Genomic DNA, 144179 nt, shown 5'->3' with positions numbered 1-144179 from the left:
ACTCCCTAAATAGCAAAACTCCTTTACTACTTTAAGTGTCTCATTTCCTAACCTAATTCCCTCAGCATCACCCGATTTAATTTGACTACATTCCATTATCCTCGTTTTGCTTTTGTGGATGTTCATCTTATACCCTCTTTCAAGACACTGTCCATTCCGTCCAACTGCTCTTCCAAGTCCTTTGCTGTCTCTGACAGAATTACAATGTCATCGGCGAACCTCAAAGTTTTTTCTTCTTCTCCATGTATTTTAATACCTACTCCGAATTTTTCTTTTGTTTCCTTTACTGCTTGCTCAATATACAGATTGAATAACATCGGGGAGAGGCTACAACCCTGTCTCACTCCTTTCCCAACCACTGCTTCCCTTTCATGCCCCTCGACTCTTATAACTGCCATCTGGTTTCTGTACAAATTGTAAATAGCCTTTCGCTCCCTGTATTTTACCCCTGCCACCTTCAGAATTTGAAAGAGAGTATTCCAGTTAACATTGTCAAAAGCTTTCTCTAAGTCTACAAATTCTAGAAACGTAGGTTTGCCTTTTCTTAATGTTTCTTCTAAGATAAGTCGTAAGGTTAGTATTGCCTCACGTGTTCCAACATTTCTACGGAATCCAAACTGATCTTCCCCGAGGTCGGCTTCTACCAGTTTTTCCATTCGTCTGTAAAGAATTCGCGTTAGTATTTTGCAGCTGTGACTTATTAAACTGATAGTTCGGTAATTTTCACATCTGTCAACACCTGCTTTCTTTGGGATTGGAATTATTATATTCTTCTTGAAGTCTGAGGGTATTTCGCCTGTCTCATACATCTTGCTCACCAGATGGTAGTTTTGTCATGACTGGCTCTCCCAAGGCCATCAGTAGTTCTAATGAAATGTTGTCTACTCCTCGGGTCTTGTTTCGACTCAGGTCTTTCAGTGCTCTGTCAAACTCTTCACGCAGTTCTTACCTCCCATTTCGTCTTCATCTACATCCTCTTCCATTTCCATAATATTGTCCTCAAGCACATCGCCCTTGTATAAACCCTCTATATACTCCTTCCACCTTTCTGCCTTCCCTTCTTTGCTTAGAACTGGGTTGCCATCTGAGCTCTTGATATTCATACAAGTGGTTCTCTTCTCTCCAAAGGTTTCTTTAATTTTCCTGTAGGCAGTATCTATCTTACCCCTAGTGAGACAAGCCTCTACATCCTTACATTTGTCCTCTAGCCACCCCTGCTTAGTCATTTTGCACTTCCTGTCGATCTCATTTTTGAGACGTCTGTATTCCTTTTTGCCTGCTTCATTTACTGCATTTTTATATTTTCTCCTTTCATCAATTAAATTCAATATTTCTTCTGTTACCCAAGGATTTCTATTAGCCCTCGTCTTTTTACCTACTTGATCCTCTGCTGCCTTCACTACTTCATCCCTCAGAGCTACCCATTCTTCTTCTACTGTATTTCTTTCCCCCATTCCTGTCAATTGTTCCCTTATGCTCTCGCTGAAACTCTCTACAACCTCTGGTTTAGTCAGTCTATCCAGGTCCCATCTCCTTAAATTCCCACCTTTTTGCAGTTTCTTCAGTTTCAATCTGCAGTTCATAACCAATAGATTGTGGTCAGAATCCACATCTGCCCCTGGAATGACTTACAATTTAAAACCTGGTTCCTAAATCTCTCTCTTACCATTATATAATCTATCTGATACCTTTTAGTATCTCCAGGATTCTTCCAGGTATACAACCTTCTTTTATGATTCTTGAACCAAGTGTTAGCTATGATTAAGTCATGCTCTGTGCAAAATTCTACAAGGCGGCTTCCTCTTTCATTTCTTTCCCCCAATCCATATCCACCTACTATGTTTCCTTCACTCCCTTTTACTACTGACGAATTCCAGTCACCCATGACTATTAAATTTTCGTCTCCCTTCACTACCTGAATAATTTCTTTTATCTCGCCATACATTTCATCTATTTCTTCATCATCTGCAGAGCTAGTTGGCATATAAACTTGTACTACTGTAGTAGGCATGGGCTTTGTGTCTATCTCGGCCACAATAATGCGTTCACTATGCTGTTTGTGGTAGCTAACCCGCACTCCTATTTTTTTATTCATTATTAAACCTACTCCCGCATTTCCCCTGTTTTATTTTGTATTTATAACTCTGTAATCACCTGACCAAAAGTCTTGTTCCTCCTGCCACCGAACTTCACTAATTCCCACTATATCTAACTTTAACCTATCCATTCCCCTTTTCAAATTTTCTAACCTACCTGCCCGATTAAGGGATCTGACATTCCACGCTCCGATCCGTAGAACGCCAGTTTTCTTTCTCCTGATAACGACGTCCTCTTGAGTAGTCCCCGCCCGGAGATCCGAATGGGGTACTATTTTACCTCCAGAATATTTTACCCAAGAGGACGCCATCATCATTTAATCATACAGTAAAGCTGCATTTCCTCGGGAAAAATTACGGCTGTAGTTTCCCCTTGCTTTCAGCCGTTCGCAGTACCAGCACAGCAAGGCCGTTTTGGTTACTGTTACAAGGCCAGATCAGTCAATCATCCAGACTGCTGCCCCTGCAACTACTGAAAAGGCTGCTGCCCCTCTTCAGGAACCACATGTTTGTCTGGCCTCTCAACAGATACCCCTCCGTTGTGGTTGCACCAACCGTACGGCCATCTGTATCGCTGAGGCACGCAAGCCTCCCCACCAACGGCAAGGTCCATGGTTGATGGGGGGGGGGGTAATTAACTGAGTGATGACAAATATTCCATTTGTTTACTAACGTTACGCTGTACAAATGGCTCTGAGCACTGTGGGACTTAACATCTATGGTCATTAGTCCCCTAGAACTTAGAACTACTTAAACCTAACTAACTTAAGGACATCACACAACAGCCAGTCATCACGAGGCAGAGAAAATCCCTGACCCCGCCGGGAATCGAACCCGGGAACCCGGGCGTGGACTTACGCTGTACATTAAATGCAAATAAAGTCACATTTCCGTTCTTAAAGTGTTATTTTCCCCAGCGGGTCTGTCTTCTGTAGCATCATCCTCCTTTGTAAAGCATTTAAAATGCCTCTAGAAACAGACTTTTTGATGTTTATTTAAATGTTTGGTAACCCCATCCTTAATACTGAATGGAAGACAGCTAGCAATAGTTATGTTTATTGTCATGTAAAGTTAACATGATTAAATTAACACAATTGTTTATGAAAACATCACTCCTCGAAAACATAAATAAAAATACTTACTGTGAAGTATCACCTCAGGTGAACTGGATTAGCAACACATTCTCAGCCATGGTAAGTATTGCAACTCCATACTTGCTTTCAGTGCAACGCAATGTTTAAAAATGTTCGACAAACTCTCAGGCATTTAACTATCAAATAAGTAAACGCACGTTCGGTGATCAGTCAGTGACCCTAGGACACGGCCACCGGATATTGTTATGAAACTGGAAATACTTCCAACTTATGTGTGATACACACATTGTCGTTTACACAAATTTTTCCAGGAGTGGGGGTCAAGACTCTAGACTTACGATTTTTTATATGAATGTGTTGGTCAGTTTCGAGACATGTCGTGCTGTAAGGACTAAATTGAATGAGTTACTTAAGAAACATATTATATCACAGAGAACTGACGGTTATCCATTCTGTACTCCATTTTACATGGATGGGGTGAGAGAGTTAAAGAACTTTATTGCCTCCTCTTACTGGAGGCTACGTGTATACTGTTTTACGTCACCACAAATTGAACTCTGAGATACTCTGAAGTCTAAAGCATTAAAAGTGTTCAAGTTTTTGGTAATCATTGTCTTGTCCGAGACATGTTTCTTTTATTTTACGTTTTACAGGTTAGTGACCTCAGGCGCAATAGTTATGCTCCATAGACACTGTCAGACGTTAAGTTGTTGGTGTTAAGTTAAGCCTCGACCTCATCGGAGTGTGAGATTCGGGGAAAGCAGGAGGGAAATTCTTCCCCCCCCCCCCCCCCTCTCTCTCTTCACCGTTGAGGAGAGACTTACGAGTGGGAATGTTATCTCTCTGCCATATAGTGATTCCATTTTAGGCATGCACGCGCAGACAGTCAGCAGCTTTGGAATAAATTACGCAGGAAAGTAGCAAGATTATGTGAAAGCATATTATAGTTGTTCATGTTCCAACACACTCGTTACCCTATTTATTTTTCAGTATATACACACAACACGAGTTCGCAGCGCTAGTTGGATCACTTGAGTTGGCAGCAGTTGTAAACGTAAGACAGAAGACATTCGAATTGTAGTGTACCAGGATAGATCAGTAACAAGCAACTTATAGAAGTTGTGCCACTTCTCGCTGGAAAAAAATTAGAAAAAGATCCTAACTTCATAGCTCTGGAGGAAAGGGCGGTCTGGACCTCCTCACCCATCTTCCTCTCCACATCTACGACAATGGTAATGACTAGTGACATCCGAGCCTTCTATCTCTGGAGTTAGACTGAAGTGGCGCCAACTATGCGAAGGCGGGAGGCCTGGTATCCTTGCGCGCCCGGGTAGCGGTAGCTTTAAATTCAAAGTAACGGCTCTGAACCTCTACAGAATTTCACCATTTTGCAAATTATTAGCAATGATTAGTCCGCGGACCTGAAAGTTTCTCTTTCCCTAACGAGTGGAGAGCTCTGTTCGGCCAAGCCATCGGTGGTCTCAGATTGCCGGGGGAAAAGTGATTTAATATCATTTATTCATTAATTAATTTTATCGACTTTCGAATTAATAATTTGACCAAACCGTGACTGATATAAGTGGATTCGTAATTTTACAAGCAATCCCAATCTGGGATTGGAAATGTAAATTAAACTTAATTAGCATCACTATCTTTGTCGGGAGTCTGGACAACACTGTAGCAGTGGCTTCTCCAAGCCCGTTGTATGTAAGGGGAGAATCACTAAGTTAACATCTTACGCGAGTAAACCCTAGGTTTCATTCAATAAGATTGCCTTGGAATATTAGATTTTCTTCCTCTCACACAATGGGAAATCTATAAATGACATTCGTTGCTCATAACTAAAATTTTCTTTTTCTCTGAAAGGGATGAAGAATACTGCTGCCAACATGTCTGATCGCTTACTCGTTATTAAATGTCTGACAGGTAGCAACAGTACAATTTCAAAGTCAACTGAGCAAGTTCCTACTGAGCACCTTCAGCTTTTGCCATAAAAGTATTTTTGTTCAGAAACTTGCACCGATAAGCCAAAACATTATGACCACTGCCCACAGTGACGTTGGATGGCAGCTGGTGGCGTTTCGGGCACGTGACGTGGCAACGAAAGTATGTAAGTGGAGTAGCCTTGGACGGAGGACCACTCTAACGAAGGTATGGGCTGCAGACGGGGACATCAACTGAGACAAGTGTCTTTGACAAAGGGGAAATTATTATTAAGCAGAGCCTGTGAACGAGTATCTCGAAAACGGCGAAGCAGGTCGAATGTTCACGTTCTACTGCCGTGAGCACCTACGGAAAGAGGTAGGAGGACAGTGGAACCACCACTAGACGCTAAGTGATTGGACGTCCACGACTCTTCACACGACTGCTGTTCGAAGGCTTGTCTGCTCGGTTAAGTAGGATAGATGGTGATCAGTGACATCTCTGCAGGAAGAGCACAATGCTGATGCACGCAGATGTGTTTCGGAACATACCGTTGATCGTACATTGTTGAACATGGAGCTCCGCAGCAGACCACCCCCACGTGTTCACATGTTGGCCCAAAGAAATCGTCAATTCCGATTGCAGTGGGCGCGGGACCATCGGGATTCGACAGTCGATCAATGGAAACGTATCGGCTCTGCAGCTGAATCACGTGTTTGCTGCACCAGGTCGAAACTCCGACACTGAGTAAACAGCGCCTCGAAACGTGCTGGACGCCACGGGCACAGGCTGGTAGGAACAGTATTATGCTATGGGAGACACTCTCCTGCCCTTGCATGGGACCTTTGGCAGTAATAGGAGATACGATGACTGCTATGAGCCACCTGCATCCCTTCATGTTTGATATCTTCCCCGACAGCTATGCCATCCTTCAGCAGTATAACTGTCCGTATCTCGGAGCCAGAGCCTTGCTACAGTGGTTTAAGGAGCATTATAGAAAACTCACGTTGATGTCTTGGCGACCAATTTGCCTGATGTAAGTCTTATGGAACCCATCTGGGTCGGTATCGAACGCCATCATTGCGTACGTAAATCAGCAGCCCAGTTATTTAAGCGAATTACGTGATCTATGTGTAAACATCTAATGCCACGTACATCCACGAACCTACCAACAAACAGTCGGATCCCTAGTCCTAGCTGTAATAGTGTTACATGCTTATGGTTTTAAACAGTATATATATTTCTGTAGTCCGAATTTATCTTTAGATAGTCAGAATCCAGACGAATTTAAATACTGGCATAATAAAGTAAATAGGAAAAACGAGGTGGCGAGAAATATATTGAAGAATAGCAGGATGTAATATATTAAATTGAACTGCCAATTCAGAGTCTCAGAAAATGTGGATTGTACACTGAAGAGCCAAATAAACTGCAACATCTGCCTAATATCGTGTGGAGCCCACGCGAGCACGCAGAAGTGCCTCAACACGACGTGGCATGGACTCGACTAATGTCAGAAGTACTGCTGGAGCGAATTGACACCATTAATTCTACAGGGCTGTCCCTAAATCCGTAAGAGTACGAGGGAGTGGAGATCTCTTTTGAATAGCACGTTGCAAGGCATCCCATATATGCTCAATAATGTTCGTGTCTGGTGATTCTGGCGGCCAGCGGAAGTGTTTAATCTCAGAAGAGTGTTCCTGGAGCACTTATTGACATGCGGGATGTCGCATTGCCCTGCTGGAATTGCCTAAGTCCATCGGAATGCACAATGGACATGAACGGATGCAGGTGATCAGACAGGATGCTTACGTACGTGTCACCTGTCGGAGTTGTATCTAGACGTATCAGGGGTCCCATATCTCTCCAACTGCACACGCCCCACACCATTACGGAGCCTCCACCAGCTTGAACAGTCCCCTGCTGACATGCAGGGTCTACGGATTCATGAGGTTGTCTCCATACCCGTACACACCCGTCCGCTGTATTCAATTTGAAACGAGACTCGTCCGACCAGGGAACACGTTCCCAGTCATCAACAGTCCCTTGTCGATGTTGACGCGTCCAGGCGAGGCGTAAAGCTTTCCCTCGCGCAGTCATCAAGGGTACACGAGTGGGCCTTCGACTCCAAAAACCCATATCGATGATGTTTCGTTGAATGGTTCGTGCGGCGACTATAACATCACGTTCAAACTCACTTAAAATCTTGATAACCTGCCATTGTAGCAGCAGTAACCGATCTAACAACTGCGCTAGACAAGTGTTGCCTAATACAGGCGTTGCTGACCGCAGCGCCGTATTCTGCCTGTTTACAAATTTCTGTATTTGAATACGCATGCCTATGCCAGTTTCTTTGGCGTGTCAGTGTGTATATAGTTAAGGCAAGGAGATCATACGATTACAGAACGAAATCGTGTCCCATATTAATGGAATTTATTACAATTTGCAGTTGCAAAACATTAACATGAACTTAACCATAAGATCTGATTGAGAACCAGTGGTGGCAACTGGGCAGGCTGAATGGTTGATTGATTTGAATGATGCTAAAGTCATGTCAAAGACCTGAATACAATTCAATATGATCAACTAAGTCACGCATACTACATCATAAAATGAAATGACTGTGCACTCGAACTCTCCTTGAAATAACAAGATTATAAGTATCTACTCGCTCCTGTCATGCATACACATAACGTCTGAGTCTCTCCATCCGTTTGTCTAAACTTGTGTAACCTCACCAAACTCTGAAGGTCGATGAGCGGAAGCCATGACTGCTTTTAAGTGCTTCTGGAAGGAGCCTGCTTGCGCCAGTTCCCATGGGTTCCTCCTTGGCAACTCTCAAGGAAAAAGTCTGTAATCGGTGCTCCATGGTGGAGAAGTGAATTCTGCTCAGTCTCGAGAGTAAAGCCACCCTTTCACAGCCACTGTGTGTGGGCAACAGTGACCGCTTGGCCGACCCTATCTGCCCGCAGTGACAGAGTGTGGACTGACAGGTAGAGGTCGGTGCTAGCAGGTAATAGCTCACCGTGAAACAGGCACATCCGCACCATGGACCCGGCTGCGAACAGATCGCGGCAAACCAGCCCATCAGTGGAGGGCGGGATTTCGGCCATTTGGTATGCATGTGTATAGGGGGCCCCCAGAGAGAAAAGCTTAATAAATGTGTGCATTAAGTGATGATATTAAAGGGCATTGTATTAATTCGGCACATTTCTGTGGCAATGAACTGTATAAAGTTAAGTAAATCTTTTTATCATTACTGTAAAAAATTGAAATAAGATTTCGTACGTTAAAGTTCCTATGAATCATCTCCCAGAGCAATCAAAAAACCCACAAGTCATAACAGGAACGACAGGGGCAAAAGCTTGGCCGTCATCAGGCTAATGGCTTCCTCATATGTTTGGTAAAATACAATAGTTTTTCTAATAACAAATTTTCACGTACTACGGAACAGCACAGACTTAGCCGGCCGCGGTGGTCTCGCGGTTCTAGGGGCGCAGTCCGGAACCGCGCGACTGCTACGGTCGCAGGTTCGAATCCTGCCTCGGGCATGGATGTGTTTACTGTCCTTAGCTTAGTTAGGTTTAAGTAGTTCTAAGTTCTAGGGGACTGATGACCACAGCTGTTAAGTCCCATAGTACTCAGAGCCATTTGAACCATTTTTTTTTTTTTTTTTTGAGCTCAGATTTGACGTGCTGGGTTCTTAAATATTCTTAATTATAGAGCAATAGAATAAATGGGCAATTCCAAATCTAACTATACACCGAGGTAACAAAAGTCAAGGGATACCTCGTTATATTGTGTCAGATACCCTTTCTCTTGCCGGCTGGGGTGGCCGAGAGGTTCTAGGTGCTACAGTCTGAAACCGCGCGATCGCTACGGTCGCAGGTTCGAATCCTGCCTCGGGCATGGATGTGTGTGATGTCCTTAGGTTAGTTAGGTTTAAGTAGTTCTAAGTTCTAGGGGACTGGTGACCTCAGATGTTAAGTCCCATAGTGCTCAGAGCCATTTGAACCAACCCTTTTTCCTCGCGTAATGCAACAACTTGACTGAGTATGGACTCAACAAGTCATTGGAAGACTCCTGCAGAAATATTGAGCCCTGCAGCCTCTATAGCCGTACGTAGTTGCGAATGTGTTGCTGATGCAGGTACTGTGAACGAACTGGTCTCTCGATAACGTCCCATAAATGTTCGACGGGATCCGTCTAGAGTGATTCGGGTGGCCAAATCATTCGTTCAAAATGTTCAGAGTGTCCGTGACATGGTGCATTGCCATCCATAAGAATTCCACCGTTGTTTGGAAACATGAAGTACATGAATGGCTGAAAATGGTCTCCTAGTAGTCTATCATAACTATTTCTAGTCAATGATCTGTACAGTTGGACCAGAGGACCCTGTTCATTGCATGTAAACACAACCCACGCCGTTATAGAGCAACCACCAGCTTGCTCGTGCCTTGTTGACAACTTGAATCTACGACTTTATGGGGCGTCATTCGAGCCCTACCATCAGCTCTTAGCGACCGAAATCGAGACTCATCTGATCATTCCACGGTTTTCTAGTCGTCTAGGGTCCAACCGATATGGTCACGATCAGAGGATAGGCGCCACAGGTGATCACTCGCGTCGGTCGTCTTCTGCCATAGCCCATTAGCACCAAATTTCGCCCCATTGTCCTAACGAATACGTTCGTTGTACGTCCCACAACGATATGTGCGGTTATTTCACATTGTGCTACTTGTCTGTTAGCACTGGCAACTCTGAGCAAATGCTGTTGCTGTAGGTCGTTAGGTGAAGACCATCGGCCACTGCGCTATCTGCGGTGAGAGGTAACGGCCCGCATCTCGTGGTCGTGCGGTAGCGTTCTCGCTTCCCACGCCCGAGTTCCCGGGTTCGATTCCCGGCGGGGTCAGGGATTTTCTCTGCCTCGTGATGGCTGGGTGTTGTGTGCTGTCCTTAGGTTAGTTAGGTTTAATTAGTTCTAAGTTCTAGGCGACTGATGACCTCAGCAGTTGAGTCGCATAGTGCTCAGAGCCATTTGAACCATTTTTTTTGAGAGGTAATGCCTGGAATCTGGTAACCCTTACCGTTGTGGATCTCGGAATATTGAATTCCCTATTGATTTCCGAAATGGAACGTCCCATACGTATAGCCCCAACTACTATTGCATGTCCAGGGTCTATTAATTTCCGACCGGCGCTCATAATGACGTCGGAAACCTTTTCTCGTGAATCATCTGACAAGGGAACCTCCCCATCGCACCCCCCTCAGATTTAGTTATAAGTTGGCACAGGGATAGGCCTTGAATAACTGAACACAGATCAATCGAGAAAACAGGAAGAACTTGTGTGGAAATATGAAAAAAATAAGAAAAATATACAAACTGAGTAGTCCATGCGCAAGGTAGGCAATATCAAGGAGAATGTCAGCTTACGAGCGCCGTGGTCCCGTGGTTAGCGTGAGCAGCTGCGGAGCGAGAGGAACTTCGCTCTCCAAAATTCCAGAACATGTTCAGATTTGCTTGGACATATGCAGGAATTGACGGTCTACGCACGGAAACATTTGAAAACGTAAGAAAACATATGTTTTGACAGAGCACAGGGAAAACTGTGCGACTGTGAAACTGTTGCATTCATTTGTTGCAGTTTATGTGACAAACTTTATGTTTTCATCATTTTTTCGGGAGTGATTATCACATCCACAAGAAAACCTAAATCGGGCAAGGTAGAAGAATCTTTTCACCCATTCGCCAAGTGTGCAAGTTAGGTGGGTCGACAACATATTCCTGTCATGTGACGCACATGCCGTCACCAGTGTCGTAAAGAATATATCAGACGTGTTTTCCTGTGGAGGAATCGGTTGACCTATGACCTTGTGATCAAATGTTTTCGTTTCCTATTGGAGAGGCACGTCCTTTTGTCTTTCTAATCGCACGGTTTTGCGGTGCGGCCGCAAAACACTGACACTAAACTTATTACAGTGAACAGAGACGTCAATGAATGAACGGACAGATCGTAACTTCGCGAAAATAAAGAAAGTAAAATTTGCACTCGAGGGAGGACTCGTACCAAGGACTTCTCGTTCCGCAGTTAATCACTCTAACCACGGGACCACGGCGCCCCTCAGCTTAGATTGTCCTTGATGTTGCCTATCTCGCACATGTTTGTATATTTTGCCTATTTTTTCCTAGTTCCACACAACTTCTTCCTGGTTTCTTGATTGATCTGTGTTTAGTTTTTCAAGGCCTATCCACTGTGTCAATTCATAACTAAATCTGAGGGGGGTGCGATGGGGAGGTTCCCTTGTGAGTACAAATGACTACTCCGCCGGTGCACTGGGCTTTTATACCTTGTGTACGTGATTCTGCTGCCATATTGCTTTGTTCCGACCTCTCTGTATACAATCACCATTACATAGGAATTGATCAGTCTGTTCAGATATCGACAACACACTACATAAACGAAAAGTAATGCTGTTCCATTATAGTTGCTATGACTTGAAATGGTCACTTAACGAAACTGTGCGTATGCAAATAAGTACACATTACTGCAGCTTTTGGTGGCTCCGTGATGCTATTCTTTAACTACATTTACGCTTTGTAGCTATGTTTAGAGAAAATAAATTGGGATATTTAAATGAATAGATTCACTGTGAGTTATTTCTTAAAACCATCACCATACCTGACGTGCTGATTTCTAGAACGATCTACTAATACCTTTCTAAAAATGTAATTAATTTGGATGCATGTAATCACTTGTTGTATCGGAGTGTTAACATTCCTGTTGACCCGTTCATAAGACGAATCTTGCTGTAACTTGAATATTTTCAGTCCAGTTTATGTGTTTGCTTGTAGGCAATAGTGTGTCGGGCAGAGCCTAGATGTAAGTATATGTACTAAGGCTTTCCTCACACAAGCCACGTAAGTTTGTAGGATTCAGCTTTCTTATTTGCGCCTACTGAACTCTGTGCTTGCAAAGCATAATTGAGGTGTGTTAAATATGACTGATTAGTGTAGGTGAATGTGATGAATGCATGCTAAGTGTAGTGTCTGCGGTGCTGTTGATGATGAAGATGAGGGGAAATACTGAAACATCATGCCAGTATGTAGCCTTCTCCTCTCAAATAGTATCAAGGGAGCCATAGAGCCTAGGGTTCCCGCCCAATGTATCGTGATAAACCTTACAACACACCTTCACTCCATTAACCACTGCGGAGTGAACTGTGATTTGACTCAGGTAACTGTTCAAATTCTGTTGACCAGGAGCTTGAAGCTGTCAGCTTTCGTCCCCTTGCTGGCCGAACGGTACAGGTGAAAATTTCTTGTGGCACTCGGATAGCAACTGCCTACTTACGAGTTGCCTTCGGCAGCGGAGATGGCTGAGCCTGCTAAAGAAAATACAAATGTTGGGACCGTGTGGCCTTCTTTGTGACTGTCTTTAGTTAAAGTTTTCCACTTGCTCAATAAATATGAAATCGAAAGACCAAATCTGCTACGTGACATATGGCAGTGTGGTACGGCCATCAGTCTTTCTTGTTACTTTTTTATGAGATAGCGGACGTTAATTACAGTTACAGAGAGAAATCGCAGATAACACGGTTACGTGTAAGGAAGTGTTACCCGATATTTAAATGCGTGTGACGTACACGAGAAGGGATCAGGCGTCGGTATCATTCAACTACGATGTTGCTCTTCCCACTTATTATGCCGCAGGTGGAAATGCAATTTTCGGGGAGAAACGCTGTGTCTTTTCTATCTTTATTCTCATGCCTCCTTATAACTGACATTCAAAACAGAGCCAGAATGTTTTTTTGTTTTTGTTTTTCGTCTTGTCGTTTACGAAAATCATGTGGGGAGAAATTACGATTGTAATCCAATCTCTTGTATTTCCCAGAGGAGGTACCATGCTAAATCAGTTGCAAGAATCCCCTCTCTCCCTGTTACTGTGTACATCGTAGTATGGGCATTTCTTTTCTTTCCATTGTTTTCCAGTTTTCCATTTCCTGCTCTCTAAGTCACCTGGGAAATCAGGGATTTAGCCACCCACTACATCCAAACACTTCTTTCCCTCTTCTTTACCACTACATCTCTCTCTAATTACGTGTGCGTGTGTGTGTGTGTGTGTGTGTGTGTGTGTGTGTGTGTGTGTGTGTGTATGTCTGTGCATTTATCGTCCATTTCTATTAGTGCCCCACATACGTTAACGATATTTTGGCACAGCTGGAGATCACAGCATCTAAAACGCAGTACTCAGTCTGGCTTGCGAATCTGTAGTAGGCGACTCGCATGTTTTTATTTATTTATTTCTAAGCTCTCTCTAGTACCGTGGGACTATTCCTGATGTCGTTAGAATGTCCTATCATCCTGTCCCCTCTTCTTCTCACTATTTTTCATAGTCCTTTTTTTCCCCGATTCTACGGAGAACCTCTTCATTCTGTTTCATATTTGTCCACTTAATTGTCAATATTATTCTACGACACCGCATCTCAAACGCTTCGAAGTTTTCTTGCGATTTTTCTGCAGTCGATGATTCCCTACTATACAACGAAGTGTTCCAAACTTACATTCTCAGCAATTTCTTCGTCAGATTAAGGTCGATGTACGATACTAACAGGCCTCTCTTGGCCACGAATACCTTCATTGTCTGCGCCAGTCTGCTTTTTATGTGCTTCTTGCTTCGTCCGCCGCGTGTTATTTTGCTTCCAAGGTATCAACATCGTCTACTCCGTGTTCCCCAATTACGATGTCCAGTGACTCACGCGAATGCGCGGATCGATAGTATACAGCATGTTTCCGTAACATCGTGCAAAACTTTTAAGAGGACATAGAGAGAGCTTCGCTGAACAATTTGAGGTAAGGAACCTGGGGTCGGAGAAACCAGCTAAAGCAGATAATAGGAATAAAATCAAGTTACTGTGTACTTTTTATTTACAATAGTTAACAGCAAATACTATCACTGACACAATGAACGTACCACTTGAACTGTATCTTACGAAAGTGCTCGAAATGACGGCCATCAACCTCAATGCAAGCATGACATCAGTGGACAAGATTCTGACGCACCCTGACACATATCCCTGGTGTTTTTCGAATCACATCACAGGCAGCTACAATTCCGACAACTAATTCCATCTCCCTATCCACTGGTGTCTCATACACAAGTGACTTTAGATATCCACATAGGAAATAATCAAAGGGATTCACGTTAGGTGACCTCGCAGGCCATGGAGTAGGACCTCCCCCCTCCCCCTTCAAATACGGCGAGCAGGAAATACTGTGGCGATACTATTCCATCGTACAGTACTGTTCGTCTCTGAATAACACTGACAAGGGAATTGTCAGACTTGTCATGCCAAAACATGTATTGCTTTTTTTAGCACTGTTATTTAACTGTGCAAAAGGTCCGTATGCAAAATTGTAGCTGCTGACATGAACTGGAAGTCACCTAAAAAAAAGGTCACGAACATGGCTGTGTTTCCTGCTTGGCGCTTGCAGTGACGGCTGGCCGCCCCTGGAAATGGCGCGTCGCGAGCGTAGTGCGCGTGCGCGGCAAGTGGGGCCGACTTGTCGCGGCGTTCACTAAAGAGGAATATCGCTGGCGTGCATCTCCTTTTAATTTCTGGTACGTATTTCGAAACATACCGTCCTGAAACTGGTTAGAGATGTGAAAGGTGTTCTGTACATGTTCATCTATACTCCGCAAGCCACTTCACGGCGAACATTCAATCTCCCCTCACAGGTGATGGTGAACCCCGTAAATGTTTTGCTACTTGCCATGGAGATATACCACAGACGCCAAATGAAGCAATGAACAGAAAACACGCGTGAAGACTATGTATTGTGCGACATGGTTGTTAAACTTCTAGACGAGCATGTAAATGGCGCAGACATGTGGCTAGAAACAACTGAAACAGTCGATATTGCAGTCTGTGAATCTACAGACGGCGAAGATACCGACGAAAGTTGCAAAAAAATGGTTCAAATGGCTCTGAGCACTATGGGACTTAACATCTATGGGCATCAGTCCCCTAGAACTTAGAACTACTTAAACCTAACTAACCTAAGGACAGCACACAACACCCAGCCATCACGAGGCAGAGAAAATCCCTGACCCCGCCGGGAATCGAACCCGGGAACCCGGGCGTGGGAAGCGAGAACGCTACCGCACGACCACGAGAACGAAAGTTGCACTCATGGAGACTCTTCGAGTGATAGTGCCACGTACCATCATCAATTATCTCCGAAAGTAACACCAGCAACTGCAATTACCTTATCAGACAAAGAAAAAGCGGTGACGTATTGGATGAACGAAAGTGGAAAGAAACGCCTACGTGTCAGTACTATTCAAAATAAGTATCGCTTTGTCCGTTCTGAATGTGAATTATACAGAAGGAAAAGGAAGTCGCTGGACGACTTAAGAGTCGGCTCGAAATTGCGACGGAGATAAATGCGCGAATTTTTGAGCTATTTACCGATGCCAGACAACAGTCATTTAGTGTGATCGGACGTTAGAGATTGCCAACGCGATAGGCGCTAAAGAATTTACAGCTTCTCAAAGTTGGATTAGTCGCTTCAAAAGATCACATAAAATTGTGGCAAGAAAAATAACAAAATTTGTATCGAGAAACGGATCGTAAAATGAAGTGACACAAATCGAAATGATAGAAGCTTTTCTTACGAATGCAAAGAATGAGATCGCTAGTTTTAGTGAATCGTACGTGTACAATGCAGATCAGTCAGGTTTTCAAAAAGAAATGCGTGCGAAAAGAACACTGTCATTCAAAGGGGAAAAACATATTGAGGTGATTGCGCAGTCCACGACTACACTCACTCATTCACACACTATAATGCCCATAATTAGTCTGGATGGTTCATTACTGCCTAAAATATTTGTGTGTCTTCAAGAACCAACTGGACGTTTTGGACCACGTGTCAAAAGAACAATGTTCTACGCAAACAATCTTCTGGTAGACGCATCGAAGTCTGGAAAAATGGGAAATGAAAACGTTACACTTTTCATGAGTCATGCTTTTCTTCCGTTCTGCGGGAACAAATCTCTTCTCCTTCTAGATTCGTGGTCAGGTCATAAAAGGTCTGATTAATTAAAAGCTGTATTTCCAGCCCACCCTGACACAGAAGTAGAGATACTTCAGATTCCACCCGGCACCACGAACGTAATTCAACCTTTAGACAAAGAATTTTTCCGTCAGTGGAAGACATGTTACAGAAAACTAACAGAGAAAATTATTGTGTGCAGATCACTGCAATTTCCTGTCTGTCACCGTGACAATATTCTCAAGCTGCAATCAGTAGTACATTATCAATTTTCCTCCCCACGGTTTCAGAATTTGATTAAATATGCGTGGCACTCCTCGAAATATACTGATACTAGACCTGATTCATTCCTAACACCAGCCCAGTTTTGTCTACGGACATCCAACAACGTCTGTGATTCGCAGGGTTGTCATATGTCGTCTTTGCTTGTATGTTCTTGGTGCACAAAAAATCAATGTTTTGAACATTGTATCAATATTTCACATTTTTGTGGTAATTACAAGAAATAAAATTTGGACCTGTTCTAAACCGTATATTTATTTGTGTCTATTTCATAGCTATTTGGAAAGAATGTTGTAGATACCACATCAGCCATATTTGTCAACGAATGTTTAATTATTATACGATCGCTTTCACTGGGGGAATCAGCTCTCTCGCTGCTGTGGCAAGACAGCGGCGTGTAGCTAACGCCACCTTGTCCCTAGATGGCGTTGGTATAACGTAGCGAGAGAGGCGAGGGTTGTACAAGAGGCAGTTATAAGCGCGGAAACCATGCGACAATAATGTCTTACTTCATAAAATTGTTTACAGACTTTCAGATCATGTCAGCAGCTAAAATTCTGCATGCAGACTTCTTGCAATGTTAACTCACTGTGGTAAAAACACAACACAGGTTTCGACATGACAAGTCTGACCATTCCCTTGTGATTAATGACTGAGTCTGATTTTATTCATAGCACGGTCTGTCATGGGACAATGTAAACACAATACAACAGAACCACCTTATGAACGAGTAAAGTAAACAAGCCTTGCATCATGACTTCCTGGTAATCAGGCTCGTGGCTCTTTGTTTCCTTGCAGGAAATAAAGAATGTACATGTAAATAAACAGCACAGTACGTATTAAGTTGTACGCATGTTCGTTGCAAATAAGCTGGAAACAACAGTGCTAGACAAAGCGGTAGACAAGTTTACTTCCATATCTCCATAATCTGGCTTCTCCGACCCTGGTTCCTACCTCATATTGTGCAGTGGAGCAATCTCTATTCTTGTTACAGTTTTACACGCTCTTACGGAAACACCCTGTACATCAGTGTACGTTTTCGTAACTGCCGAGAACGTGTTTACCTTGCATAACCACCGAGGAAGCAGGCGCAACGCCGCCTAATGCGGACCGGTGTAGCTTGCCGAGTTAGTCGTGTGCTGGAGCGGCTCGTGATGCTATCACCGGTGATGGACTAGGCGTGGAGCAGTGCCACATTACTCTATGTTGTGGCCGAGCGAGGAAATTCTTCTTGGCGCCTTTCTACTCTCGGTCCGTTTCCTGCAGTCCAGGGCTGGCTATTAACTTGCTGAAACTCCTCGAGAGGAAGCTAGCCTTAAGTCTGCTAAATCTGGCACACGACATCGAAGTTCACGAATTAGTTATCCAGAACGATCTCAGAGGGACATAATGCAGTGAGAATTTTGCGTTACACTTGTTGCTGTCATAGCTTCCGGCTCACCCGAAACTTTTTCACCATTCCTGCTTGCTTTTGTTAATATTTTACTTGTGTGTTTATCAGCATCATCTTAACGTTAGTGTGAGTGAAGAAAGTTACCGATGTTGCCAGTATACGCCTGATCTCCATGTGAGTCAGTTATAACTGTTGAGTGCCCTCTTTAATGTGTGTGCGTGTGTGTGTGTGTGTGTGTGTGTGTGTGTGTGTGTGCGTGTGTGTTTTACCTCAGCTTAGGGCCTTATATGACCAAGGTTCTTGTAACTGTTTACTGCCCTCTTTAATGTGTGTGTTGAGTTTTTTTTTTTTTCTTTTGGGTTATTGTAATAATATAGGGGGGAGCCAAAGCAGAGCACAGTTTTAGCAGCACTTAAGCACAGCTAGCTGTTATTTATACTCTATTATGACCTCTTAAATGTTTTCAGAATATGTCTGGAATATTAAGCTTTGAGTTATTTAATCAGGTATAATTTGCATCTTCCTTGTTTTTTTCATAACCAAATCTTACTAGTTGTTAAAATGGTTTTCTGCCGATGTGAATGCTCTTTTTTAATTGTTTCTGTCTCTGTATGATAGTTCTGCATCGTTTGTTGTCTTCACTAATTGTTGTTACTATTCCAAGGCTCCAGTGGGCTTTTTAAGCAACGCTCGCGAACCTATTTCAAAAGTATCTGTCTTTAATTGTATTGAAGTAACAGTTATTTAATAGAATCAGCTAGTCATTCGAAGGCCTTATTGCTTATTATTTTTACAAATGCTATGTAACAAACTAATTAGGTACAAATAGTTCTCGTATTAAATGAAGAGATCTAAGCTAATCAGCTGATTAGCTCCAAATCGTACATGATGTCTACACTTGTTGTTTGGCTTCTTTATACAATATTTGTAGAGGCATTATGACCACAGCAGTATGCTGCATGCATCCTATTGCTAACACTCGCAAACAATGGGATAGTTATAACCTTCTGAAGAATGGCACTAAGTGCCTGAAACCGATTGAGCATTGAATTTCCGTTATGCAGTTGGTTGCTGATTATTTCTATGTATACAAGTACAGTTGCTTAAGATGGATAGAATACTATACTTATTGTGTACTCTGTGGTGTGGAAACTGCGTCATAACAACTAAGATATCTCTCTCTATCTTGTCTAACGTCTATCCTGTCTTACATGGTCAGCTGTATGATATGATTTGGCAGATTTATCTTACTTTAACTTTGTGGCCAGATGCATTTCCTTTTGACACAATCGTCAGATATAATAAGGGAGAGAACGTCACGTATGCCATCTGTGTGTCAGATGTTAGTGTATCGCATTTTGTAAGGCGGAGTTTGGGAATTAGCCCAGCATTTGCGTAAAAGAGTGTGGAAAACCGCCAGAAAACCATACTAATGGTGGCGAGTGTACTAGCCCGACGGGTGTTGATTCGCCGCGTAGGTTGGGTCCTGGACTGACCCTCTCGCTGTCTCCCAAACTGGAGCGCTGCGCGTTGGTCTGTATGGGAAGATCGTTTGAGACATTTGACCAACGAAGAGGAAATATTTTCAGGTCGCCCATCCACTTTTCGTGAGATTTCAGTTCTTCAGTATATTTAGATACACGGTCCAGTCGCAGTCATTGTCGTAATGCAGAAACATAGCTATTTATCTGACGTCCAAAAGGGCATGATCATTGGCTTTCGGGCAGAGGTGGAAGTATTACCGCAACTGCTAAATTTGTAAGCTGTTCACATTGCGCCAAGATTAAAGTATACCGTGCATGGCAAAATGGCATTATGCGAAACCGGAGCCGAGGCAAGAGCGGTGCGCCACGGGCCGTGGATGAAACGGCTGGATGGCAGTGTAAAAGCCGTGGCTCATTTTATTTTACAAGTTACTATTCCTTGCTGTAGGGGCTGTGATTTTTGATATTTTTTTGTCTAAACCAGCAAGGCAAAACAGAGGCCACTACTTCCACATCAAGTGGATTTAGTGTTCACCTACTCACACTGAGCCGTGAACACTTCCCAGTTTATCAGTGGGGAGTAGTTGAACATGATTACCACTGTTATCGGTGCCATGCGTGCAATGGTCGTGCCAGGCGCGCGATATTGCATCTCTATACTATCGTTAGTGGCGCGAGACCTGCACGACCTTATAGCAACCGTTATAGTTCCGCATAATTCTGTTACACTAGGGGTGAGCTCACGTAAAGAAAGAGAGAAAATGTAAGATTAACGGACTCATTTATTAAACAGTTGAGAATCGAACAATAATACAACCAAATGGTGGGGGGGGGGGGGGGGGAAAGAAAGATTCGAGTTCAGCAGCCTGCCCCAACGCACGTTCATAACACGCCACGATAGCAGGAGGAAAGGAATTTTAGTAACGATCGCCGTATTATCAAATAGAATCCCATTTAGTAAAGGAAGGGGTTGCAGGCGTGCAACGACCACCACCAGGAATTAGCCAAAGACTTAGAAGATGCTACTGTGCGTGAATCGCTAGGTAGCCTGCCGTACTGAAGGAGTAAAACCCGCAAGACACGAACTATTCACAATGACCTATAAGGTTCCCTCTGGGCCGCAGGGCGCGAATCTACAGTGCACGTCGGCGCTCATGCTTACCGAACTTCATCTCCTGGAAGCAGCACCTCCGGCCTCAGGCACGGCCACACTAGAACTGCATCTACAGCCCCTTTGTCCACTATCCACCCGCCGAGGGCGGTTGACGCCCGCCCGCGGAAAACGGGCGCGCGCCTGAACTGGCCAATCATAGGGCCGGAATTTCACAGGGAGGCGACCTCGCGGCGTTAAAATCTAGAAGAAATAGCAGTTACAAGGTTAATAAGGCAGGTTGGGGAACTGAGAACAGGAGAAACTTTGGCCACTACTGAATGTTCAAACGACACCACGTGCTACCCTGGCGATCGGAAAAAGGATGGGAAACGGGAAGCCATCATGGCTGCTAGGAAGACTGCTGCCCTCGCCCATAAATAAAAAAAAAGCGCCAAGCTCCTCTCACAGGTAAGTGTGAGACAAGCTGTAAACATCGTCAAATAAATCAGGCAACCCATAGAAATTATTAATATCACCTGAATTATCATTTTACCGAATACCAGAATGCTGGGATTAGAAATATGAAATACGAGCACTGAATGGCGAATGAAGTGCACGCCTTTCAACAGTTTCAGAAACGTGTACGGGCGAAAGGTCGTGCAACTGTTGAAAATCTGGCCGCCCAGATGAACCAACGAGCTACAACTCAAAGTCTCCTCAAAGACCGTTCAGCAAACAATGCTGTGTATGAGCCTCCGCAGCACGCGCCTGTTTCATGGACTCACCCATATTCCTGTCCATCGACGACGAGGGGTGCTATTTGCACTCCAGTAGCATACACAACTGGACTTCCAGTGGGGCAGCGACATGTGGCCTTTTCAGATGAATCACTTTTTTCTGCTCCATCGGACACGTGACAAGTCCGGAATCGTCAAGACCAAAGGAGGAAACGTATTGGTCTAGGAAATATATTAGTGGCAGTCCCTGAGTGACAAGTCCCTGTAACAATCGTCTGAAGCGTCCAGGCCAAAGGACGGAACGATGTGGTCTAGCAAACATTTTGGTGGCAGCCCCTGAGTGATAAGTCCCTGTAACAATCGTCTGAAGCGTCCAGGCCAAAGGAGGGAACGTTATAGTCTAGGAAATGTTTCCGTGGCATTCACTGAGTGATCTTGTAATTGCGGAAGGCACAATCGATCAGCAAAAGGACGCACTTATCCTTGGAGACTATCTCCACCTCTAGCTGCAGCATATTTTTCCTCGGCCCCATGGTACGTACCAACAGGAAAATGCAACGTGAGACACAAAACACAGTGCACATGCCCGGTTCTAGGAGCACCAGGATTAGTTTCGTGCACTCCCCTGGCACCAGACTCCCCAGATCTAACCCCAGTCGAGGATCTGTGGGTCCACCTCGACCAGGTGTTTGCGCCACGGATCTTCTACCGAGAAACCTGTTGTAGCTGGTCACGTCGGTGGAATTTGCACGACTCAAGATCCCTGTTGATGCCTTCCAGAACCTCAGTGACTCTCTTAATGCGCGTCTCGTGCCGCTAAAGAAGGTTCAAATGGCTCTGAGCACTATGGACTTAACATCTGAGGTCATCAGTCCCCTAGAACTTAGAAGTACTTAAACATAACTAACCTAAGGACATCACACACATCCATGCCCGAGGCAGGATTCGAACCTGGGACCGTAGCAGCAGCGCGGTTCTGGACTGAAGCGCCTAGAACCGCTCGGCCGCACCGGCCGGCGAGGAGATTTTGTTGAGTACAGTTCACAATCTGCCTACGGCCCATATGTTCCACCTCTGGCTTTCACATTGTTGTTGATTTGACTAGAAGATATTCGAGACAATCAAGTTTCATCACATTATGACTTAAATGATTGTAACATATACCATGCTTAAACAAATGGTACAGCCGCGCGGGGTAGCCGTGCTGTCTAGGGCGCCTTGACACGGTTCGCTCGGCTTCCCCCGTCGGAGGTTCGAGTCCTCCCTCGGGCATGAGTGTGTGTGTGTTGTCCTTAGCGCAAGTTAGTTTAAGTAGTGTGTAAGCCTAGGGACCGATGACCTTAGCAGTTTGGTCCCATAGGAACTTACCACAAATTTCAACGGTACAAATATTTCTACTTGCCGGATACTGACCATTTGACATATGTAAAAGTTAAAAAGATTACTTCTGACACAAATCACCAGTGCCATATTTTGGGAGCTAAATCGCTTTCATTTTGCAGTCTCATTTAACATATCTTATTCTTTAACATAATGGGCGTTTCTTTCACTGTCAACATAATCCGTCACTGCCCTCGAATGAACACAAATTGAAATCTTTATGTAAACTGCAAATCAAATAGGTTTCGTTTTAATTTGAAATGAGCGTCTCTGATTCGTCGTACCACAGGGCACCTTCGTATTAGACTGTGGATGGCGGAAGATGACTACGCTACAGAGCCTTGTTATAACACACTTTCGTGCAGTGGACGTCGAGACAATACTATGGTCTCTGTCTCGTGGTCAACCACCCACAGACGACACACACAACTATTTTGTGTTTAAATGCTGATACTTAAATTTTTTATCGGTGAAATATTTACAATTCTCTCCCTTTGGTGCTAGTGACATACCCAAATTAATTTTTACAGTTAACACTGTATATATGTATAGAGCTAGCTTTAAATGCAGTAACATGCTACGATCAGTATTCCATCATCAGAGAGCCGGCCGGTGTGGCCGAGCGGTTCTAGGCGCTTCAGTCCGGAACCGCGCGACCGCTACGGTCGCAGGTTCGAATCCTGCCTCGGGCATGGATGTGTGTGATGTCCTTAGGTTAGTTAGGTTTAAGTAGTTCTAAGTTCTAGGTGACTGATGACCTCAGATGTTAAGTCTCATAGTGCTCAGAGCCATTTTTTTTTGAGCCATCATTAGAAAACCCATTAGTGAGATAAAAGTCTGAGTAATCTCTCATAAACGTTCCCAATTCTTCCTACACGAAAACTATTCACTATTAACCATATGATTACAACTCTTCCTCTCCTTTTTCGGTACAAGGGGCTACATTGGAAAACTGGCGGCTTAACCATTGATACTTTGTACATCCGTCAACTAGTGCATCGCCAGTTCCACTGTTCCACCAATTGCCTCGCTGTCTACATTCTAATAGGCTGCCCAAATTGTGCCACCAGTATTTTACGTGGAAATGGATCCATGTCACTGCATATTAGCACGCAAATGGCTCTAAGCACTATGGGACTTAACATCAGAGGTCATCAGTCCCCTAGAACTTAGAACTACTTAACCTAACTAACCTAAGGACATCACACACATCCATGCCCGAGGCAGGATTCGAACCTGCGACCGTAGCAGTCGCGCGGTTCCGGACTGAAGCGCCTAGAACTGCTCGGCAACCGCGACCGGCTAGCACGCATATCATTATTTAATTATATTAACCTAGGAGATCAAAATTACATTGTCAGGTGCGCTTTCGCGCACCGGTTGAAATATGTCACTTATAATTTCACGAATGAAACTTCTGTCTAAAATCCTCTATTATAAATTTATGGAATTACACTAAATAACCACAAAATATAAAATGATTTCAGTATTCATATGAACAATGAGTGTGGCACACCAATCTACCCTGCTGATAACATGGGGCATGGTTAGATTTTCCATATCACACATCGGTTTCGAATTCTATTAACAGTCGAAGCAATAAACTGCTGCGGTATGAAATACACAAAAATCATTGCAGAAAGAACAGTTTTTCCAGGTTGTATGGCCATGGTCCATGGAACTCTTCAATCCCTGACGTTTCGTCCGAGGCTACGTTGGACATCTTCGGAGGTGCTCCTGGTTGTGCCTTGGACGAAAGGTCAGGGATTGAAGAGTTCCATGGACCACGGCCATACAACCCAGAAAAATTCTCAGCAGCTGAAACATCCGGTCGTGAAAGCCTTCATTGTATGAAAAAGAACAATATTTCAGTATTTTATCCTACGACTTTTCTAGCCTACTATATGCTGGTCCTTTGTTGTTATCTGCATACCAGTGGTGCTGGGGTCAAATGAATGTATTCTTCAATGGTTTTCATTCGTATGTTTCAACATTACATCATAAACTGTTATCCAATGTAGAAAGCTTTGCGTACAAGTAGTGTCCAAAGTACTGATGCTCAAGTTTCCGCTGCAGACGCAGTACGATGCACCAGTGCCAACACCGAATACGACGGTCTTATCGCATGGACCTACTGTACGACGCCCCGTCTTCTTGCGACCGTACGCTTTCGTGGTCTGCGCTGCCAGAAATCATGTACAGTGGCCACATTCCTGCAGAGTGTATCTGCAGTATCGCATAATCGCAGAAGGAACATTCAGCTCCTCGTATCCCTGTAACACGACCTCGCTCAAACTCAGCAAGTAGTTGATAATGGTGTATTTGTCACCTTAGAGGCATTCTCGACTAGCATCAACTCACCACGTCCTGTTTCAGAGGTAACTAACGCTCACGACCGTTACAGTGTGCACTTAAAGTAAACCTGATTCGCATCCTCGTAGTAGCGCAGCTATTGCCGGGCTTACGCGTCTCCTGCGAAATTGGAGGGACACAATCTTTCAGATGTAGAAACACACCTACCAATTTTCGTTTTTATCGCATAATTCCTCTTTGGTACAGCGATTCTTTTGTTCATTCTATATTATACAATACTTAAAGATGTAGAACTCTTAACATTTACAAACGCTGCACAAAACCCAGTATCATGCCTCACAACAATAACAACAACAACAAGAACAGTAGAAAATGCCAAAAACTTGTAAGTAAGCGGTTTAAGTTTTTATATATTGGTAAAGCCACGTAGCGCTCTGTATGAAAATCACTGGCTGTGCTGTGTGCAGTCTGTGGCTGCGTTTGCATTGTAGGAACTTGCTATTGTAGTGTTGGGCAGTTGGCTGTTAACAGCGTGTAGCGTTGCGCAGTTGGAGGTGAGCCGCCAGCAGTGGTGGATGTGGGGAGAGAGATGGCGGAGTTTTGAGAGCGGATGATCTGGACGTGTGTCCATCAGAGACAGTAAATTTGTAAGACTGGATGTCATGAACTGATGTATGTATTATGACTTTTGAACACTATTAAGGTAAATACATTGTTTGTTCTCTATCAAAATCTTTCATTTGCTAACTATGCCTATCAGTGGTTAGTGCCTTCAGTAGTTAGAATCCTTTATTTAGCTGGCAGCATTGGCGCTCCCTGTATTGCAGTAGTTCTTTTGTAGGGATTATTGAAAGTCAGATTGCGTTGCGCTAAAAATATTGTGTGTCACTTTAGTTATCATCAAAATAAGTAAAGAGAGAAATGTCTGACTACGTTCACTTTTGCTCAGCTGTTTGAAAATCAAATAATGTAAGGCGTTTATCAGCACCGTAATTCACTGATTTTTCTAAGGGGATGTTTCAAACTGTTTGTCGTGTTCTAGTGCGCTTTGTTTCATGTGATTCTAAAAACAGTGAGTAGATTGGAATATCGACCTTGCGCCCTACCCTACAGTCACGACATCACGCTCTCCTACTGTTATCAGCCAGGCACAGTTTTTGTAAAAAGGGAGGGGCGGGAGAGGGTCAGGCATTACATCCGTCACAGCAGCAATGTGCTTGCGCAGGTGGAATAGATTGGAATGTTAAACGGCCAGGCGTCCTGGCGGGACCTTTGATAACACCCGGACATACGAGACAGGCAAAGGCGCAAGACATTATCAGCGCTGGAGCTATGAGGTGATCGAGCAGCCCCGTGCCCAGTGCCGGAGGCGTGTCGCAGGTAGAGGGAGGCCGCCCCCGCCCCCCTGCCGCCCACCTGCCACCACTGGGGGCGCCGTCACAGCCAGAGGCAGCAGCAGCCCCCACCTCCGCCACCGCCCCCGCATTAATCAGCCGCCCTTATCGCACCGCGGAGCGACTCTTTCAGGGTTAATGGAGTCCTCAGGGCCGGTAAATAGCGCCACAATAGACGCATTAGGCGGGCTCCGCAGCACCGCCGATAATAAAGGCGGCCGCGCTCCGGACAGACGCGGCCGCGACGCCCGGCCGCGGTCCGTGTGCGCCGGCATCGATCGGCTGCGGCGCGATGCCTCCCCAACACCAACCGTGCTGCCGGAACAGCGAAACAGGCGCTCTGCTCTTCCCAGCCCACCAGTTATTTAAACAAGATTGTACAAACCGGAAGAAACCGACCTCGCGGGAGATCAGTTTGACTCTTGTCCTTATACAGGGTTCCAATTATGGAACTAAATGAGCTAAAATCCTCATAACTTCTGAACTGTTTGCGTTAGGACGTTCAAACTGGGCGCTTGGCCTCGGAGCATAGTGCGGATTTTGATGTGAATATGGTTTGGTTTAGCGACGAAGCTAAATTCCATTTGGAGGGTTCGTGAATAAGCAAAATTGATACGTTAGGGGGACTGAGAATCCGCGTTTCGTGATCGAGAAGTCTCTTCACCCTCAACGGGTGACTGTGTGTTGCGCAGTGTACAGTCACAGAATAATCAGTACTGTGGTGTCGATAGCTACGATGCCACTGCTTAGGTTGGCACTACGAGAGCCACAGACGACAGCGCCCTCTAGCCGGTGCCGTCGAGGTCTACGAGCTCCGCGACTGCTTCAGCCCATTTGATCAGGTGCAGCCAGCCAGGACACTTCGCTTCAGCATCGCACCTACGTACACAAAGTTATGCAATCGTTTATCACCTTGTTTTAGCACCAGTAAACCACATTCTAGCACTAGTGACTTGTATTACCTTTTCCTGTACCTTAACCCACGCGCCGCCTCCCAGGCGGGAAACAATAAAGGTACGATATTCCCTGATGGCACGGTGACTACCGAACGGTATGTGGAGGTTTTGGAAGATCATTTCATCCCCATTATGCAAAGTAACCCTGATTTCGACAAGGTGTGGTTCATGCAAGATGGAACCCGAGCCCATCGAGGCAGGAGAGTGTTTGATGTCCTGGAAGAGCACTTTGGGGACCGGATTCTGTCTCCAGGGTACCCAGAGGCCACTGGCATGGGTCTCGATTGGCGCCATACTCTCCGGATCTGAACAAGTGCTACTCCTTCTTGTGGGGCTATATTAAAGACGAGGTATACAGCGATAACCCCAAAACTATTGAGTGGGAAACAGCCATTCAGAAGATCATCGACAGAGCCATTTTCCGACACTTCAGCGAGCCATGCACAATTTCGCTATTCGTCTGCAGCACATTATCACCAATGATGGCAGGCACATCCAACATGTCATGACCTAATTCCGAATATTTGTAGCGATGTTTACATGTTGAATAAAGTGTGTGCACGCCGTAGTTTGTAACTAATATACTTTTTTTTCGTATAGTTCAATAATTGTCTCCCTACCTTAATGAGTTTGGCATTTTGATTACTACTTCACAGTATATTCATTCCCTTACGAAGTTTGTTGTGAATAATCCACTACAGTTCAAAAGGAACAATAATTTACAGGATGACAATATCAGAAGGAAAAGTGACATTCGTTACTCCACATTTAGGTTGTATTTATAGTAAAAGGGAATGCAGAGAGTCGCAACAAAGTTTTTTGATGGATGGTTGGGTGCGTGGATGGGTGGATATGGGTATGGGTTGGTATGGGTGCACGACGGAAATGTCTCCAGCACCCGCGCGAAAACAGTTTGAGAAGGGTGTGGGTAAAATACACTAAAAAGGAGTATAAAACAGCACTGAAAGTAAAAGTACAAAGAAATGTGGAAAACTATGTGTGTACCACACGGAAGCACGAAACGAAGTATCATACCAAATTAAAACATTAACTAAACAGGGAGAAACTGTTAGAAGGAGATAAAACCATGTAGGAGATGGACGTGCATGGCTGACCGCAAGAATAAAAAAAGAGTGTGCCTGCCACTCTGCAATACACTAGGACCTCCAGCCTAAAAGCTTAGGCCAGATACATCGCAAAACTTTAAATCTTGAATCTCAGTCGTCTCATCATCAGCTAAAATACAGGACGGATCCCCAGCGATATTTGCTGTCGCCCTTGTACCACGGTATAAAATGCACTCTGTTAAAACATGGCGTACAGAGATTTGCTCGCCACAAGCGTCACAGAACGGGGGATCCTCTCGCCGTAGTAAAAAGCCGTGTGTGAAAGGTCAGTGTCCAATTCGAAGACGTGTGAGGGTCACTTCATGCCGCCTGAGTATCCGGCTGGAGGCACGCCACGGCCGGGTAGTTGACTTAACCATCCGCAGCTTATTGTCCGCTACTGCCAGCCATTCCTCATTCCTCCTCTGCTATGTAGTGCAGAGAAGACAGCCTGCAGGGGAATAGGGCACTGCGCCATATCCTGCCCTCTGCACGCCTCCTTGGCAACCCGATCGGCCTGTTCATTTCCACGTATCCCCCCATGACCTGGCACCCAGCACAGTGATATCTGCTTTACCTGCCGTTGGAGAAAGTATAATTGGTTATAGCTGGGTACAAAAATATTTGATCACTTACCCAGTGACATAAAATATCTGACAGGCAGCAAAGGAAAATTTGAAAACAAACGGAGAATATTTCTCCTTGACAATTTCTTCTATTCCGTAGAATAATTAGAATATTTCTCCTTGACAATTTCTTCTATTCCGTAGAATAATTTCTATTACTGTATCGTGTGTAATGTGGTGGATAACTCATAACATCTGTATATATTTTTCTTCAAAATGTAACAATACATACAAATTAATTTGCGATGTGTATGTAAAATGACTCATTCCACATCATTACGATCTGTATTGTAAAATGATTCATTAACATGAATTTAACTAATTAAGGACGAAAGTAACTTTTGCACAACGTGTCACCGTCAAGTAACAGTTCGATGAAACTTGGATCATACATAGGAAGTACTGCAACATTGTTGCGCAGAAGGTAATCAAAATAAATACGCAATGAAGCGAACAGAAATGGCATTTTTATACAGACAATTATATTTAAGTCACAGCGATTCATGACGGTCATCTGGATATTAGAAAAGGTGGGACATAGTTCTCAGTAGGGTATGTGTAATTACCACAGATGATGATAGATACCCTGCTACGTGCTCCAACGTTGGCCATAACGTTGGTAATGAGTTTTTGTGGTAGATCTTTCCATTCCTCCACCAGTGACATTGATAACTGATCTATTATCTTTGGTGCATGTGAACCCGCTGCAGTGCAACATCCAACACGTGCTCGATGGGGTTGGAGTTGGGGTAACGGCAGGCCAGTCCACTCGCCGAATACCCTTCGCGCCAAGAGCGCCCCCACCTGCGCTGTTCATTGTGGTCCCAAGTTGTCATCCATAAAAGTGAAGACAGTCCTGAGTACATCCCTGAACAGACACACAAGAATTATAGGGTCAGAATAAAGATCGCTGGCTGGTGTATCGTCTTCATAGATGTGGAGGCTACTATATCCGTGCAACATTATGCCACTCCACACTATGACACCTGCAGTGCTGGTAACTGAAGTGGCCGATAAAGACAATCAGATATCTACAAAATTATAACACATCGTTAAGTTTATTTCCAAAATGTATCCTTAATAAATGAGATAGCCACTCTAAGACAAAAACCACGAAGGAATTATCCGAATGGGATGGATATCGGTACATGTGATGTATACGGTTACGCACAGACAAACAAATGATTACAATATGAGGAAAACTAGACGACTTTTTCCTTGAGAAAGAGCTCCACATAATGATTTAGCTAATAAGGCATTAGTCTACCTGTGGCCCTTATGCAAGCATCAGCTCGGCTTGGGATTCATTGATACAGTTGTTCAATGGCCTCGTAAGAGATATCGTGCCAAATTCTGTCCAGCTGACGCGTTAGATTGTCAAAATCTGGAGCTAGATGGAGGATCCTGCACATAATGCTCCGCACTTTTTCAGTTGAAGAGAGATCCGGTGACCTTGCTGGCCAACGTAGGGTTTGGCAAACACAAAGACAAGAAGTAGAAACACTCTAGGTGTGTGGGCTGGCATTATCTTGCTGAACATAATGTTTAGATTTAGTAAAAGCGCAAAATAGTGGCAGTGAATGGGCTATGTAAATCGAGTGTAAATTTATGTTCTCTTTCGAGCAAAAATCAAACCACAGGGATCTATAGTGGGCGTTAGCGTAGCTTGGACGCAGCGGGGTTTGCTTACAAAGTATGTTCACAATTTTCTCTAAACTGTTACGAACTCGCAGAGCAAGAGAAACTAAGTTACAACGGCAGGTGTCCATGAAACTAGTGTTTCTATGTGTGCATTGCTCGTTGATCGTCTTTTGCTCCTTTTTCTTTTCCAAGTGGGCACAGAGTTCAAATTCTTCAAAAATCCCTACACAGTGTCTCTTCTTCGTTGTACGAAGGAGTGCGTGGCTGTTTTCGTTACAGTGCACGTGTGACTCTTTTGTATGAGGTGAGCTGTAAAGGTGGATTTACTTCTTACGTTTTTTACTTTCTAATTGTGTTGTGTTTCTTGTATAACATTTTAAAAGTCCTTCCCATTTGTTCCATTTAGCTAGCCTTAAAATCGGAGCAGTAAATTTTGTATATCTGCATATGCTGCACAACACAAGTTTTATAATCAGCTTGTATTTACAGGGTGTTTCAAAAATGACCGGTATATTTGAAACGGCAATAAAAACTAAACGAGCAGCGATAGAAATACACCGTTTGTTGCAATATGCTTGGGACAACAGTACATTTTCAGGCGGACAGACTTTCGAAATTACAGTAGTTACAATTTTCAACAACAGATGGCGCTGCAAGTGATGTGAAAGATATAGAAGACAACGCAGTCTGTGGGTGCGCCATTCTGTACGTCGTCTTTCTGGTGTAAGCGTGTGCTGTTCACAACGTGCAAGTGTGCTGTAGACAACATGGTTTATTCCTTAGAACAGAGGATTTTTCTGGTGTTGGAATTCCACCGCCTAGAACACAGTGTTGTTGCAACAAGACGAAGTTTTCAACGGAGGTTTAATGTAACCAAAGGACCGAAAAGCGATACAATAAAGGATCTGTTTGAAAAATTTCAACGGACTGGGAACGTGACGGATGAACGTGCTGGAAAGGTAGGGCGACCGCGTACGGCAACCACAGAGGGCAATGCGCAGCTAGTGCAGCAGGTGATCCAACAGCGGCCTCGGGTTTCCGTTCGCCGTGTTGCAGCTGTGGTCCAAATGACGCCAACGTCCACGTATCGTCTCATGCGCCAGAGTTTACACCTCTATCCATACAAAATTCAAACGCGGCAACCCCTCAGCACCGCTACCACTGCTGCACGAGAGACATTCGCTAACGATATAGTGCACAGGATTGATGACGGCGATATGCATGTGGGCAGCATTTGGTTTACTGACGAAGCTTATTTTTACCTGGACGGCTTCGTCAATAAACAGAACTGGCGCATATGGGGAACCGAAAAGCCCCATGTTGCAGTCCCATCGTCCCTGCATCCTCAAAAAGTACTGGTCTGGGCCGCCATTTCTTCCAAAGGAATCATTGGCCCATTTTTCAGATCCGAAACGATTAATGCATCACGCTATCTGGACATTCTTCGTGAATTTGTGGCGGTACAAACTGCCTTAGACGACACTGCGAACACCTCGTGGTTTATGCAAGATGGTGCCCGGCCACATCGCACGGCCGACGTCTTTAATTTCCTGAATGAATATTTCGATGATCGTGTGATTGCTTTGGGCTATCCGAAACATACAGGAGGCGGCGTGGATTGGCCTCCCTATTCGCCAGACATGAACCCCTGTGACTTCTTTCTGTGGGTACACTTGAAAGACCAGGTGTACCGCCAGAATCCAGAAACAATTGAACAGCTGAAGCAGTACATCTCATCTGCATGTGAAGCCATTCCGCCAGACACGTTGTCAAAGGTTTCGGGTAATTTCATTCAGAGACTACGCCATATTATTGCTACGCATGGTGGATATGTGGAAAATATCGTACTATAGAGTTTCCCAGACCGCAGAGCCATCTGTTGCTGAAAATTGTAACTACTGTAATTTCGAAAGTTTGCCTGCCTGAAAATGTACTGTTGTCCCAAGCATATTGCCACAAACGGTGTACTTCTATCGCTGCTCGTTTAGTTTTTATTGCCGTTTCAAATATACCGGTCATTTTTGAAACACCCTGTATATTGTACATACGTAAGCCCTGTTTTTTTCATCCTCTACTATGTATATTATTTATATAGTTATGATGTCTGTGGCAGTCTTCAGAACCTCTTGAAAATGGCGTAATGTGAAGGCCGATGCCTGTACTGGACTCAAGAAACTTCTCGTCATCAACTAGAGTAGTTATCATTAAACAAAACAAAAAATCCTATCAAGCAAATGTTGTTGGGAACATTAATCAAAGTGATTGCCTTTCTTGTAACGTGATTTATTACGACGATACGGACAGTAGTAAGTGTTTTTTAACTACCACTCTAATTTCTTTTTTGTTTAGTAATTCACTCCTGTCCGCAAGATCTCTTCATAAGCGTATGATGGTGTACTAGTCACGTAGAGCTGATGTTACTGAAAACGTAACAAAGATATATCTTTGACCCTCCTGTACCATCACACAGTGCAGGTCGCCTTGGTAACATGTCTAGACCGTATGCTTGGAGCTGACAGCACGCAATTGGCAACTAAAGGACTATGCACACCGGTCATTCACTCAACTACGTTCAGTTTAAGGTTTTTGTGATTACAGTGTATACCAACGAAGAGAAGAATGTATTGCTATAGTGAGGTATACCCACAAATACCTGCTCCACTGGTGCATTAACCGTACCACAAGGGCTTTACGTAATCCTAAAACTCACTCACGAGATAATAAAAAAAAAAATGTACAACTGGTTTAGTATAAGTGCTACGTAGCGTCCGCCATTCAGCGTGCTGAGGTCTTATCGACATGTAATATCTTATATGCATTTCGCATTCCATAGTCGGTGGGAATTACAATCGTAAAATGTTCAGTAAAATGTCAAGTAATAATTCAGCGAGCAACCTCGGCCTGAGGCACTGTTAGTTACAGGTAAGATAGTGTGGACATCGTTGTCTTCCTTCTTATGTTTCTCTCCTTTTCGTGGAGGAAGACGTAAACTATGAATGATTAGTCTTGCATTATCTGTCTCGATCAACAGTTCATACAGTGTGTAACAAGAGTACTGATCCGCCATTAGCAAAAGCGTAGGCGAACAAATTTAGGACGCTATTGTAATACTCGAAATCTATTTAAGGAGCGGTTCTAATGGGTATAAGAAGATAAAGAGTTATACACCCCGGATGGTCATATATATTGTGCGAGGCGAACAGAAGATAATAATAAATTATTAAATATACCTTCACATTTATTATTTATACGCAAACACTAATAGCCTTTAAAGTCGTGTTTGCAGATCTTGCCTCAACTCTGAAGCCCTAATCATATTTTTGAAGGATATGTTCCACACTTATTTGCTTTTCCTGGGGTGCACAGATCGTAACTTAGAGAATTGTCGAATCCGATACGTTAAAGCCTGTGCTGAAATTTTTTATGGACTAAGAATACACCGAAAGAAACACAAACTCAAAATTTTAGCACTGCAAGTGTACTGAAAACAGTGCTGAAGTTTGCCGGATCCTAGCTCGCCAGGCAGTTCGAGAAGTGTACACCCACCCCTGTCGTAGCTGTGGCAGACAGCGCATGTGCGACCCGGCGGTTACCAATTCTTGATTGACGACTCTTCGGTAACCAGATAACCACCTCGTAAAACCCGATCGTAATTTGTAAAGCGAATTTCACTTTCCGTTAATAGTACCTCTGACACAGTTGTTTACAGTTACTAATTCCTCGAATTTGCAACTCATTTAATACTGATAATAATTAGAAATTGGCTTTGAGATATTGCGAAGTGTTAACAAATGGAAATGAAACTGAATTAATTTTCCTTGTGATCTCTTCGCATATACTTACTAATAGCATCTCTCTTCGTGGAGATTCCATAGTTTTACAGTAATGTGGAATCCAAATAACGTTTGTAACATTAAAAGGTAAAATATGAAGAACGTGGTACGGAGTTGAAATCACCTAATTTTCCTAACTAGCTGCATATGTTTTATTTATTAGTTAATTTCTTGGACATTCATTCCAATGATGTTGACATTTACTTAGAAATTGTTGAAATTATAGAAGAAAGGGAAATAACTCGAACAATTCCGTGAATTGTACTTCGAACAATGACTTTTGTGGTAATTAAAACACAGAACAAAAATCAGGGTACCTTCCAAGCCCAAAGAAACCATGTACAGCAGTAGCCTTATGTGAGAAAGATAACGCTGTAAATTTTTTGGTTCAACGAAGGCGGAAGAAAGTACTTTAAGTTACACAGTGTGCAAAGCCGATTGCGTTTCGTGAAAGCTGAACATGAATTGTAAAAATGGAAGAAAGATTTGTACGAAATACGACATATGCACGAAAATAAGACTCCCAACAGTGTGAAAGAAAAACTATTGAATGATTTAAAACTACGGGTAAAAGTCAACGTGCCGATACCGAGGGAAATCTATGAGAGTGGGTGGTCTGAATTTCAAGTGAGATGAACATTACTGATTCTTCGACCTGCTTAAACAGAGTAAGGAAATTATACGCCAAAGGACAGAAATTCTTAGTTGACATAAAGACGAAGCTTCTTGTTTCCAAAATGTTCTAATGTATGTGAAATCTTAGGGACTTAACTGTTAAGGTCATCAGTCCCTAAGCTTACACACTATTTAACCTAAAATGTCCTAAGAACAAACACACACACCCATGCCCGAGGGAGGGTTCGAACCTCCGCCGGGACCACTTCTTGTTTCCTCTAAGAGCTATGTATAAAGACAATTAGTCAAGTTTTTTGCAAACTGCGCTTTATCTTTTCCAACGAAAATAGACGGAGTTGTTTGTGCAGTCGTGGTGAATACCACGGTACATTCGGATACAAAACTTTATCTCAGTCTTCAGTAACATCAAGGCAAATTATGAGCAAATATTAAAAAAAGAAGACTGTTTACTTGCCAAAGTCTTGTAATAGGCTTAGTAAAAGCTGGAAAACTGGGGGAGAATAATTTTCAATGTTACATCCAAAACGTCTTCTTAATGTATGCAGAGAATGAGTCATTGCTTTTCTTGGACTTTTGGCCTGGACTTAACGACGCCACTACCTTTAGGAGGACAGCGAATAGACAGCTAATGTGATGAGGATTCCACCCAGAACTAATAGTGTGATTCAACAACACGACAAAACGTTTTTCAACAGTGTAAATCATTTTTCAGATAAGTGTGAAACAGTATAATTTCTTATAGCTCTTTGTCATCAGTGGAACAGTATTGTGAAACTTCCGTCATTTCTGCATTGTTAGTTTTCATCACCACATTTTACATATTTGATGAAGGTGTGCCTGGTACGCAGCACAGTATGACGAACTAAGCCACAACCATTTGTTACTCCGTTCCATTTCTGTCTAAATACAGCTATTAATTACTGTAAGTGACTGAGTGCATTAATTTATCATTTATCAGGTGTGCCTGGTGTAAGGAAAATTTTTTTTCCGTCATCCAATAGATACGTCGCACTTTTGCGACGGCTGCAGGGAATAAAAAAGAAACTGTTTCATTGCTAGCAAAATAAACATTATTCGAAAATTATCACAAGAACTGCGCTACAAGATTCGTTACAAAATATTAAATGTCAAGCAGTGAAGACCGATTCATGGAAGTCGTCTAATGTTATACACTGCTCTGATTTCCTTTCCTCTGCTACTCACTTGTGTATCAATTACATACGCGATACTTTAGCTGTTGATACGAAATGCCAGTTATTCAAAAAATTAATAATTTGCGACATTTATGGTGTAGTTTAAGTGCTTTAAAATACACGGGTGTGCTCTTTGGACGTCACATTAGATGGCGCGCCACCCCCTTGTGACCGCTGTGTCTGCCTATTGGAGGATTCTAGCTCCAAGCAGGAAGGCCTGCACAAACCGCTGTTATACACTGAGCTGACAAAAGTCGTGAGATATCTCCCAGTAACGTGTCGGACCTCTTTTTGCCCGGCATAGTGTAGGAACTCAACGTGGAACGGACTCAGCAAGTTGTTGGAAGTCCCTGCAGAAATATTGACCCATGCCGCCTCTGCAGCCGTCGATAATTGCGAAAGTGTTGCAGGATTGTGCGCACGAGCTGACCTCTCAATTATGTCCCATAAATGTTCAGTGGTTTTAATTGGAGTGATGTTGGTGGCCAAATCATTCGCTCGAATTGTCCAGGTCTTCAAATCACTGACGAACAATTGTGGTACGGCAGCATGGCAAATTGCCATCCGTAATAATTCCATCGTTGTTTGATAACATAAAGTCCATGAACGGCTCCAAGTAGTCGAACATAACCATTTCCACTCAACGATCGGTTCAGTTGAAGTTCATGACCCAGCCCATTCGGTGCAAATACAGCCCACACCGTTTTGGAGGAACCACCAGCTTCCACAGTGCCCTGTTGGCAAATTGGGTTTATGCCTTTGTGAGGTCTGCGTCACACTCGAACACTATCACGAGCTCTTGCCAAATCAAATCAGGACTTACCTGACCAGGCCATCGTTTTCCAGCAGTCTAGGCTCCAGCCAACGAGCTCTGGAGAGGCGCTGCAGGCCATGTCGTGCTGTTAGCGAAGACACTGGCATCGGTGATATGCTGCCGTAGTCCAGTAACGCCAGATTTCGCCGCACTGTCCTAACGAATACGTTCATCGCACGTCCCACACTGATCTCTGCGGCTATTTCACGTAGTGTTGCCTGTCTGTTAGCAGCGAAAACTCTACGCAGTCGCCGCTGCTCTCGGTCGTTAAGTCTGTGTCCGTGGTGATAAATAACGCCTGAAATATGGTTTTCTCGGCACACTCTTGACACTGTGGATCTCGCAGTATTGAATTCCCTAACGATCTATGGCATGGAATGTCCCATGCGTCCAGTTCCAACTATCAGTCCGCGTTGAAAGTCTGCTAATTCTCGTCGTGCGGCCAGAGTGACGTCGTAAAACTTTTCATAAGAGTCACCTGACTTCAAGTGACAGCTCCGCCATAGCGCCGCCCTTTTATACCTTGCGTACGCGATACTACCGCCATCAGTATACGGGCTGGTCCATGACTTTTGTCACCTCAGTGTAAGCGGTTCTTTATTCTGCGAAAATGAGTGACTATAACACTTCGGAAAATAAAACTGCTGTGTGCCTTAGCAGTTAAAAAATTTTGTCGGTGCATTTCTTTCGGTATGCTCAATGTGATCGAAAAATTTCTGTGTGGGTTTCAACATACCAGATTCAACCATTCCCTTATTAGGACAGCAAGGGTGGATGTTATAGTTAATCACGTCAACAAGATACGGAGAAAGGCTGTGTGGCGAACCTGTAACTTGACGTTACTTGGAGAAGCCGGCGACGGCGGTTGACGTCACCGACTTCAGTGCTTTTACCGTGAAAGTCGACTGCGCTGTCTGCATGTACTGTAGTAAACGTCAATCACACTGAAACGTCCCCTTAGAAAATTTAATGAATTGGCTGGTTCAAATGGCTCTGAGCACTATGGGACTTAACATCTATGGTCATCAGTCCCCTAGAACTTAGAACTACTTAAACATAACTAACCTAAAGACATCACACAACACCCAGTCATCACGAGACAGAGAAAATCCCTGACCCCGCCGGGAATCGAACCCGGGAACCCAGGCGTGGGAAGCGAGAACGCTACCGCACGACCACGAGCTGCGGACATTAATGAATTACTGTGCTGATAAACCTCTTACGTTATTTCATTTTCAAACAGCTGAGCAGAACTGCACGTACTCAGACATTTCTCTCTTTACTTATTCTGATCAACACTAAACTGACACACAATATTTTTAGCGCAACGCAATCTGACTTTCAAAAATCCCTACAAAAGAATGGCCCTGACTAAGATTAACCTATACCTTTCACAAATCACTTACCTCACAAAAATCTTCAATACTCGAACTACTGCAATACAGCGAGCGCCAATACTGCCAGCTAAATAAAAGATTCAAACTACTGAAGGCACTAACTACTGATTGACATTGTTAGCAAATGAAAGATTTTGATAGAGAACAAACAATGTATTTACCTTAATAGTGTTGAAAAATCATAATATACATAGCAGTTCATGACATCCAGTCTTACAAATGTACTGTTTCTGATGGACACACGTCCAGATCATCCGCTCTCAAAACTCCGCCATCTCACTCGCCACATCCACCACTGCAGGAGGCTCACCTCCAACTGCGCAACGTTACGCGCTGTTCACATCCAACTGCCCAACACTACAATAGCGACTATTCCAACAATACCAACCAGCCACAGACTTCACACAGCACAGTCAGTGATTTTCATATAGAGCGCTACGTGGCGTTACCAACATAAAAACCTAAACAGCCTACCTACAACACTTACTTTCCAAGATGCAGCTCCTGGCGGGTGTAAAAATAAATGTGCGCAACGGAAAATAATAAAAGCTAAAATGATGATTTGGCCCTGTCTGACTGCTCCCTAAAGCACATCTTAGGATCTCTTAATGGACTTTAACATATAAATTGCAACATAAATATCAATGAATGATTAAGCCAACTGATACTACTAAATGACAAACGTTGTTCCTGCTTATATGTTTATTGTAGATCAAAAAAACCTTTATATTACAAAGTTTACACTTCCTAAGTAAAATTACTAATTAATTGCCCAGCTGTGCCCCTTATTGTGACTGCGCGATCTAATATTAATAACGCGAAATGACCTTCATCATCTACGTACCAAACACTAGAAGACACTACTTTCAAAGATGATCTACGGTGGTGTGGAGCCTCAGTGGAAATAAACTAACGTGATGACAGCTATTTAGCTTTTATAGCCCTAATAAGTCAAGGCAATTTGCGATATCACCGAATGTACTGCGTCCGTTGCGTCGAAGTGATGGTTCTCGTACTCGTTTGCGATGATTGAAGAACTCCAACCACAAATAAACTCTTTCAAACAGTAGGACGGCAGAAGGCGATCCTCTGACTAATATACTCTTAGTAATGTCTTCAACTGTGTTCTAGAGACGAGAAACGCGAACTCCCAGCCACAAGGACTGAGTTCAGATAACGCCTCAACGTTAAGTATAGGCAGAGGAATCACTGAACGCTGCTTACTCAACGACGACTTCCAACCCAGAGGTGAAGTCCAGAATCGTATAGGTTCGCAACAGTACAGGGTCTAACTATTCTAACTATAAAATCTCCTGAGAGCAAAGAAAGCAAGTCCGTCAGTACCAACAAAGCTGATATCGAACGACTATCACACACGGGCGCTCACAACGAAAGACATCGTCTCTTCACCACTGGCCTCCCAGCAAGGCTCAGCTCCCCATCATCGTAATTCCGAAATCTAATCATATTCCCCAAACCACGGATTCTTCCGAACGCCGACGAACCATATTTTAGTCTTTTGTCGTCCAGCGCGGAAAGTTTGCGAGGAAAAACCTAAAAAACCTATACTCGTACAATGGTACGCTTCTGAGTAAAAATCCTTGGAAATAACCCAGCCTGCGTGGTTTCAGAGGTACCGCTTCTTCGATACTCTCACCTGCGTCCAATATTTTCGTGGTTTGCGAAGTATAATCCTTCCAGTTCAGCTACAACGGCCGGTCGCGACTCTATTGAGCTCCAGCGCTTAAGTGCTACGACGTCCGTCTTCCTACTTCCTGTGTTTAAGCAGGACCAACACACCTGTGCGGCCCTTCCACCCAGGGCTTGAGTTCCACCTGCCACTTCATTTCCTCTGGCGTTCCAACCTCTACTACTAGAGGCAATCAATGATTGCTGTTTTTATAATAAAGACACTCCGTCACCTTTCATGCAACAAGCGTTAACAATTTTTTACAAGGTGTACATGACAGTGTCAGTCTCCTTTAAATATTCGTATATACGATGTACAACCTATCAAATGATATCTAGTTGTGGTTGTAGTTCACGGCAAAGTATGTGCATGAGTGCTTGTCAGGTGTGAAATTATAGCCACCTTACAACTTCCATAACGATTGTAGTACTTCGTCAACCTTCAGCAGATGAAATATCTGCTGGAACAGTGATACCGCGACAGTATCGATATTCCCGAAAGAGGAAACTCTTTGAGCACAAGAAAAACGAGCATCTTTGTTAAGATAATGAGGGAACATGATGAAATCTTACGGTTTCGCAGAAACGCAGGAATTTCCTTTGTCTGAGTGGGTACTTAGTTCGTAACCTCGAGACCGAGGCGACCTTCTCCTGAAGAGCTGGACCGCAAACTGCGGATAACGAAACTTCCACTACCTCTATATACGTTTCGCAAAAGGCGGTTATTCCTATTGTTCTCATTATCTACCAAAATTATAACCACCTTTTGAGCGTATTACAGTTGTAACCTCCCCCTCACTTATCGACCTAATGGAAATTTGAGAAAAGCAATCGTCACCGAAGTTAATCTGTCGGTAAAGAGGGAGGAAAGGGTTACATCTAAATGAAAGGAAAAATGCAAATGAAACTGGTGGAAATTAATTTTGAAAGGGGGTAAAGTTAATGAAGAAAGTAAATGTGCGGCCGTTACGTTAACAATTAACTAGCAGTAATTAGATATTTGAGATTTGGCGGAAATTACGGTCGCCAGTCGTATGGACAATTACTATAGTAACTGAAAAAGAAAGGTTATTACACATATAATTAGCACTAAAAGCGTGGCAACTGAAGGTTGACGCGTGTTGTCTGAGAACTGAATGTTTGTCAGAAGTAATAAATTTCGCTACACTCTGACTTAATTTAGCAAAAGAATTAATAAAACCGGAAAATTGAAAGTTAATTTAGTGACTGAAATTAATAGTGAGCATTGTTTCTGAAGCACATCGAAATTCAGTAAAATACGGTTAGTCTTGGGCTACCTCACCAATCATTTCAAAAGCTACTACGCAATTTAGAAATAAGAGATTTAACTTTGAACTTGAATTAAATGATTCTGAACAATTAACAATAGTAAAATTTAGTACGTACCAAGCTGAGCTGCAGTCACAGGTAAGCTAAAATACGGTAACAAAACTCGCACTCTTAATTTGTGCTTGTGTAATCTAAATATTGTAGCCAGCTATGAATACTTTAACTGATCTTTGAAATTAAAGCAGTGAAATCGAATGATATTACTTTAACGCTGGCGTTTGAATTTCAACGACACTCGGGATCATTTCGGAAAAGGAAGGGGCCCTGCTTTGTAATGCAATTGGGACAATGAGCAACAAATGTTCATGCTACGTTCTTGTAATTTAGTGAGAAAAATTTAACAGTTTGAAAAGCTGAGGTCCGCCATACAGTTCTAAAACTTTACGTGCTTCCACAGTCTTCCTTGTTGGTTTATTGAAGGTTTGAAGCCGTCGATCGAGGAGGTGGCGACAGTCACTCATTGTCGGCCGTCGCTGTTGCAGAAGCTGGATGTTGGAAACGGATTCTTGATGCGCGCCAGCTAATGCTTCCCATCCGCGACACCGTGCCAGGAACTATCATAGCAATTCGGGCGCAATTACATGCTGCCAAACCCCGAAAGCGCGGCAACTCGCGGGAGCGTCACACCACACACCTGCTCCACCGTTCTACTCTAGCCAGACTCCCCTGCTCTCGCCCCGCGCGGAAGAGTTAACACTCTCAAAGATCGTAAACACTTTGGTTCTCCACACGACCTATCGATGTAGTCGTTCCATAGCATAGTTTTCCCTAGGCCAGACACAGCGTAAAAATACAAATAATATTTACAAAACAAATCAATTATACATCGACATAAATGCATATATATATATATATATATATATATATATATATATATATATATATATATATATATATACAAATAGTAAAACAATTACTATATATAAAGACACAGAAATGTCATATCTTCAGGTAACAAATAAAGGAAAAGAATTTATAGTACAATAGATGGAAATAGGAGGATATGCATTTCCGGCGTTACACAGTCACAAAATTTCGCATAGTTAGTTTTCACGAATCTCAGTACGCGTAACAATCATTAGTAATTTCATCCGTGTCATAGCCCACATGGATGTTGCTGCATCTCATAACCGTTATTTTTATTCTCTTTATGGCAAATGTCAGTGTAATTTTAAATGGCTGTTTACAATTATAATCACTGTAAGAATTTGCGACGCTTGCAGTTTTGGGAACACATTGTCATACAGCGTGTAACTCAATATGGTTCAAATGGTTCTGAGCACTATGGGACTTAACATCTGAGGTCATCAGTCCCCTAGAACTTAGAACTACTTAAATCTAACTAGCCTAAGGACAGCACACACATCCATGCCCGAGGCAGGATTCGAACCTGCGACCGTAGTGGTCACACGGTTCCAAACTGAAGCGCCTAGAACCGCACGGCCGCACCGGCCGGCTGTATTTCAATATTTGAACATTAGTGTGCTTACACTGTGAATGAACCGCCCACTGGATTTGCTATTTTCGTCTCAATGCGTATTCGAAATAGCTGCTATTGATTGCATACGCCCTTTGCATAATCTTCCGTAATCGTCGGCCTATCTTTCCCTTAATCGCAGTTTCACCCTTCTGTAACAGATTGAGCTATGTGCTTTGCACACGTCAAGTGTGCTTTCTTTTAGCTTAGGAGATAAGCTGTCGCTATAAAAAGTCTATGAGATACGGGTCAAGTGAAGAAAGAGAGAGAGCTTATATTGCGTTAGTTATAAATTATTAGAGCCTGTTGATTCACTTCAAGGCTATAATTTCAGGCCTGTAAGATGTGCTGTTAATGTATATATTCATGAGGCTCGTTCAAAGTAGTAAACATAGATTCTACTTCAATAAGATGGTTAGCTAGTTACTGGTAAGAAGCATAAGCAAGTAAAAGCACTAAAGTTTCTAAAATTGTGCAGTGCGCACCAACAGCGAAGGAACGTACCCTCCTTGATGACGCAAGCAAGTGCTACGAGATCTGGATCGCCACAGGGCGACTGCGATAGTTCAAAGCGTCCCCCCTCCCCCTACACCTCCGTCCACCATTCTAACGCTAGCTTCGCTTACAACAGATGCCGCACAGACCGAGGTAGACACTGTACTTGCACTCGCCAGGTTGGCGGTTTCAATCCCCCTCCTGCTTAAAAAAGATTTACTTGTTCGTGCTTTCCCTAAGTTATTTACAAAATAATGTCGGAACGGTTCCTTTGAAAAGGACACGACCGATTTCGTTGTCTACTCATTCACAAACCGAGCTTGTTCTTTGTCTCTACTGCACGTCGTCATTATTTAAAGGACGTCAAAACACAATATTCCTTCCATCCGGATGGAATAAAATTGATCGTATTAAAGAACTACCAAATGCAATGAGTGATACCAGCAGGTAACAAGAAAGGATGGAACCATAAAAAAGTTGGAGAATTTGTCTTTCATAATGGACAGTGTCTTGAAAGGAGGGTATAATATGAACATGAACAAAAGCAAAACGAGGATAATGGAATGTAGTCGAGTTAAGTCGGGTGATGCTGAGGGAATTAGATTAGGAAATGAGACACTTAAAGTAGTAAAGGAGTATTGCTATTTGGGGAGCAAGATAACTGATGATGGTCGAAGTAGGCAGGATATAAAATGTAGACTGGCAATGGCAAGGAAAGCGTTTCTGAAGAAGAGAAATTTAACACCGAGTATAGATTTAAGTGTCAGGAAGTCGTTTCTGAAAGTATTTGTGTGGAGTGTAGCCATATATGGAAGTGAAACATGGACGATAAATAGTTTGGACAAGAAGAGAATAGAAGCTTTCTAAATGTGGTGCTACAGAAGGATGTTGAAGATTAGGTGGGTAGATCACATAACTAATGAGGAGGTATTGAATAGAATTGGAGAGAAGAGGAGTTTGTGGCACAACTTGACAAGAAGGGATCGGTTGATAGGACATGTTCTGAGGCATCAAGGGATCACTAATTTAGTACTGGAGGGCAGCGTGGAGGGTAAAAATCGTAGAGGGAGACCAAGAGATGAATGCACTAAGCAGATTCAGAAGGATGTAGGCTGCAGTAGGTACTGGGAGATGAAGAAGCTTGCACAGGATAGAGTAGCATGGAGAGCTGCATCAAACCAGTCTCAGGACTGAAGACCACAGCAACAAAAACTTTCTCTGCTGTGCGGCAGCCGTTCGTGTATTTACAAGACAAAAGTGAGTGAGTGCTCGGAACAGAATAGCGGCCATACTCGACGAAGCTTCCTTGCTACATTAAAGGAACATGCAAACGCAAATATTTACAGCACCCCAAATAAATCTGCCATAGCTATCCACGTTAACGACGTGGGGCATGTGTTTGACAACACAGACAACATTTTACTAAAAACAGCATAGGCCGTAATGTGAATATCTTTGACGAGTTGTAATTTTCATATGCTGCAGAAAACGTGGACATCGCGTATTCAATGACAAAAGTTAAACTTTAATCCATATTAGGCGATAAATATTAGTTTATCACTTTCATGTTTTCATAAATACTTTACGTTAAGGAAACCTAAACTCGATGCACAATCCATCAAACCGATTCATTATCAAGTAAATAGGTTGAAATTTATACATATAAGATTTTTAAGTCGTGTTCATGCGACGAATTTCTGAAAGTATAAATGTTGTTTGCGTTTTGGATTCGCTATGTAAGCTGGTCATACTATTCAAATTACATGGCATAGTATTTCTGTATCCGTAGGAATTCAGCACTGCTTTTGTTTATGTATGATAGTAAATGTTGCACTTGGGTGTATGTAACGACGTGCAGTGTGTTTTTGACAGAATATCTTATAAGTAGCCGTATTATCGTTTATAATACATAACGTACGTGCCAAGTTGTGGTAAAAAGTGTCAAACAATAGCTAACTTACAGCAAAATGAAGGCGGACAGCTGGCTACAACGAAGAAAAGCGAAACTCATGTAACCCACCGACGCAGCTGAAGACGAGGTTGCATGTCCTCAAAATGGGTCGTGGAAGAAAATAAGAAGTAGTTGACGCAGGTAATTACACTGCCGTCCAAAATTAAAGCACCAAACGAAAATTTTGCGAGATTGCGTTTATTTTACCTCAAAACAGTATAAACCGGTGATAGTAATGGAGAAACAATGTAAAGAATACAGAACGTCAGGAACTGCAGCATAACGGTAGACAAAAATGTTCTTCGTTTTTTCCAACTTAACGGATTTGCACCCACATTACGACAACTAATTAAAGTGCTCAGTATGAGATGTGGCTGCCTCTGGCAACAACACAGGCCTGACAACGATGGGACATGCAGTGAATGATGTCGTCAATCTCATGTTGAGGCAATAAGGCCCATTCTTCCTGCAGAGCTGTTCACAAGTCCTGAGGAGTGGCTGATGGATGCTGCTGTGATGCAATCCATCTGCAGCGCATCCCAGACATGCTCTGTGGGATTCAAATCGGAAGAGCGATCAGACCACACCTTGCATGCAACATCTTCCGTTTCCAAGAAAACATCAACCTCCTGTGCTGAATGAGGTCGAGCAATATTGCCCATCAGTACAAAGTCTGGGCCCTCAGCATCTCACAACATCCGCACATGACGTCCCTAGATCTCGTCACGATACCTGACAGCAGTTAAACCTTACCGATTTCACGAAGTGGTCACCATAATCCTTGCCCACACCATTAGGTATCCTCCTCGATCTCGGCCGCTTTCTACAATGTAGGGCCCCAAATCGTGTTCCGTGGTCCCTCCAGAGGCGAATCTGTCGAGAATCACTCTCCAACCAAATCTGGACTCACCTGTGAGAAGAACATTAGCCCACTGTTCGACCGTCCAGGTGGCATGTTGTCGACTCCACTCTAGACGTTTCCTTCTGTGAAGACGCGTCAGAGGTACACATACAGCAATTCTCCGACAGTAAAGGTTAGTTTGGAGAAGCCTTTTGTAAGCCGTTAGTCTCGATACAACACAATCAGTGGATGCTGCGAGCTCGGATGCCAGTTGCTGTGCAGTACTAAGGTGGTACCGTTGTCGCCTTACAGGCAAATAACGGTGTTCTCTTTCTGATGTCACATATTTTCGGCCCTGCCCTGGTCTTAGGGATACAGTTATGGTCTCTAAATACTGTCGCCACATCCGAGAGGCAACAGAACGATTTACATTAAGCTATCGGGCCACACCAGTTTCCGACTGTTCTGCTTTCATTTTCCTATGGTTCTCAACTGCAGAGAATCTGCTAGGCGCTTTCTCTGTGCCGTACTGCACCGTCTGTGACTTTGTACACAGCGATTGTGGATGTGGGACTACCCGACAAATACTACCCCGTTTGAGGGGTGTCCTGACGTCATCGCTGGCGTGGTTATCCGTTGACCGGCAGAACACGATCGCACGGACATCTGTCGACAATTTGTACGATTATATCGTGAATTAAACAGAGGAAGGGGAGGTTGCTGTTTGTTAGTTTAATTTTGGACACCAGTGTATTTTAATACGGCCTTTGTACAGTTTTAACTACGCGCAAGTGCTCCTTGCAGCTTTTACTCCGCTAAGAGAGTGGAGTGGAAAGATGGACGATAACTAGTTTGGACAAGAAGAGAATAGAAGCTTTCGAAATGTGGTGCTACAGAAGAATGCTGAAGATAAGGTGGGTAGATCACGTAACTAATGAGGAGGTATTGAATAGGATTGGGGAGAAGACAAGTTTGTGGCACAACTTGACTGGAAGAAGGGATCGGTTGGTAGGACATGTTTTGAGGCATCAAGGGATCACAAATTTAGCATTGGAGGGCAGCGTGGAGGGTAAGAATCGTAGAGAGAGACCAAGAGATGATTACACTAAACAGATTCAGAAGGATGTAGATTGCAGTAGGTACTGGGAGATGAAGAAGCTTGCACAGGATAGAGTAGCATGGAGAGCTGCATCAAACCAGTCTCAGGACTGAAGACCACAACAACAACAAGAGAGTGGAAACTGTCATCTGAGTGTGAGGTTGCAGCCGACCACACGTGTATACAAGGTGTTGGACTCTTATGGGCAGAAATGAAAGAGGCAAGTAGAGGACAATGAAACAGGCAAAAAATCATAATAAACGAATATTCAAAATCAATGACATCACCAATATTATGAATTACGACCGAGTACGTGAACGTCTTATAACAGATCTCTGAGGACCCAAACAGCAGATATGCACTTCAGGACACACACATTACAAACCTTCCACCTGGCCACCGTCCATGCGTAGGCAGGCGTCAGCACGTCCTCTATGGATTTCCGTGCACGTTCAGAAACACCTGGCGTGTCCCGAATGTGTTGGGGACCGTCCACAGTGCGTTACCGGAGTTAGACACTGTCAACAGGGCCGGAATACACCAAAGATTTTAAATTCCCCACAAAAAAGAAAGAGAAAATCCGACTGGTCCAAGTCGACGGATATGAGACGCCGTGATATTGGCGAGCCACGACCGGTACACTAGTCGTCGGAGATTCGTGTTCCGTATACCCAAACAGCCACATGAAAGTGTGCCGGACCACCAACATGCACGTACCATGTCTGCAGCGTAAACATGTTCTTGGACATTAGCTGTGTTGTAACAATGGCATGACTGCATTTGTGCGTATGTCGTGTCGGGAAAACCACTGGTTTCCGGAACTTTGGTTGTTAGGATTATTTGCTCATTTCACTGCCCTCCGCTTGCCCCTTTCGTATAACAGTAAAAAATCCGTATTATGAATCGTTTATGTCCATCGAGAAGGTTAGGGATTGTATTCTGCATCAGTTGGACATGCACGGTTCTACGAGGAAGTGCTGAGAAGTAGAGCCTCGTAATTTTTCATGTGAAAACTCACGAAACTTTTCAAATAAAACAAACATTACTAATATTCTACATATTTATTCTTCATATCTACAGATTTACGGGCCACTACCACTAGCAGGCTCCGAATTGTAGTGTGTAATACGGCGGTGTGTATAACACCTACGTACGTACGTTGTGTCAAATGCGACCTTAACATGCAATAAGTGTTATCCTCTGGGAGGAATTTTGAAATGTTTAACCGTGAGTTAAACTAATCGACAGAGGGCATTGAACATGAATTTCGTGACTATGGCAATTTACAGAAAGCTAAAAGACTTTAACTTAGGAAATAATGAAAGTAGTGAACTTTTTTGGTGAATAAAATAATAAACGGTCGCCAGCCTAAATAGGCATAATAACGTGGGAACATTAAGTTCAAAGACTTTTTGCAAAAAGGACTTCCATTCTTTTTCTCTTTGTAAAATAGAATGAACACACACGTTTACCAGACGAACTGATCAGTGTACAGCAGTAGTTACCATTTGCACAATTTGGCAATCACAGAAAGATAAATGGCATTATACTTCTATTGATAATAATTAACATCTCAGTCAGTAATTAATTCAGCACCAAAGTGTTATCAAAGACATCACGAGACTAAAATTGGGCATGGAAAGAGTCCTGGTTTAACTAACACTCACACACCACAAATGCAGATAAATAACAATATACAAACACTTTTCTACCATCTCTCATTTAAGGAAATACTTCAGATTTCTTTAACAAAAGCAATATTTAATTTAACTTTATGATAATAGGAAAGAATATCGTGGTCCCCACAAACTGTCATTTACTCTACAGGCAAATTCTGTGACTATTTAAGAGACAAATTGCATTACACTAATACGGATTTCCAACCCCATTTGAATTCGTTTATACTTCAATACTATATGTAGCAATTTACTCACATGTTATTCTCAAATAAAACTTCAGAAATTAGTTCATGGTAATAGTCAAAGCAGAATGTAACTTTTTTATTACCTGTGAAGCAGGTGGTTTTACTAGCAACATTTATACACTTTAACACTGAAACTTTGGCACATTCAAATCAGAAACAATTCAATGGTTATTCAGAAAGAGGATACTCGGTCCTTTGTACGTTTAGGATATGACCCTAAAACGGTTTTATTGACAGGACAAATTCAAAGTTCACACACATGTTTTTATAACTTGAATTATTATTGAAAAAGCACACACACAAACATACTGGTCCATACTAAGATACATATCTGATTTCCTGAGGCCGGCCGGAGTGGCCGAGCGGTTCTAGGCGCTACAGTCTGGAACCGTGCGACCGCTACGGTCGCAGGTTCGAATCCTGCCTCGGGCATAGATGTGTGTGATGTCCTTAGGTTAGTTAGGTTTAAGAGGTTCTAAGTTCTAGGGGACTGATGGCCTCACAAGTTAAGTCCCATAGTGCTCAGAGCCATTTTCTTGATTTCTTGAAGTTGGCGGAGCAGTGGCGCAATAGTGGTGGCAAGCACGAGGCGGCTATCTGGTCTTGCAGTTTAAAGCTCTTTTCAAATTTCTTCTTGGCGACGTATTAATCATTTTAGAGCCATTCCATAATACGAGAGCACCATATAACAGCCGAAACCACATCCGAGGCAATTTCAACATAAATCGGCTTCCGAATGCCTCACTTGGCACCTACGGTGCTGACTGTACAACTGCTGGCCAGTGACTGTGTAATGTGCTCTATCTCTCTCTCTTGCCGCCCAGATTGACCGCCAAATCCACCTTTTCCTGCGCCCCAAGCCCCTTCCGTAGCGGAGCGGGTTCCCTACACTCTTTCCTTTATATAATTCAACTTCCCTAAGTATGAACCAGTGTTCAAAGTACAGTTACTCTTTTACGAGCATACATATTTTATAAAGTTTCATTATTTTTAAACATTATTAAGTTTTTACGCTATATCCATCATAAACTTCAACTTTCCCTCTGACAATCCAAAGATCTTAACCAGTACAGAACAATTACTTCATAGTTACATACACATAATTACACTATATAAACTACTTACAGTCGCTAATGGTCTTACATGTCTACCGTAACTGTGTCGGTGTGTGAGAAACAGCGTGCAGTAATAGAGTTTCGAATTCGTTGAGTTCGTCAGCACATGGAGCACCCTGTCCTTCAGCATGACAATGCCGGACCATACACGAGCGCCGTGACGCCTGCAACAATCCGACGCCTTGGGTGCACCGTCGTCTATCATCCTCCAATAAAGTCACGACTTCGTCCCACCCGATTTTCATCTGTTTCCAAACGTTAAAGAATTCGAGGAAACACTTCAAAATGTTCAAATGTGTGTGAAATCTTATGGGATTTAACTGCTAAGGTCATCAGTCCCTAATCTTACTCACTACTTAACCTAAATTATCCTAAGGACAAACACACACACACCCATGCCCGAGGGAGGACTCGAACCTCCGCCGGGACCAGCCGCACAGTCCATGACTGCAGCGCCTTAGACGGAAACACTTCGATACAGATGAAGCGGTGCAAGTAGAGGTGAGGTTTTGACTCCCTCAACGAAGTCTAACATTCTGCAGTGACGGTTTCAACGAACTGATCTCTTCTTGGGAGGTTTGTGTTCGTCTCCAGGGTGACTCTCTTAAGAAATAAATTTGCATGCATGAGGAATGAAGATGTAGAATGTTAATAACTTTTGTGTTATTTAAAAAGCTTCAAGATTACTTTGTGTTATTTAAAAAGCTTCAAGAGTTTACACATAGAAAGCTGGGGTCGTTACTTTTCAGCAAGCCCTCGTAATTTGATTTCTGTGCGCCTTTCAGTGTAACTTAGTGGGTTATAATTCCTTATGCTACACTTGACATCGATTTTTAGAAGGATTTTAGAACGTAAATACTGTATTCCAAAATTACGACATATCTCGAAGAAAACGATATGCAGGGTGGTCAGAAAAAGACTGAAAAGCTTATAAAGGTGTTGCAAGGGAGGCTGCCCTGAGAAATAAGGGTTAGGAAGAAAATTCGATACTTTACTTCATTTCGGATTCAGTTAGCACCGAAATTAACCAATCAGGTCCTTGGGTGCACAAATTCAAATAGCCTGCCAGACACAGTGTCGCCAAACGTTTTCTTCTTTTGGTTTTCTTAAATCGAATAAACCTAGCTTTTGATCACCTAGCTTAAGCTTATCCTTCCGAAAAAAGCATTTTAACCGATACTGAACATTTGAACAAGTGCTAACTTACAGACCCACATATGTCTGTGCATTGCTGCATTTTAACACGTGTAAGCCGTTGAATTTCCACACACTACGACCTGAATGGCTAACATCAATGCTAATTAAATCGGAAATGGTCCAACATACCAAATTTTTTTGTTAACAATTATTTCTCCGCACAACCTTACCCTGCAACACCATTATAAGCTTGTATTTCTGACTACCCTTATAGACACATTAGCAGCACGGATGCAGAAAATATCTTTCACGTGGAGTACAACTGGTTCTTTATTCACAAAAAGTAATGAGTGCTATCGACATGGGATCTCAAGTTGATTCCATATTTCTAGAATTCCGGAAGGCTTTCGGTACCATTCCTTCCAAACGGCATGTAGTAAAATTGCGAGCTTATTGAGTATCGTCCAGTTGTGGGACTGGATTTGTGGTTTCCTATCAGAAAGGTACAGGTCGTAGTAGCTGACGGGAAATCGTATGATGAGACAGAATTAATGTTTGATATTTGGGGTTCCCCGGATAGTTGTTATAGGCCCTCACTTGTTAAACTATGTAAACGATTTAGGGGACAATTTGATCAACACTATTACTCTTGTAAGGGGTTCACTACCCTGCCAGAGCAAATGTTAACTCACTTGATAGAACGTAGAACGACAATTCACAGGCGCTGCCTGAGACATAAAATATCTTTGCCCTTGTCAAAAGAGAGCTGCAATAGAGTCGCAGGTAAGAGCAGTCTCTGCCGCAGTTGCAGTCGCTCACTGCTGAAATTATACTTTTATACTTGACTGGTAAAAACAATTATATTCCGAAAGTTTTTTTACGTTATTGTAAAAGATCTACAATCCATTACATGGGAAAACTGAATATATGACAAATCTGGGTCAACTGATGCTGACGAATCACTACAGAAAAGCTCTCTTTTGACCAGGGGCAAAGATATTTTATGTCTCAGGCAGCGCCTGTGAATTATCGTTCTAGCAAGTGAGCAATACATAGAGATTACATTTGCTCCAGCAGGATGGTGAACCCCTTACACTCTGTTTGCAGATGATGCTATCGTTTACAGTCTAGTACAGTCATCAGGAGATCAAACTACAAAATGATTTAAACAGGATATCTCCATGGTGCGGAAAGAGGCAACTGACAAAATATTGAATATTAAAAGAATTTAATTAGATTTTGGGTACTCAATAAATCAGACCTATCTAAAGGTTGTCGACTCAGCTAAATACCTAGATTTTTTAAGAACAACTTCAGCTGGAACCATCACATTGAAAATATTGTCGGGAAGGCGAAACAGAGTTTCAAAAGCTGCAACTAATTCACTAAAAAGACTGCCTACACTACGCTTGGCTGTCCTCTTCTGGAGTACTACTATGTGATATGAGATTCTTAGCAGATAGCACTGGCGAAGGACTTAGAAAAATTTTAAAGAAGGCCAGCCCGTTCTCAACTACCGCCAAATAGTACAGAAAGGGACATGTAAATGACAAAAGAATGGGGGTGGCATTCACTGAAACAGAGGTTTTTTCGTTGCAGCGAGATCTTTTCACGAAATTTCGATTACCAGCCTTCTCCTCTGAATTCAGAATATTTTGTTCACTCTCCGCTACATTCGGAGAAGTGACCATCATGACAAGATGTGAGAAATCATAGAGCTTGCATGGAAAGATTCAGGTGTCCATTTTTCCCACATGCTATTCGAGAGTGAGACATCTACATCTACATCTACATTTATACTCCGCAAGCCACCCAACGGTGTGTGGCGGAGGGCACTTTACGTGCCACTGTCATTACCTCCCTTTCCTGTTCCAGTCGCGTGCGGTTCGCGGGAAGAACGACTGCCGGAAAGCGTCCGTGTACGCTCGAATCTCTCTAATTTTACATTCGTGATCTCCTCGGGAGGTATAAGTAGGGGGAAGCAGTATATTCGACACCTCATCCAGAAACGCACCCTCTCGAAAACTGGACAGCAAGCTACACCGCAATGCAGAGCGCCTCTCTTGCAGAGTCTGCCACTTGAGCCTGCCAAACGCCTCCGCAACGCTATCACGCCTACCAAACAACCCCGTGACGAAACGCGCCGCTCTTCTTTGGATCTTCTCTATCTCCTTCGTCAACCCGACCTGGTACGGATCCCACACTGATGAGCAATACTCAAGTATAGGTCGAACGAGTGTTTTGTAGCCACCTCCTTTGTTGATGGACTACATTTTCTAAGGGCTCTCCCAATGAAACTCAACCTGGCAACCGCCTTACCAACAATTAATTTTATATGATCATTCCACTTCAAATAGTTCCATACGCATACTCCCAGATATTTTACAGAAGTAACTGCTACCAGTGTTTGTTACGCTATCATATAATCATACAATAAAAGATCCTTCTTTCTATGCATTCGCAATACATTACATTTGTCTATGTTTGTCAGTTTTCACTCCCTGCACCAAGTGCCTATGCGCTGCAGATCTTCCTGCATTTCGCTGCAATTTTCTAATGCTGCAACTTCTCTGTATACTACAGCAACATCCGCGAAAAGACGCATGGAACTTCGGACACTATCTACTAGCTCATTTATATATATATTGTGAAAAGCAATGGTCCCATAACACTCCCCTGTGGCACGCCAGAGGTTACTTTAACGTCTGCAGACGTCTCTCCATTGAGAACAACATGCTGTGTTCTGTTTGCTAAAAACTCTTCAATCCAGCCACAGAGCTGGTCTGATATTCCGTAGGCTCTTACTTTGTTTATCAGGCGACAGTGCGGAACTGTATCGAACGCCTTCCGGAAGTCAAGGAAATTGGCATCTACGTGGGAGCCTGTATCTAATATTTTCTAAGTCTCATGAACAAATAAAGCGAGTTGTGTCTCACACGATCGCTGTTTCCGGAATCCATGTTCACTCCTACAGAGTAGATTTTGGGTTTGCAGAAATGACATGATACGCGAGCAAAAAACATGTTCTAAAATTCTAAAACAGATTGATGACAGAGATATAGGCCTATAGTTCTGCGCATCTGCTCGACGACTCTTCTTGAAAACTGGGACTACCTGTGCTCTTTTCCAATCATTTGGAACCTTTCGTTCCTCTAGAGACTTGCGGTACACGGCTGTTAGAAGGAGGGCAAGTTCTTTCGCGTACTCTGTGTAGAATCGAATTGGTATCCCGTCAGGTCCAGTGGACTTTCCTCTGTTGAGTGATTCCAGTTGCTTTTCTATTCCTTGGGCACTTATTTCGATGTCAGCCATTTTTTCGCTCGTGCGAGGACTTAGAGAAGGAACTGTAGTGCGGTCTTCCTCTGTGAAACAGGTTTGGAAAAAGATGTTTAGTATTTCAGCTTTACGCGTGTCATCCTGTGTTTCAGTGCTATCATCATCCCAGAGTGTCTGGGTATGCTGTTTCGATCCATTTACTGATTTAATGTCAGACCAGAACTTCCTAGGATTTTCTGTCAAGTCGGTTCATAGAATTTTACTTTCGAATTCACTGAACGCTTCACGCATAGCCCTCCTTACGCTAACTTTGACATCGTTTAGCGTCCGCAGCTCGTGGTCGTGCGGTAGCGTTCTCGCTTCCCACGCCCGGGTTCCCGGGTTCGATTCCCGGCGGGGTCAGGGATTTTCTCTGCCTCGTGATGACTGGGTGTTGTGTGCTGTCCTTAGGTTAGTTAGGTTTAAGTAGTTATAAGTTCTAGGGGACTGATGACCATAGATGTTAAGTCCCATAGTGCTCAGAGCCATTTGAACCATTTGAACCAGATCGTTTAGCTTCCGTTTGTCTGAGAGGTTTTGGCTGCGTTTAAACTTGCGATGAAGCTGTCTTCGCTTTCGCAGTAGTTTCCTAACTTTGTTGTTGAACCACGGTGAGTTTTTCCCGTCCCTCACAGCTTTACGCGGCACGTAGCTGTCTAAAACGTCGGGAAATTATCCGAAAATGTGTGTTCGAACCTTCCAACAAACAATTCAGCGTGTAATGCAGAGTAATCACCTAGATGCAGATTTAAATAATGATCGTTTAGTCCCAATTGGTGAGTAGTGTCAAATACAGTCTTTTGTAACACAACTGTCTCGGCAAAACGGTAGCTTCTTACATAATGGAGCAGTATTGTATTCAGCAAGCGTCTCGTTAAAACTCGTGGGTCTGGGTCGCAAATTAGCTTTTCTGCTTCCAGATGGGGTGGTAACTGAGTATATGTTTCATCGATGTTGACATGGCAGCTGATTAGGCGTTATGCATAAAGAGATGAGGAAAGGTGGCGTGTGGTGAGCTAAGCTTCCCCGGCTGCGGGCCTCGGATTGACTTCCGTGGTTCCCGCCTCGTGCGGCTTGCCGCTGCGGTGACGACTGACGAGCACGTGGCAGCGAGCAGCGGCGGAGGCGGAGCCGGGACGTGTCCGGACTGTGCAGCAGCGGCCGCAGCCGTGCAGAATGGCGATGGGCCGCCGCGACTTCCTGCACACGGCGCGCCTTGTCCCGGTGGCGGCGGCCACGCCGAGGGCCAAAAATAGACGGGACCGCTTTGGCGGGAGAGCGCGAGAGCAGTCCTCAGGCGGCGCTCGGCGCTCAGTACGCCGGATCGGCTCTCCCCGCGAGGTACCTTGCACCAGGACGTGGGAAGCGTACGCCTATCGAGTCACCGATTTTTCTCACCTTTCTCACGATTGTCGTAGATACACTACCTCACCAAAGTGTCTCGTGATCTATTAGTGGACATTCATATGGAGTGTGTCCACCCTTCGCCTCTATGACGGCTTGAACTTAGCTGGGGACACTTTCAATGAGGTGTCTCAATGTCTGTGGAGGAATGACAGCCCATACTTGCTCCAGAGCCGAAATGTGGAAAGATAGTTATGTTGGACGCTGGGGACTCGAGCGAAATTTGCGTTGTAACCCATCCCAAAGGTGTTCCACTGGGTTCGTATAGGGACTCTAGGTAGGTCTGTGCTTTCCAAGAGTGTTATTGCCCACGTACCAACTGCCCCACAGATGATGCTTTACGACAGGTTGCATTGTAACGCTGATACAAAGAATGATTCTCCCCAAATGTTCCTCTACTATACGCAGCACACTGTCCTCTGCAATGTGTCCACGTGCTTCCGCATTTAACGTCTGCATGAGATGTGTAAGGGGATCACACCCGAACGACGGAAAACACCCACATACCGAAACACCACCTCCTCCGCACGTCAGTCTGGACACTGCTGCAGAATTTTAGAACATATTCTCAGTTACAATCTAATAGCTTTCCTAGAGACCAAACAGCTTATGTCCACGAACTGTCACGGTTTTAGAAAGCACCAGTCGCGTGAAACTGAGCTTGCTCCTTTCACACACGATGTGCTGCGAACTATAGATGAGGGACAAAAGGCAAATTCCATATTTCCAGATTTCCGAAAAGCATTTGGCACGGCACCCCTTTGCAGACTGTTAACGAATGTACGAACATATGGAATAGCTTACCAGATATGTGTGTGTGGCTCGAAGGCTTCTTACGTAATAGAACCCAGTATGTTGCACTCGACGGTAAATGTTATGAGACAAGGGCATCGTCAGGAGGACCCCAGGAAAGTGTGATAGGACCGCTATATTTTCTTTATCCATAAATGACCTGGCGGTTGGGGGGAGGGGGACTGAGGTCTTCGGTTGTTTGCTGATGACGCTGTGGTGTGCAGAAAGGTGTCGAAGATGGGTGACTGTAGGATTATACAAGATGCATTAGACAAAATCTCTAGTTGGTGGCAGCTGGCTCTAAATGTAGAAAAAAGTAAGTTGATGTGGGTGAGTTGGAAGAACTAACCTGTTATCGTCGGATACAGCGTTAGTATTGTCCTGCTTGTCATAATCACATCGTTTAAATATCTGGGCGTAACTTTGCTACGAGATGTGAGATGAAACCAGCATGTGAGGACTGTCGTAGGGAAAGCGAATGGACGACTTCGGTTTATTAGGAGAATTTTAGGAGAGTATGGTTCACCTGTAAAGGTGAGCGCATATAGGACGCTTGTTGAGCACTGCTCGAGTGTTTGGGATCATCGTACTTAGGCGTAACAGATACTGCTGTAATACGACGTGCTTCTAAAACGTTAAGAAGCAATTGCGGTTCGAAGTTTCGCGAGTCTCTTGAATAAGTTACGAGAGCGACAGGCGTCAAACAGACGCGCTATCACAGCCGGCTGCAGGGGAACCACTGTCAGATCGTGTTACGTCTACATCAAACGGAATGTCAATACAGTATCAGCTCGCTTAGCGCAGTACTGAACGTTGAAAGCGGAATTATGAGATGCAATCCGCAGAGCGAAAAGCCGAAATAAAGTATCAGGATGAAGGAACTAGCAATGATAAAGTTTGTTAACGGCCAGAGCAAACATCGTACTAGATGTTCCTGACAATGTTTGAATGGTAAACTTCTGAGAAGTGAGCCAAAGGGAAAAGTGTTGTCCGAACGTTATAAAATATTGACATTTTTTTAGTATAGAAACTATTTACATACAAACACATCAGTCAGTTTTGATGAAGGGTAATACGTGGAGCCTTTTTACCTTATCCGTTGTTGTTTTTTAATTCTACGTATTAAATAGCGTCAAAAATAACTGTATTTCGCGCCTTCAATAGAGATGACTTTTACATCGTTAAAAAGATATCATTAAATGAAAATTGTTACTTAAATTTAATTCTTATTCACACACAGCATTTTCTTTCAGGTGTCTTAGAACCTTGCCTTTGACGTAGGATCATGAAATTTGGCATACACGATTCGCTGTAAACACACTGGACAGTCCACGTTGATGCAATAAGAAATCGTACCACATACTATCGTGTTGCCTCCTTCCTGCCATTGTGTCGCGTCTTCACGTTTTGCCACCTTACCAGCGCTGCTTCCATGCAACCGACACATCTTACTGCATTGATTTCCATACAGTCCACCGTCACATACACACAACGGGTAGTCACCTGACCACCTGGTACCAGATCTACACCGTCAACAGTGCTCCAAAGCGACCACTATTTTGTTCGGCGAACTTATTTGAGAGGAGATTAAGAGTTCCAACACTTAACACACAATCAAAGGAAACCTCGCGGAATGTTTTATACCTTCCTCATGTGTTAGACGATCCAGCACACCAGCACCAAAAGGTCCAGTTTATTGCATTCTTCCACGGTGAACTGGTAACGTTACAATGGTCCCTCCCCTACACGTACTATGCAATAAAGTTAATAGCTCTTGCTAGCTTTTAAGACAAAGTATCCCAACACCGATAACTCCCCAGCCTCACTGTAATAGGTTCACCTCGTGTGACAAAGGGAATTATTCTAAACAGAAATCAGTGGCCCATCTGGCAGCCGCCAAGACGCAGCGTCCGTTCATAAGGATTATCGAACAACAGGGAAACCAATACAGAAATACAGACAATGCACACGAGCCTAGCCTATCATTACACAAAGATGACGGCGGACACTGAAAAATGAATGACGGCACATAGGACATTTAACGCTTACAGATGAGGAGAATAATTGTTAAAGGGGTATGGAAATTACGATCCCTTTACGGTTTTCACTTTACAGCCTCCGGCTTGTTTCTTTTATAAAGATCCCTAATATATTTGATCGATAGAACATGCAGTACCTACAAACTGACTTGACACTCGACTCGGTGGCTGATGGGAGCTACCGTAAAGACATTTCCCATTCACAGTCGTTCCCACCAGCTACCGCGCCCAGTGTCCAATTATTTGCGCATATAATACAATCTACTAGTTGGTTACCCGCGGCTGCGCTCGCGTATCACTAGATCTCTTATTATAAGTGAGGTGACCAATCAAGACAGTAATTTTTTGCTATGTGGGTGTACAGTGGTATACATCTGTATGAATGTATGTATAAATGTATGTAGTGCCCCTATACAGTTTCATACTGAATGTGTTTCTATTAGTCTGCCTATATCGAATGTTATTGTGAGTTTAAGAAATACTAAAAGCTACAAAAAATTTTCTTTCTGGACAATTATTTATTGCACGATGTTAACACAGTTCTACAAGCAGAATTGGTGGTCTTGATTTTTTCTGAAAGTTTGTATAGATTTTCTGGGTTGGATACATGTGTGGGCGTCACATAGAGTAGTCCACGACAAAAAACGGTTATCTAAATACGCACCAGCAACTTTCAATGTTTGCCCTTGCACTTTGTTTACGGTTATTCCGATAGCAAATTTTAGTGGGAATTTAAGTCATTTAACTGAAAAAGATTAAGGAAAGGCAAACCTACGTTTCTAGCATTTGTAGACTTAGAGAAAGCTTTTGACAATGTTGACTGGAATACTCACTTTCAAATTCTAAAGGTGGCAGGGGTAAAATACAGGGAGCGAAAGGCTATTTACAATTTGTACAGAAACCAGATGCCAGTTATAAGAGTCGAGGGACATGAAAGGGAAGCAGTGGTTGGGAAGGGAGTAAGACAGGGTTGTAGCCTCTCCCCGATGTTGTTCAATCTGTATATTGAGCAAGCAGTAAAGGAAACAAAAGAAAAATTCGGGGTAGGTATTAAAATTCATGGAGAACAAATAAAAACTTTGAGGTTCGCCGATGACATTGTAATTCTGTCAGAGACAGCAAAGGACTTGAAAGAGCAGTTGAATGGAATGGACAGTGTCTTGAAAGGAGTATATAAGATGAACATCAACAAAAGCAAAACAAGGATAATGGAATGTAGTCTAATTAAGTCGGGTGATGCTGGGGGAATTAGATTAGGAAATGAGACACTTAAAGTAGTAAAGGAGTCTTGCTATTTGGGGAGCAAAATAACTGATGATGGTCGAAGTAGAGAGGATATAAAATGTAGACTGGCAATTGCAAGGAAAGCGTTTCTGAAGAAGAGAGATTTGTTAACATCGAGTATAGATTTAAGTGTCAGGAAGTCATTTCTGAAAGTATTTGTATGGAGTGTAGCCATGTATGGAAGTGAAACATGGACGATAAATAGTTTGGACAAGAAGGGAATAGAAGCTTTCGAAATGTGGTGCTACAGAAGAATGCTGAAGATTAGATGGGTAGATCACGTAACTAATGAGGAAGTATTGAATAGGATTGGGGAGAAGAGAAGTTTGTGGCACAACGTGACCAGAAGAAGGGATCGGTTGGTAGGGCATGTTCTGTGGCATCAAGGGATCACCAATTTAGTATTGGAGGGCAGCGTGGAGGGTAAAAATCGTAGAGGGAGACCAAGAGATGAATACACTAAGCAGATTCAGAAGGATGTAGGTTGCAGTAGGTACTGGAAGATGAAAAAGCTTGCACAGGATAGTGTAGCATGGAGAGCTGCATCAAACCAGTCTCACGACTGAAGACCACAACAACAACAACTGAAAAAGCAAATTCGTCTGTATAACTGGGCTATGTGGAATGAAATCACTTTTCTCCTTTAGTAGTACCATTACTTATAATTGACCTAACAATATTTCGGGCCAGATATATAGGTTGTGACTATATCATAATTAAATGAAATGCGAAAATGAAAATTACAAAAATTTGCTATCTATTACAAAATGGATGCATGTCTCTAGAAATCAAGTTCACCTTTAGAATGAAATGTAGATTCTCTAAAATTATTATAAAGTGTTAAATGACGGAGAAGAAAATAAATAAATTGAAGTTCGATGTACTGAAAATTTTGTACGCGGTAAAATGTCAGTGACGTCAGCAACAAGTTTAACGATTCTTAACACGCTTTATGTTCACTGATGTGAAAAAAAGTTCTATTCCCTAGTTCACCTCTTAGCGCCCGATTGTTTCTTTATTTTCCCTAAATAATAGCCTATTTTCGTTCTCAGGGTTGACACTACCTGCATACCAAATTTCACCGACACTTTAGTCGTGAAAATGTAGCAAACAGAGTTGCTTTCGCAGTTATATTACTAGTGTGGATGAAACGCTGTACCACAAGGAACCAAGAGCTAACAGCTAGTGCAATAAATGTACAAAAATGAGGCCACTAGATGTCAAGTGATAAAAAGATTGTTAAGATTTTGGAAATGAGTTATGAGTATCGAAGTGCTATTGAGTCAGCAATAAACTGCAAGAGAAAATTACTTCGATGCTGTACTTTACCATAAATAACGACGAGGTATGTTTATGATAGCGGTACTTTTTGTGAGCCCACAGCGTGTCTATTTACTTTGTCTTTTTTCTATTTAGGCCCAGCGGCTCTAGGCGCTTCAGTCTGGAACCGCGCGACCGCCACGGTCGCAGGTTCGAATCCTGCCTCGGCCATGGACGTGTGTGATGTCTTTAGGTTGGTTAGGTTTCAGTAGTTCTAAGTTCTAGGGGACTGATGATCTCAGATGTTAAGTCCCATAGTGCTCAGAGCCATTTTTTTCTATTTAACAATCACTTATGCTTCAGAAATTATAGATCCGTCGTTGTGATTAAGTACGACTGAAGAATCATCATTAGTTGATAAATTTAACAGTAATCTTGTATGAGTAAATCTATAGATACTGCTCCGAATTTGTATTTTGCAGAAAAGCTGTTTAATTCAAGCTGCTTTGTACCCTACGATCGATAATAATGTGACAAATAAGTAGAGTCTGCAGGATTCGTAAGATTACAAAGGCGTTGGGAAAATGTCAATAAAATTGTTTTTTGTAATATCACCAGCTTTGTGAAGAATTTCTAGCAAGAAGAATAGGCGCTACGATGAAAACTTCATGGTTTAGTTCTTTTCCATTGATGTCACATTCATCACCATTAGATAACACAATCTGAAGACCATGCTGTGGCTTTTAATTTTCCACCAGCCCATTATCACATATCGTGAATATCAAATAGGAAGCTGGCGCTCTCATTATGGGTACCCATAAGCTCACATCTTTAATTTAGTGTGCAGATACTGTATTGACAATATGACAGACAAATGACATTAAGAGGAAAAATATGTATCTTAAAGGAGAATTTTTCTAGACCTGTATGAACAGGTGCATTTTTTGATTCACTGATAAGTTTCTTCTTCAACCTTCTGTTACGAATTTTCTTTTCTTTTTCAAAGTCTGAATAAGAGCTGAGTTAGTCAGCATGAACTTTTGCATCCGTTATCACACTATTAAAACCTTCTTCTGATCTTATATCCTTCAAGAAACCGCCAACTCTTTCAACTGGATCCACTGCGATCAGTAGGTTTACAGTAACTCTTTGGAGAGGTCTTTTGATATGCTTGATCCGTAGTATAAAAATTTCATCGCTCACGAAAAAGTAAATCTGTTTCTAGGCATCCTTCTCAGTTTGGCTCTCTAAGTGGCAGTTTGAGGGCTTGAAACCAGCCCTGTGTGTGGCCCCTCTCATCTTAGGGGTGAAAGGCAACAAATAGCACGGGGTTCGGTTGAGCATGATAAACACTATCTGTAGCTTTGTGAGAGAAATGGTATTAACTAGTAAAAACGAAATGTCGCAACTGTTAAACTTTATTGAGAAAGGTTGAGGGCTTATTGAGAAGTGACCAAAGGGGTAAATCTCGCAGTTGTTATAGCGAGTCAGAGCTTGTATCGTGCTTCGTTAGATGTATTATAATAATTATTATTTTTAGTTACGTTTGCGTACGTTAAGCTCTTAAATTATTGTTTGTGTATGTAGTGGTTGCAAGTATGTTTCGTCACGTTAAGCTCCTGAATTACTGTATCTTTATGCTGCTGTAAATTGTTTTATTTTTCAATCGCTTACTGATATCAAGGATCCTAACTAGAATTGGTTGAGACCTCATTTTATGTTGGCGTTCATGTTGCAAAAAGGGATGAAGTGAGCGGTTCTCAGAACATACAAATGTAGCAGCAGTTGCTTGGGCGAGTTCGTGCGTAAAGGAGTAGCAAATGACGACTTTCGTTGCTGGAGTACTGTGTCAAGAAGACACGAAAAACTCGTAGCACATGTGAGACACACGATGCACAAATGTATTCATCTGTGGTGTCATACATCAGCTGATTCCTGTACATTCGCTGTGTAGGAGTTCTGTGTATATAGAACAGAAACTCGCGCAAAAAAGAATGTCTTTCGAGCCGTCTTAAACACACTCCAGCATATTTCTCTTGAGGAATGCAGCAAAAAACGCCCACCTTGCTTTGCTTTTCCAACTTTCCACCTTACCTACTGCCGCTGCTTTCATTATTGAAATGTTGCGTTCGGTGAGATGGATAACGCTAGAGCGTATCACACCCTCAGCTTATGGAAGAATCCGCGCGGGGCATCAACGATACTGGATGATGTGTTAGCTAGCCTGAGTGTGGCACTTAAGCGGTTTCCCAAGCTCTTTCATGGTGGTCCGCAATCTCCGCCCCAGAAAATACGATACCAAAACAGTTAAAATACGAACACACACACACACAAAGTTTACGATTTTCATAAACAGATGGCGTAGGCGACTTCCATCACTTAAATAACTGACGACAGCGGCGACAGGAATGGCATCCGGTCCGCAAAATTAAATAAAATAAATATGTGACAACTTCAGTACAGCTGACTTCGTACCAGACGCTATTAGCGTTGGGTAAAAAGAGATAAGAAGATGGCACTGTGAAGCGTTGAGACGTACCACGCTCTATGGTGCTGTGGCGCTGTGTTGTCTTCATTTTTACAGTCAAAGATGCAGCGGCCCATTGACTTCAAACAAAAATTCAGTCGTAGTTTTCTCGTCAAAATTAAACTGGAACTGCCAGTGATTAGTCTCTCTCCAATCGTCAAGTATGAAGTTTGTTCTAGGATACTGTGTCGTCTTCGATGTTAGTGTCTGCATAGACTGATACTGTAGGTTTTCTGACATATAAAAATACCATAGGACCGGTGGTAAAATTTTCGCGCTTCTATAGTTTTAAGTAACGGCATATTTGGAATTAGTGTAATTGTTGAAATAATTGTAATTGTGGGAATGAAGAGTAAACATCTTGAAAAATGAACCGAACGACATGAAATAATCATCATGATTTTGCGTTACATCCTCATGTGTACAACCTTGCCACATTCAGAAACTAATACGTCTGTTTCTGGGGTTGTGTGCGATAAAAAATACTTCTTATGAAGCTTATCTCCATGTACGTTCATACTCTGCCAATCAGTGTGAAGTGCCTGGCGGAGGGTATTTCCCTTTTAGTACACATATGGAGTGCCTCAGCTTATCTGCGCATGCCATAATTAGTGTACCGTCGTTAACGACTTCGTTTTCGACAGGACGATAAAGTATAAGCTTCCGTCCTTCTGTATGAATCTAATCTTGCCCTGACGATCCCTACCAGAGTGATACGTCGGGGGTTACAATATGTTCCTAGATTCATCACTTAAATCTGGTTCTTGAAATTTTCTGAATGTAATATCCCAGGATTGTGTGCGCCTGTCTTGAAGCATCTGCCATTTCAGTTTCTTCAGCATCTCCGTGACGCTCTCCCATTGGTCAAACGAACCTGTGACAATTCGTGCTCAGTTGAGCGATATTTCAAGACGTGTCTTACGAGTGTTTTGAAAACAGCCTCCTTGCAGACTGACTGCATTTCCCTATTATTCTGCCAATGAAGCGACATCTGTCACTTGCAGTAGCTACGTCTGAGGCGATATGATCGTCACATTCCGAACTTGACGGATGTCGGTTAGCTAATTAGACCCAGAAGAAGTATATCCGCTGCCGCTTCCGTCCTGCAATCGATTTCAGTAGACAAAATGATATTACTTGGCAGCGAAAGATGCGCTGTACAGGAAAGTGCTATGTGCACATCTCTACACTAGCATCGTCTGCGAATAGCCCAAGGAGCCTCCAGCGCAAACGACTATATCATTAATATCAGTTGTAAGTTAGTTGCCAATAGAAGTTGTAAATAGTGGCGATGCAGTGCCGCTCCTTTGGGGTACTTCCGAAGTTACATCTACGTTTGCCAGTTTTGTTCCGACGTATTGAGCTGTGTGTGGATGGATGTGCTATATACAGGGTGAGTCACCTAACATTACCGCTGGATATATTTCGTAAACCACATCAAACACTGACGAATCGATTCCACAGACCGAAGGTGAGGAGAGGGGCTAGTGTAATTGGTTAATACAAACCATAAAAAAATGCACGGAAGTATGTTTTTTAACACAAACCTACGTTTTTTTAAATGGAACCCCGTTAGTTTTGCTAGCACATCTGAACATATAAACAAATACGTAATCAGTGCCGTTTGTTGCATTGTAAAATGTTAATTTCATCCGGAGATATTGTAACCTAAAGTTGACGCTTGAGTACCACTCCTCCGCTGTTCGATCGTGTGTATCGGAGAGCACCGAATTCCGTAGGGATCCAAAGGGAACGGTGATGGACCTTAGGTACAGAAGAGACTGGAACAGCACATTACGTCCACATGCTAACACCTTTTTATTGGTATTTTTCACTGACGCACATGTACATTACCATGAGGGGTGAGGTACACGTACACACGTGGTTTCCGTTTTCAATTACGGAGTGGAATACAGTGTGTCCCGACATGTCAGGCCAATAGATGTTCAATGTGATGGCCATCATTTGCTGCACACAATTGCAATTTCTGGCGTAATGAATGCCGTACACGCTGCAGTACATCTGGTGTAATGTCGCCGCAGGCTGCCACAGTACGTTGTTTCATATCCTCTGGGGTTGTAGGCATATGACGGTACACATTCTCCTTTAACGTACCCCACAGAAAGAAGTCCAGAGGTGTAAGATCAGGAGAACGGGCTGGCCAATTTATGCGTCCTCCACGTCCTATGAAACGCCCGTCGAACATCCTGTCAAGGGTCAGCCTAGTGTTAATTGCGGAATGTGCAGGTGCACCATCATGCTGATACCACATACGTCGACGCGTTTCCAGTGGGACACACTCTATCCCACTTCGTAATTGAAAACGGAAACCAAGTGCGTACGTTTGCCTCACCCCGCATGGTAATGTACATGTGCGTTGGTGAAAAAGACCGATAAGAAGGTGTTAGCATGTGGACGTAATGTGCTGTTCCAGTCTCTTCTGTACGTAAGGTCCATCACCGTTGCCTTTGGATCCCTACGGAATTCGGTGCTCTCCGATACACACGATCGAACAGCGGAGGAGTGGTACTCAAGCGTCAACTTTAGGTTACTTCATCTCCGGATGTAATTAACATTTTACAATGCAACAAACGGCACTGATTACGTATTTGTTTATATGTTCAGATGTGCTAACAAAACTAACGGGGTTCCATTTAAAAAAACGTAGGTTTGTGTTAAAAAAACATACTTCCGTGCATTTTTTATGGTTTGTATTAACCAATTACAATAGCCCCTCTCCTCACGTTCGGTCTGTTGAATCGATTCGTCAGTATTTGATGTGGTTTTTCGAAATATATCCAGCGGTAACGTTAGGTGACTCACCCTGTATAATGTCAAATCTGGTCGGATACTCGGTAAGCTTATATTTCGATCGCTAAATATCAGTACGGAACTGTACCGAACGACTTCCAGAATCCGTGGAACACGTCATCAACGTGAGCACCGGTGTCTATCGCGCTCTGAATCACATAGAAGCACAGAGCGAGTTGTGTTTCGCCAGACTTCTGTTTGAGAAGCCCATGCTGAAAAGGGGAATGACATGCGCTTTTTTGAAATCGCTAGGCACACTGCGTTGTTCCAGTGATCTACGACAGACTGCTGCTAGAAGTTGGCCAAGTCCTTTCGCATTATCTCTGTAGAGCTTCGCAGATGTCACATCCAGTGCAGTGGAAACCTGGACAGAATGGCAAACTTGGAGAATTTGTATGCGGAGACATCTATTTCACTTCGTCTTGCACACGTTGTGATGATTCATCGTTGCTATTTGACGTCACGAAGGTGCCACGGGCTTACACGGCTTACAAGGGAACCTCCCCATCGCACCCCCCTCAGATTTAGTTATAAGTTGGCACAGTGGATAGGCCTTGTTAAACTGAGCATAGATCAATCGAGAAAACAGGAAGAAGCTGTGTGAAACCGTGAAAAAAATTAGTAAAATATACAAACTGAGTAGCCCATGCGCAAGATAGGCAACATCAAGGATAGTGTGAGCACAGGAGCGCCGTGGTCCCATGGTTAGTGTGAGTAGCTACACAACGAGAGGTCCTTGGTTCAAGTCTTCCGTCGACTGAAAATTTTACTTTCTTTATTTTCGCAAAGTTATGATCTGTCCGTTCGTTCATTGACGTCTCTGTTCACTGCAATAAGTTTAGTGTCTGTGTTTTGCGACCGCACCGCAAAACCGTGCGATTAGTAGACGAAAGGGGAACCGAAAACATTTGATCGCAATGTCATAGGTCAACCGATTCCTTCACGGGAAAACACGTCTGATATATTCTATACGACACTGGCGACGGCATGTGCGTCACATGACAGGAATATATTGTCGACCAACCCTTAGCGAATGGGTAAAAAGATTCTTCTACCTTGCCCGATTTAGGTTTTCTTGTGGATGTGATAATCACTCCCAAAAAAGTAATGAAAACATAAGAGTTTGTGATATAAACTGAAAATAAAAAATTAAACTTTTCACTCGAGGGAAGACTTGAACCTAGGACCTCTCGTTCCGTAGCTGCTCTCGCAAACCACGGGTCCACGACGCTCCTTGACTCCCAGTGTACTTGATGTTGCCTATCTTCGCATGGACTACTCAGTTTGTATATTTTACTAATTTTTTTTTATAGTTCCACACAACTTCTTCCTGTTTTCTCGATTGATCTGTGTTCAGTTTTTCAAGGCCTATCCACTGTGCCAACTTATAACTAAATCTGAGGGGGGTGCGATGGGGAGGTTCCCTTGTTAGTAGCGGCAGCAGGGTGATTTGTACGACTGGGACGGGCTTGAGCGCTCCAGCCTCCGTCTTCTCGGTACCGAGTGCAGGCCGGGTCGCAGTCTCGAGCGCCGGATGCTGTGGCCGACCTGCGGACGACCGCGGGCAGACGCCATTTCCGAGAAGCGTCTGTCGCAGGGGCCGGGCTCCAGGGGGCCGTACGGCCGAGACGGAGGCGGCAACCGACGCGAATCTCACGACATGCGCACACAACTCCTCCTGCACACACTGGCTGGGCGTTAAATTTTTAAACACTCTGACTGCACTACCTGTGTTGCTCTAAAACTTGCTTCTAGACGCGTATTTCCTTTCATCCACTTTAATTTCGATACGTATGAGTTTTGTAATGTCGCAGTTACGAAAATGAAGAGGATTGCTAGAAAAAAAATGCTGTTTCCTATTGTATCATTATATCATTATGGTGGTCGTGGTACAAATCTGCCACCAGCATGATTATAAACTTTTGGCACTTTTGTAAGGTACACAAGGCACAGTGTGCCCACTGTGGAACACTTACAAGGAACGGTAAGATAGTGACAAGAGACGTAGTTAGCTAAAGGAGGTTCTCGTGCACTTTTGATATCAAATTGATATGTAAGTTAATTAAAATGTGACAGCTGGTTGATTTACGACCCACTACAGATAATCCGTCCTCTTCAGAAAACTCCCACCCAAACCCCTCCCCCCTCCCTCTCCTCCTCCTCCGAAATGCCTCTGAAGAGGGAGATTTGTTCAGCTTTGAATCGCTTTTCCCACTCCTGGGATATTTCCCAGCCTTCTCCTCCACTCTCCCACTTCCTTGGGAAATCCCCAAGCCCTTCCATCCCCTTACATCTGGAAATTGGCGGGCAAAAGACTCAGTCTGTGCTGGAGAGTAAGCATCTCACGACACGAAATACAAATCACTTCAATAGTCATAATATGTTGATAGACACTTAAAGTAGTAAAGGAGTTTTCCTGCTTGGGGAGCAAAATAACTGATGATGGTCGAAGTAGAGAGGATATAAAGTGTAGACTGGCAATGGCGAGGAAAGCGTTTCTGAAGATGAGAAATTTTTTAAAATCGAGTAAGATTTAAGTGTCAGGAAGTCGTTTCTGAAAGTATTTGAATGGAGTGTAGCCATGTATGGAAGTGAAACATGCACCATAAATACTTTGGACAAGAAGAGGATAGAAGCTTTCGAAATGTGGTGCTGCAGCAGAATGATGAAGATTAGATGGGTAGAACACATAAATAATGAGGAGGTACTGAATGGAATTGGGGAGGAGATAAGTTTGTGGCACAACTTGACTAGAAGAAGGTATCGGTTGGTAGGACATATTCTGAGGCATCAATGGATCACCAATTTAGTATTGGAGGGCAGCGTTGAGGGTAAAAATCGTAGAGGGAGACCAAGAGATGAATACACTAAGTAGATTCAGAAGGAAGTAGGTTGCACTAGGTACTAGGACATAAAGAAGCTTGCACAGGATAGAGTAGCATGGAGAGCTGCATCAAACCAGTCTCTGGACTGAAGACCACAACAACAATGATGCTGAAATAGTAAGAAACGAAAATTAAATACGAAATCTGAAAAAATGCTACGAAATACACACACAGTGGTTTGATACTTGAAACTTCTTTACGAAAACAACACTTCCAACTAAGAACACACTGTCACCTGGTACTGGGAAATCAGCCTCTTGCCATGAAATTAAGTAACCTGTTAATTCTCCTTGCCTCAGGCTTTTAGCACTGCCGCTGGTGCTGCTCCTGGTGTTGCTTGAAAATGCTTGATCTTGCAATCAAACTAACATGGAAACAGGCAAACTGATGACGAAACTAGCGCAACCATGAACGATAGCAGAATGAGGATGAGAGTGAAAGGGTTAGGGTTTACATACCTTCACTGCTTTAGCATTAGCCAAAAGGAACACAGTATTCTGAGGAAGGATGAAGACCTACGTCTGCATGTTTGGACATGTTGATTCACACATAAACAGGAAGTAGTCACTTGAGAGAGACAGGAAGCGAATCTGGAGTTGACTGGTTAAAGGAATGCTACCAAGTGATGCTTTGTTGAGGGCCGCGAGAACAAAGGGTGAATTAGTACAATAAATGTGCAGCGTGGGTGCAGCGTAGTTTGTCAGTTTTGGAACAATGAAACACGCAGATCAAAGGTGGGCATGATAGTAACAAAGTAATTATCTCTAGAGTTGGATAAAATGTACTCAGAATCCTAAGGGCACCAGCTATAACCAAATATGAACAACGTATTAACCTGAAATTCTCAGGGTATGTGATACTGACACAAATTGGTACCTCGAACTCGCACAAAAGGATCATCATGAGGCTAAACGCTTCCCACAAATTTATAAAAATTATCAAAATTATGAAACTGACTCCATTTCTTAACACGAATAACTTTGAAAGGAAAGGAATCAGATTGTTCTGTAACTAAACACCACATTCTGATGTCTTAAACCACGAACCAAACAAGACACTCTAACAGAACATCTGCTCACGTACCACGTCCGAAACCGAATGCCGGCAGTGGCGTCCGCAGAGAAACGGGTCCACGTTTAAACAAGTGGTTTGGGGAAGGGAGCTGGTGGCTGTGAACAACTACAGAACGAAAAAATTCGAACCCGTCGTGATCTTTGACTCTTCCTCCTTGCTCCGTTGTAGTTAGGTTGGCAATGGTTCTGTACCATTCATGCACCTGTGGTCGCTTCGCATAACCGCTAAAACTTACAATACACTCATTTTAATGTATTTAGAGGCTCAGGGGGGAAACACAAGGATCAGAAAGGATGTATATCAATGAATAAACGAAGTAGTCAGGCACTTCCCGTTTCACTGGCCTTTCGTCCACTTATCATTTAAATACACAACAGCGTTGTAGGTATGCAGGTTGAGTCAGAATGATAATAATCAAATGTTGTTAAGGGTCTCGTGTCAACATAAAGTTGGCAGAAGAGAAGAAAGACCGTGTTAGAGTAACGGTGAACTGTCTCAGAACTAAATATCGTGAGCTTTTGACACTATTTGTGTGTCGGAAATTCCAATTCCTTTCGCTTTAGCGACACATTTTTGATTCCAGTTCTTACTCAAAAAGTTAATTACTGAATGCTGTCAAGCGGTAATCTGAACCGCTTATGATCATGACTTTTAGAATTACGTTATCACACAACAAACAACACAGAGATGTATGAAGTTATCATCTCCAAAACAACGCACACGAAAATGTATAAAATTACAAAGCGAAAAAATTTCGTAGAAAGCATTTCACAAGAATTTATTTTAACTAGGCACAAGTCATTGCAACGCTGAATTTCACACAACGCAGCAATATCACAGCAAATGACATCAAAGTCAGTTGACGTGTGCACATGATGAAAACAGGTCATAGCAATTTATTAGCTGTCAGATACGCTTTGCAGTTTGATAATGTTTATTCGCTGTGCAGCGTGTCAGCCTTATTATGTGCATTTGATATGTACTCATACACTGTAATTCGACTACTGATTTGCAAGACAAGGTATATGTTATTTCGACGATGACATGTCATTTATGCATGGCGGACATTTTGTGGCATTTCATCTTGCACTTGAGAATGGCTGTAAAGTCGAAATCATGACTTTGTGAAATAAGTGGACAGTAATTTACGGTCAAATGACGAAAATTTGTTTCAAAAAGGAAGACCTATTGTTGGGGAGCTTTGAAATTCATAGTCTTTCCTCCAGAGATACTTTGGAGGACTGGGTGATTTTGGAAATCAGCCTTGTGCAAACACAATTAGTTTATTTTTACATTTACCCAGACGTGTTTCGACACAAATGCGTCATCTTCTGTGGGTCAAAATTTTAATTTCTTAAAATTACATCGCTAACTAAACTGTATTATTATACATCGATTTTAGTGCTCCTTTTTCTCGTTTTTTTTTTTTTTTTTTTTTTTTTTTGGACAGCATGTCGTATTTTTCGCCTGTTCCGTGTCCCTGGTTGATGTCTCAATCAACTGCTATTTAGTATGTTGTTTTAACTCAGTTTTTCACAAAATTCCGCTCACTACTTCACCTCACATGCACTTACACAAAATGCGGCGAAAATGTGATCTGAGCAGACACTTCTGGCAACAAAGAGGAGCTTCAAACCTTAGTAAAATGAGTACTTTGGAGGAAGCAATATATTGGTTGACTCTTCTAGGAAAGTACGCCCACGGAACACCGTGCTACAAAACGCCTCTCTTGCAAGGTCTGTCATTGGAGATAGCTGAACATATCCGAGTCGCTTTCGCGTTTACTAAATGAACTTGTAACGAAACGTGCTACTCTTCTTTGGATTTCTCTATTTCCTCTATCAATCCCATCTGGTATGGACTCCAGACTGACAATCAATAGTCAAATATTTGTCGAACTAGGGTTTCGTAAACAACCCTCTTTGTGGGTACACAACACATCCTGATGTTTCTCCAAAAGAATCTCATCTGGCATCTGCTTTACCTGCGATTGGTTTTATGTGGTTGTCCTATTTTAAATCGCTCGGCACGCACACTCCTATATAGTCTAGGGATGTGACTGGTTCAATGATTGTTCCGAAATCGTGTAATAAGACCATTGGTTTTTATGCCTGTTTATGTGCAAAACATTACATCGTTTTCGTTGAGGATCAGCAGCTAATCCCTGCTACCAAGTGTCGACCCTCTTCAGGTCTTCATACCTTTCGCTGCAGTTTTATTGGACCCTGACTTCTCTAAGCACAACAGCATCATCTATGAAAAGCCTCATGGATCTTCCGACATTATCCACCAGGTCATTAACGTATATTGTGAAAAGTAATTGTTCTTTAACACACCCTTAGAGTATGCCCAGCGTTATTCGTACGCCTAAAGACTTATCTCCGTTGGGAATGACAAGTTGTATTCTGTTTGGTAGCAACTGTTCAATCCCATCACACGACTGTTCAGATATACCGTATCCTCCTATTTTGTTCATTAGGCGGCAGTGGGGAGATACATCGAACGTGGACTAATAGAGTTCAAAGGATCTTTTTTTCGAATCTCATATTGATTACTCCAAAGGAGACTTCGATCTCCAGAAGTGTGGTGGTGGTGGTGGTGGTGGTGGTTAGTGTTTAACGTCCCGTCGACAACGAGGTCATTAGAGACGGAGCGCAAGCTCGGGTTAGGGAAGAATTGGGAAGGAAATCGGCCGTGCCCTTTCAAAGGAACCATCCCGGCATTTGCCTGAAACGATGTAGGAAAATCACGGAAAACCTAAATCAGGATGGCCGGAGACGGGATTGATCCGCCGTCCTCCCGAATGCGAGTCCAGTGTTCCAGAAGTGTCATAATAAGGGAGCATAGAACGTTTGTCAGAGTACTACAACAGACCGACGTCACAGATATAGGCATATAGTTTTGCGAGTCTATTCGACGTACCGAGCGAGGTGGCGCAGTGGTTAGACACTGGATTCGGAAGGACGACGGTTCAATCCCGCGTCCGCCCATCCTGATTTAGGTTTTCCGTGATTTCCCTAAATCACTCCAGGCAAATGCCGGGATGGTTCCTCTGAAAGGGCACGGCCGACTTCCTTCCCCATCCTTCCCTAATCCGATGAGACCGATGACCACGCTGTCTGGTCTCCTTCCCCAAACCAACCAACCAATCTATTCGACGATACGTCTTGAGATTGAGAATGACCTGCCCTTTTTTCTAATTACTAGGATGGCTTCATTCCCCTGTGGCTTGAGGTACACTTCTGCTAAAAGACGAACAAGTTCTTCCGCACGTGCTGTGTCGAATCATTTTGGTATCGCATCAGGTTCAGTGTGTCTCCCGTGTTGAGCGATTTCAGTTACTTTTCTATCTCACTCACCTATTTTGATACGTCATTTCGGCTTTTGTGCGACAATGTAACCGAGAAACCACAGTAAGATCTTATCCATTGCACAGTTTGGGAAAAAGGATTTAGTATTTAGAAAAACAGTCGTAGGTTGCACAATATTCTTTGTCAACCTGAGAACATCGCGTTTCGCCCGGATAGGGCACCATCAGGTTATCCGAAAATACAAGAGGACGACGACATTACAATAAATCCAGCGCGGTCGTGGACAAAGGCAATATAAGCTTCAAAAACCAACCAAATAAAATTATGCGGAGAGACGCAATGTACTTACGTTAGTCACTCACAAATTTTCTGCCAAAATGTACCCTTCCAGAACGCAAAAAAAACCGAGCATAACGTACTAAAAGGCAGACGGCAGAATATTAAAAATTAATGAAATAAAATCACCAGCATCAGGCATGAGTAGAGAACGAATGAGAAACCGAAAAATGGCGTGTTACCTCTATGAGCCCGTCCGGCTAGCCGCGCGGTCTAACGCGCTGCTTCCCGAGCGGGAAGAGCCGGCCTAGGTGGCCGAGCGGTTCTAGGCGCTACAGTCTGGAACCGCGTGACCGCTACGGTCGCAGGTTCGAATCCTGCCTCGGGCATGGATGTGTGTGATGTCATTAGGTTAGTTAGGTTTAAGTAGCTCTAAGGTCTAGGGGACTGATGACCTTAGAAGTTAAGTCCCATTGTGCTCAGAGCCATTTGAACCATTTGAACCCGAACGGGAAGGCGTGCCGGTCCCCGGCACGAATCCGTCCGGTGGATTAGCGTCGAGGTCCGGTGTGCCGGCCAGCCTGTGGATGATTTTTAAGGCGGTTTTCCATCTGTCTCGGAGAATGCGGGCTCGTTCCCCTTATTCCGCCTCAGTTACACTATGTCGGCGATCGCTGCGCAAACACTTTCTGCACGTACGCGTACACCATAATTACTCTACCACGCAAGCATTGGGGTTACACTCGTCTGGAATGAGACATTCCCAGGGGGTCCACTGGTGTCCGAACCGCACAATCCCGGGTTCGGTGTGGGGCGGCGGTGGTGTGAGTGGACTGCTGTAACCTGTTGTTGGGTTGTGAACCGCTGAGGGCTACGGCGAGGAAGAAGCCTCTCCGTCGTTTCTGGATCTCCAGTTCAATACATACATACATAAATTCATACATACATACCTCCATGAGGTGTTCTCAGCTTTCTTGAGTTACGGCTTTGTCTCACTGACAATGTCATAAAATGTGACATTCATCGCAAGCCTTCTACAAGCGACTCAGTTATACACACTACCTCATGTCATCCCTACAAACAACAGATGAGCTGTTTCAGATCTGTGGCACAGCTATCACCGAAATTCTGATTAACGCTCAATCTATTTCAAAGAAACTGGAAAACCTGAAACATGTCACGTTCTGTAATGGATACAGCCCCTCCACCGTTGCAAGTTATACACACAAAAAACCGCCACGCGACCGAGAAACCACTCTCAGTTCCGCACATCAAAATTACCGTTTTTGCTAAACTTCCATATTTAGGTAATGTGTCGTATGCCACAGCTAAACTCTTTTTGTGCTCAAAGTATGACAACAGTGTGCACGACCTCTAATGAAGCTTACAATGAGCGCCCCATAAATATAAATATGCTGCCTCTGGCCTATATGTGCTCGAGTGCTGCGAAGCTTCCTGGAGCATTTACTCGCTAAGAAGGGGTAGCCGAAGTGTAATTCTGCCTTCGGTGAGCACCTAAAATCTAGTGGCCACCAGTCACCTACACTGCGAGCCTAAGCGTTTTGCACCACGCACCTAAAGGAAAGAGGCTCAGTCTGCTTCAAGAGATCAAAATTGTTAAAAATTCACACGCTAAGAAGTATACGTTACTCAATGATTAGTTATCAGGTAAAAATCAGGTTTTCTAAGATTGCATGTTGCCCACTTTTAAATAATATATATTAATGTTTAGCTTTCTATTACCAGGGCCTTCGTCGCTTGTCATGTGTATGAAGTTCTAATTTTATCTTTTTAGCTTTGTTACCGTTTGCTATATATTTGTAGTCTAATCTATATTTTATTGCTTTACGTATTTTTCTTCATTATTATTTTACATTGCTTTTGTGCACAATGGTTCTCTATGCCTCTGTGCACAGCTTTCAAAATTGCTTGTCCTGCATCGTATATATTGTGTATATATCCTATATGCTCCATTATGTTTTCATTTATGTCTTAATTTATCCATTTGAATTTTACGCCCGCCGTTATCATACTGTACACCCAACGGCAGCGCCACATTGCGACTGTCATTACAACTAACCCAATATTTTGCATGAACTTCAGTCGTTCGTATGTATGCGCTGTGTGAAAACGGATGTGCCTGTCGGGCCGTTGTGGTGTGTGGCTGTGTTTACATTTTGCGGGGTCGTGTTCTGCGTTGCTGCGCTTGTCGTCGCCTCCATCAGGTAGTACGCATTTTTCGGTATCTCCTTCGTTGTTGTCTGCAGTTCACTTTTAACACTTCGTTTTGTACAGAGTGTCTCATATTGTAGCTCTACATTTATCGTCATTGTTTTCTGTTTCCCATCGTTCCTTAGTTGCTTCAAAATTCGTGAAGGTATGTACTGTCTGTGCAACTAACTGAAGGCAGTTTGTTTATTGCCATACGCGTTTCACTTCTTTTGTTTCTGAAGCATTTTTCTTTTATACATTGAAGTGGCGGTTCTAGAGGAATATATTTATTTATTTACTCGGTGTCTGTAAAAGTATGCGTAAATGTAATTGTGTGGTCCAATATACAAAAATTGTTAAATTTTTATTTTTACTTCAGCTCGAAAATATACCTGTATTATCATTAGCCCCGGCGTGGACTCAAATACTGAAATTGTTATTGTGCACCCACACAATACTCTAAGAATACTCCTCATACCACCATATTCAGGCTGTAGTAGTCGAATCCTGGCTCTCGATGTAAGATGAAAAGTAAAATCTTAAAACTAGTGTTGCTCTCTGCTGCGGCTCATTGCTGTGAAAAGATGTTTGTTAAATGTTAAAGCGGGCTGTCTCTGCGCCTCTGCTATGATTTCACTTTTTAGATTGTGGCGTAACGGGGTCCGTTGAAGCAGCGGCCGCTGAAATTGATGGGCTGTAAACGTCTTGATAAAAGTTAATTCAGTGCAAGGAACATGACAGAGGGCTCACTGTACATCGAAATAATACACATATAAACTTTAACGTACTATACTAACAAGTTTAACGGCATAAATGATTACATTCCTTTCGTGCTACGAGAGGTCTGCTTCTTAACACCAGTGAAGAAAAACGAAGAGAACAACAATTTAGTAGCGTTTTTCTCCCCTATTAATATCATAGAGGTAATAACATAATTAGTTTACTTCTTGATACTGCGATTCAGTTTAATATTTACTATAAAACATGGATATTTTATACCACCTATGCACTCGGTGAAACACATACGGTTCGTATACATTTATTCCGTCGCTAAATTCTCTTCTCGTTCCAAGTTTTTTTTCAATGTCTTTACGACAAAATTGTCGCTGGGACGGCACAACATGCAGTGAATGTACTGTGTGGTAGTTACAATATGTTACTATGTTACATTTTGTCATGTTTTTCTCTCGTTTCTTTAGGTTAGAATCAACTTTTGTTGCACAAATTTCTTGATGTGAAATTACCGTTCTATTTTACTTACGATTTCCAGCGCTGTTAGCCGATGTGTGGGGTCCTGGAGATGGGTTCAATAGTCTCCAAGCTCTATTTGGCCGATTTCCGGGAATCTTTCACCCACATTTGATTCAGCACATCACATAAATCACTTGTACTTTACATTTTGGGTTCAACATGTGTGTGTTTGCAGTGTATAATGTTTCAAACTGTCACTGTGTGCCGGCCGGTGTGGCCCAGCGGTTCTAGGCGCTTCAGTCTGGAACTGCGCGACCGCTACGGTAGCAAGTTCGAATCCTGCTCTGGCATAGATGTCTTTGATGTCCTTAGGTTAGTTAGGTTTAAGAAGTTCTAAGTTCTGGGAGACTGATGACCTCAGATGTTAAGTCCCATAGTGCTCAGAACGATTTGAACCATTTTTTTTGTCACTGTGTGTGTATCTCTCATGTTTTGTATTGTGTGTGTGGCTTGACATTTTCATCTGTTTGTGTGTGTGTGTGTGGGGGGGGGGGGGGGGGTGAAAATGTCGAAACACATACACAACACAGATAAAATAAGAGAGCTAAACACACAGCGACTGTTGGCAACACTATACACCGAAAACACGCACATGTTAAACGCAAAATGGAAAGTGCGAGCGATTTATGCTGTGTGTTGAATCGAGTGTGGGTGAAAGAACGCTGGAAATCGGCCAGCTGTAACGTGGAGACCGATGAAAAAATATCCAGGACCACACACATGGGATAACTGAGCTGGAAATCGTAATACCGAACGATAATTTCACATCACAAAAATACTGCTACAAAAGTTGTTTCTAACCTAGAAAACAACAGAAAAACGTGACAAAAGTAGCATAGTAACATATTGTAACCACCACATGATACAGGGTGAGTCACCTAACATTACCGCTGGATATATTTCATAAACCACATCAAATTCTGACGAATCGATTCCACAGACCGAACGTGAGGGGAGGGGCTAGTGTAACTGGTTAATACAAACCATAAAAAAATGCACGGAAGTATGTTTTTTAACACAAACCTACGTTTTTTGAATGGAACCCCGTTAGTTTTGTTAGCACATCTGAACATATAAACAAATACGTAATCAGTGCCGTTTGTTGCATTGTAAAATGTTAATTACATCCGGAGATGTTGTAACCTAAAGTTCACGATTGAGTACCACTCCTCCGCTGTTCGATCGTGTGTATCGGAGAGCACCGAATTACGTAGGGATCCAAAGGGAACGGTGATGGTCCTTAGGTCCAGAAGAGACTGGAACAGCACATTACGTCCACATGCTAACAACTTTTTATTGGTCTTTTTCACTGATGCACATGTACATTACCATGAGGGGTGAGGCACACGTACACATGTGGTTTCCATTTTCAGTTACGGAGTGGAATAGAGCGTGTCCCGACATGTCGGGCCATAGATGTTCAATGTGGTGGCCATCATTTGCTGCACACAATTGCAATCTCTGGCGTAATGAATGTCGTACACGCCACAGTACATCTGATGTAACGTCGCCGCAGGCTGCCACAATACGTTGTTTCATATCCTCTGGGGTTGTAGGCACATCACGGCACACATTCTCCTTTAACGTACCCCACAGAAAGAAGTCCAGAGGTGTAAGATCAGGAGAACGGGCTGGCCAATTTATGCGTCCTCTACGTCCTATGAAAATCCCGTCGAACATCCTGCCAAGGATCACCCTAGTGTTGTTTGCGGAATGTGCAGGTGCACCATCATGCTGATACCACATACGTCGACGCGTTTCTAGTGGGACATTTTCGAGCAACGTTGGCAGATCATTCTGTAGAAACGCGATGTATGTTGCAGCTGTTTGGGCCCCTACAATGAAGTGAGGACAATGTTTCAAGCGTCAACTTTAGGTTACAATATCTCCGGATGTAATTAACATTTTACAATGTAACAAACGGCACTGATTACGTATTTGTTTATATGTTCAGATGTGCTAACAAAACTAACGTGGTTCCATTTAAAAAAACGTGGGTTTGTGTTAAAAAACATACTTTCGTGCATTTTTTTATGGTCTGTATTAAACAATTACACTAGCCCCTCTCCTCACGTTCGGTCTGTGGAATCGGTTCGTCAGTATTTGATGTGGTTTACGAAATATATCCAGCGGTAACGTTAGGTAACTCACCCTGTATATACACATATATTACAGGCCACTGAAGATGCTCCACAAGTAAAAGAAGCGAAACGAGTATGGCAATGAACAAGCTGCCTTCAATTAGCTGCTTAGACAGAACATACCTCCAGGAATTCCACGTTTATTTGTATAGACATTTTTGGGTTTTTAAACAAATAATCTACTATCTCTAGCATTCGATCAATAATCCCCACCGAGACGGCGGAGAGGCTAGGAAACTAATCCTCCACCTTGAAGAATCGTGGTTCAGTTCTGCATCTCTCTACACTGGTTTAGGTTCTGCCTGGTTTCGGCAAATAAATTAAAGTGAATGCTGTTCAGGTACCCCTAAAGGAGGGTTTGCCGGTTTACTTTAACGTTCCTGTTTCTTTCCAAACTTGTATTTGTTCATTATGACCTTGTCATGGACAGGACGCTAAGCTCTAACCTTCCACTACTTCAAAGATATCTTTCACATTTTTTCCATTTGCAAAAGGAGATATCGTTGCTACTTATTTCTAGATTCAGTAAACTTTCTGTTCTGAATGCTACGTGTGCGTAGCAGACATAAGTGAGAGTAATTCTGACAGCTTACCCTGTAAGTTACTGCAATGTTCTAACATAAAGCTATACTTCTTTCCTGACCTACGGGAGACTTATTTTTCCCTATACGACAAGTATGGATTACGTTCTTTCCATTCGTTGACACAATTCGCGCGTCACAAACTGACGTGTCTTAGTTGAAAAGTTCATTTATTTGTTTGGGGACCTCACATGTATCAGTCAGTGTTCACACTCTTAGTAAATAAAAAGGTTGCTTGAAACGGGAGATAAATTCTCAGCACAGGAGAACAATGGTTTGCGAGCGGTGCTACACCGAAAACGGTACCATTGATTGCTCGAAATGAGATGATAACGCATTTTACACCTCAGATAATACGTACGCAGGCTACCTACGGCACGCCTCACACTCAGGAAGTTAGCTGACGGTCCATGACGTACTTAATGCACTTAGCATTGCTGGCTTGATCGCGTAAAACGCTCATACCGTAGTTTTTAGTTATGTAATAAGCAGGTTTTCAACTGGTTTGGCGTTTCCCGTCAGTATTACGGGGGTGCCCCGTAGCGTCATTGGAACTTTCCTGGTCATTAATTTGCAAAATTATGCTACGAACGTTTCTGCTTGGCCAAAGCATCGAATGGAGGTTGGAATTTCGTTACATTTAGTGTTCAACGAATAAAAATACCCATGTATAAGACACGGTGGTCATTAGTATTTCTGAGACAGTTAACCCTGAGTGTAATAACATGTGGCTAACTAAACTTTAGAAAGAAAAACGTTTTTTAACAACTTTATTTTTAAAATGACAAAATATAGAAAATATTTAATTTTTGTAGGTATTTTATTAAACTATGAATTAATGAGTCAAAGAGACAATTGGTACTGCTTATTTCTAACAACACTTACTCATAGAATGCTGAAACAGTTTTCACTTCCTACATCTCCTCAGAAAAGGAAAGGTAACTATCCACATCGAGGGTAGACACTTGTTACTAAACATGCTTCCTCTGAACTATTGTGCTCTCTACCGATACATGCTTCACCCAGAACCTGCACTCACATGTAAAATGAACAAAGTTAAAATTTTGTGTACTATGCTTATGTTCGTAAATAGCTTGATTGCTGTACTCCTAACTTCTTAACTGGCAGAAATTCGAAGACTTGAAACTCGCAATGCTTGTATGACGGCTGCCGCTGATAATAATAAATAATAATATTGTGTAGGGCTGTAGGTCCTATTGCAGTGTAGTAGACTATGTTCAGGGTGTCCTTTCTAAAGGAAGACAGGTTCATTTTCTCCGGTGTTATACCAGATATTTGCAAGTTCATTGTTACAATGTATAGATGGTTTAACACCCCACCCCTCACTTATCTGGTTTTGGTGTGTGTTCACCCCAGGTAATTGACTAACAGATCAACAGAACCAGCAGGTGTGGCCGTACGGTCTAGGCGCTTCAGTCTGTAACTGCGTTACCACTCCGGTCGCAGGTTCGAATCCTGCCTCGGGCATGGATGTGTGTGATGTCCTTAGGTTAGGTTTAAATAGTTCTAAGTTCTAGGGGACTGATGAACACAGATGTTAAGTCCCATATTGCTCAGAGCCGTTTGAACCAAGATCAACACAGAGTGCAAAACTGCTGCAATGTCAGATAATGCAAAGAAAGTAATAAGGCCCTGTGACTCCTGATTGAACTGCGGTGGCAGTGTTGACATTATTTGGTTCAGAATTGATCCCTTTGAATTAAAAAGAGGTGCACATTGATGTTATATTCAGCTATTGAACACCAGATGCAAATGTTGAACATAAAATTAATTAAGAAAGTGACTTGGGATATCAACTACTTGATTGAAAACAGATGCAGTCGATTAGCACAAATTTATTTTAACTCACGACCGTCAATCATCACATTACATTACTCTCCTAACAGGCAGTGGTAATAAATTGCGTTTGCGTGGAGTAAAGCGCGATAAATCAAAAGTAATTCCTATAGACTGACCTAGGCGTAATGCAAAGTGCGAGAAGAATTCTATAATACACGGCGCATGAAACCCTCCTGGAAACTTTGCCGACGTGATCCAGCAAATTAATCAGTGGCCGGAGCGGGCGCAATATCACCGAATACAGCGTGGCGGAGCGGCGTCGTTGTGTGGACGTCGGCCGACCTTTGTGGGGCTGCAAGGCTGCACTCGTCTATTCACTCCTAGCTATCTTGCTCAGTACACAGCTGAACCAAAACTTTCAATCTCCAAGCTCAATTGTTCCATTTGCTAAGTCCTAAACTGCAGAGATGCTCATTGTTTCTTAGGCAAGCTGAGTCAAGAACGCCACGTCCGCACTCTAGGCAAGCTGGGAACGGAAGACCTCTACGGAGACTTCTCACAGTCCGCTCTTCGCCTCAGTTTCCCCTTCAGCAAAATCACTTACGCCAATTGCAGCACAAGTCGCGTTAATTATGGGTCGCTTCCCAGCGCCGACCAATGCCTGCTCTGGGAAGTGAACAAATTCCCACAAAATTTCCCTTCCTCTCAACTTCTTTTATTTAGCTCCTCCCGGCCACCCATCAAGGTTAGCATCTGCACAACACCAAGTTTTCCAGAATTCTGACTCCCAGGAGAGTACTTCAAATTCCTCAGTCGTACGTTCCCATCAGAGGCCAGCGTATTTCATTCTGTCACTCTTCACCTGATTTACTTCAGACTCTGCAGACCGTGAATTCAGCGTGAAGTTGCTATAGTCACGAACACGCATATTTTGACCTCTCACACATATTTTGACCGCTCCACCGTAGCTTTGCGCGGCTTTCTCGCATGTTTCCCTGAAAACGGGACAATGGGCATTTATCAACAGGTGTACAATTTCTCCGTCTGCTTCCCGGTACACCAGCATGGAGTCGGGGTCAACCACCCGTGCTGTCACTCATCTTAAGGCAGCTGGAGGCTGCGCTGCGTTACCGCTTTCTCAGAGCTTGAGCTGTCCTAAGCTGCCTATTGTTGCTCCCCTTTGCCGTTCCCCAGCCGGCCACAGTCAACTCTAAATACTTCACTGGGGCAAACTAGCGTCCAGTAAATCGACTTGTTTCCACAAAGTTTTCATGTCGTGAGAATTACTTTAAAACCATCACCCGACATTAATTATTCCAATACGTCCATACTATACCCTCTACAAGATGCACTGTGCCTTGTCAGTCATTTTTTTTGTTCAGCCCTACTGTCCATTCAACGTGAGTTAGGTGATCTTTAATGACTTCATGTGAGGGGCACGGTTCTTGCCATCTTACAATGGAGTCCACATAAACAAATGTGGCTTGTCTCTTCTTTCAGGCGTTGCTGCCTCTGTATCATGGGGTCCCGGGTTCGATTCCCCGACGGGTTGGGGATTTTCTCTGCCCGGGGACTGGGTGTTTGTGTTGTCCTCCTCCTCCTCCTCCTCCTCCTCCTCCTCCTCCTCCTCACCACCACCATCATAATCATTCATGGCAGTGGCCAGATTGGATTGTAAAAAAAATTTAGACTCTGTAAAAGTTTGGACTTTGTACGGGCGCTGACTGCCGCGCAGTTGAGCCCCCACAAACCAAACATCATCGTGTTGTTCATCTTTCAGGCGATGCCCTCTGTCGACGAAAAGCGTCTGTTTCCCGTTGCAAACAAAATGATTTTTTAAACGGAATTTTACGTGCACATACGATAAAACGGACCCGTGTCAGTCTATTGTGATATTCGTGTTATCGATAAGTGCTAGTAACGACAGTAAACCGAGAATAATTACCGCTACTCCAGCGACTGGGTAGCGCTGCTGCGTGGCGGTATCAGCATGGGCCAAGGCGGTGTTGTCGCTGATTGAATGTTGCTTATTAATCGTATTTTAGTGTGGCTACTTGTGAATATCAATAAAACGAGTATCGCACTAGACTAATTTTGGACCGGTCTGTGGAATGGACACGTAAAATTCCATTTAAAAAATCGTTTCGTTTGTAAAGGGAAACAAACCGACGGTTTCCGTCAACAATGGGCGTCGCATGAAAGACGCGATGAGCAGCAATTGTTTATGCTGACTCCATCTGTCAAGTGGAAAACGTAAATGGCAAACACCTGCCGGAGCCCCAGATAAAGTGCGCCTGACGACTATTACGAGGAACACACTGTGTAGTTACCGTTGCGTGCTGATGTCGATATGTTGGTTCATCTGTTGCGAGGTAAATAAGTAAGCAACTTTTGCTCCATTGCAGGAACTAACTACAACTCGCAGAAGGAATTTTCATGAGACAATTAAGTGTATGTGACGTATACGTCTCTATCTTACCGTCGTAGATGGGTGGTACAAGGCAGAAATTATATAATACGTTTGTCTCTGTGGCCATCTTCCGCAGCAGCTGTTAACGTCTGTTGTTATAGGTTATCTGACTTGAGCTGACTGCAGTGTGATTCAAAAGAATTGCACCAGACGCGTTTCGCTTTTATTTACAAAGGTTCTTCTGTGGTATTCTGTAAATTGCATACACACGTTTGTACATTTATTTTTTGATTCTTTTATGTTAAAAACAGCGTTTTCTTTATGAAGTTGGTCTGCAAGCTACTTACGGTGTTTCTTTACATAGTCTGCACCTTTCCCTCTTGCTGGCAGTGGTTGGTGTCTACAGGCTTCATTTCACATCCGCACTTCGCAGTTTTTGGCACATGTGAAATGAAGCCTGTCAACACCAACCACTGCCAGCAAGAGGGAAAGGTGCAGACTATGTAAAGAATCACCGTTAGTAGCCTGCAGGCCAATGTCATAAAGAAAACGCTGTTTTCAACATAAAAGAATCAAAAATTAATGTACAAACGTGTGCATCCAGTTTACAGAATACCACAGAGGATACTTTGTAAATAAAAGCGAAACGGGTCTGGTACAATTAGTTTTAATTACACTGCAGTCAGCTGAAGACAGATAATCTATAACAACAGATAAAAATTATATTTTCGTGGCAAGTTGACTACGTGAGCAAAATGTTGTTCATATTTACGTTTCACATGCTGCAACCTCCAACATAATGAGTCACGCATTTGTGCTAGCATTGGCAAAAAATTAAAATATGTTAGCTGTTGGTAATATGTAATCGGTATTACAGACTTGCGACATAGTTATAACACCAATGATCTTTTAGAGAACAGTTTACTTTCGTGACAGAAACACAATCTAACCGTTTGGTTTTTATATGTTACAAAATTTCATTACACACTTACGGAAGCATGGTGCGGAAGGACGGGGGGGGGGGGGGTGTTGGCCGGAATGGCGAATTTCTCCCACATTGGAACTGCTGCTCTGTAATAAGGGCGCTGACTGGCTAAAAGGCCTAAATCTTCAACAAATTTTGGAAGTTTCCCTGGTCTCACAAAATTGGCGGGTCGATAGCAGACCCTCGTGGAGTGTAGACGACAAGCACGGTGAGATCAAGACCAAAATGTTATGTTCAGTTACTAAATTTCGTAAACGGAGGCCGTGTTGTTAGCACAGTCACACTTCATCTTACAGCTGAGGCCTTGCTGTAGAGAAAGTTTTTGTGATTGTGAAGGTGAAGTTTACTTGAAGGAGATGCTGTTTTAAAACACAGGTTGGTACAGATTTATGTGAACTGGAGTGTTTACGTTTGTGTCACTTCGTGACCTTCAAATCTTTTATCTAACACGTGATACTTTTTTGTTTTGAGGATGGAAGGACATCACAACGAACTAAACCAAACTTAAACATAACGGTTAAGATTTAAAAAATGACACTGGGTATCTTGGCGATGTTCACTAGTAATTTGGAAGTTTTTGTTATTTGTTGCAAATTGTATTTTTTCCAACATTATTTGTTTGACATCGTATTTACATCACTCACAGATACCTCTGAATTTTGGAAGGATAGAGCACACCCTAAGTAACAGCACGTGCTTGTGGCAGGACTCAAACTCGTGATCTCCGATTCACGAAGCAGCGACGATTCCCCAAAACCACGGATTTTGGGTATAACGGACGTGTGTTTGATTTTCACGACCGACACTGCAACTATGGTAAGGCAGTGTTTTCAGTAACTGCTGAGACTTCTCTTCTGTAGGCAATGGTTACATAATTGATCATTGTTATTATTTATGCGAAGTAAAAATAGTGTTGTGATAATCTGCGCATAAACGGAGTGCCTATGACGAGAAATTCCACCACAGTCAGTCTAATTGCTCAGGACACTAGCAATTGAAACGTGAAGCAGGTGGCCCGAGAATGAGAAGGAAATCACGGGTGGGAGGGAGGGAGGGAGGGAGGGAGAGAGAGAGAGAGAGAGAGAGAGAGAGAGAGAGAGAGAGAGAATCCCAGGCGTAGTTCATCGGTTGCTGCGATTCGTCTCAATAGCTCTGCAAACGAAGATCATGAGAAGTAATTAACTACGCAGGATAGTGCTGCGTTAGTGGATTTAGACCTTCAATAAGCTTCCAGCATGAACGTTTCAGCGTCCAGCAAAATCACTTGGTTGTAAGACAAGTACTTTCTGTCTGTTGACTAAATATTAACGATTTCTTTCTTTTTTTCAGGTAAGCCGCTGTTCCGTACTTCCTTAATAGGATGATTCGTGATGGGTCGTTATGGCGGAGCTGGGGTACGAAGGTAAGTATTCTTGATGTTAGAAATATTGCTGTTTCGTACGGTTCTTATTAACTACACTGTTGAAGTTACTGTAACTTTCAAACTTTGATACTATAGAAATTACCATCGTACAATCTTTGTATATGTGTGTTTATGTAACACGCTTTCCTCGCAGTAGTTAACAATGCTGGTGTTAAAAGATAGTGTGCTACGGCCATATACATTTTACAAGCTACTATATTTGTATGTCCGTTAGAGCAAATCGCAGTAGTAACAGCCACGTTAATTTTTTTAAAGATCCAAGTCATACCGGCTTCATTAAAAGAACAAAGTAGATGGTAACGCTCCCTGTTGCCTGTGTTGCATGCCAACCGTATATAGGGAGGCAAAAGGGGTGAAATTTGGAAATCCCACAGCGAAGCTATCTCGGTACACTACGGCCTTGTCGACACGAGGCACAAGTCTGTTGTAGATGTTCTGCACGCTACGGGCAACAACATCCGCTGTTGGGAGAGATGGCTACATCGCCATGACCACCAGTCGCAGAGTTAAATCCCACCGTCACAGATGGGAGGACCTGCAGGTATCCATTCTCCACCAGGATCAGAACACCAACGTTTCTGACATTCCGGCGGACTGAATAGGGCCTACCTGGGCTGCAGGCCATTATCGTCGAACTTTGACCACACGATAACCGTCGTCGCAGTACGACGGACGACGAAGAACGGTGGTGAACGGGAGAGGCAGAGCACACCTTGTAAGTCGGTGTGTGTAAGTTCAAAACGTCCGCTGCCGTCATTTACTGCCGCGGCGTCGCGGTACAGCCAGTGCAGCAGTCGGCTGGAACCAAGTGCGCGGCGCCAGAGGTCCTATTCTGTATCGTTCATACCGACCGGTGTAGTAGATTAGTCTCGGAAGTGACGTCATTTTCGGTTCTTTATAGAAATATCCTATTCAGTAAGCTTCTGAGACCTGTTACCGAACGGTCCTCCTCCCGATTTTACGACAATTGCACCGAGAGGTATTGGATTGCGGTGTGGCCCTGTCGGTCGGTGAGCTGTGGTTTATGTACACCCATAATTTGTTATTTTAAACATTTAGCGGTTTTAGCTTTGGATTTAGTGATTGTGTTACTAAAGAATCACCAGAGGACGCATCCAGTGGGAAAGTGAGTTCAATCTAGACCTTTGTTAGAAATATGGTTAGGTTAGGTTGTTACTGTGAATGATTACATCCAAAAAAGCGTTTTCGGTCAATATCCTCTCAAAATACGTGTTATTTTTATGCAGATAAGAGTTTAAAGATCACTAAATATCAAGACATCGGCTCTGCTTACATATATTAGATGAGTGTGAACTGACGTTACTAGTGACTTTGCGTACTTTTTCCCACAAATGGTTTAGTTAGTAATCATCGAAACGTGTTTACAACTTTCAAGTAACAATGGAAAGCAATTATGTGAAGCCTGATATTGGAAACTTTCCAAACTATCACGCATTTATGACTTACGCAGCACCGTTTGGTAACGAAGTCAGCTTACGTTCCTCTACACAATACTACAATTGAGCACCGTGATGATGTAGTTGTTTGGTGTGGCTAAGTGGTCAGCGCTCGGGAATGCCGTACGGAAGAATACGGGTTCGCTCACGGATGGGTGAAAAAAAATTTTTCCTCTTCATATATGCAACACGTTGTGAGACACTGTTATTCGTGTAAGTTAATATTTTTGTACAATATTCGTTATTATTACCTGTAAGGGTGCACTTCCCCAGTAATTATTTCGTGATTTCTGTGGTGTTTAAAATACGAAATATGAAATTGCTGTGGGTGAAACAACCGACAGTGACCTTTATGTTTTTTCTTGTCAGAAATAACTCACCATTTTTTCCAAATATGTAGCGATTCCCGAGTTGCGGTTACACAGGAATCTAAGAGCACAACTTAAATTACTGGGAATGTAACTAGCGGCAGTCAACTTCATAATCTTGCTTGTCACAACTGTTAATCTGCGATCGAATCCGTGACAATAGTAGACAGAGATGAAAGGTCTCCGCTGTAATATTTTCAGACTGTAGCACCATATACGAAACATTTTCATTCATGAGCTGCATGTTATAAACTTCGACGAACTGGAGCAGCTCTCGAAAATGCGTTTTTTCAGTTTTGTTATTAAGACCCAAATAGTTGACGTATCATATAGGGAAATGGGCTACTTAATCATTTAGATCTCTAGGAGTGAGTTATAACCACATTCTGTTTATCTTCTTCTTCTTCTTCTTCTTCTTCTTAAAACTCTCAGAATCACTTTTTCGGGAGTTTTTATAGATGTATTAGTACAATGTGGTACTACATACTATGCCTAAGTCATTTTCCAAATACGCTATCGTTATTACGCATGCATGGAAACATGTGGTCAGGGAAACTGTAAAAATTTCTATGCATTTCAACTGAGAATCATGAAAATCGATATACTACTCCTGATACTGTTAAGGAGGAGGCAAGAGCGATGAAGGCGGGCACGTCAGCTCGATGGAATGCGGCGTCATGCCTTATGGCAACGTAAACGCAATTTTCTGTGAGTGGGAGAATAGCGCTCCTGCGTCGTCTGCTAGCCGCCTTGTGTTCGTGGCGCTGTGCGCGCTGCAGTGCGCATGCGCGGATCTGCGGCCGCTTGCTTTTGATCGGCTTGCACGACACGAACTGACAACAGCGTTTCGGTTCACTAGACCCGAACGGTATCGCTACCGAAATGCATATTGGATAATGCACTGGCTCTAATTCGAGTACTAGACCGTTCGGTGCTCTTGAGTACCGAAACGATCGGCACAATGGCGGAAAGATACAGAATAGGCACCCAGCTGCCGTGGGCGGCCTTGAAGGCCGCATACAACGCGACTCCTCAATGGGCATTGACAGGCGACGCCAACGACGAGTCAAGATGCCGCCTGTAATCTTATGAAAATAACTAATTCTGAATCATCTTTCACTGCGCCTAACGGGGACCACAGGTCACGACCATCCTACCGAGGAAAACTGGCAAGAAGCGAACTGGGAGAGCGCCTCCTGAAACAAAGCCAACTCTAGTTACGGTCGCCCAATAGTCGACTCTTGCACCTGTGCCATCACAAATAACAATGTCTTTGGTCAGTTACATCGGTATCAGAAATTCTTGTGTTATTATTCCCCATTGTGCAGAGTGCCTTACCATGGGTAGTTCTCGTAGTGGTCCCCGATGTCAGTCTGAACAGCTGTTATGTAAGGTCATAAACTTGAAGTTTTTGTCGCCTAATGTGGTTAAAACTTTAAACTTCCAGAGTATCTCTTCCCCAGCATGTTCGAACGTTACAGAGTTATGGTAGTGTGAGATTACTGCTGAGCCACGACAAACCGCTATGATTTACAGAAAGAGCTGTTACCAGGTGACCTTACTGATAATCAACTCGCTCTGCACAGAATCAAGTGAATGTAATTACAGGTGTTGTGCAACAGATAACTTAATGAATTTAATTTATTAAGCACCTGTGGCCATAGCATACGTGAAACATGGGTTCTGTAACTCACAAAATGCTAAAATAGGGAGTTTCATGAAACTGTTGAATGAAGCAATGGTCACAGTAAACCCTATCTGTTACAATTCGGTGTGGACTTAAAGTTAAACCTAAGGTTGCGAAATTGTTACATTCATTGAATATTAATACATTTTACAACAGAATTAAAATACTAGCACCTTGGCTAAGGTCTGGTAATGAGGTGCTGGTGAATATGTTTAAGTAAACTTAGCATTCTGGGGAACGATTAAGTTCGGAGACGTCGCACAGCGATTGCCGAATATTAATCAGTGGAGTAAGAAAGAACTACAGAAATAATCTTGTATTTACTTACTATCCTGATTGAGCACATGTTGAGTTGGAGTTTACTGGTAAAGTATTTGGATTAAAACTGTAAGGCCCTAACGTCAGAATGAAAACTTGGCATACATCCTACTATTTGTTTTGCGAACGCTGCAATTTCTCCCCATACTTAATACTACTGATACTTGTGAATTGTGGCTGGGGTGTTTAAAAATTATGTCACCTGGCCTGCACCAAAGGCTGCTCTTCCTTAGACGTCAGAATACAAGTCGTCCTCTCGGCTGAAGCTTCCCCTGGCGAGCCTCAGATGGAAGTAAGTTCCACAGAGCCCTCCTACCAGGAAGCTGGTTTTTTACTGGTGCGTGATGATTCTGTGTGTTAACCAAAGTTACTCCTCCGAGTGCCAACCAGTCAGGTCCTATCTAAAAACGCAGCCACCTCCATTCCATGCTCAGTGTATACGTAATAAACCAGTCATGTGGGTTTTCAGTTCTGGAGCTCAGAAAGAAGCAGTTTCTTACTCGCACCGTCTGTTCTGTCCCGTGTTTAGCCAACCAGACCATGCATAGCTCATAGCGATTTCTTTTTTTCCACTCTAAACTTCATTCATATTGTCCAATGATAGCTACTCTTACTATTTCTGAAACGAGTAAGGCCGGCCGGAGTGGCCGTGCGGTTCTAGGCGCTACAGTCTGGAGCCGAGCGACCGCTACGGTCGTAGGTTCGAATCCTGCCTCGCGCATGGATGTGTGTCATGTCCTTAGGTTAGTTGGATTTAATTAGTTGTAAGTTCTAGGCGACTGATGACCTCAGAAGTTAAGTAGCATAGTGCTCAGAGCCATTTTTAAAACGAGTAAACAACAACGCAGTTAACTCGGGGCCAGCCTGGAAGTTACTACCCTAGTGTTCTTCATCACAAAAGGGCCGGGTGGCCTCCCATCTCCCTTCGCTTCAGAGAACTTACCTTCGACCTACTTTGGTGTAGCATTTCCCAGAATTTTGGTTTCCTGCAAAGGGCAGGGGGCCACGGTACTATGATCCCTCACTCTGTGTTCACTACCCACACTAAAAACGCAGTACAATGGCTTTCTATCATTTCGGACACAAAACAACTTCGCCTCCTTCGAAGAGTTCAGGCCGCACTCAACATACTGTTCCCAACTAGCTACCCGCTATCCTCGTTCCCCTAGAGATGTTTTCTGAAAAGAACTACAGCCCCTTTTAATGGCCAGACACTACTTCCCATAGCCAGGTGGCCTCTGTTCAAGCTTTACTCACTAAGATGCCCGACTACATCCAAACGCACCTCCACGCTTTCAGAACAATTTAATATGGAAATATAGCAGTTATCTATGGAAATCACTGAAATGGACCTGAATCATATTTGTACTCTTGCGTCTAGCATGGAGCTCACTTAGATTGGTTGGGATCCTTAATTTATTGGAATTTAATTATGGTATATGGTAGTTCTGACAAAAACGGTCAAGTAACATTAGGAATGTTAGCTCGCAGCCTACTTGAATTTCCGTAACACGGCTAATGATACAATCGTGTTCAACCTTATTACTATCGTCATTTTGCTCGTCTAGCCCATAATACTTACTTTCACAGACTCGAACCAGGATTTCCTTCTTACGGCGATCGGTCACACATTAACAGTCTCGGCTAACCGCGCACCCTTCCAGGGCCGATCCAAATCTCCATACTCTTTCTGGGGATTATTCTTCTTCAATGTACGGCGTAGAACTGGCTTACCAAGCTGGTAACTGTAATGTTTACAAGTATTGGCCTGTAATTTTTGTCACTTTCATCACGTGTGGTTAATTATTTGAAACCTGATGGCTATAATACCCACATTCCTGTTTGTCTTATTTCCTTTAACAATGTGACACAGTTGGCTATAGATTTTTCGCAGGCGCTTCATTGTTGCTTATTACAAATGCTGTCTGTTTTAATGAGTGCCAAAGTGACACAGTATGAAGCAAAACTGTAAACTATTCACGGTTTGTTTGTGTGTGTGTGTGTGTGTGTGTGTGTGTGTGTGTGTGTGTGTGTGTTTTGAGGGGGGGGGGGGGTTGGAGGAGGGTTGTTAATTCATAATATGAGACGAGATATTGTTCAATTACGATAGCAGTTTTAGAATTTCCAACTGCGAACTTCTCCAGACGGCGATCCCAGAATTTGCTTCTAGCGATATACGAGAATGTCTTCCAGTTAGGCCTAACTAACTTGGAGTTATGGGAACACAAATCCAGCATGCCATTATGATTCTTCTTTCGGTCCTGTTGTATGTAATTCGTTATTGCAGTACAGAAAGCCACTGGAAAAATATGAGTGGCAATTGACAGTTTTCGCGTTTTATCTGATAAATAATGAAATACTCAGTGTATTAGGAAAAACAAAAGTTATTTATTGGCAAATGATGCTTCGTTTTTTGAAGTGTTATTATACCTTTGCACTGGCGACACCGTCCTAGAGGTAGGTATCTACCAATTTCTTTATTACTGAGAGAGGTGGGGAAGTGCGTATAGTATGACATACATTAATGAAAAGTTGCGTCTAATCGTTGATTGTCGTATAGATATACGTACCGCGTGGTCGTACTGGAGCAGGGAGGTGTAGGTACTAGGTGGTGCTGAAAAGTAAAGCCTTCAATTTTTTAATGTGAAAACTCTCAAGGCTTTTTAAGCATAACAAACGTTGTTGACGTTATTCATGTGTGCATATTTTCAGCCCTCTGCCGCTAAAGGGTTCCGAATTGCAGATTTTATCATAGCAGTGTGTAACGTAACTATGTCGGTGCGTGAGACACAGCGTGCTGTAGTCAAGTCTCGAAAAGTTTAGAATTCAAAGAGTCCACACACGAGCGCTGCGACATCTGCAACAACCCATCGCTTTAGGTTCACTGACATCGATCATCCTCTGTATAGTCCTGACTTAGCCCCAGCCGATTTTATTTATTTATTTATTTATGCATTTATTTCACCTGGCAAGATTAGGGCCTTCAGGCCCTCTCTTACACCTAACCAGGCATACTCAGATTGAACGAATTTCAGTTTCTACAGAACATTAAGGACATATAACGTGTTATACAGTATTAATGTTAAAGAAAGAAAATAGAGATTATAACAGTAATACAATAATAATTATAACAATCAAAAAATAATTATAACAATCAAGAAGCCTTTGCGAAGTACAGTTCAAACAAAAATGAGAAAACTCTTCAAAACGTTTTAGAAACACGGAAACTTTCAAATAAACTTATTAGACAAGAGAAGAGAAAGTATGTAACTCAGCAACTGGAATCAATAGAAGCAGATTTTAAAAATTATAATACGCATGGATTCTACAAAACTTTTGCAAACCAAATTGAAGGGTATATCCCTCAAAATGTCTGTTTTCGGAAATCAGATGGGAATCTGGCACTAAGCGACGAAGAAAACTGTGAAGAATTAGCCGAATATTTTGAAACGCTACTAAACTGTCCAGAACCAACAGAAGCTCTTCCAATATCCAGCACTAAAGCCCCGCAACAGCAAGACTCTGTACCGCCAACTGAAGAAGAAATTATCAAACACATAAACAAACTCAAAAATAACAAAGCATCAGGAGAAGATGGAATTGTAGCCGAATTTCTCAAAAGTCTAGGGTCTAACTCAAGAAATGAGCTAGTTAAAATTATTCAAAACATATGGGTTACTGAAGAAATACCAGAAGATTGGAAATGTGCCCTAATACATCCGTTACATAAAAAAGGGGATAAATCGGATGTGAACAACTATAGAGGAATCTCCTTACTTGCCGTCACATACAAGATATTATCAGCTTGTCTTCTTGAAAGAACACAAAAACTGCTAGAACCCAAAATCTCAGATTTCCAAGCTGGTTTCAGACCAAACAGATCATGTCCAGAACAAATTTTAAACTTGAAATTGATTTCAAGGATGAGACAAATGCGAAGGAAGCCTACAGCATATGTCTTTGTCGACTTTAAAAAGGCATATGATTCAATTCACAGACCCACACTATTTAAAATTCTTGAAGAACGAGGACTGGATAAGAAGACACGGAACATCATAGAGCAGACATTAACAAATACAAAATGCAAAGTGAAATTCATGGGAAAACTTTCAAAATCATTTGAGATAAAAACTGGGGTTAGACAAGGTGATGGATTATCACCTCTGTTATTTAACTTAGTTCTGGATAGAGTCATGGCAGAATGGGAAAAAGAACTCAAAAAAGAAAAGTACTGGAAACCAATATCACTGGGAACCAAAAAAGATGACCTACAAATCCCCTACTTAGCCTATGCAGACGATCTTGCAATAATGGCAGATTCTAGTGAAATGGCAGTCAAACAGATAGAAACCTTAAAAGAGTGTGCAGGAAAAGTTGGCCTACAAATATCTTTTGAGAAAACGGTGTTTACAACAACAGATCTAGAAATTTCTAAGTTATAAACCAAATATGGAGAAATTAAGAGGGTACCATACTTTAAATATTTAGGAGAGATAATTTCTGAAAAATACTCACAACAAGAAAGAATATTAAAAGCTCGTAGGGGTCTAGGGCTGGTCCAAAACATTTACAATAAAAAATGTCTATCTATAAATACAAAAATTAAACATTATAAGTCGGTAATTAAACCAATAATGCTATATGCCAGCGAAACCTTGACACTTAAAAGGAAAACAGATATGGAAAACCTGAAGAAAGAGGAAAGGAAAATCATTAGGAAAATTCTGGGACCAAGATGGACCAAAGAGGGGTATAGATTACAGAAAAATTCTAAAATTGAAGAATATTCTAACATAGAGATAGACATGAGGAAGAGGCGTCTAAAATTCTATGGCCACATAATGAGACTTCCCGATCACAGACTTACAAAAAAAATAGTAAGATATGTAGCATCCCTTGTTAATGGAGGAGAATGGATCAAAAATGTAAAGAAAGATCTGGAATTAGCCAACATTACTACTGAAGACATGAACAAAAGAAACAATTTCAAACTTAAAGTTGACAAATGGGAGGTCAAACCAGAGACAAAAGCGCCGAGAACTGGAACAAAATGGAGCGAAGAAAGAAAAGGTGAATTCTCGCAAAGAATGAAGACCTGGTGGGCAAACAAGAAGAATAAGAAGCCCCAGAAGTGAACCATCTTTACTTAGCGTCCTCCATGTTGGGAGCTTTACGACTAATAATAATAATAATAATAATAATAATAAACCCCGTGGAGGCCCGGGAAAAGAATAGGCCTCCGGTATGTTCTGCCAGTCGTAAAAGGCGACGAAAAGAACAAACCACTAATAGGGCTAACCCCCCTTTTAGTGTGATTAGTTGGTTCAGGACAGAACTAAAGAAGCCTCGGATAAGCGCCGTCATATTCGGGGACGACGCTTGAACCCTATACCCGCCCACAATGGTAACGACACTGCCAGCCAACTGGAAAATGATTTAAATCCAAATAGAGGTGTTTTGCAGGATATACATCCCGCAACCACCCTAGAAGGAAAACAAAGACAGAGGATGAGATGGTCAGATGAAGTTAATCGACACCTCATGTGCTGTTATTACCAAGCAACAAACCTAGGAACCAACACAACTGGATACAGATCACAAGTATACACAGCATTTATTACCAGATACCCAGAATTAAAATTTTTAACAGAACAACGACTAGCTGATCAGATCCGTGTAATAATAAAAAATAACAGGATACCCCAGTCAGAATTAGAAAACATCAAACAACAAGTACAACAAATACTGGAACACAATAATGTGTAATCAGAAGAAGAAGAAGAAGAAGAAAATACAATAATGGACTCAAACATCCCAGAGCAAACAAACAAAGGACAACACGCATCAATTAAACAACCAGAGGAAAACGAAATCTTAAGACAGCCACCAGAACAAGCACAAATAGAACACGAAGTGACATACATGTCAGATATACAAGAAAAATTTCAGCTGACATTTATAGAATACAAAGACAGAAATACAGACATTAGACCATTCTTGCATAGACCGCCAAATATCCCACAAGTCGCAACAACAATAAAAACTATCAACACAATCATACACAACAAAATAAATGAAAACACAGCTATGGAAGAGTTACAACTACTGGTTTATATAGGAGCACTCACTACACTAAATATACACACTAGGCAGAGATCAGAACCAACCAACACACAGAAGAAACCCACAAAACCAGCATGGCAACACAGGCTACAGATCAGAATAGAAAAACTGAGAAAAGACATCAGACAGCTAACACAATTTATAAGAAATGAAATGTCAGAAAAAAAAACGAAAAAGGTTAGATAAAATCTAACAACAAGAAGCGACAGAGCAATTACATGAAAAGAAGCAGAAATTACAAGCATTGGCCAAACGACTTAGAAGATACAAAAAAAGTGAAAATAGAAGGAAACAAAACCAAACATTCAACACAAACCAAAAGAAATTTTACCAGACAATAGATAACACACACATTAAAATAGACAATCCACCAAGCATAACAAATGTGGAACACTTCTGGAGCAACATATGGTCAAACCCGGTACAACATAACAGGCATGCACGGTGGATACAAGCAGAAACAGACACATACAAGATGATACCACAAATGCCTGAAGTGATAATTTTGCAACATGAAGTCACCCGAGCAATTAATTCTACACACAATTGGAAAGCCCCTTGAAATGATAAAATAGCAAATTACTGGCTAAAGAAGTTCACCTCAACACATTCACATCTAACTAAATTATTTAACAGTTACATTGCAGACCCATACACATTCCCTGATACACTTACACATGGAATAACTTATCTGAAACCTGAAGATCAAGCAGACACAGAAAACCCAGCTAAATATCGCCCCATAACATTCCTACCAACAATATACAAAATATTAACTTCAGTCATTACACAGAAATTAATGACACATACAACACAGAACAAAATTATAAATGAAGAACAAAAAGGCTGTTGCAAAGGAGCACGAGGATGTAAAGAGCAACTGATAATAGATGCAGAGGTGACATATCAAGCTAAAACTAATCAAAGGTCGCTACACTACACATACATTGATTACCAAAAAGCTTTTGATAGTGTACCCCACTCATGGTTACTACAAATATTGGAAATATACAAAGTAGATCCTAAATTGATACAGTTCCTAAACATAGAAATGAAAAATTGGAAAACCACACTTAATATACAAACAAATTCAAATAATATCACATCACAGCCAATACAGATTAAGCGTGGAATATACCAAGGAGACTCATTAAGTCCTTTCTGGTTCTGCCTTGCTCTGAACCCACTATCCAACATGCTAAATAATACAAATTATCGATACAATATTACTGGAACATACCAACACAAAATCACACATTTACTATACATGGATGATCTAAAACTACTGGCAGCAACCAATCAACAACTCAACCAATTACTAAAGATAACAGAAGTATTCAGCAATGATATGAATATGGCTTATGGAACAGACAAATGTAAGAAAAATAGCATAGTCAAGGGAAAGCACACTAAACAAGAAGATTACATATTGGATAACCACAGAGACTGCATAGAAGCGATGGAAAAAAGATGCCTATAAATATCTAGGATACAGACAAAAAATAGGAATAGACAATACAAATATTAAAGAAGAACTAAAAGAAAAATATAGACAAAGACTAACAAAAATACTGAAAACAGAACTGACAGCAAGAAACATGACAAAAGCTATAAATACTTATGCTATACCAATATTGACCTACTCATTTGCAGTAGTAAAATGGAGTAACACAGACCTAGAAGCACTCAATACACTTACATGATCACAATGCCACAAATATAGAATACATCACATACATTCAGCAACAGAAAGATTCACATTAAGCAGAAAGGAAGGAGGAAGGGGATTTATCGACATAAAAAACCTACATTATGGACAGGTAGACAATTTAAGAAAATTCTTTGTAGAATAAGCAGAAACTAGCAGAATACACAAAGCAGTCACTCATATAAATACATCGGCTACACCACTGCAATTTCATAACCACTTCTACAACCCTCTAGATCACATAACATCAACAGATACGAAGAAAGTAAATTGGAAAAAGAAAACACCACATGGCAAGCACCCGTATCATCTAACACAGCCACACATTGTTCAAGACACATCCAACACATGGCTAAGAAAAGGCAATATATACAGTGAGACGGAAGGATCCATGATTGCAATACATGATCAAACAATAAACACCAGATATTACAGCAAGCATATTATTAAAGATCCCAATACCACAACAGATAAATGCAGATTTTGCAAACAACAAATAGAAACAGTATATCACATCACAAGCGGATGTACAATACTAGCAAATACAGAATACCCCAGAAGACATGCCGGCCACGGTGGTCTAGCGGTTCTAGGCGCTCAGTCCGGACCCGCGCGACTTCTACGGTCGCAGGTTCGAATCCTGCCTCGGGCATGGATGTATGTGATGTTCTTAGGTTAGTTAGGTTTAACTAGTTCTAAGTTCTAGGGGACTAATGACCTCAGAAGTTGAGTCCCATAGTGCTCAGAGCCATTTGAACCATTTGAACCCAGAAGACATGACAATGTAGCAAAAGTAATACATCAACAGCTTGCCTTACAACATAAACTTATAAAACAACACGTTCCCACATACAAGTATGCACCACAAAATGTACTGGAGAACGATGAATACAAATTATACTGGAACAGAACCATTATAACAGTTAAAACAACACCACATAACAAACCTAACATCATACTCACCAATAAAAAGAAAAAATTAACACAACTAATCGAAATATCGATACCCAATACAACAAATATACAAAAGAAAACAGGAGAAAAAATTGAAAAATACATCAAAATTGCTGAGGAAGTCAAGGACATGTGGCATCAGGATAAAGTTGACATTATACCAATTATACTATCAACTACAGGAGTCATACCACACAATATCCACCAGTACATCAATGCAATACAGCTACATCCAAACTTATATATACAACTACAGAAATCCGTAGTTATTGATACATGTTCAATCACCTGAAAGTTCCTAAATGCAATGTAACATATACTGTACAGTTAAAAGGAAGTCACGCTTGATCAAGGTCCGCGTCGCTTTCCATTTTTGACCAGACATAACGTCTGAGTAAAAAAAGAAAGAATAATAATAACAGTAATGACTATGTATATGAAAGTAAACATATTTTTCTTTTATGAATGTCCATCCTATTGCTAGTTGGGAATTTTCTCGTTATGTTCTTGCAGCTTGTGAGTTATTCTCAACGAGCAGAGACATAAGACGATAGAATGGGGTGAAAGAGATATAGAAGAGGTAGATAGGTTAGGGGAAGAGAAATAGAAAGGTAAAATTCGAAGCTATGATGGAGAGGAGAAAGAAAGAGATGAGAGGGGCATAACAATGGTGGCTATAACGTCCCTAATATGTAAGTTTTGAGTTGCCTCTTGAACGTTGAGTGGTTCTGGATAAGACGCAGATCACAGGGGAGCGCGTTCCATAGTCGGATGACTGAGATGGAGAATGACATGGAGAAAGATTTTGTGTTATGTAAAGGTACAGCCAGGATGCTAGACGTATCCGATCTGGTATTGCGGTTGTGGAATGATGATAGATGTTTAATGTGGGAAGATAAGTATTGGGGGCACCAGTGGCTGAGAAATCGATGAAGAAAGCACATCGTGTGGAGATCGCGTGCATTATGTGGGCGTATCCAACCTAGCTGGGAGTATGAAGGACTGATATGATCATACAACCGTATATTGCACACGTATCTAATGCAAGCATTCATCACTAGCTCGAGGCATTTCGAATTTTCACTATTTGTGCCGTGTTGAACTACAGCACAGTAGTAAAGATTAGGCAAGACTAGTGTTTGGACTAATTTTTGTTTAACATGGGTTGGAAATATTTTTCTAAATTTTTGAATTGCATGTAGGGAGGAGAGCGATTTCTGGCAAGCTGTGACTGTTTGTTCTTCCCAGTTTAGGTGTTCATCCAAGATTATGCCTAGGTCTTTTACTGTTTTTTGGTATGGTAGTTGAGTACCATTGAGTAGTATTTTAGGGACTGTTTCGCGAAAGTACCGGCTGATTAACTTTGGATGAGATATAAGTATGACCTGGGATTTCTTGGGGTTTAGTTTCAGACCTAGGTTCTGTGCCCATCGATAAACAGAGCAAAGATCTGCGTTCATACTCGCTACTGCGTCAGCAATATTCTTGGGGCTTGCACTTATGTACAGTTGGATGTCGTCGGCATATAGATGGTAGTTGCAGGAGTGAATCACTAAAGAAATATCATTAATGTACAGTGAGAAGAGTAATGGGCCAAGGACGGAGCCTTGGGGAACTCCAGAGCGCACGTTTTTCCATGATGACTTTTCCGACCCGCAAATGACTTGTTGACTTCTGTTTTTGAGGTAGCTGTCGAACCAGTGTACTGCGCTGTTTGAGAAATTCAGCTGTTTCATTTTAATTAGTAATATTTTTCACATGCTTCAAAAGCTTAAAGAACACCTTCGAGAAATTCACTCTGATAGTTATGATGTGATGCAAATAAATTTGAGGTTGTGGCTTCGTGGACAAAGTCAAACATTCTGCATGACGAATTAACAAGCTGGTCTCTCATTGGGAGAAATATATTCGTCGCCAGGGTGACTATGTTGAGAAACAAATACGTAGACAGGAACAATAAAGATGCAGAATGTTCATAAAGTTTTTTTTAACAGCTTTATGACTTTTCACATTAAAAGTTCGGAGGCATTATTTTTCAGCACATACATGCAGATGCCAAAACCGTAAGAAAACCTTTTGTTGTTGTTGTTGATGTTGTCTTCAGTCCAGAGATTGGTTTGATGCAGCTCTCCATCCTACTCTACCCTGTGCAAGCTTCCTCATCTCCCAGTACCTACTGCAACCTACATCCTTCTGAATCTGCTTAGTGTATTCATCTCTTAGTCTCCCTCTACAATTTTTACCCTCCACGCTGCCCTCCAGTGCTAAATTGGTGATCCCTTGATGCCTCAGAACATTTCCTACCAACCGATCCCTTCTTCTAGTCAAGTTGTGCCACAAATTCCTCTTCTCTCCAGTTCTGTCCAGTACCTTCTCGTTAGTTATGCGATCTACCCATATAATCTTCAGCATTCTTCTATAGCACCACTCTTCGAAAGTTTCTGTTCTTTTCTTATCTAAACTGTTTATCCTCAATGTTTTCACTTCCATACGTGGCTACATTCCAAACAAATACTTTCACAAAAGACTTCCTGACACTTACATCTATACTCAATGTTAAAAAATTTCTCTTCTTCGGAAACGCTTTTCTTACCATCACCAGTCTACATTTTATATCCTCCCTACTTCGACCATCATCAGTTATTTTGCTCCCCAAATAGCAAAACTCATCTACTACTTTAAGCGTCTCATTTCCTAATCTAATTCCCTCAGCATCACATGATTTGACTACATTCCATTAACCTCGTTTAGCTTTTGTTAATGTTCATCTTATATCCTCCTTTCAAGACACTGATCTTCCAGGTCCTTTGCTGCCCCTGACAGAATTACAATGTCAGCGGCAAACCTCAAAATTTTTATTTGTTCACCATGTATTTTAATTCCTACTCCAAATTTTTCTTTTCTTTCCTTTGCTGGTTGCTCAATATATAGATTGAATAACATCGGGGATAGGCTACAAACCTGTCTCATTCCCTTCCCAACCACTGCTTCCATTTCATGCCCCTCCACTCTTATAACTGGCGTCTGGTTTCCATACAAATTTTAAATGGCCTTTCGCTCCCTGTATTTTACCCATGACACCTTCAGAATTTGAAAGAGTGCATTCCAGCCAACATTGTCAAACGCTTTCTCCAAGTGTGCAAATGCTAGAAACGTAGGTTTGCCTTTACTTAATCTATCTTCTAAGATAAGTCATAGGGTCAGTATTGCTCCGAGTTTTCCAACATTTCTACGGAATCGAAACTGATCTTCCCCGAGGTCCTCTTCTACCAATTTTCCATTCGTCTGCAAAGTATTCGCGTTAGCATGTTGCAGCCGTGACTTATTAAACTGACAATTTTCACACCTATCAATACTTGTTTTCTCTGGGATTGGAATTATTACATTCTCCTTGAAGTCTGAGGGTATTTCGCCTGTCTCATACATCTTGCTCTCTAGATGGTAGAGTTTTGTCATGACTGGCTCTCCGAAGGCAGTCGGTAGTTCTAATGGAATGTTGTCTACTCCCGGGGCCTTGTTTTGATTCAGGTCTTTCAGTGCTCTGTCAAACTCTTCACGCAGTATCGTATCTCTCATTTCATCTTCATCTACATCCTCTTCCATTTCCATAATATTGTCCTGAAGTACATCGCCCTTCTATAGACCCTCTATATACTCCTTCCACCTTTCTCTGCATTCCCATCCTTGCTTAGAACTGGTTTTCCATCTGACATATTGAAATCCATACAGGTGGTTCTCTTTTTTCCAAAGGTCTCTTTAATTTTCCTGTGGAGAGTATCTATGTTACTCCTAGTGATATATGCCTTTACATCATTACATTCGTCCTTTCACCATCCCTGCTTAGCCATTTTGCACTTCCTGCAGTTCTCATTTTTGAGAAGTTTGTATTCCATTTCGTCTGATTCATTTACTGCTTTTGTTTTTTCTCCTTTTATCAATTAAATTCAGTATCTCCTCTGTTAAATTTTCGTCTCCCTTCACTATGTGCATAATTTCTCTTCGTCATCTGCGGAGCTAGTTGGCATATAAACTTGTACTGCAGTGGCAGGCGTGGGTTCCGTGTCTTTTTTTGCTACTGCGACCACTACGCTGTTCGTAGTAACTTAACCGCTCTCGTAGTTTTTTATTCATTATTTAACCTACTCCTGCATTACCCCTATTTGATTTTGTGTTTATACCCTTGTAGTCACCTGACCAGAAGTCTTGTACCTCCTGCCACCGAATTTTACTAATCCCCACTACATCTAACTTTAACCTATCGATTTCCGTATTTAAATTTTCTAACCTACCTGCTCGATTAAGGGATCTGACATATGACGCTGCCGATCCGTAGAGCGTCAGTTTTCTTTCTCCTGATAACGACGTCCTCCTGAGTAGTCCCCGCCCGGAGGGCCGAATGGGGGACTATTGCACCTCCGGAATATTTTACCCAAGAGGACGCCATCTTCATTTAACCATACAGTAGAGCTGCATGTCCTGGGAACAGTTACAGCTGTAGTTTCCCCCTTGCTTTCAGCCATTCGCAGTACCACAACAGCAAGGCCATTTTGGTTAGTGTTACAAGGCCACATCAGTAAATCATCCAGACTGTTGCCCCTGCAACTGCTGAAAAGGCTGCTGCCCCTCTTCAGGAACCACGCGTTTGTAAGTAGGCTGTTTATGTTTCTTATTGGCAACGTTACTTAGCGGTCTGTATGAAAATCACTGGCTGTGCTGTGTGCAGTCTGTGGCTGGTTTGCATTGTTGTCTGCCATTGTAGTGTTGGGCAGCGGCAGCTGGATGTGAACAGCGCGTAGCGTTGCGCAGTTGGAGGTGAGCCGCCAGCAGTGGTGGATGTGGGGAGGGAAATGGCGGAGTTTTGATATTTGTAAGAATGGATGTTATGAACTCCTATATATATTATGATTTCTGATGATATTATGGTAAATACATTGTTAGTTCTCTATTAATATCTTTCATTTGCTAACTATCCCTATCAGTAGTTAGTGCCTTCCGTAGTTTGAATCTTTTATTTAGCTGGCAGTAGTGGTGCTAGCTGTATTGCAGTAGTTCGAGTAACCAAGATTTTTGTGAGGTAAGTGATTTGTGAAACGTATAGTTTAATGTTAGACAGGGCCATTCTTTAGTAGGGAATTTTGAAAGTCAGATTGCGTTGCGCCAAAAATATTGTGTGTCAGTTTAAGCACAGTCTTGTATAAATTTTTCTAAGGGGACGTTTCACGTTTTGTCTGGTCTGTCAACAGAGACCCCCCCCCCCCCCCTTGTGGTTGCACCTACTGTACGGCTATCTGTATCGCCGAGGCTCACAAGCCCCCCTACCAACGGCAATGTCCATGGTTCACGGGGGGGGGGGGGGGGGGGGAGGGGGGGGCGGTAATTTAAAATGGTTGAATAGTAGTGAAATACTAATTGCTTTTCAGTAATATAGTTCTGTCGAGTTCAAGTAACTTCCGTTCTGATTTCTGCAAATATATATTTTGTATCAGCCTCCATGTCTTACTGAATTCTATTTCTCTCTTCGGCTCTCGCCATCGTAAGTGACCTACTGTTCTGACCGCACTGCACGAGTTTGCAGCACATAACAGGCGCATACACAAAATGCTGCTCTCCTCTTAGCCATTCTGTTTGTGGCCAGCTTCACGATGTGTTGCTAATTAGTCTGTTCACACAGTATGCCACGCTCCACCACGAGGCAGTGCCACACCACAGTAGACTTGTACACAGTTACCAAATGAGGCGGCACAGCCTTGCATAGAGTCCTCGTGGCCGGGATGATTTGACTGGCGGTACCAGAAGCGAGATAAATCTCTCGGGTCTCTCATAATTAGTGCAAATAAGCTGCTGATTTGGTCCGTTAGTTACGGCTTGGCGTTAGAATGGAACGGTGTGGGGGCACAGAGTGGGAGCGTGCGGTATTGTTAGAAGAAAAGGCGACAGTGGGGTAGGGGGTGGAGGGGGGCAGGGAGGAACAGAAACTTGAGAGAGATATGAACAAGATGAAGTTAAGTGTTGTCGGGAGCAAGTAAATTAAATGGAAGGATATTGACGAATGAAGCGTAATAAACACCTCAAAAGCGATTGTTTCGGATTGTGGGAGAGGAGGTCAGAGAAAAATGGTGTAAGACTTCGCAAATATTTCCCTCCTCCGTATAGAATGAAATCAGTACTTCTGCTCAGACTCTTGTCATATCACTAGCTCTATGGTCGCAGGTTCAAATCCTGCCTCGGGCATGGATGTGTGTGATGTCCTTAGGTTAGTTAGGTTTAATTAGTTCTAAGTTCTGGGCGACTGAAGACCTCAGAAGTTAAGTCGCATAGTGCTCAGAGCCATTTGTGATGTGTTGGCAGAAGAGCCAACACCGTGTTGCTAGAGGAGGCCGAAATGCGCGCGTTTAAGCTCACGCAGACTGGCGTGAGGTCTGGAACAGTTAAAGGAGTTGAGTCTACTAAATAAAGTACGGAGCTCTTGGAATAGTTAACTTTAATCCATAATTGGAGAACATTGCTCTTGATGATACATTAATTACAATCTCAATATAAACTGGTAATGGCGCCTTGCTAGGTCGTAGCAAATGACGTAGCTGAAGGCTATGCTAACTATCGTCTCGGCAAATGAGAGCGTAATTTGTCAGTGAACCATTGCTATGAACGTCGGCTGTACAACTGGGGCGAGTGCTAGGACGTCTCTCTAGACCTGCCGTGTGGCGGCGCTCGATCTGCAATCACTGACAGTGGCGACACGCGGGTCCGACGTATACTAACGGACCGCGGCCGATTTAAGGGCTACCACCTAGCAAGTGTGGTGTCTGGCGGTGACACCACAATTTGAACCATATCACTAGCTAAAGACAACCAATGGAGGAATATAGGAAAATAAGATACAGGGGACAGGAAAACGGCACGCTGGACAGGCTAACCTGATGGTCTGAGACAATACCAATACCTGACGTCTCCGCTGCCATATTAGCCACCGCCTCCGTCTCCAAATGGGTTACCCATTTCGGAAAATCTTACACTACTTGAAGGCAACGCGCTCTTCAAAGATCAAAATGAAATCGTACTTATCAACGGGGGGATGATATAGAAAGATGTCAGTTGGGCTACGTCATGGGTTAACGACTATTTGACAAGCAAATAATGATCTTCGCTCAGATCATAACCCAGAAATGATGAATCGTAAATGGAACCCTGCGTTGAGATGAAACTGAAAGACAGTTACTACAGACTTAAGCAAACGCAAAAGAAGTGATATATAGCGTTTTCCAGAGAAGTGTTATAGGCCCTCTGCTGTTCAAAATCTATGTAAACGATTTACGAGACGATCTGAGCAGCCCTTTCATATTGTTTGCCGATGATGCTGTAATTTATCGCCTGGTAAAGTCAAAATATCAAGACTTGGTAAGTGTACCTATATATACGATGCGATATATACGATATTGCAGTGCCCTGTGTTATTCTGATTACGATACAAAGTTCCTTTGGACAGGCAGGCTTGTCCAAAGGAACAGGCCCTGCGGCGACTGCAGCCGTTTCGATATACATTAAATTCACTCCTGGAAATTGAAATAAGAACACCGTGAATTCATTGTCCCAGGAAGGGGAAACTTTATTGACACATTCCTGGGGTCAGATACATCACATGATCACACTGACAGAACCACAGGCACATAGACACAGGCAACAGAGCATGCACAATGTCGGCACTAGTACAGTGTATATCCACCTTTCGCAGCAATGCAGGCTGTTATTCTCCCATGGAGACGATCGTAGAGATGCTGGATGTAGTCCTGTGGAACGGCTTGCCATGCCATTTCCACCTGGCGCCTCAGTTGGACCAGCGTTCGTGCTGGACGTGCAGACCGCGTGAGACGACGCTTCATCCAGTCCCAAACATGCTCAATGGGGGACAGATCCGGAGATCTTGCTGGCCAGGGTAGTGGACTTACACCTTCTAGAGCACGTTGGGTGGCACGGGATACATGCGGACGTGCATTGTCCTGTTGGAACAGCAAGTTCCCTTGCCGGTCTAGGAATGGTAGAACGATGGGTTCGATGACGGTTTGGATGTACCGTGCACTATTCAGTGTCCCCTCGACTATCACCAGTGGTATGCGGCCAGTGTGGGAGATCGCTCCCCACACCATGATGCCGGGTGTTGGCCCTGTGTGCCTCGGTCGTATGCAGTCCTGATTGTGGCGGTCACCTGCACGGCGCCAAACACGCATACGACCATCATTGGCACCAAGGCAGAAGCGACTCTCATCGCTGAAGGCGACACGTCTCCATTCGTCCCTCCATTCACGCCTGTCGCGACACCACTGGAGGCGGGCTGCACGATGTTGGGGCGTGAGCGGAAGACGGCCTAACGGTGTGCGGGACCGTAGCCCAGCTTCATGGAGACGGTTGCGAATGGTCCTCGCCGATACCCCAGGAGCAACAGTGTCCCTAATTTGCTGGGAAGTGGCGGTGCGGTCCCCTACGGCACTGCGTAGGATCCTACGGTCTTGGCGTGCATCCGTGCGTCGCTGCGGTCCGGTCCCAGGTCGACGGGCACGTGCACCTTCCGCCGACCACTGGCGACAACATCGATGTACTGTGGAGACCTCACGCCCCACGTGTTGAGCAATTCGGCGGTACGTCCACCCGGCCTCTCGCATGCCCACTATACGCCCTCGCTCAAAGTCCGTCAACTGCACATACGGTTCACGTCCACGCTGTCGCGACATGCTACTAGTGTTAAAGACTGCGATGGAGCTCCGTATGCCACGGCAAACTGGCTGACACTGACGGCGGCGGTGCACAAATGCTGCGCAGCTAGCGCCATTCGACGTCCAACACCGCGGTTGCTGGTGTGTCCGCTGTGCCGTGCGTGTGATCATTGCTTGTACAGCCCTCTCGCAGTGTCCGGAGCAAGTATGGTGGGTCTGACACACCGGTGTCAATGTGTTCTTTTTTCCATTTCCAGGAGTGTATATTCGCTGTTCCGAGTGACAACCAACAGCTATAGAATGGAATGACGACAGTGGAAATTTGTGCCGGACCAGGACTAGAATCCAGACTTGCCGCTTATCGCGAGCGGTCGCCTTACCATTCGGCCATCCGTGCACATTTTTTGCATTGTATCGTAATCATAATAACACAGGCATTGCAATATCGTATTTATCTGCCGATACGGGGCAAGCGACATTCATGTACAACGTCTGACCTATACGGAAATATAGATAATGGATGTAAGAGTACAGGTCATAGACTCGTGCTTGACGAAATATGGAAGTTTTGAGTTTGGCCGTGAGTCGTGCACGGATAGCCGAATGGTAGGGAGACCGATCATGATGAGAGGTAACGGTGACATAGATAATGATATGGGGCAGGTGAAACAGAGAGAGCGCTCTATTGGTATAACTCTCAGAACATATAACAAAGCCTCTAAAGAGACTGGGTTCATTACGCTTGTCCATCCTCTGGTAGAGTATCGCTGGGCGGTATATGATCCTTATCAGCTAGGGTTGACGTAGAACGGCAAAATGTTCAAAGGAAGCAGTTCGTCTCGTCTGTGTTATCGCGAAATAGGAGAGACTGTGTCACGGATAAGAAAAGCGAGATGGGGTGGTAATCCTTAAAACAAAGGCGTTTCTCGTTGTTGTGAGATCTTTTCACGAAATTTCTGTTACCAACCAATATTTGGTTGGCGCCATCCTACATCGGGAGTAAAGATCATCGTAATAAAATAAGAGTAAAAAGAGCTAGCACGGAAAGATTTAAGTGTTCATTTCTCCCGCCCGCTGTTTGAGAATGGAACGGCGGGGAAATGGTCTGAAGGCGGTTCGACGAAAACTCTGCCAAGCACTTAAGTGTGGTGGAGGAGCAGGAGGAGGAGGAGGAGGAGGAGACGATTAATGTTTAACGCCCCGTCTATAACGAGATCATTAGGAACGGGGCATAAGCTCGGATTAGGGAAGGATGGGGAAGAAAAGCGGCCGTGGCATTTCGAAGGAACCATCTCGGCATTTCCCCTAAACCATTTAAGGAAATCAAGGCAAACATAAATCAGGATGGCCGAACGCGCGTTTGAATTTCAGTGTGCATTGCAGAGTAGTCACATGATATAGATGTAAATGCAATGTAATAGCGTGAGAAATATGTCAGGCTATAGAAAATATTATTATTACAAGAAGGATAACGGCAGAATAGTCGGGTGAAGCTGAAGAGATAACCACAAATACCAAAGATCCAAAGAACTACAAGAATTTACAGGTTGTGACTATAAGCCAGCAGTACCGGTTGTTTATTAATGAAATCGGAAAATACATACGAGGATCAGGAAAGTGGCTAGTTTAGCTTGAAAATATTTGACAACCCTGCGTCATCATAAAACATAAGCGGTGGACGTGTGAAATGTCATGATGGACGTTTGAAATACTGACGGGTTAAAACAGCACATCTTATTTTATCTCTGACGCTGGAATTCCCGAAAACTATAGATAAGTTTCAGTGACGGTATTTCTTACACATTAGACCAAAAGTGGAATCATAATGTCATTTAACATCAGATTCTGCACATGTTGAATCCAGTTCCAAGCTCTTTCTGATGTACTTGAGTCACGGTTACACCGAGCGAGGTGGCTCAGTGGTTAGCGCACTGGACTCGCATTCGGGAGGACGACGGTTCAATCCCGCGTCCGGCCATCCTGATTTAGGTTTTCCGTGATTTCCCTAAATTGTTCCAGGCTAATGCAGGGATGGTTCCTTTGAAAGGGCACGGCCGACTTCCTTCCCGGTCCTTCCCTAATCCGATGAGACCGATGACCTCGCTGTTTCATCTCCTCCCCCAAAAAACAACCCAACCGTCACGGTTACTTCGATTTCAACGTGGCAACAAGAAATAAAGTAAGAGAATATATCATGAACTTCCTGCTCAAAAGCGAAATTATAAACAGTTTACCTGGAAAAGCCATCACGTCATTATCTCATAATTCGCCCAGCAAGCACTAGGAAACTAAACAGTTGGCACAATACACTGATAAACTAAAACGTTATCACTACTGCATACAGCGACGATGGATACCGTCTGGTGGGGTTGCGGGCAAATGACGCAACAAAAAAGTATGTTAACTGAGCCGACAGTGACGGGGGAATTCCCTAGCGAAGTTATAGGCCGCAAATGGGGAAATACATTGAGATTAGAGACTCTGACAAACGGGACAAACGACACATTATTATTACGCAAAGCCTGTGGACGAGTATCTCGAAAGCGGCTGGTTGAATGGCCGCGTGCTACTGTCGTGAGCGTATACGAAAAGACGTAGGACAGCGAAACTACCACTAGCCGCTAAATGGTTGGACGCCCATGATTCTTCGCAGAACGTGGGGTTCGGAGGCTTGTCTCCTCTGTAAAGTAGGATAGATGGTAATTTGTGGCATATCTGCCGAAAGAGCACAGTGCTGGTGCACCCACAAGTGTTGCGGAGCACACCGTTCATCGCACATTGTTGAACATGGAACTTCGCAGCAGACCGCCCCACCGTGTTCACATGTTGACGCAACGACATAGTCAATTACGACTACAGTCAGTTCGGGATCACCTGGATTCGACCTTTGATCAGTGGAAACGTGGCGGCTCTTCGGATGAGTAACATTTTTGCCTCACTAGGTCGATAGACGTCTCCACAAACGCCGTCATCGAGTTGAACAGTGGCTCGGAGCGAACAGAGCGCCACGGACACAGGCTGCTCGGAGCAGTACTATGCTGTGGCAGACATTCTCCTGCTATTGTATAGGGCTGTGGTGGTAATCGAAGACACGATGGCAGCTGCGAACCACCTGCATCCCTTCATGCTTGATGTCTTCCCCCACGGCGATGTCATCTTTCAGCTGTATAATTGTCCATGTCTCGGAGCCAGAACCGTGTTACAGTGGTTTGAGGAGTTGTATAGTGGTCTGACGTTGATGTTTCGGCGGCCAAATTTGACTGATCTAAATCGTATAGACTCAGCCTGGACCGCTATCGGGCGCCATCAACGCCTACTCAAATCAGCGGGCCATTATTCACGCGCATTGCATGACCTATACGTGGAAATCTAGTGCCACACAACTCCACAAAGCTACTAACAAACTGTCGGATCCCTGATACCCAGAATCAGTGACGTATTTCGTTCCAAAGACGGACAAAACCAGCTATAAAGCAGAAGCCATAACGTTTTGACTCATCAGGGCATATTTCTTTTCACCAATCTCTGATGGACAATACTCAGTGAGACAAAGGGAAAAACTATATTGATTCATCTGGAACACCGCCTCCACGGCGATAGCTGCGAACCTCGTCTACACAATGCTACGAAATGCATCCCCTCCAGATTTAGAACTATGAGACTATTTTCTGTAAGCAGTCTTGTACTTCACGGAATAGAGAAATAGCAGACGGAAACAAAATCTGCAACGTCTGTGCTTTTCAAGGCTTAAATAAGATGGGAAAGCGATGAATGCACCAGCTAATCTGGACTTCAGTAACGCATAGATATTCAGTAAGCAGAAATGTTTATCATTTAAAAGTTCTTGACCTTTCACTTGGCTCTGATAGTTCCTATTTCTTTAGTTGCTTTGATTTTCTTAAAGTCAAACTCTGGTGTATGTACCGACATTTCCCCATCTATAGTGCTGGTGCTTGTTCAGTTTAGAAGTGATGAATGTATAACCTCTGCTTTCCAGCGGTATATCTGTCTGTGTTCAAAGCTACTCAGTATAGAAAATAATAGTGCAGTAACTCTGAAGACATTTTTAGAAGCGCTTCCAGTAGAAACGATGCTACTGATAATGCGCTGATGATTATTCGTCACAGAAATGGAATTTGATATAGCACTAGACTCGGGCAGTATTCTATTGTAGATACTAAAGTATCTTGCTGGGGAGATAAGTTTGCGGTTTCATATTCCAACGAGTGTAACCCCAATAAAGTTCTATGCATGTATTAAACCCTATAGACACTAACAACATAGCGTATTAACATTTATGAATATATAAGATGATAGCGTGCAAAAAAAGAAGAAAAACTAACGCCTTTTAAAGATGGTAAAGATGCGTACATGCAGGAGAAATACGGCTGCGAGAAACTCCAAATTGCTCAGACGGTGACACAGTTTCAGTTAACGGAAACAGAAAGTACAAGTGAGGAAACCGTTGTCAGTCCCAGATGAATTTGTGCATTAAAAGGAAAACTACACGGACGGAGAAAAAAAGAACGCGCCACCAAAAAGCAGTGCGACATAAGCGAAAGTTGATAGGCGACTTTCTATATCTGAAAGATGTCTATTAAAACTTCACGCCAGGCCATAAGAGTGGCACTACTAACGCCATTATGAGGGTGCAAATCAGGTTTGCTTCAAATACATGCTGTGACGGACATGAGCGTTAGTTACCTTTGACACTGGACATGTTCAGCTGATGTTAGTCAAGACCGTCTTTAAGCCCTAAAGGCGAAAAGCACTTGTAAGGTGCCTCTTACGTGAGGAAGACATTTTTACCAGTTTCAATTAATTATTGTCTCTTATTGATGTATTCACGATAGTTGTTAGGAAGTGCTGTAGTCCGTAGCCGGCAATGAGTCGGAGAGCATTTCCGACGGTGGCTGGCTAGGTGACGAAGCGACCATATGTCGCGCGTAGTGGGGTGGGGCTCTGCGCTTGACCGTAGCAACAAGCGTCAGCCTGGGAAATATACACGACGGGAAGTACCGCCATCTTGGCGCCAAAGTCACCGATTTTGTTTATTTATATTCAATAATTAAAGTCATTTATGACAACATGAATATTAGGAGGAGCCTCTGGATGTTTAAAACTATTTATCATAATTTTGCCTCGTTAAAATTCACATCCGTTCATTAACAAATGCATGTCTTAGTAAGTACGAACTTGATCGGAAATCCACGAACTGTGACGAAACTAGTAAGAGATACGGACTGCGCGCCAAAGTCGGCATCGGCTTTAAGAGCTCTTCCTGTCTTGTTCGATGGTAGCCATGCTCTCGGTTACTAGTAGTTTGTGACATGAGTGTTTCATTATTGATCTAATAGGAATAAAAGTGATATTACGGCATTCTGAATGTTAATTTCGAGTAAATAGATACCACGAAGATGATCTACAGCAATTTCAGATAATTAGCTTCCACCGACAGACAGCCAAAGCGCCAATGAAGAATCAGCACGGACATTTACGAGAGCTGCACCGCGCACAGGTAGGAGGAAATCCGAGGACACGACCCACCAAGGCGAATCAAGGAATGTCCGACTTATACTCGCAAATTCCGGGTGGAAATGCTGACCAGTTATACTGTACGTCACATATACCACCCTCTACGGACTCCCGCCTAAGCTGAGTAATAACAGTATCAGTTTAGAAGCGAGGGGATCTTGTACACTCCACTGTGTTTGAACGAGGTCGTATAATAGGGCTCATAGGACCTGGATATTTCTTCTGCGACATTGCAGAAAGAGTAGGCAGGAATGTAGCCCCTGTACATGGTTGCTGCCAGTGGTGGTCACGAGAATATACAGTAGCAACAAGACGGGGCACCGGACGGGAACGTGGCATTACCGAGAGGGAAGACTGTCGTGTTCGGCGTACGGCTCTGGCGGATCGTACTGCATCAGTAGCAGCAATTTGAGCACCAGTTGGCACCACAGTGACAGAGCGAACTGTTACAAATGGGTTACTTGAAGGACAGCTCCGAGCCAGTCGCCCTGTAGCGTGCATTCAACTGAACCGAACCACAGCCATTTGCGACTTCAGTGGTGTCAAGTGAGGGCTCATTGGAGGGTAACAGAGTACCAGAATGAGATTTTCACTCTGCAGGGGAGTGTGCGCTGATATGAGATAGAGCACTTGCCCGCAAAAGGCAAAGGTCCCGAGTTCGAGTCTCGGTCGGGCACACAGTTTTAATCTGCCAGGAAGTTTCGGTAACAGGGTAGTCTGCTGTGTTTTCCGACGAAAGCTGGTTCTGCCTCGGTGCCAGTGATGGCTGTGCGTTGGTTAGGATGCGGCCAGTATAGGTCGTGCAACCAACCTGTCTGAGTACAAGATACACTGGACCTACACCCGGAGCGACGGTCTGGGCTTCGATTTTGTGTGACAGCAGGAACATCGTTGTTGTTATCCCACGCATCCTGACTGAAAATCTGTACGTTAATCTGGTGATTTGGCGTGTTGTGCCATTCGTGAGCAGCATTCCAGCGTGTATTTTCCAACAGGATAACACTCCCCGAATATCGCTGTAGTAAGCCAACATGTTCTGTAGACTGTTGACATGTTGCCTTTACCTGCTCCGTCACCAGATCTGTCTCCAATCGAGCACATATGCGACATAATGAGGCGACAGCTCCAACGTCATCTACAATCAGCATCAACCGTCCCTGCATTGACCTACCAAGTGCCACAGGTGTGGAACTCCACCCCACAAACTGACAACTAGCACCTTCATAGCACAACGATGCACGTTTACATGCTAACAACAATCATTATGTTTCTTTGACCGATTACTTGTATACCAGCGTTTCACATTTGCAGTGTCTTATCTCGTGCTTGCGTTAACTCGTGATCTTGTCAACTTAATGAGTTACCTACGTTACCTAGACAAATATAGTCCAGAAATTTTATTACTCTACATTTATCATTTTTTGGTGGTGCGATTTTTTCCGACAGTGTATATTGAAGCAGCATACAGGGTGTATCAAAAATGATGGCACATACTTACTCGGCTGAAAGTACACAATAATAAAAGCACAAATGTCAAGTAAACATGAGCTGTAAAACGCATACTGTAAGAGCTATGGTATATTCTTGATTTTCAATATTGTGAAACTCCAAGCTCTTTGCTTTCCATATTTTGGGAAGTGGTAGTATGGACCAAAACAAAAAAGTCCAGTAAACATCTGCTTTAAAATGCATGTGCAATTGTTCATCTTCGGTACTTTGGAACGCAAATCTTCTGATGAACAAGTGCTCATAACTTTTAAGGTATGCAGTCAAGAGCACATGTGTACTGGACAGTTTTTTCTTGTTTTGGTCCATACTACTGCTTCCCAAAATATGGAAAGCAAAGAGCTTGCAGTAGAAGAGATTTGTTTCACAGTACTGAAAATCAAGAATATCTCACAGCTCTTACGGTATGCCTTTTAGAGCCCGTGTTTACTCGACATTTGTGCTTCTACTATCGCGTACTTTCAGCCGTGTAAGTATGCGCCATCGCTTTTGATACACCCTGTATAGAAGTCCTGTACGAGTGCAACGAAGGCAGCAGGCATGTGCCAGTGAAAGATTTATTAATGTTGTGGTGTTGTAGCTATTATCCTTCATTCCAGTAAACATTATAAAAAAAGTTTACTTTCGATGGCGAAGTGTGGAGCCTAAGCCAAGAAGCAACAGGCCGCCAAACTCCCCAGTAGTGGAGGCTACCGTCCAAATACGCAATATGCACACTTAAGATATTAGTGCTGTGTCGTCTGTACTACAGTCAAATTAGGAAGTAAAATTTTGCATGTGTGAAGATCTACAACCTGTTGTTGTTGTTGTTGTTGTTGTTGTGGTCTTCAGTCCTGAGACTGGTTTGATGCAGCTCTCCATGCTACTCTATCCTGTGCACGCTGCTTCATCTCCCAGTACCTACTGCAGCCTACATCCTTCTGAATCTGCTTAGTGTATTCATCTCTTGGTCTCCCTCTACGATTTTTACCCTCCACGCTGCCCTCCAATGCTAAATTTGTGATATCTTGATGCCTCAGAACATGTCCTACCAACCGATCCCTTCTTCTAGTCAACTTGTGCCACAAACTTCTCTTCTCCCCAATCCTATTCAATACCTCCTCATTAGTTACGTGATCTACCCACCTTATCTTTAGCATTCTTCTGTAGCACCACATTTCGAAAGCTTCTATTCTCTTCTTGTCCAAACTGCTTATCGTCCATGTTTCACTTCCATACATGGCTACACTCCATACAAATACTTTCAGAAACGACTTCCTGACACTTAAATCTATACTCGATGTTAACAAATTTCTCTTCTTCAGAAACGATTTCCTTGCCATTGCCAGTCTACATTTTATATCCTCTCTACTTCGACCATCATCAGTTATTTTTTCTTCCCTAAATAGCAAAACTCCTTTACTACTTTAAGTGTCTCATTTCCTAATCTAATCCCCTCAGCATCACCCGATTTAATTTGACTATCCTCGTTTTGCTTTTGTTGATGTTCATCTTATATCCTCCTTTCAAGACACTGTTCATTCCGTTCAACTGCTCTTCCAAGTCCTTTGCTGTCTCTGACAGAATTACAATGTCATCGGCGAACCTCAAAGTTTTTACTTCTTCTCCATGAATTTTAATACCTACTCCGAATTTTTCTTTTGTTTCCTTTACTGCTTGCTCAATATACAGATTGAATAACATCGGGGAGAGACTACAACCATGTCTCACTCCTTTCCCAACCACTGCTTCCCTTTCATGCCCCTCGACTCTTATAACTGCCATCTGGTTTCTGTACAACTGTAAATAGCCTTTCGCTCCCTGTATTTTACCCCTGTCAACTTCCGAATTTGAAAGAGCGTATTCCAGTTAACGTTGTCAAAACCTTTCTCTAAGTCTACAAATGCTAGAAACGTAGGTTTGCCTTTTCTTAATCTTTCTTCTAAGATAAGTCGTAAGGTTAGTATTGCCTCACGTGTTCCAACATTTCTACGGAATCCAAACTGATCTTCCCCGAGGTCCGCTTCTACCAGTTTTTCCATTCGTCTATAAAGAATTCGCGTTAGTATTTGCAGCTGTGACTTATTAAACTGATAGTTCGGTAATTTTCACATCTGTCAACACCTGCTTTCTTTGGGATTGAGATTATTATATTCTTCTTGACGTCTGAGGGTATTTCGCCTGTCTCATACATCTAGCTCACCAGATGGTAGAGTTTTGTCATGACTGGCTCTCCCAAGGCCATCTGTAGTTCTAATGGAATGTTGTCTACTCCCGGGGCCTTGTTTCGACTCAGGTCTTTCAGTGCTCTGTCAAACTCTTCACGCAGTATCTTATCTCCCATTTCATCTTCATCTACATCCTCTTCCATTTCCATAATATTGTCTTCAAGTACATCGCCCTTGTATAAACCCTCTATATACTCCTTCCACCTTTCTGCCTTCCCTTCTTTGCTTAGAACTGGGTTGCCATCTGAGCTCTTGATATTCATACAAGTGGTTCTCTTCTCTCCAAAGGTCTCTTCAATTTTCCTGTAGGCAATATCTATCTTACCCCTAGTGAGACAAGCCTCTACATCCTTACATTTGTCCTCTAGCCATCCCTGCTTAGCCATTTTGCACTTCCTGTCGATCTCATTTTTGAGACGTTTGTATTCCTTTTTGCCTGCTTCATTTACTGCATTTTTATATTTTCTCTTTTCATCAAATAAATTCAATATTTCTTCTGTTACCCAAGGATTTCTATTAGCCCTCGTCTTTTTACCTAGTTGATCCTCTGCTGCCTTCACTACTTCATCCCTCAGAGCTACCCATTCTTCTTCTACTGTATTTCTTTCCCCCATTCCTGTCAATTGTTCCCTTATGCTCTCCCTGAAACTCTCTACAACCTCTGGTTCTTTCAGTTTATCCAGGTCCCATCTCCTTAAATTCCCACCTTTTTGCAGTTTCTTCAGTTTCAATCTGCAGTTCATAACCAATAGATTGTGGTCAGAATCCACATCTGCCCCTGGAAATGTCTTACAATTTAAAACCTGGTTCCTAAATCTCTGTCTTACCATTATATAATCTATCGGATACCTTTTAGTATCTCCAGGATTCTTCCAGGCATACAACCTTCTTTTATGATTCTTGAACCAAGTATTAGCTATGATTAAGTTATGCTCTGCGCAAAATTCTACCAGGCGGCTTCCTTTTTCATTTCTTAGCCCCAATCCATATTCACCTACTATGTTTCCTTCTCTCCCTTTTCCTACTGTCGAATTCCAGTCACCCATGACTATTAAATTTTCGTCTCCCTTCACTACCTGAATAATTTCTTTCATCTCGTCATACATTTCATCTATTTCTTCATCATCTGCAGAGCTAGTTGGCATATAAACTTGTACTACTGCAGTAGGCATGGGCTTTGCGTCTATCTTGGCCACAATAATGCGTTCACTATGCTGTTTGTAGTAGCTAACCCGCACTCCTATTTTTTTATTCATTATTAAACCTACTCCTGCATTACCCCTATTTGATCTTGTATTTATAACCCTGTAATCACCTGACCTCCTGTTCCTCCTGCCACCGAACTTCACTAATTCCCACTATATCTAACTTTAACCTATCCATTTCCCTTTTTAAATTTTCTAACCTACCTGCCCGATTAAGGGATCTGACATTCCATGCTCCGATCCGTAGAACGCCAGTTTTCTTTCTCCTGATAACGACGTCCTCTTTAGTAGTCCCCGCCCGGAGATCCGAATGTGGGACTATTTTACCTCCGGAATATTTTATCCAAGAGAACGCCATCATCATTTAATCATACAGTAAAGCTGCATGTCCTCGGGAAAAATTACGGCTGTAGTTTCCCCTTGCTTTCAGCCGTTCGCAGTACCAGCACAGCAAGGCCGTTTTGGTTAATGTTACAAGGCCAGATCAGTCAATCATCCAGACTGTTGCCCCTGCAACTACTGAAAAGGCTGCTGCCCCTCTTCAGGAACCACATGTTTGTCTGGCCTCTCAACAGATACCCCTCCGTTGTGGTTGCACCTACGGTACGGCCATCTGTATCGCTGAGGCACGCAAGCCTCCCCACCAACGGCAAGGTGCATGTTTCATGGGGGGATCTACAACCTATAAATGCTTAATAAAAGAAAACATGTTCTGCAGTAGATTGTAATGTAAATGATCTTTATTTAAATCGTACGATTAGCTAATTTTGACGACTTTTCATTTTCAAGCACATTTGTGCTCGTACGTATTACATGTCGTCATTGTGAAAAAAATTTTATGTGGAGTGAAAAATAATTTGACAACAAAGACATGTAGTTCGCAGTATCACACATGTGCTTGAAAATGATAAGACGTCGAAAGTAACTAATCACCCAGTTTAAATGAAGATCGTTTATATTCCAGCTTACTACGGAAAGTGTTTTCTTTTATTAAATAAGGAAGTGTTTCAGGGAACCCGCTGATTCGTAGAGTCAGCGACGAGGCACGTCTGAATGTCCGAAGTAAAACAGTCTTGGATATTAAAATAGAAAGAAATTAAATAAACCAAAATGTACATGAGACAGGGACTCTGCAGATATGTAAGTTATATATGTGTGAGAAAGAGTACAAGTTAACATTACCGATTGAAAAACTATTACTGCTGTCTGTCAGACATTTTATTTCATCTGGAAATTCATCGAAAAGTTTTACAGCAGCTTATTTTACCCCTTCCTGTGCCAAAGTTAGGTTAAGTAGAGGATAGTGTAAGTCTTTCTTTCTTCTGGCATTATAATCATGAATGTTACTGTTGTTTCATTAGTGAGGAAATGTACTGAGAGGCTGTTGTGAGAATTCCCAACGTTTCAAACAGATGCCTACAAGATGTGTGACTATGAGCCCCACACATTATTGTAACAACTTTCTTTTGAGCATTGAATACTTTTTGCCAAAGTGTTGAGTTACCCCAAAATATTATTCCGTATGACATCAGAGAATAAAATTACGCAAAGTATGTTAGCTTGCTAATTTCTGTATCCTCAAAATTAGCAATTATTCTGGTTGCAAAGTTGCTGAACTTGGTCGCTTTAGGAGATTAAAAATTCGAATTTTCCAATTTAGATTCTCATCCGTATGTACGCCCAAAAACTTAGTATGCTTTACCCTGGCTACTGACTTCTGTTGATGTGTTACTTTTATTGAAGGAACTGTACTCCCTGCAGTGGAAAATTGGGTGTACTTTGTTTTTTCAAAGTTCAGAGCAAGCCCATTCGCAGAAAACCAATCAATAAATTTTCCAAAGACATTATTTGTATCATTTTCTATTAGAGTTTCTTTTACTGGATTAATAATGTTTGTATCATCAGCAAACAATGTCAGTTTAGCTTCTTGTTTGAGATAAGAAGGGAGGTCATCCACGTATATCAAGAACAAAGGGGACCTATAATTGAACCCTGTGGACCACCTAATCTAATTTAACCCCAGTTACATGAAGCAGGAAACTTCATTAAATCACTTAACCCATATAAGCTATTTGCTTCCTGTTCTGTAGATATGAGCTAAACCACTTATATGCTGGTCCGTTTATACCATAGAATTCTAATTTCTGTAATGTAATGTTATGATTCACATAATCAAATGCTTTGGGTAAGTCACAGAAAATTCCTATTGCTGACATTTTACTATTCAAACACTCGGTTACGTGGGCAGTGAAATTGTTTATTGCTGTTTCAGTAGAACAGCATTTTTGAAATCCAAACTGTGATTTAATAAGTACCCATTACTGCTGAGATGACTAACCACCCTTGAGTACATTACTTTCTCGACGAGTCTTGAAAATGCTGTAAGCAAGGATACTGGGCGGTAATTATTGACATCTGTGGTGTAGAGAGGCTCGACAGTCGCATATTTTAACCTGTCTGGGAAAAACCTTGAATAAGTGTTGCATTACAGATGTGACTCAGAAAACCAGCTGTAACTGCTCCACATTGTTGTAATATGTCTTGTCGGCACCAATGATATGTGTCGCTAAGGATCGGAGGAAATCCTCTCTGGCTTCCGGCGGCTATCTGATTTGGTGAAGACTGCCAGTCTCGCTAGCGGGATGAAAGCAAAGCTCACCATCTGCAGCATCGTCGACAGGACTGACTGCGGACCTTTGGTACAGAGCCGAGTGGAGGGTCTGAATCAGAGGCTGAGACGGTTATGCGACCGTGTGGGCTGCAGATTCCTCGACTTGCGCCATAGGGTGGTGGGGTTTCGGGTTCCACTGGATAGGTCAGGAGTTCACTACACGCAGCGAGCGGCTACACGGGTAGCAGGGGTTGTGTGGCGTGGACTGGGCGGTTTTTTAGGTTAGATGGCCTCGGGCAAGTACAGAAAGGGCAACAGCCTCAAAGGGTGCGGGGCAAAGTCAGGACATGAGGGGACCAAGCAGCAATCGGTATTGTAATTGTAAACTGTCGAAGCTGCATTGGTAAAGTACCGGAACTTCAAGCGCTGATAGAAAGCACCGAAGTTGAAATCGTTATAGGTACAAAAAGCTGGCTGAGGCCAGAGATAAATTCTGCCGAAATTTTTACAAAGGCACAGACAGTGTTTAGAAAGGATAGATTGCATGCAACCGGTGGTGGCGTGTTTGTCGCTGTTAGTAGTAGTTTATGCTGTAGTGAAGTAGAAGTTGATAGTTCCTGTGAATTATTGTTGGTGGAGGTTACACTCAACAACCGAGCTAGGTTAATAATTGGCTCCTTTTACCGACCTTCCGACTCAGCAGAATTAGTGGCAGAACAACTGAGAGAAAATTTGGAATACATTTCACATAAATTTTCTCAGCATGTTATAGTCTTAGGTGGAGATTTCAATTTACCAGATATAGACTGGTACACTCAAATGTTTAGGACAGAGCATCGAGTGACATTATACTGAGTGCACTATCCGAAAATTACCTCGAGCAATTAAACAGAGAACCGACTCGTGGAGATAACGTCTTGGACATACTGATAACAAACAGACCCGAACTTTTCGACTCTGTAAGTGCAGAACAGGGAATCAGTGATCATAAGGCCGTTGCAGCATCCCTGAATATAGAAGTTAATAGGAATATAAAAAAAGGGAGGAAGGTTTATCTGTTTAGCAAGAGTAATAGAAGGCAGATTTCAGATTACCTAACAGATCAAAACGAAAATTTCTGTTCCGACACCGACAATGTTGAGTGTTTATGGAATAAGTCCAAGGCAATCGTAAAATGCGTTTTAGACAGGTACGTGCCGAGTAAAACTGTGAGGGACGGGAAAAACCCACCGTGGTTCAACAACAAAGTTAGGAAACCACTGTGAAGCAAAGAGAGCTTCACTCCAAGTTTAAATGCAGCCAAAACGTTTCAGACAAACAGAAGCTAAACGATGTCAAAGTTAGCGTAAGGAGGGCTATGCGTGAAGCGTTCAGTGAATTCGAAAGTAAAATTCTATGTACCGACTTGACAGAAAATCCTAGGAAGTTCTGGTCTTACGTTAAATCAGTAAGTGGCTCGAAACAGCATATCCAGACACTCCGGGATGATGATGGCATTGAAACAGAGGATGACACGCGTAAAGCTGAAATACTAAACACCTTTTTCCAAAGCTGTTTCACAGAGGAAGACCGCACTGCAGTTCCTTCTCTAAATCCTCGCACAAACGAAAAAATGGCTGACACCAAAATAAGTGTCCAAGGAATAGAAAAGCAACTGAAATCACTCAACAGAGGGAAGTCCACTGGACCTGACGGGATACCAATTCGATTCTACACAGAGTACGCGAAAGAACTTGCCCCCTTTTAACAGCCGTGTACCGCAAGTATCTAGAGGAACGGAAGGTTCCAAATGATTGGAAAAGAGCACAGGTAGTCCCAGTCTTCAAGAAGGGTCGTCGAGCAGATGCGTAAAACGATAGACCTATATCTCTGACGTCGATCTGTTGTAGAATTTTAGAACATGTTTTTTGCTCGCGTATCATGTCGTTTTTGGAAATCCAGTACCTACACAGTAGGAATCAATATGGATTCCGGAAACAGCGATCGTGTGAGACCCAGAAAATATTAGATATAGGCTCCCAGGTAGATGCTATTTTCCTTGACTTCCGGAAGGCGTTCGATACAGTTCCGCACTGTCGCCTGATAAACAAAGTAAGAGCCTACGGAATATCAGACCACCTGTGTGGCTGGATTGAAGAGTTTTTAGCAAACAGAACACAGCATGTTGTTATCAATGGAGAGACGTCTACAGACGTTAAAGTAACCTCTGGCGTGCCTCTGGGGAGTGTTATGGGACCATTGTTTTTCCACAATATGTATAAATGACCTAGTAGATAGTGTCGGAAGTTCCATGCGGCTTTTCGCGGATGATGCTGTAGTATACAGAGACGTTGCAGCATTAGAAAATTGTAGCGAAATGCAGGAAGATCTGCAGTGGATAGGCACTTGGTGCAGGGAGTGGCAACTGACCCTTAACATAGACAAATGTAATGTATTGCGAATACATAGAAAGATGGATCCTTTATTGTATGATTATATGATAGCGGAACAAACACTGGTAGCAGTTATTTCTGTAAAATATCTGGGAGTATGTGTGCGGAACGATTTGAAGTGGAATGATCATATAAAATTAATTGTTGGTAAGGCGGGTACCAGGTTGAGATTCATTGGGAGAGTCCTTAGAAAATCTAGTCCATCAACAAAGGAGGTGGCTTACAATGCACTCGTTCGACCTATACTTGAGTATTGCTCATCAGTGTGGGATCCGTACCAGATCGGGTTGACGGAGGAGATAGAGAAGATCCAAAGAAGAGCGGCGTGTTTCGTCACAGGGTTATTTGGTAACCTTGATAGCGTTACGGAGATGTTTAACAAACTCAAGTGGCAGACTCTGCAAGAGAGGCGCTCTGCATCGCGGTGTAGCTTGCTCGCCAGGTTTCGAGAGGGTGCGTTTCTGGATGAGGTATCGAATATATTGCTTCCCCCTACTTATACCTCCCGAGGAGGTCACGAATGTAAAATTAGAGAGATTCGAGCGCGCACGGAGGCTTTCAGACAGTCGTTCTTCCCGCGAACCATACGCGACTGGAACAGGAAAGGGAGGTAATGACAGTGGCACGTAAAGTGCCCTCCGCCACACACCGTTGGGTGGCTTGCGGAGTGTAGATGTAGATTTAGATGTAGCATATCTTGTTAGAGATGTCATCTACTCCAACAACGTTTATTTTTCAAAGATTTAATGATTTTCCTTATTTCAAAAGAAGTTGTTAGATGAAAATTAACCTGACATGGATGTCTTAGAACTGACTCTTCGACGTGCTGCTTGGCTTTTTCTTTTGAACTGTTCTCACAAATTTTTTCAGCTTCACTTAAGAAATTGTTGTTAAATACATTAGCTACTTGTGTTCTGTTGGTTAAGAGGGTCTCGTTCTCTTTAATAGTAATACTATCGACCCCAGTGGTTACTTCTTCTATCTTCTAACAACATTCTATATTGATAAGATTTTACTACCCGAGTTGTTAATTTCATCTCTAATATACATATCTTTTGATTTCCTGAAAACTCCTCTCAGTATGTTGCAATAATTTTTATAGTGTAAAGTTACTTCTGGGTCTTTACTAATTCTTGCTGTCTCATAAAATTTTCATTTTCTTTCTGACGACAGTTTAGTACCTGCAGTAATCCAAGATTTATTTGAAAACTGTTTGGTGTTACATTTAAGTGTACAAGCGTTGACGGATTGCACCCACGTCATGTTGCGCACAGACACTGTATGGGCTCCCTACAACCTCCTTACACTGGGCCCTACCAGGTACTGCGACGTTCCCAAAATATAGACATTTCACAAAATGGAAAAACTTTCATGGTGTCCATTGAAAGAGTGAAACCAGCATGGACCTTACAATCGCCGAAGCGTGGAAGCATTCCTCCAGTTTAGGATGACTGAGGATCAGGCGAGCCTATACCCAATAGAACTGAAGAGACAACGCCAAGATGCCAGAGGTCTACAGAGCAACCAGTCACATCTGTGCTCACAACGACACAACAACTTGTCGTCCGTACAAAAGCTGGATGATTACTCAAATTCAAGTACCTGTACATTCCAGGTGCCACGCACTGTAAGGGGGACGGGGTGGCTGTGTCGGAACAAGAACCCGGCTAATGAAGTGCACTGTATATTCCTTGGAAGAGTAGCTGATTTTGGATGGTTTGATGTTTATTCCTTGTTTTTTATTAGAGCTGTACTTCCAACTTTAATCCAAATAAATAAATGTCTATAAGTATATGTGGGTTTGATTTTCTGATCTACAAGTAGATGTTATGGTTTCAAAAAGTCGCATTAAATGAAATTGTTCCCTCACGTTCAATATACTCAAACTACCCCCTAAGAACCATGGACCTTGCGTTTGGTGGGGAGGCTTGCGTGCCTCAGCGATACAGATAGCCGTACCGTAGGTGCAACCATATGTGGTTCCTGAAGAGGGGCAGCAGCCTTTTCAGTAGTTGCAGGGGCAACAGTCTGGGTGATTGAATGATCTGGCCTTGTAACACTAACCAAAACGGCCTTGCTGTGCTGGTACTGCGAATGGCTGAAAGCAAGGGGAAACTACAGCCGTAATTTTTCCCGAGGGCACGCAACTTTACTAAGCAAAGAAGGGAAAGCAGAAAAGTGAAAGCAATATATATATATATATATGGTCTATACAAGTGCGATGTACTTGAGGACAATATTATGGAAATGGAGGAGTATGCAGATGAAGATGAAATGGGAGATACGATACTGCGTGGAGAGTTTGATAGAGCACTGAAAGACCTGAGTCGAAACAAGGCCCCGAGAGTAGACAACATTCCATTAGATCTACTGACGGCCTTGAGAGAGCCAGTCCTGACAAAACTCTACCATCTGGTGAGCAAATGTATGAGACAGGCGAAATACCCTCAGACTTCAAGAAGAATATAATAATTCCAAAGATAGCAGGTGCTGACATATGAAAATTGCCGAACAATCAGTTTAATAAGTCATGGATGCAAAATACTAACGCGAATTCTTTACAGACGAATGGAAAAACTGGTAGAAACCGACATCGGGGAAGATCAGTTTGGATTCCGAAGAAATTTTGGAACACGTGAGGCAATACTGACCCTACGACTTATCTTAGAAGCTAAACTAAGGAAAGGCAAACCTACGTTTCTAGCATTTATAGACTTAGAGAAAGCTTTTGACAGTGTTGACTGGAATACACTCTTTCAAATTCTGAAGGTGGCAGGGGTAAACTACAGGGAGTGAAAGGCTATTTACAGTTGTACAGAAACCAGACGGGAGTTATAAGAGTCGAAGGACATGAAAGGGAAGTAGTAGTTAGACAGGGTTGTAGCCTCTCTCCAATGTTATTCAGTCTGTATATTGAGCAAGCAGTGAAGGTAACAAAAGAAAAATTCGGAGTAGGTATTAAAATCCAAGAAGATGAAATAAAAACTTTGAGGTTCGCCGATGACATTGTAATTCTGTCAGAGACAGCAAAGGACTTGAAAGAGCAGTTAAACGGAATGGATGGTGTCTTGAAGGGAGGATATAAGATGAACATCAACAAAAGCAAAACAAGGTTAATGGAATGTAGTCGAATTAAGTCAAGTGGTGCTGAGGGAATTAGATTAGGAAATAAGGCACTTAAAGTAGTAAAGGAGTTTTACTATTTGGGGAGCAAAATAACTGATGATGGTTGAAGTGGAGAGGATATAAAATGTCGACTGGCAATGGCAAGGAAAGCGTTTCTGAAGAAGAGAAATTTGTTAACATCGAGTATAGATTTAAGTGTCAGGAAATCATTTCTTAAAGTATTTGTATGGAGCGTAGCCATGTATGGAAGTGAACCATGGACGATAACTAGTTTGGACAGTAAGCGAATAGAAGCTTTCGAAATGTGGTGCTACAGAAGAATGCTGAAGATTTGATGGGTAGATCATATAACTAATGAGGACGTATTGACTAGGATTGGGGAGAAGAGAAGTTTGTGGCACAACTTGACTAGAAGAAGGAATCGGTTGGTAGGATATGTTTTGAGGCATCAAGGGATCACCAATTTAGTACTGGAGGGCAGCGTGGAGGGTAAAAATCGTAGAGGGAGACCAAGAGATGAATACACTAAGCAGATTCAGAAGGATGTTGGTTGCAGTAGGTACTGGGAGATGAAGACGCTTGCACAGGATAGAGTAGCATGGAGAGCGGCATCAAACCAGTCTCAGGACTGAAGACAACAACAACAACAACAACAACAACCCACTTAAAACATTCTGTAACATCTTCATCTGCACTGTCTTGTGAAAATGAAATACATCCCTTCATCTACTTGGTAAAAATAAAGTGCAGCATACCAATACATCCTTCCAGTATTCTCCAGTATTATTTAAATGCAATAAATGAGCATCTGTAACTGGCAGTGAACGCTAACTTTTTATTCTTCTTGATGTACACTGATCATATATCTATAACATCTTCGTAATAACTGAATCACATACATACAGCACAAAACAACAAATTATGCAACTTCTTTTTCCACACGTATTATAAAAATAGATTGTGTATGTTTTCGTATGTATGCGTGTATGTTCCATATCTTCCCCATGTATGTTCCATATCTTCTCAACCACACCTCGTACACTCTTCATTTACTGTCTGGAAAGAATCACTGTGACGATAAGAAACTCCCACCTACCAAAAGGGGGGAGGGTTAGAGGTACAAAAGCAGTGTAGTCAACGATGCGAAAATAGCAATAATTTAGTTATGCAGTATTTGGGAACAAGAGTAGTTTGAGACTTATAGCAAACTACTCGTTATTTTAAACCTTCACGAAATTTTTTCTCTTTGACGTCCCCCAGAAAATGATTAAAGGAACAAAGTTTGTCGCTTACTAAGCTTTCGTTGTTCATTCAGTAACATCGCCACATGAAGCCTGACGTTTTAATTTATTACTTGTGTACTACTTATTATATTCGTCCCACATATTGCAGACGGTATTTACATATGCCACTGAATGTACCAATAAAATTACACCGTTGTACGACACTTAGTTCAATAGATACAACGTCATAAACACTGAATGCGTGAAAAACTACGGCATCAAACAAGATAATTAAATTAATTACTTCTTTAACTCCAATTGTATTCGCAGCACATTCTGTTGATGGTATCCACATATGCCGCTGAATGTACCTAAAAATATATATCATTGTACAGTTTAGGAAGTACGACGTGATAAACAAAGAGCCGCGGGAAGATGAAACTTCAAGGCGAAATTCGATAGACATACAGGTGAAATATGTCTACAAATGAGCCTGAAATATGTTGAACATGTGTGAAATGTATTTTTCATATGCATATGCTAGCAAAGCCATGGGTATGAAACTCACCCTAAACCCCTGAAAAGATTTCCATCAAATTTGGAACACATACTAGTTACAATCTGGAAAGAATCGAAAAAAATACTGTAGCGTTAAAAACCACCATGCCCCTATTGACGTGCGATGACGTGGAGAGAGAGGGGCAGACAAGGAGATGGGCAGACAGCGAAGGGGAAGGAGGAGATAGGCGCAGGTGGGAAGAGGAAGAAATGGACAGAGATAGGAGAGAGAGAGAGATGGACAGAGAGAGGGGAGAGGAGAAATGGACAGAGAAAGGAAATACAAGAAGATGGACAGAAACAGGGGAGTAAGAGACAGGCCGAGAATGGAGGAGGAGGAGATGAACAGACAGGAAAGGTGGTGGAGATGGACAGACGAAGGGAAGAGGAGGAGGAGATGGAAAGAGAGGGAGAGAGAGAGAGAGAGAGAGAGAGAGAGAGAGAGAGAGAGAGACTGACACAGAGCACGTGGGGGAAGGAGGAGGAGGTGGAGGAGGAGGATGAGGAAGAAGAGACAGATGAAGAGAATGGGAGAATGAGATGGAATTCGAAGGTGTAGGTGGCCCTTGGAAGAAGGAGCAGGTTGACAGAGAGGGGTGGTTTGTCTGGCCAGAGAAGGGGGCAGGAGAAGATGGACAGAGAGGGGTAGCAGGGGGAGCTGGACAGATAGGGGCAAGAGGAGAGTAACAGAGAGAGGAGGAAGAAGGAGGAGATGGGTTAATAAAAGTTTCGAGTACGTAAATACCAGGGAAACGCTAGGTTTTGCAGCTAATGAAAAGTAAATATTACAACAATCGGAGGAGTGATAAGCGGTTACATGAAAAGAACATACAAGTTTTTATAGGCACATAATACAGCTACTTTCATTCAAAACATAATAAAAATGAGCGTTGTAAATAACTTATGGGTCGCTATAGTTCGCTCCAAGGGACAACAGTGTCTCATTTTCATTAATGTTGTTACAATAGATGCGCACTATATTTTTACGCCAGGTATTAAGGTTTTTTAAAATGTCGACGGCCTGTACATTTATACAACTAGCGAAGGCTGAGTTCAAGGGAAATGAAGGATGGATAGAGCATTAACGGATTACAGCAACTGCCTAAGAGTAAACAGTTTGGACCGTTCGCCGAGTATATCGTCCGTCTGTATTTATACAACTCACAGACAACAAGAGATTCAAGAAATAAAACTCGGTCCTTACCTATTCCCTACAAAATTTGGTAAAATATCTGGGACGCTACATCGACAGTAGGCTGAGATGGGCTTCACGTATTAGACAGATAATGAGATGCGAGAAAATGACCAACGTGATACGGATGTACGGATGAAAACTGACACTGCCTGAGGATCAGATCAAGGGTGCGTCATAAAAATATATGCGCCCTTTGAACAGTCAGAGAAAATTTGTTTTCCTACCTTCAGTGTTAAATTTCTGAGAAAAGATGTTTCCTCAACAGGTGGCAACACTATCGTCGATTTAGCTGCGCAACACACTAAGTGTCAGAGAACTTCCACATGGCGGAAAACGTTTGAGCCTACAAGAGCGGAAGTGGGTTATTAAGTGATATTGGAGGTTTGAGATGTTAATGCGGTTTAGAGACAGTGGAGAAGTGAGTAGGGCATTGATCAACAATCAAGGTTAGCAGTTACAGGTCTAACACACAAATTCGACATTCGCGTAACAGTGTGTGGCGTGCATAAATCCGATCAGGGCAACATCGCATGGCTACAACAAATGAAACCTCAGTTGCGGTGCTAGAACTGTATCGGCGTACAAAAAGCAAATCTTCGACGCAAGGGCCACCTGAGAGTGATGCAAGTACTAGCAGTGTGCTAGACATACGGAAGAACTTTAAATTGTCTGGCTAAATTCCACGGCTGATGCGATAGCTATGTGATGACGACACAGATTGCCGGGTACAATCTTGTGAATGGGCTCAGAAGATTGTTAGACGTGAACACACTGAATGATGTGGTGTATCATAGAAAACCACGTAACTTGGACACACTATGGGATGACATTCCTTACCTTTCCCAGAAATTTAACGCTGTGGATTGGAAAGAAAATTTCTATGATGTTTCAAGATATGTATACCTTTATCTGACGCTCCGTGTATACAGTGTGTTCATGTTGCCGGCTTTCTAGTAATAAATTAGGTGTTAATTCCGCCACGTTTGCAGTTCGAACCACTGCTAATTTTGGAGAGAAACAAACGAATAAGTTAACATGTTTTGTGTATTTTTAATCAGGAATGGAATGCGGGATAATATTCTGTGGCAACTAATCCTTAAGAAAGAATTACGCTATTGCTCAGAAACATGCTGGTAGAATTAAACGTGATCCTCACGCAAGATCATCACGCGGGCATCTGTTTAAGGAGTTGGCATTTTGACTACTTTGCCACAGTATATTTATTCTCTCGTGAAGTTTATTGTGAATAACGCACTACGATCAATTTGCAGAAGCTCTCCCGCGAACCTTGCAGAACTAGCACTCCTGAAAGGTTCGCAGGAGAGCTTCTGCAAAGTTTGGAAGGTAGGAGACGAGATACTGGCAGAAGTAAAGCTGTGAGTACCGGGCGTGAGTCGTGCTTCGGTAGCTCAGATGTGTCTCGGTCCGGCACACATTTACGCGCCAGAGCGCTGCGGGCGAGGCGCGCACGGTGTGTTTGTGTTTACTTCGGCCGCTGTAAGTGCTGTTTTCCTTCTAGACCACCATGGCGCACAACTATCGGAAGAAGACATTACGTTTCAACTTTTGTCCCGACTTCGCCCGACCCAAGGCCCTGGAGGTAGAACGATTTATAAGCGATGAAGTTAAAATACCACCAACGGATCTAATTGGTATCCACTTGTCCATAGTTAGCAGTACCGTCTACGTCAAAATGATCAACGATGCGGCGTGCGACAAGGTGCTTCACGAGGCAAAACGTGGACTGCGCTTCTGTCATTCCGACGGCAACGTCGGACTCGTTACCGTCGATCACGCAGGCCTCGGCACACGGACGATAAGGATCTTCGAACTGCCGTTCGAACTACCTTCAGACGTCGTCATCGAGGCGCTCCGTCCCTATGGCAACGTTCTGGAACATGTTGCCGAACGATGGGTCCAATTTCAGACCTATCCAGTTTTAAACGATGTTAGACAGGTCCGCATCGAGTTGCAGAAACACGTGCCTTCCTATCTACGTATCGGAGGCTGCCGTGCCATTATAATGTACGACGGCCAACCTCGGACCTGTTCCGGTTGCGGGAAAGAAGGTCACCTACTGTCTGAATGCATTCAACGACGTGTCGCGCAGCTCCCGTTGTCGGAAGCGTCCGTCACACCCACGATGACCGCCCTACCGGTCACTTACGCAGCGGCTCTTGCCACGTCTACAGTTTCGTCCAGTCCGTCGCCCGGTCCTTCCGATCGGCACGTCCCACCGTCCCAGTCACCAACGGACGGTACAGACGTCCCACCTGACAACCTTGCCGCCGAACAGGCTCCCGCACCGGACGCTGAGGAGAACAGTACATCTTCACAACACCTGTTTGACAATTTCATTGTACCCACCGACGCCTTCGAACCAGGTCGACGCTCCTCCTTGCCGTCGTCCGACACTGAGGAACACGTGCGCAAACAACGCTCGCCACGTATGCGCAAACGCCGTCGCCGTTCACCCACGGGCTCTCAGAGCGTTGCCACCCACGACGACGAAGACGACACCCAAGCAGCCGACATTTCCACGCAGAGGTCGGCGGACAACTTTCACGATGAACAAGACGTTTCGCAGGACGGGACCACTATGGAGGTCGCCACGCACAATGTAACGATCGGTGCGCCGGTTGAGACGCCTGTCTTCCCGCCGACAACTCCAGATCTCCCTCACCACGACGCAATTCCCATGGACATTGGACAGACCCACGGCACAGGAGCATGGGCCGACGACATTGAGGAAGGTACGCCCCCTCCTCCGGATGAGTTACCTCCGCCGGACGAGGCTGCCTGTTAACATCAAAAGCGAGGCATTGCAGCTGACGGAACGGGACTTCCTGACGGTGCCCTCCTCTTACTTCCCTTGGTGATGGTAGATGCGCGTCCACCACCACTGAAACAAACATACCGGTTTGCCACACTGAACATCAACATGATCGGCACTGCACGCAAGCTGCAACTCCTATGTGACATGCTTCGGGCCTCTGACGTCGACGTCGCCCTTCTTCAGGAAGTACGCGTTGCCACACTACCACCAGTCTACGGCTACGACTCATACACGTCCACATGTGATCAATCAGGGCGTGAAGTGGCTTTCTACATACGCGAAGGAATCCCACTCACGGACACGACAATCCTTCCCTGTGGAAGAGGCATGGCTGTTACCATCTTCGACACGCGCGTCATCAATATCTACGCTCCGTCTGGCTCCACGAACCGTCGGCAGCGGTCCACTTTCTTCGGACATGACGTGGCGCCCCTGTTTTCTGGACGCTATGATCGCCTTATCATGGGAGGCGATTTCAACTGTGTCCTCCATCCGCAGGACCAAGTACCTGGTTATTCGCCATGCCCGGCGCTGCTCACCTTAATCGAAGATTTTCATCTAGTGGACGTTTGGGAGAAAATTCATGGCAATACCCCCGGTTTTACCCATTATACAGCACATTCTGCGAGCAGACTGGACCGGTTTTATGTCTCTGTTCACCTCGGCAATGAAGTCGCCCAAGCTGAACGATGGCCCCTTGCATTTTCGGACCATTGCGCCGTCATTTGCTCCCTGGCTCTGCCACCTCAGTCAGTGTGGCGCAGCAGAGGTTACTGGAAGCTTAATACCTCCCTCCTTAATGATCCACACTGCCGACAATGTATTGCCACTACATGGGCGTCTTGCGAAAGACGCCTTCCGCAGTACACATCCACGTTCCATTGGTGGCTCAAATGTGCCAAACCTGCGATCAGAAAGGCCTTCATACAATGTGGCAAGGAAGCAGCAGCATGGCATCGAGACACCACAAATTTTCACTACGCCGTCCTCCGTGAGCTCGATGCGGTCCCTCCATCACCAGACACCCACAGGGAACGACAACGTACTAAAGCTCGTCTCCTCTCTCTTCAACGTGCACGACTGCATGGTGTCGTGGTGCGTTCCCGACGACAAGACCTCCTCCACGACGAAACCCCATCCACAATCCATGCCGCATCCGACCATAGTCGTCGACGTCGGCTTTTCGTCCCCAACATCACGACCTCCGATGGTGTTCACCACACAACACAGGCGGCGGTCGTGTCCGCCTTTGCTGAACATTATCGCCAATTTTATGATGATGAACCGATGCGACGCCCATTCCTGATGATCTCCGTCCTTCCCCTGATTGGACCCTCACCGTAGCGGAGTCAACGTCCATGATGTCTGCAATCACCGCAGAAGAGGTGGTAGATGCGATCAACAAAGGGGCCAAGAACAAATCACCCGGACCAGATGGTCTCCCAGTGGAGTTTTACCGGGCGTTCACCACGTTAATGCTTCCTCGCTGGACGGAAATGATTCAGGAACTCTTTACTCCGTCCTTCCCAATTCCACCTGAATTCGTCACTGGCATTCTTCTACCTGTGCCTAAACCGAAGGGAGGGTCTCATGTCTCTGCATATCGCCCCCTTACACTACTGAATGCAGACTATAAAATCTATGCACGCCTCTTAGCAGCGCGCATACGCACCGTCTTACCTACGGTCCTTTCACCTGAGCAGACTGCACGTGGTTGTGGGGCCACCTTACAAACAGCCCTAGGAGAATGCCGTGACCTCATTGCACTGGCGTCGGTTTGTCGCCTTCGTGCAGCACTGGTATCCGTCGATTTCACGAGTGCCTTTGATCGCGTTCGACACCCATTCCTCCTCATGGTGGCGACGCGTATGGGGTTTCCATTGCTTTTTGTCGATGCCATTCGCCGGTTACTCCTTCCCGCGGTCTCGATGGTACAAGTCAATGGGAGGCTTGTAGGACCGATTCCTATACACCGCTCTGTGCGTCAAGGATGCCCTATGTCTACTTTACTATATGCCATTGCACTTGAGCCCCTCATCACTGGACTTACCTCTAGACTGCAGGGCCTCACTTTGCGTGACCACACCTTTCACTGTAGGGCTTATGCGGACGATCTCCTCTTTCTCACCTGCTCCTCCACGGAACTCAATGACGCCATCCAATGGATCCACCAGTATGGACGTCTTTCTGGTAGCATTCTTAATGTCCGTAAATCGACTATGATGCACACTGGGCGCGGCCTCCCGGCTATGGTGCCGACCCCACTCCCAGTTAGTGCCCCCCTTCGTTACTTGGGTATCGAATTTACGAGCTCCACACACCGCACAGTGGCCCTGGCTTACCGGCGGCTTTTGCAGTCGATTCGGCACCATGTCCGCGGTAAAGTGCACCGTAACTTAAACCAACTCCAACGTGTGTCCTATGTCAACATCTATGTCGCCCCTAAATTGGTACACGTCGCCCAGATCCTCCCAATGCCGTTACTCCTTGGCCGCCGCATCCAATCAGCCTTTGGATATTTCGTGTCAGCAGGGGCACATTTCAAAGTCCGCTACAACACTCTATCACTGCCTCCTGCAAAAGGTGGCCTCGGACTCATCAACGTGCGGGCACGCTCTTCTGCACTCTTTGTCCACACTCTGTTGCGGCACTGGCAGGGGCCGGTCCCGTCTTTAACACGCAGTCTCTTAAATATCCTCCGACCAGCTTCTCTCGATCCACCGATCAATGTGGCACCTATTTCTCCATTATTGTACTACGTCGCCAATTGTTTCATAGAACTCAGCTACGTTCGGGCCGATCTTCCAGTCACCCGTCCTCCCCGTACAAAAGATTATTATCGTTTGTTTATGCTGTCCAACCCTTGCGACCCCATGGTGCTACAGCATCCTGACATTACCTGGCGCACGGTTTGGGGGTGTGTGCATGCACCCTTTTTACCGTCGTCTGTGTCTGCACTCTGGTATGTTTTAGTCTATGGAAAATTCCCGACTAATAGTCGACTTTATCGCATAGGACTGGCCATCTCCCCACTCTGCCCTGACTGTCAGCTCGAAGACACCGACGAGCACCGTCTTACGTGCCCCCTGAAACAAAACGTATGGCTCCTCATCCAACGAATCGTGGGCTTTTACCTCCGTGCCCCGCCAACGACGGTAACCCCGGATTTCCTGTTGTTGCCCCAGACATTTCGCTACCCTCTTGCTAAGCACCATACCCTAATCTGGTTTCGAGGACAGGCTTTAGAATATCTCTTTCGGAGTGGTCCGCATACAGTCCTTGACTTCTGGTACAAAAGTTGTGACCGCGCATAGCACCCTCACCCGAAAACCATCTTATCGACAAACTTTTGCCGGTTATCTCCGCAGCGTCTTCCTTGACCACCCTCAAAGTTGGGGTGTTCCATGCCTACCTGTCACATGATGCAACACCCTTATCCACGTTCTCATGCATCGACCAAAAACATACACAATTTTTTTTTAAAGAGGAAGAAGACAGAATATGTTATATTTTGTTGTATTTAATGTTTTTCTTTTTTAATATTTTTTTTTGTTTAACTAACAGTCATTTGTATATTTTTCAATGGTACCTTGAAGAACTCTTGCATAGTGAATATATATGTACTTTTAGTTTGTTCAATACAAATTTTTCAACAAAAACAAAAAAAAAAAACAAAAAAAAAGGAAAACAGGATATGTTCTAATTTGTTGTATTTCACGTTATTCTAATAATTTGTTTACCTAACACTCATTTGTATATGTTTAACTGGTACCTTGAAGAACTTTTGCTTTGTGTATATATATATGTACTCTCCGTTTGTTCAATAATTAAAAAAAAAAAAAGATGGTAGAGCACTTGCCCGCGAAAGGCAAAGGTCCCGAGTTCGAGTCTCGGTCGGGTACACAGTTTTAATCTGCCAGGAAGTATCAGTGGCTTCATGGTAGCACGTTGAGATTGTCTTTAGCACAGAAAGAGGTGTACAATACTGCCACCAAAGTTACTGATCACTTATCCAATGGTATACAACATCTGTCACACATTAGAGCCATATTTGAAAACAGTCTGAAAAAGGTTCTCCTTGCCAGCTGTTTCTATTGTGCAGCAGATTTTCAACTTTTACAAAGCGTAAAATGAGGTGTGTGAGAATTTCTAATTTACATCTGCATTTTAAAAAATAAAAAGAAAGAAAATGCCTGCAAAAGATCAGAATGTTGCAATATTTACATACGAGAGTGTAATGTCTGATCTATCCTCTTCTAGAGGAGCGAGACTCGCTGAAGTAAGACATACACTTTGCACTAATAACTGTTTATTCCAAGAACTAAGCTAAATGCAACCTCTGAGAACAATGCCTACTAAACCTGAGAGCAGCAATGTACGTTGAAGCAGAGAAAATTAACGACACAGCCTCACGACTCTGGTACCTCACAGGCAGTGTCCTGAAGAGCGGCAGGTGCTGTGACGGCGCGGTCCTGTCAGACTGAGAGCTCGCAGGCAGTCTACTGGCAACTATGCTGCCCGACAAGGCAATGAGCACGTGGGCAGTCACAACAAATACTGAAAGCGGCACCCTCAGAGGAGCTGGTAGAAGCGCTGCGTCGGACTTGGCTGACGACGAGGGTGTGCAGTATCTCGGCGGGCAGCGAAGTGGGGACAGCAGCAGGCGGTGTCCGCAGCGGAAACGTGGGGCTGCCGGTGGTTGCTCCAAGCCTGGGACATAACTGGCCCTCCGTGTTCTTATTTACATCCGAGAGAGGGAAGGGCGGTCTGTTTGTGTTTGGATGCCTGCGATACCCTTTGCACCCTTTGGATTTATACTTCAGTTTAACAAATTCACTTAAGCCATATTACATAATAACATTTGGTGAAGACTGATGACCCAGTGGTTTAATCTCTTCCTCTTGTGATATTCCTGGCTGTGGCCTCCAGTATTTTATTTTGCTACAAGCTCGCCTTGATGCAGCTAGATCCATGTGAAGTAGAATATGGTAGAAAGTGGAGTGAGGTACAAGCGACAGATGTCACAACAGTACCAGTAGAATATGGTAGAAAGTGGAGTGAGGTACAAGCGACAGATGTCACAACAGTACCAGTCCCGTGGGAGAGTCCACCAATTGTACTGAACTTGCTTCCGACTGGTCGGCACGTTCGGGTGCTAGGCGTCAAAAAGCCTAACTTCTCTTATTAATTATTGATATACTTTTCATTATGTTTAACCCAGTTTTTAGTAAAACAGTCTCTTACGGCTACCCTACGAGTCTATCGTTTTTGTTTATTAAATTTCACTAGTTTTGAGGACCGTAACGATATTGCAACCGAAGTGCTTCGCACACCTTAGGGTCGCTTTGGCGCGCCTGGGAGACGAAGTAGTGTATATCGGCTGCGCTAGTCACTCTTTCAGGGGTTCTTCAGAGCCGGAAATGTTGTACAACATATCGGGCGTAACTTAGTTGTGGATATGTAATACTCATTCTCTCTAGTGCGTACCGGAGAACCGGACATGTGTAACATATTTCCGAAGTTGAACAGAAAAGTTACCATACATTTAAAAAAGCTATGTCGAGTGTTGCAAAAGGAAGTACAAATGTGTGAATATTTGAATAATAACGAAACAGGATACATTAATGAGAAGTTTCGCCTACTATCATAGTCAGTATTACACATCTTGCCCTGTGAAGATGCAGAGACTAACCTCGGCAAGTGGCATCACGCGAAAAGCACAATTACAGGATCGAATCCACAGCGTAGCAGCCTCCGCCGAAGAAGATCCCACGACCGAGGAGCTGTCTTATGCGCTGGGGACAAGGCTTTAGAAGACGACAGGTTGGTAGCAAGAACGGTCAGAGACCCTTATTCAGTCTTTCCAGATACATGCAGCTTCCAGATCTGACTTCCAAAGGGAAACATAATTTACACTGTCCTAACTAAACAACCAACCGTTTGGTCAATCATTATGTGAGAATCATACATAACGATAAGTAATATTGAAGTACTCTGGTCCACGTGCCTAATATCGTGTAGGGCCCCCGCGATTCACTCAGCAGAGCAGCAACACTTGTCACGGACTCGACTAACGTCTGAAGTAGTGATGGAGGGAAATGACACCATGAATCCTGCAAGGCTGTCCGTAAATCCGTAAAAATGGCCCAGCATTGAAATGTTCTAACGAGTGGGAATTCATAAGGCACCAAACGTTCTCTTCGTTTCCGGTTGGTGGAAGTGAACCCAGGATTCGTCCCCAGCAACGATTCTTGCAAGGAAGCCATCACCTTCTCGTTCAAAGCGCCGAAGAAGTTCTTCACAAGCATCAACACGCCATTCTCTCATTTTAGGAGTCAGCTGCCGTGGCACCCATCTTCCAAACACTTTGTGAAACTGGAGCACATCATGCACAATGTGACCCGTGACTAATCTGTTAACATGCTGCAATGTCATTCAATGTCACTCGGCGGTTTTCCTTCACTATGGCTTCAACTGCTGCAATGTTCTGTGGAGTCACAACTCGTTTTGCGTGACCTGGGCGAGGAGCATCTTCCACTGAAGACGCACAATTTGCGAACTTCCTACTCCATTCGTAGACTTGCTGCTGTGACAAACATGCATCACCGTACTGAACCTTCATTCGTCGATGAATTTCAATAGGTTTGACACCTTCACTACGCAAAAAACCGAATAACAGAAGATGTGCTTCCCTGGTGCAAGTCGCAAGTGGGGCGGCCATCTTTATACAGATACTGCGACGGTATGTGTGCATCTGCACTACGCTGCCACCTACAGGCCATTCTGCACGCTGTTTTTAGCACGATTACTAACTTACAGGATAACGGCGCGAAATTTCGATTTATTACAAATTTAAGGTTTTCATTTGACTCACCCATGTAAATTAGTGCCCGCTACTGCAGGGCTGTGCGCTGCTACTCGTACGCCACATAGTGGCGAGATTGGCTGCTTTGATTGTACACGACAGCATCATGACTCTTCTGTTAACAAATAACGTCCTAGGTGAGGCAGGCCCATACCTAACCTCCGAAACATACACGTATATGTGGTGGCGGAAATACACAGGAGGCAGCCCTACATACTCAACAGTGTGGACGTAAAATGACTCGTTTTACTTCAGTACATTAATCTTAGAAATGATCCCTGAAACATGAACCAGTTTAGCTACATGTCCGTGTGTCGAGGACTAATTACGCCATGCACGGTTGAATGACGTGCAGAATATGGATGTAGCTGTAGAAAGCAAAACCCGGTGCTGGTTGTCATGTCACAACAAAGCCGATGGTGTCATTAACGCAGACACTGGTCGTAGTCGTAGATATTTACTATTTCAATTGTAAATGAAATTGTGTTCTAAACCATGGATGTTCATCCAAGTGTTGCCCCCTGAAATCTCATACTTACAATACACATTGCTTCCACTAATCGACCATTAACAAAATTTCCGCTTCTCTGTGGTTCGTGGTTGCCTGGATGCTTAATATTGGTGATCAAACTGGCGGTAAATAAGTCAGCATCAAATATTCGGTGGCGAGGACGAAGGTGTGGAACACAAATGGAGAAAGTTCAAAGGAATCATGCTATTTGGTTCAAATGGTTCGAATGGCTCTGAGCACTATGGGACTCAACTGCTGAGGTCATAAGTCCCCTAGAACTTAGAACTACTTAAACCTAACTAACCTAAGGACATCACACACATCCATGCCCGAGGCAGGATTCGAACTTGCGACCGTAGCGGTTGCGCGGTTCCAGACTGCAGCGCTTAGAACTGCTCGGTCATTCCGGCCGGCTCATGCTATTTGCCCTAGATAAATGTGTTCCGAGTAAGGTGTTAAAGGCTGGAAAAGACCCATCATGGCTTAATAGCCGTTTTAGAAAACTTCTATGTAAACAAAGAGAACTGTATCTCGGATTCAAGAGAAGTAAGAACCTAGCTGACAAACGAAAGCTGAACGAAGCGACAATGTGCGTAAGGAGACCAATGAGAGAAACGTTCAATGCCTTTGAAAGTAAAATTTTGTCAACCCATTAAAGTAAAAACCCCAAGAGGTTTTGGTTGTATGTAAAATCAGTAAGTGGGTCAAAATCATCTATTAAATCACTCAGTGACAATAGTGGCACCGAAACGGAAGATAACAGGTAGAAGGCTGGATTCGGTCTTCCGAAATTGTTTCACCACGGAAGATTGTAAACCGGCCCCTCCTTTCAATCGTCGTACGAACGTCAAAATGGCAGGCAGGAAGATAACCAATCGCGGAATAGGAAAACAACTACAATCGCTTAGTAGTGGAAAGGCGTCAGGGCGAGATGAGATACCTACAAGATTCTACAAAGATTATGCGGATGAACTTGCTCCCCTTCCAGCAGTAATTTATCGTAGATCGCTTGATCAACGAAGAGTGCAATGGGACTGGAAGAAACCGCAGATTATTCCCGTCTTTAAGAATGCCCGTAGAATAGATGGACACAGTTGTAGACCCATATCGTTGACATCTGTCCGTTGTAGAATTATGGAACATGTTTTATGCTCAAGAATTATGACGCTCTTGAAGAAGGAAAATCTCCTCTACAAAAATCAAAATGGATTCAGCAAACAGAGATCCTGCGGACACAGCTCGCTCTGTTCCTCCATGAGATCCACAGCCCCGTAGACAGTGGCTCTCAGGTTGATGCTGTGTTCCTTGACGTGAGGAAGGGATTTTACACTGTCTCCCACTGCCGTTTAGTGACAAAAATTAAGAGATTACCGAGTATCGGAGCATACTTGCGAATGGATTCAAGTCTTCCTTTCAGGCAGATCTCAACACGTCGCTGTTAACAGATCAAAATCCACAGATGCAAGGGTAATTTCTGATGTAGCCCAATGAAGTGTGATAGGACCGTTACTATTTACAGTATGTATCAGTGATCTATTAGAAAGCTTCGGACGCTCTCTAAGGCTGTTCGCAGGTGATGCGGTTGTCTACAACAAAATAGCAAAGCCAGAAGATAGTAATGATTTACAGAATGACCTCCAGGGAACTGATGAATGGTGCAGGCTCTGTTAGTTGAGCCTGAACGTAAATAAATGTAAAACATTGCGCGTACGTAGGAAAAGAAAACCACTAATGTGTAGCTACACTACTGATGGCAAACCGCTGCGAACAATATCTTCCGGAAAAATGTAGGAGTTGCTATCCAGAGCGACCTAAAGTAGAATGACCAAACAAATAAGTAGAACAAACAGTAGGGAAAGCAGATGCCAGACTCAGATCCGGAGAATCTTACGGAAATGTAACTCATCAACGAAGGAACTTGGTCATAAGGCTTTTTGTTCGACCGATTCTTGAAGATCGTCCATCTGTCTTGGATCCCTACCAGATAGGACTGATGAAAGTTACACAGAACGTGCAACGAAGAGCGGCGCGTTTCGTCAGTGGATCGTTTCGTCGACACGAGAGCGTTACGCGGATGCTCAACAAGCTCCACCTCCCAGGAAGAGTCGGACGAAATATTACTTCGACCTACAATACCTCTCGTGTAATGACCATGAGAAGAACATTCAAGGAATTAGAGTCAATACAGATGCTTACCGACAATCATTGATCCCACGCGATATTGGCGAGTGAAACGGGATTGGAGGGCTCATTTAGTGGTACAAAAAATACTCTTCCCCACAGTCCATTAGGTTGCTTGCGGAGTATGGTGTAGGTGTAGATTAAAAAACGAGTGTAATTTTGCTGTCCGATTTTTTTCAGACGCTAACGAAAGGCAATATTTTGGCAGAAGCCTGTTTTTTCGTGAGAATCTATCAGAATAATGATTTCTGGAACTACCATTTTAGAACAAAAAACTAGCTCCGTTTACCTTCGTTAGAAGAGAATGTGACGAAAAAGTGACAAAGTGATGAATTAGGACGCTATTTTTTTACCATTTAATTAGTTATACAGGGTGGTCCATTGATAGTGACCGGGCCAAATATCTCACGAAATAAGCATCAAACGAAAAAACTACAAAGAACAAAACTCGTCCAGCTTCAAGAGGGAAACCAGATGGCGCTATGGTAGGCCCGCTAGAGGGCACTGCCATAGGTCAAACGGATACCAACTGCGTTTTTTTTTTTTTAAATAGGAACCCCCATTTTTATTACATATTCATGTAGTACGCAAAGAAATATGAATGTTTTAGTTGGACCACTTTTTTCGCTTTGTCATAGATGGCGTTGTAATAGTCGCAAACGTATAAGTACGTGGTATCACCCAACATTCTGCCAGAGCGGACGGTATTTGCTTCGTGATACATTACCCGTGTTGAACTGGACCGTTTACCAATTACGGAAAAGGTCGATATCATGTTGATACATGGCTATTGTGATCAAAATGCCCAACGGGTGTGTGCTATGTATGCTGCTCGGTGTCCTGGACGACATCATCCAAGTGTCCGGACCGTTCGCCGGACAGTTACGTTATTTAAGGAAACGGGAAGTGTTCAGCCACATGTGAAACGTCAACCACGACCTGCAACAAATGATGATGCCCAAGTAGGTGTTTTAGCTGCTGTCGCGGGTAATCCGCACATCAGTAGCAGATAGATTGCGCGAGAATCGGGAATCTCAAAAACGTCGGTGTTCAGAATGCTACATCAACACCGATTGCACCCGTACCATATTTCTGTGCATCAGGAATTTTATGGCGACGACTTTGAACGTCGTGTACAGTTCTGCCACCGGGCACAAGAGAAATTACGGGACGAAGACAGATTTTTTGCACGCATTATATTTAGCGACGAAGCGTCATTCACCAACAGCGGTTACGTAAAGCGGCATAATATGCACTATTGGGCACCGGAAAATCCACGATGGCTGCAACAAGTGGAACATCAGCGACCTTGGCGGTTTAATGTATGGTGCGGCATTATGGGAGGAAGGATAATTGGCCCCCATTTTATCGATGCCATTCTAATATATGCTGATTTTAAAAATGGTTCAAATGGCATTTAATCGATGGCAATCGAAATGGTACAATGGATGCTGATTTCCTACGTAATGTTCTACCGAAGTTACTACAAGATGGCTCTATGGTAGGTCCGCATGACACAATGGCGATGTACTTCGTCTAAAATTGTGAGCTATATGTTTGTGA

This window comes from Schistocerca piceifrons, chromosome 5, assembly GCF_021461385.2.
Source record: "Schistocerca piceifrons isolate TAMUIC-IGC-003096 chromosome 5, iqSchPice1.1, whole genome shotgun sequence".
Lineage (NCBI taxonomy): Eukaryota > Metazoa > Arthropoda > Insecta > Orthoptera > Acrididae > Schistocerca > Schistocerca piceifrons.
This window is presented reverse-complemented; position numbering follows the sequence as displayed.